This window comes from Amblyraja radiata, chromosome 22 (assembly GCF_010909765.2).
Source record: "Amblyraja radiata isolate CabotCenter1 chromosome 22, sAmbRad1.1.pri, whole genome shotgun sequence".
NCBI lineage: Eukaryota > Metazoa > Chordata > Chondrichthyes > Rajiformes > Rajidae > Amblyraja > Amblyraja radiata.
This window is the reverse complement of record NC_045977.1, coordinates 5,277,395-5,421,573: the sequence shown is the minus strand read 5'-3', so window position 1 is coordinate 5,421,573 and position 144,179 is coordinate 5,277,395. Positions and strand designations below refer to the sequence as shown.

The window sequence follows — 144,179 nt, the reverse complement described above, 5'->3', positions numbered from 1 at the left end:
GTGATCATTTTCCAATGTTCAATAGATTCAGGATCAGTTCCTGTGGATTGGAGGATAGCTATGTTATCCCACTTTTCAAGAAAGGAGCGAGAGAGAAAACTGAGAATTACAGACCAGTTAGCCTGACTTCGGAGGTGGGAAAGATGCTGGAGTCAATTATTAAAGAGGTAATGATGGGGCATTTGGATAGCAGTAAAAGGATTAGTCCAAGTCAACATGGATTTATGAAAGGGAAATCATGCTTGACTAATCTGGAATTTCTTGAGGATGTGACAAGTAAAATGGATGAAGGGGTGCCAGTGAATGTAGTGTATCTAGACTTTTAGAAAGCCTTTGATAAGGTCCCGCACGGGAGACTGGTGACTAAAATTAGAGCACATGGTATTGGGGGTAGGGTGTTGACATGGATAGAAAATTGGTTGGCAGACCGGAAGCAAAGAGTAGGAGTGAACGGGTCCTTTTCAGAATGTCAGGCAATGGCGAGTGGAGTGCCGCAAGGCTCGGTGTTGGGGCCGCAACTGTTTACCATATATTAATGATTTGGAAGAGGGAATTAGGAGCAACACTAGCAAGTTTGTGGATGGCACAAAGCTGGGTGGCAGTGTGAACTGTGAAGAGGATGTTAGGAGGTTGCAGCGTGACCTGGACAGGTTGAGTGAGTGGGCAGAGGCGTGGCAGAAGCAGCATAATATAGATACATGTGAGGTTATCCACTTTGGGGGCAAAAACAAGGGGGCAGATTATTATCTCAATGGGGTTTGGTTAGGTAAGGGGGAGGTACAGCGAGACCTGGGCGTCCTTGTACACCGGTCACTGAAAGTTGGATTACAGGTACAGCAGGCAGTGAAGAAAGCTAATGGAATGTTGGCCTTCATAACATGAGGAATTCAGTATAGGAGTAAAGAGGTTCTTCTGCAGTTGTATAGGGCTCTGGTGAGACCACATCTGGAGTATTGTGTACTGTTTAGGTCTCCTAATTTGAGGAAGGACATCCTTGTGATTGAGGCAGTGCAGCGTAGGTTCACGAGATTGAACCATGAGATGGCGGGACTGTCATATGAGGAAAGATTGAAAAGACTAGGCTTGTATTCACTGGAGTTTAGAAGGATGAGGGGGATCTTATAGAAACATATAAAATTATAAAAGGACTGGACAAGCTAGATGCAGGAAAAATGTTCCCAATGTTGGGCGAGTCCAGAACCAGGGCCTACAGTCTTAGAATAAAGGGGAGGTCATTCAAGACTGAGGTGAGAAAAAACTTTTTGACCCAGAGAGTTGTGAATTTATGGAATTCCCTGCCACAGAGGGCAGTGGAGGCCAAGTCACTGGATGGATTTAAGAGAGTGTTAGATAGAGCTCTAGGAGCTAGTGGAGTCAAGGGAAATGGGGAGAAGGCAAGCACGGGTTATTGATAGGGGATGATCACAATGAATGGCGGTGCTGGCTCGAAGGGCCGATGGCCTCCTGCACTTCTATGTTTCTATGAAGTGTTAGGTCTTTCCATGAATGCTGCCAGATCTGCTGTTCTTGGGTTTTTTTTCTGGTTTTATGTCATTAGAAGAATGTTTCCCGTGAAAAATTATTTTTGGAGGATATAGAGTAAAACTTTATGTTATTTGTGTTTTCCAACTTGCTGACTTTTGAGTTTTCCCTCAACAGGATGAAGACGAGAAAACTCAGATGATCCAGCCAAATAGTGACATGATGGCTCATCCAGTGGCTGAACGATTGGACATTCTGATGTGTGTTTTGCTGTCTTACATAAAGGATGTTTGCTATGTTAATGGTACTAATTATATTTGCTATTTGATAAAAGATGTTTCATCATAAATTCATAGAGGAGAGCATGGAATTTGCAGAACATGTAAGGAGTGAACTTGATCAAATGCATGTCACAAAGAATTAGACAGAACAATCTAGAAGCCAAGTACCATGTTGATTCAGGTAGTGAGAAATGTTCAGGTGAGGGTATAGGTGCACACGTAAGAGGCCAGAATATGGTATTGAAAATTTGGAGGTAGTTCTAGGGATAAGATTAGCCAAATCCAGAAAGGGATTTGTAAATGTGTACCAGAGGGCATAGCCTCTGAATAAAAGGATGTACCTTTAGAAAGGAGATGAGTCATTTCTTTAGTCAAGAGGTTGGTGAATCAATGCCACAGATAGCTGTGAAGGGCAAGTTATTGGGTATTCTTATGGCGGAGATTGACAGATTCTTGATTAGTTGAGGTTGTCAAGGGTTATGGGGAGAAGGCAGGGGAATGGGGTTGTGAGGGAAAGATAGATCAGCCTTGATTAAATGGTGGAGTAGACTCGATAGGCCAGATGACCCAATTCTGCTCCTGTGACATGAGTTTGTGAAGATGTTGCATTTGAGGTAGTTGTGATGATTAATGTCAATCAGCTTTCATTACAGTAGAGGATGTGGGCAAATTCCATTACGAAGAAATTTGAATATACATTGAGCTTCAGAATAGTGTTTGAAGAAATTATTGCTTCGGTTAACTAAAGCTTTGATGGTTTTCGAACAGGAAAATCAGGGGTCAGGCCTTTTTAAGAAATGATGACACCAGGGTGTGGTGACTCTTTGTGAGCTGTCCTCTGTAGATACTCTCATTACATCTATTACAATTGTTCTTTTCTTTTAAATTTCAATTCGAAGGCTGTCAGAAAGCAGTGATCTATGTGTTACTCCACTAATCTTATTTTAACAGTTTGGAAGAGACCGTTTATCCATACTTTTTACATTCTGTCCAATAACCTATTTGTAGTCTGTGTTTGTATATTATCCTCAGGTTTGTGTGTTCTGCCCTCCTATGTGGGACCTTTTCTGTCTTCTTAAAGTCCAAAAGTACAATATCCAATGGTTTTCCCTATATCCATTCTACTGTGGTCAAAGAACTCCAGCAGATTGGCCAAACATGAATTTCTTTTTACAAGGTCCTGCTGACCTCAATCAATCCTCCTGCCTGTCCCACTTAGGCGACTGCAGGAGACTATGCAGTCGCCACATGTTCGTGGATGGTTGCCGGGGAGCCACCTTCATGGTCGTGAGGAGTTCCCGCATTCTGGGAACTAGTCGCGGCCTCATAATGGTCGCCGTACATTTTTCAACATGTTGAAAAATTAGCAGCGACTAGAATAAAGCCGCCATGGAGAGTAGCGAGAATTCTCGAGCCGTAGGTGGGTGGCCAGGAGGTCCTAATGGGTTGCAAAGGGGTTGAAGGTTCTCGGAGTGAAAAAAAAGGTAAGCAGTAGTTTTCAGAACCAAGGATAACCGACCGGTAATGTTAAATGTCCACCAAACTTCACAGCCGTGTATCTCTGGCTTCTTAAAAGTTGTCTCCACTCCTTCTCCCCCCTTCTTTTAAAGGACTTACCGTACACTGCTTTAGCCATCTTTTTACAGCGCCAAACTTCCTGTTCATCGCGATGTGTGTCTGTTTCACCTTGGCTTTGCAGAATGTGAATTTTTTAGACAGCGCTGCCCCCGCTTGACCTGTCCCCCGCCTGCATAACTGTCTGGTGAAGGCAGCGATGTGTTTGCGTGTGTGTTTCACTCTGACAGTCGCCGTTCCAGTTGCCGGTTTTTCAGGCGACTGCCGGCAACTTGACAGTAGCCGGCATTCCACTGAAAAATCGCCTATATGGGAACAGGCCCATTACTTTTATTTCTCTCTTTGGGGACATTGCCAGACTTCCTAGGTATTGCTAGTATTTTTCTCATTTTTATTTCATATTTCTTATTTCTTATTAATGATTTAATAAAGCAATTAAAAAGAATAAAATAAAATAAATCCTCCACTGAAGGCAAGTGAATAATTAAAATTCAATCCAGGATTCAAAACATTAGATGTTTTAAATTATGCACTGCTCAAAAATGTGTTACTGTCATTATTATTTGATTTAAATTGATTTGTAAACTCTTTATTTTTCTGCAGGTGAGTTGATGGTAACCCGGACAAAAGACTTGTACCGTGACTTGTTAGTGGTGTTCGATAAACTGGTTCTACCCACTCATGCTTCTTGTCATGTTCAATTTTTCATGTTCTATCTCTGCAGTTTTAAATTGGTGAGTATAAGCTTATGCATTAATTCATTGTGATCTAGATGTTTTAAATAAGACCCTGATCCCACACCAGATTAATTTTATAGCTGGCGTTTGGGTAAATTTGGCATGGATTAGACAAGGACTATCCTGCTATTTTACTTATAATTGAAACATGACACTGGTCACCAGATTGGCTTGCAATCGTGTGCAATTGAATAAACAATAAGAGTAGAAAACAAAGTTACCTATTTAGCTGTTAGGTGGGTTTGGCTTTAAATCAATAAATACATCTAACAACTAAATAGACAGAGGTAAAAGAGTATTCATATTATTTATAGTATCATTAATACCATTGACATCATCTTTAGAAGTGCTGCCACCATCATTAAACGGATGGCTATGTGGATGTATGCTGCCTATTTAAAACTTGCACTGGAAAGCCGCTGTGCTCAAAACGTGTCAAAGAGATGCACAAAGAACCATTTATCACACTCTTTTTTTACCCCAATTGCATTTGTCATTCCAATTGACCATCTCAGCATGGCAGTTATTTTGGAATTTGGAATTTAAGTAGATATCTTCTTTCATGCCGGATATTTTGAATGATCTGTTAGTAGTTAACCGTTTACAACGATAGCTAATGTATCTGCATAGCACAAACTTTTTATGTCTTTCCCTTGGCCTCTAATACAAATAATAGTTGTGATATACATAATTTTCTACCACTTTAACTATTCACCAATTACTAATTTTAACCTCCTTCATTGTGCCCAGCAAAAGTGCATTTCACTACCAGTGATAATTTTTATTATTGGTGATAATATTTTATTATTGGAATATTACTGCGGAAAGACGTTTTTGTGGCCCATTTTAAATGGTTAAAATGAAATCTTTACAGTATGTACTGTTTTGAATTCCATTACTTTTTTCCCCAAGGGAAAGATGATCCACATAAGGATAGTTCTAAATCAAATATCTAATGAAAGTTCAGAACACCAAATGAATAAAGTTTTGACATCAACTTTCATTGCTGATACCTGTAGTTTATTGCAGCTGATCTACAAATAAGTGTTAAAGATGGAGATTATTTTAAATGCTTTAAATCAGAACATGCTGATTTTAAATAATAAAAAAATGCTGATACAGTCCGCCAATTATAATTTTCAGGGACTGGCAGAGAGTTTCCTAGAACATCTTTGGAAGATGCTTCAGAATCCAAATAGCCCAGCAGTAATAAGACAAGCAGCTGCAGGTTACATCGGAAGTTTTCTGGCCAGAGCAACGTATATCCCTCTGATGTAAGTGAACTGTTCCACTGCTTAATATCTTATAAATTAGAATATAATCAGATGATTGAAACCCATCATGTCAGCAGCTCGGTAAGTCCATGATTGTGATTCATCTACATGTTTTAATTTTGCATGTAATTCGGGGCACCTTAATGATGAATCATAAATCATAGTGTCCTAGAACGTGCACTCAGGGGTATCGAAACAGCACTGATTGTTCACCTTGACACAGCAGGCTATAGACTTTCCTTAGCTTACAGACAAATACCCTCTTAGGGCAACCTTTACATCATTGTTGACGTTATGAGGGATTTGTAGAATTGAACAAGGACAACAGCAAAGAGGCTCTTCAAACAATTAGGTTGAATAATCCTTACCGAACTATGCAGACGACTGCTGCGCCTGCTGAATTCTTCCAGAAAATTGTTTTTTGACCAGGGAGGAAAAGGATGGACTGAGTGGTGTTCACTGTGATGTTCTGAGGGATTTTGGGGTCCTTGTACAAGAAGTATAAATTCAGCATGCAAGACAGCAAATGAGAAATTTATCTTTATGTAACGAGGATGGAGGGCAAAAGTAGGAACGTTTTGCCTCAAATATACTCTACTGCAATTTGGGTGATTTATATAGGAAGGATATTCATTTCTTGGAGGAGGTGCAGAGAGGTTCACCATCTTAAGAGGGAGTTAGATGTGGCCCTTGTGGCTAAGGGGATCAGAGGGTATGGAGAGAAGGCAGGTACGGGATACTGAGTTGGATGATCAGCCATGATCATATTGAATGGCGGTGCAGGCTCGAAGGGCCGAATGGCCTACTCCTGCACCTAATTTCTATGTTTCTATCTCCAAGAAATGAATATCCTTCCTAAATAAAGCACCCAAAATGCAATTGGAACACGTAGGTTTTCAGCAAAACTTTTTATTTTGTCCAGTTATGAATGGGATTGAGCAGATTGGTTAATACAGTTTGAAGCGTAGATTGAGAAGTGATCATTTTGAAAGATTCTAGATCCAAGACTATCTGGTGCGGGGACATTTCTTCTGGTGAGAAAATAATCCCAGGATAGGCAAGGCCAAAGAGAAGTTTCTTCTGTCACAAAGTTATGAATCTGTGGATTTCTCTATCCCAGAAAGTCATTAAGTATATTCAGTATAGAGGTTAATTCTCTCACAGTGGAGAAATGTCTAAAGGTTGGGTTAGGAAAACAAGCTTGGTTTCTTGTGACCTTCTCCTGCTTCTATTACTGAAATTATTTTGCTCCATGGACAGGTGTTGAGAAGTATAGAATTATTTTATTTTTACAATTTGGACGGTCACTTTTTGGGGCAGAAACGTTATAATTTTAGGGCCTGAGAGGTTACTCCTGCAATCACTGTCATGTTGCAATATAATTTTCTATTGGACTAGTTTATTTTCAAAATAGATATAAATTATGGAATAAGGAATATTGTTGTTTTTGTAAAGTAAATAACATAAATAGTAGTTGGGGTATTTGAATTAAATACAGTAAATATGGGTGTTTCCATATATACAGCATGCAGTAGTGAAACTGAATGTCTCCAAACTTTCAGGTGATTTCCCAGTTTTCCATGTAATATTCCTATTGTTTCATATCTTGTATTTTAAGTAGTATAGATCATGGTATGAAGCAAAAATAAATGAATCTGTTTTTAAAAAGAAAAATATCAGATTTCTTGCCCTGTGTTTTCTTGCCTTTTTGTGTGACATGCTTCAAGCAGGATTTCATCAAATCCATAGGCTAATTTATACCACAAAGATTACATTAATTTTGCAATTAAATTACTCAATATAAGCTAAAGTCTGATTCTGCTTATGATTTTTATCATTTATCACCCGATAAGATGGTTTTCTGATGCTCCATGTTTTTGCAGCAGAACGTGAGTAGCAGTGTCCATTTGGTCCCGTGTGAAATGTTTGAACTAAAAGCAGAGTAACTGTTTTTATATTTATTGTTTTTATTGTTCATATTTTATTTTTAAGTTTCCCATTGAAATAATAATGAATAGAACTTAAAATCATGAAATAAAAATCTAGTTTGCTCACCTATCGATGTCTCATTCTGTAGTCACTCCCGTTGTTTTTGCACCCGTCGCGATTTTTAAAAAATATATATTTTTACCAACGCAATTGTAATGACCCTGACCTGGACTACGTGCCTCGTGGTGAATTACGTACTGACATTTTGTAAGGGAGCTTAGAAATCAGTATAAGAGACTATATGTCTTATAAGTTTTTCTTTTTTTTTCAATTTTGAAAGTATTAAATTTTGGTCACATTGTGGTCGATGTTGATCACAAATGAGCTCAAAAGGATCATAGGCAGGCCCATTTTTAATGCTGTGGTATTTCATTGTGATTTAAATAACTTTCAAATTTGGCCACCCATGTCACAGGTTGGTACCCTTATTTACGGAAACACCCATATACAAGAAATAAATTCTTATTGTCTGAAATGCACCAATAATGAACTGATTCATTGAGTAAAATTTCATTCCCTTGACTAGCACTGTGAAGGCTTGTTTGGATCTGCTGGTCCCCTGGTTACACCACTACATTGACAGCCAAGATGCTGGAACTAAAGGTTATTGTGATGTGGTTCTTCATGCGTCGTTCTATTCTGTTTGCCAAGCTGTGTTTTATATCTTCATATTCCATTGCAAGCAGTTATTGGATGGGAATCTAAAAAAAGGTGATTGATTAGTTTTGTATTAAATTTGATTAAAACATTGGAAGTGACTGTAAAGCTATATACTACGTTCTTAAAGTGGAAAACTAACTTGGTGTTAGGAATAATGAGTGGTGCCCACCACAGAGACATTATACAGATTTGCACTTGCAAGTTTATATATTGTTTGTCTCAGTTGCTGTATACCAGGGATTCCCAACCTTTTTCGTCCTGTTTACCCCTGGTAACTTTTTGAAAATAAATTTACCACCATCCTGTTGTTTAATAATTTGAGTTTACACTTCTACCATAATAAAGCAACTGACAAAGGGGACATTTTAAAATACTGTTTTTAACAAATCCAGAATCAACAAATTTACCCCCTGGTTAGGTGAAATTTACCCCAGTATGGGAATCCTTGCTGTATATTCTTATGTTACTATCTCAAGGTCCACAATTCTGTTTCTCGTCTTTGCTGTGTGACACTGAGGTTGGGGAAATGAGAATCCATATTTGCTGCTGCTCTATTGGAATGGAACTAGTGAGACTTTCTAAGGGTTCACAGTCTACTGTCTCACTTGGGAGTAGTGATGAAGAATAAAGTGGAAAGTGTAATATGTCACAGCAGAGAGTTAGTCAGTAATAACTTTACACACTGGTCAGTGGATGCTTGTTGTATAACATTGATAGAGTTCTGAGAATGACAATAAGTTAGCGAACCTATATGATGCTTTTTTCTTTAATTTCCGTTGAAGTCTTTTTAAGGATGTCATTAATTTTGCATTGCAAAGTGAATTTTAAATGAGGTTTTGAAATTATTTTTTTACACCCTTATTTTTGCATTGCTGTACAGGTTTGGCATACTTGCAGAATCTAAATTTTGAACGCATGGTAATGTGCCAGCTGAACCCACTAAAAGTCTGTTTACCTTCTGTTGTCAACTTGTTTGCTGCTATTACTAGGTGAGTATTATTGGATGTTGGTAATACAATATCTTGGACCTAAGTACAAAGGCTGTTTGACATTGCATTCCATATTTGAATGATTTGAATTGTGAAATGTGTTTTAAGTATTTATAGACGTGTAGCCTTGATACATGTAGAATGTATAAAAATAACATCAAAAAATTTGGAAATAAGTTGTTCAGTATAACACATTGTAATATTAAACCGTGAACAAATTTCTGACATTTGTTGATCACTAATTAAACTTGTGGCATGTATAATGTTAATGTTTTGAAAATAATTATAATTTCAGAATTGTATTTTCAAAGATCTACATGAATGGGATCAGCACCATTGGGAGAGTCTTGTAACATAATGATTGTATTAGAAAGTGTAGCCTGTGGTGAAAATCTTAAATTGGACACAGAAAATTCCAAGACACTAACCCTGTGTCAACTTTTTACGTTAATGTTCTTTTGGCAGTTGATCTCATTAGAATATCAGGTGCAAGGTCAAAATGTTTCTTCGGTTAATCTGGTAATTGAAATGTTTCTAGCAATGCATCCACAATATTTTTCCATTAAGCTTTCCATTTTGTGTGAAAGTTTATGCACATTTTATACCTCTCAGTATAGTGAATGGTGACAATCCTGGCATCACATCACTCCAGTCCTCAAAAAACTTCACTGGCTTCCCATCTCCCACCGGATCACCTACAAAATCCTGGTCCTCACCTACAAAGCCCTCCACCATCTGGCCCCCACATATCTCACTGACCTCCTCTCCCCCTACCAACCCTCACGGTCCCTCAGATCCACATCAGCCGGTCTCCTCTCCATCCACAAGTCCAACCTCCGCAGTTTTGGGGACAGAGCCTTCTCCAGGGCAGCTCCCAGGCTCTGGAACTCCCTCCCCCAACTGATCCGCAATTCCGTGTCCCTCCCCATCTTCCAGTCCCGCCTCAAGACCCATCTCTTCACCTCTGCCTATCCTTAGCCCCACGTCCATCTGTGCATTAATTGCCTCATGCTGTGTTTTGTATTGAATTCTGTCTTTACTTTGTGTACTAGTCATGTCTCTACTATTTATTTCATTCCCCTTACATGTTTTTCCTATACATGCTCAATTTTTGTAAGGTGTCCTTGAGACTCTTGAAAGGCGCCCATAAATAAAATGTATTATTATTATTAATTCTAAAATAGCAAAATCTATGTTACTGTTTTTAGTGGGGGGAAAATGGGTAGCAGAAATGTATCCAGATTCCATTTTGGCTTGTTACGATTAATGAGTGACTTAGTCTACCAAGGACAATATAAATTGGAGATGGGCAGAATTAACAGCCAGTAGCAAGCCACACTTGCTTACTTCAGACCCATGTACCAAGCACGGATGTTTTGCTTTTTGTTGTGCATGTTTACTTTTTGGTAAATATTATCTTGATCCTGATCGACGAGACCCTTTATAGCAGCATGTGATGACCCAAGAGAACGAGCAGCAAATAAAAGCGTTTAAGAAGGAACTGCAGATGCTGGAAAATCGAAGGTAGACAAAAATGCTGGAGAAACTCAGCGGGTGAGGCAGCATCTATGGAGCGAAATAAATATTTTTAATAGGAGGAGTCAAATGAAAAGTTATTAAGGGTAAGGACCAGCTCTGCCAGTCTGAAGAAGGGTATCGGCCCGAATCGTTGCCTATTTCTTTCGCTCCATAGATGCTGCTTCACCCGCTGAGTTTCTCCAGCATTTTTGTGTACCAACAAATAAAAGAGCATGTTTTCTGTTAAAAATCAATTAAAAATAGCATTAAATTATTTAAGATAATTAAAATCATGAATACAATGAAAAATGTAATTTATATCATTGCTAGTCTTATGAACGATGAGCTTTCTGCATCTGCAGCTGATGCAATCTGCAGCAGGTTTAGTGGGCAGGATCTCCAAGAATTTCAAGTCCATGCTCCATCGGTGGACTCTGTGGTGACCAGTGTTGGTGTTCAGTTGGGAAAATTGCAGTTGAAGGTTGGCCAAGTAGTTCACTATGCATGAGTCGTAAACTTCCAGATGCTCACAGCAGGGGGTAAATGCTGGCTCATCAATATTTCCTAATAGGTTCTAACCAATTATTCTTATGATCTTGAAGCTTATTTTATTGTAAAATGAAAAACATGACATTTGATATATCCTTTCTAAGGAAATATGCATTTTTAATGTGATGAACGGCAAATAACAGTAAATTTGTTTGAAGGCTTTTATGCATGCATTAAGTGGCTGAAATAATTTAACTATAGTAATCGTATTTTTTTTGCAGGAAGTATCAATTAGCCTTCTGTTACACAATTATTGAAAGAAACAATCGACAGCTCATTCCAGTTGTTAGGAGCAGTGCTGGAGGTGACTCGGTGCAAGTTTGCACAAATCCACTGGATTGCTTCTTTCCCTTTGATCCTTACATTCTTAAAAGGTTTGTGACCATGTTTGACATTAGATCAGATGAAATAAGGGGGAATCTCTTTAGTCAATGTAGCTAAAATACAGAATTTGTACAAGAAATCAGTGAGGGAGATATTGTAGATACATTGAAAAGGAAAAATTTAAATAATAGGAGAAAATGGAATAGAAAGTCACTGAAATGTAAAGAAATGTAGGTAGAATGTAAGAACACTCATGGAGTATAACAATGTGCGATGTACAGACTACAGAGGCAGAATATATTTGTGTTCAAAAGGGAACTGCAGATGCTGGAATATCGAAGGTACACAAAATTGCTGGGGAAACTCAGCGGGTGCAGCAGCATCTATGGAGCGAAGGAAATAAGTCTGGAGGAGTCTGAAGAAGGGTTTCGGCCCGAAACGTCGCCTATTTCCTTCGCTCCATAGATGCTGCTGCACCCACTGAGTTTCCCCAGCAATTTTGTGTACCCCAGAATATATTTGTGTTGTGTACTTGTAAATAGTTAGCTTTTGAATCTGTTAGATTTCACTTTGAGAACATCATTATTAGCTGTTCAATCTTTTGCACCTATACCTTTGAGTGCCACAAGTTTGCTACAATTTCTATTCTCAGCAACATTATGTATTGTATTAAAACAACGTTGGCAGTTTATACACTGTCAAAAGTAAATGCTGTTATGTTTACATGAGTTTATGAGAAGAACACTGATTATTTAAAACACCTGATTTGTTGCAAGATTATTTGAGCACAGATTGTAATTTTTTTTTTTGACAGATCTAAGAAAATCTTTGAAGGTGTTTATCGGGTCTGGGAGGATTTGAGCCTCCAGGATATTCAGGTTCCACAGAAAGTCACGAAGCAGGTGGGAAAAACATACAGAATATATTTTTATTGCATGATAATAAATAAAAAATGAGTGCGTGAATATTTTATTTTTTCTCCCCTTTTTCTTGTAAAATGTGATTCTTAGACTTTTTTCTACATGTAAATAGCAGTTTACATTTTCTCTTTCTGCACAGAGAAATTTCCATTGCAAGATTTGTCCATCTGTATTACTAACAGGTTACAGCCATTTGAACAATTGCGATGGTAAAATGATCCTGGTGGCTATAGATTGTCTCTGTATCACCAGTAAATATGAGCAGAGAAACATCAGAACCAATAACAATTTCCCTTCATTATTCGCATGTTCTAGATTTGAACAATGCTATTGCACAAACTCAAACTTGTATTTATCAACATCAAAAAATTACTTTTAGTACAGGAACAAATCGTGATCTCCAGAAGGTCACCATACTGTAAGAAAGATGTAATAGCACAGGAGAGGATGCAGAGGAAATTCAAGTGGATGTTGCCTGCGATAGTATTTTAGTCATGAAGCCAATCAGGAGAAGCCTAATCTGTATTCCCTGGAGTTGGGTGGGTTTAGGAATGGATATACAGTGCCCTCCATAATGTTTGGGACAAAGACCCATCATTTATTTATTTGCCTCTGTACTCCACAATTTGAGATTTGTAATAGAAAAAAATCAGGTGGTTAAAGTTTACAATGTCAGATTTTAATAAAGGCCATTTTTATACATTTTAGTTTCACCTTGTAGAAACTACAGCAGTGTTTATACATAGTCAGGGCACCATAATTCAGTTCAGTTCACTTTTATTTGTCACATAAAATGATTTTACCATGCAGTCATGACAGTTAAAAGCAACACACAATCTCCAGACACCTCCTCACTATGATGGAAGTTATAAAGTCTTATCTCTGTTTCCCCCACGGTCAGGCAGTCAAACTGCTGCGTCGAGGCAATCGAGGCTCTCGATGTTAAAGTCCCCTCCGATTTAAAGCCGTGACAGGCGATGAAAGGCCCCGCGAACGGGCTGATTCAAACCCCGCGATTCGGGCGGAAGAAGCTGCTGTTGCGGGAGCTCCTGAAAATCGGTCACCAACCTGCGCGCTCTCGATGTTACCGTCCACAGTGCCCGCGACCGAAGCTCCGAAGTCAGGTCGCAGCCACAGTGCTGGTCAGCCAGCTCCGCGATGGTAAGTCCACAGGCCCTGCGACCCTCAATGTCGATTCCGGTTGGAGGCCGCCAGCTCCACAATGTTAGGCCTCTGCGCAAACGGAGATACGACAAGGAAAAAAGTTACATCCCCGTTGAAGGAAGAGATTTAAAAAAAAGGTTTCCACCAACACCCAACCCCCCCCAGCCCCTACATATACACAACTAAAAATAGACTAAAACATACATGCTTCTTTTGGGGGCTAGTCCCCTTCAGTTTTCTCTTCAGCATATAAACGGCATGCTCAATTGGGTTCAGATCGGGTGATTGACTTGGTCACTCAAGAATTTACCATTTTTAGCTTTGAAAAACTCCTTTGTTGCTTTAGCAGTATGTTTGGGATCATTGTCTTCCTGTAGAATGAACTGCCAGCCAATGGGTTTTGAGGCACTTAAGAATTCATTATGCTCCTGCCATCAGCAGTTGTATCATCAATGAAGCTAAGTGAGCCAGTACCTCCAGCCTCCCAGCCATACATGCCCAGGCCATAACACAGAGAGTGGTGAATCTGTGGAATTCTCTGCCACAGAGAGTAGTTGAGGCAAGTTCATTGGCTATATTTAAGAGTGAGTTAGATGTGGCCCTTGTGGCTAAAGGGATCAGGGGATATGGAGAGAAGGCAGGTATGGGATACTGAGTTGGATGATCAGCCATGATCATATTGAATAGCTGAAGCAGGCTTGAAGGGCCTAATGACCTAATTATGGACCTATTTTCTATGTTTCTAACACCCTCACCACCGTGTTTCAGAGATGAGGTGGTATTCTTTGGATCTTGTGCATTTCCTTCTCTCCTCCATACTTTGCTCTTGCCATCACTCTGATATGTTAATCTTCATCTCATCTGTCCACAAAAACTTTTTCCAGAACTGTGGTTGCTCTTTTAAATACTTCTTGGCAAACTGTGTCCCTTTGCGATTAGTAATGATGTTCCAAACAGTTGATTTTGGTTTGGCTGATGTCTCTAACAGTTTTATTCTTGTTTCTCAATCTCATAATGGCTTCTTTGACTTTCATCGGCACAACTTTGGTCCTCATGTTGATAAACAGCAATAAAAGTTTCCAAAGATGATGGAAAAACAAGGAAAGACTAGGTGCTGAGAGCTCTTATACCTGCATTAAGGAGGCATTTAAACACCCCTGAGCAATTACAAACACGTGTGAAGCCATGTGTCCCAAACATTATGGTGCCCTGAAGGAGGGGGGGCTGTAGAAACAAAGCTGTAATTTCTACATGGTGAAACCAAAATGTATAAAAAATACCCTTTAATAAAATCTGACAATGTGCACTTTAACCACGTGATTTCTTTTTCTATTACAAATCTCAAATTGTGGCGTATAGAGGCAAATAAATGAATGATGGGTCTTTGTCCCAAACATTATGGAGGGCACTGTAATTAATGTATGAGGGAATGTAGATTTGGCAATAAGGGATAACAGATTTAGAAGTGATCTGAGGGAGATCCTTTTCACCTAGAGAGAAGTGACTACCTGTACTGCACTGCCTGCGAAAGTGGTAGAAATATAGTCGCCGGCACCATTTAACAAGTGTCTAGATGAGCACTTGAATCTCTGGTCAAATGCTGGAAGATAGGATTAGCATAGATGGGTATCCATTGGACAACATGGAGGTGTTGGATGGAATCACCTGCTTCGATGCCTCTGACAATTAAAATAATCTGCACTTCCCGTCATCAAGTTTTGTTTTCTTGGAACACTCTTTATGCAACAGGGCCTGTTAAAAAAATAAAATAAAATCCCTTTGCTAATGTATTGTTGAAGATTTTCGTGTTTGAATATCAACAGTCCAACTGCAGGAGGAGGAATATTTTCAAGAGATATTGTTTTTGTGTTTCTGGGCAAATTCAGTTTTGAATCTCTAGCCAAACACTAAAGTGGTTAAATTTTTTTAATGAACCAATGTTACGACTAAAGTTACCTTTCATTGCATCTATGTCCGAAAGGTTGGCAACTTATTCGTTTGGCTCTCATGAGATCATTGAATTGAATAGTATTTCTAGAGATGAAACACTTTTCCTTTGCAAAATGTTCTTTGCTTATTGATTATTACAACATGACGAACTGAGTAAAAGAAACATGGGGCAAAGTTCAGTTGTGTTTAGTTGATAACTACTGTTGTGAATGACAAAACTGGATTGTATACGTCCAATTATTCAATGTTCCCTTTACTATTAACTTATAGGCTACAGCTGAAGATGATGAGGATGATTTCTTAAAAGGAGAATCATTGCACAGTGAAACATTTGGGAACATGCCAAGTTCATTTGAGTCCAATGTGCAAAGTCCGAGCAGCGGTTCCCCTGTAACCTTTCCAATGCATCAGTTTTGAAAAATTATAAACAAGACAAATGTACAAATTTTCAGACATGGATTCAAAGAAACAAAATATAGAAGTATCTACATGCAAGACTTTGTTTCCTACAGAAATTGACTTTTGTGTAGGCTATTTCATTTCAATTTCTAAAGCAACTGAATTCATCAATTTGGTATATTTTTTTGTATATTTGTGTACATAGTGATTTGTAAATTTATATTTACTGTTTTAAAACTATTTTATCAATTGTTTCTTTTAAATTATCTTTGGTTCAAGACTTATTTGATTCTCCGTTTTTGGAGATTCAAATGTATTTTCTTTCCGGAATAGGAAAGTTCAGGAATGTATGTAGAACCAATTATTGCAATTTCCAAATAGAGGTGGTTATTGCAATCCCAATTAATAATCATCATTAGAATAAATTATCAATCTTTGAAATTCTTTTCATGGTTGTATGTGGGAAGAGTGGGGAGATTTGATGCAGGCAATCAAAATCAAACTTTGTTTGGTTGCTGTTTTGTCTCAGCTATTCATGTACAGGAATTTGCTACTTAAACAACTGATTAAAAGTATAACACTTCCGTAGAAGTAAAAGTGAAAGATTTGAATGCTGCAAATCTGAGTAGGAACTATAAATGTAAAATTGAATAAATTGATCAGTATTGATAAATATTGCTTAACCTTGGAATGAAACACCACCAGATCCTGATATTCAGATGCTGTTCATTCCAGAATTCTCAGTTTTAACTGAATCTTTGCAAGATGCATTGAGAATTATCTTTAGTTCGTAATTCTGTACGAATCGTAGCAGGGAAACTGGAACTAAAAGTAGACAAACATTATAGAAACATAGAAAAATTGGTGCAGGAATAGGCCATTCGCCCTTTGAGCCAGCACCGGCATTCATGGCTGATCATCTAAAATCAGTACCCCGTTCCCCATATCCCTTAATTCCTTTAGCCCTAAGAGCTAAATCTAACTCTTGAAAATATCCAGTGAATTGGCCTCCACTGCCTGGTGTGGCAGAGAATTCCAGATTCACAACGCTCTGGGTAAAAAAGTTTTCCCTCATCTCAGTCCCAAATGGCCTTCCCCTTACTCTTAAACTGACCCCTGGTTCTGGACTCCCCCAACATCGGGAACATTTTTCCCGCATCTAGCCTGTCCAATCCTTTAAGAATTTGATATGTTTCTATAAGATCCCCTCGCATCCTTCTAAATTCCAGTGAATACAAGCCCAGTCGACCCACCATCAGTTGACCCAGTCAGTCCCGCCATCCCGGAATTAACCTGGTGAACCTACGCTGCCCCTCAATAGCAAGAATGTCCTCAAATTAGGAGACCAAAATTGCACACAATACTCCTGGTGCAGTCTCACCAGGGCAATGTACAACTGCAGTAAGATCTCCTTGCTCCTAAACTCAAATCCTCTCGCAATGAAGGCCAACATGCCATTAGCTATCTTCACTGCCTGCTGTACCTGCATGCTTACTTTCAGTGACATGTGCAAGGACACCCAGGTTTCAATGTTATATACTATTATGTTTAAAATTAAAACCTGAATTTGAATTATTGCTCTGTAAACTAATTCTGCTGAAAAGTTACGAAAGTATGGTATTCAATTTGTGTTGCAGTTTGGTCTCTTAAGTGGTGGCGATAAATTGAAACATTGGTCATGTTTCAGAATATCCAAGAATGGAAAAATTTGAAATTTCTTTGAAAATAATATTTTGTTGCCAGAGTAATTTTGATGTCGTAGCTTGCACCACTTCAACATATTGTGTTCTGTCGTCACTAAGTCCATGCTGATGCTGCTTCTGTAAAAAATATTCCCTTTTCAATGGTTCAAAACGTAGACAAATCGATAAAGTTTTGCATTCTATGATACAAATTGAGTGTTTGATTATTGGCTTTTGTCTAATATATGCAGTATAATTTTCCTGCATTTGGTACTTTTGCTTAAATGCTTGAATATTTTTTTTAAATTACATATGCTTGTGGCATTGCATCCAGTCTACCTATCCATCTATTTTTTTAATCTTTACTTTCACTATTCATGACTTTGAAAAGTACAGGTAAAAATAATTAAGTTATCCTGCTTACTGAGTTTAGTGCAGTGATTTTATTATCCATATTACTGCAACATGGTTTAATTTATTGTCACATGTAGAGGTACAGTGAAAGGGTTACTCATTTTATGTTTCACAGATACATTCCACATGCAAAAACAGAAATGTTTTGAAGTAGCATAGATATGTCTCCAAGCTGCTAAGACATTCTGTACCTAATTACATAACTAGTGCTGACATAGTCGGCTTTTATTTCATATGAGAGTGATTTTCTTTATGTTGAATAATTAGAGATTATATGACACACAACAGCACTCTTGGTCCAATAGGTTCAGGATAGTATAACTCAATCTCACATACTCGCCCTGGCCTCTTGATAACTATATCTCCTCATCTCTCTGATCTCATCTGTCGAGTTCCATGCTATCATCTCTTTCCTGTCATTTTTTCTTTTGTATTCTCTAGCTGTCTTGACTATTTTGTTTTTGAACTCGTTTTATCCATCACAATTGGAAAATACTGCTTATTCTGCTAAACTCTCATTACTTTTGATTAAATGAGTAAAATTGAGTCGAGCAACAGCACATGCTGGAATCTTGAGTAAAACAAAGTGCTGGAGCAACTCAGTAGGTCAGGCAGCATCTTTCGCTGTAATGTATAGGTGAAATTTCTTCAGACCCTAATGTCTGGTATTCCTTGATTCTCCTGCCCTGGGAAAAAGACTGCATTCACCCGACTCCCCTGGTGATTTCATACACCTCTATAAGTGTATTCTTGTGCTCACAGCACCAGAGACCTGGCTTCCTTTGCTCCAAGGAATAAAGTCCTATCCTGCCCAGCCTCTCCCTATAGCTCCGGCCCTGGAGTCTGGCATAATCCTCGTAAATCTGATGACACAAGGAACTGCAAGTGTTGAAATCTTGAGTAAAACAAACCAATCTGAAGTAACTCAGCAGGTCAGGGAGCATCTGGAGGGAGTGTCAAGGAGCATCTCCATAGATGCTGCCTGACCTGCAGAGTTACTCCTGCACTTTGAGTTTTACTGGATGTTAAAATGGAGTTTGTCAAACCCCCAATTCAGGGAATTTACTGTGGTTAAATATAACATCAGAATTAGAATATTCATTTTGACTAATCATTTGAACAATTGAATTCCAATGCTTTTATACAATGACAATTGATTGTATTCTAGAAATAAATAACTGCCCCCTTCCCCTTCACAAATATCATTTTTTTTTTCTCCCAGTTTTATAGATCACTTGAAGTAAACTGATCTGGTAAAATGTCAATCGAGTCTAGCCTACTTCCAATGTTCTACAATCGTTTTGCTATAGTTCGACGCAGATTGCTGGTGAGGGCCTGCGTTTGAATTTGTAAGGGAAACAATAAATGGATACTTTACTAAGTTCGCAACCAAATGCTTAAATTATTTAAATAAGAATCACAATTTAGCCTTTAAATATATACAAAAATTAGTGCGCTCTGTAATTCTCATAATTGTTGCACAAATGCCGGAAATTGATCAAGTAATGCCCCAGGAGAGAAGTAGCGATTATTTTTCGGGTCTATACATTTTTTTTCGAAAACGTAACCACATTTGCATCGGACTTCAAGAGCAGACAGTGATGGCGCCAGCACGTGGCTGCTTTGCCAACAGTCTGTCTGTCCCTTCTACTGCTTTTCTTATTTTAAGTATGTGTTAAAGAGTTTGTTTTAGTGTTCCTTGGTTTGTTTATGGGGGGGGGGGGGGGGGGGGGGGGGAACTTTTCAATCTCTTACCTCGATGTGATTTTTTTTTTTCCGTATCGTACCTCCGTCCCAACTGCGACCTAACATCGTGGAGTGGTGCAGCCATTCCTGGAGTCCCTATGCTTCAACCGGGGGCACGGTGCGGATTTACCATCGTGGACCTTTGCCGGTGATCGACTGGAGAGCTCCAACCGTGGGCCTGTGGTCTTTAACATCATGGAGGTTGCGGTCCCTGGTTGGAGACCGATTCGGGAGCTCCAAGCTGCGGAGAGTTTCAACCGTCCCGATGTGGGTGTTTCGATCACCCCGACTCGAGGGCTTCGGAGCCCCGACTACAGATGGTTCGACAGCCCCAACCGCGGGAGAATAATGAGGGAGAAGATTGGACTTTATTACCTTCCATCACAGTGAGGAACGCGGGGAGCCGCAATGGTGGATGTTTATGTTAACTTTTATTTTATGTGGCTGTGTGAATTGTTGCTTTTCACTTAGTATGGCTGTATGGTAACTCAGATCTCACTGTACCTGTGAGATTCAATAATCACAAATGCTCTTGAGACAAATTCAGACAAAGAAGTGTTTTTATTAATTTCATATTCTGCAGAATAGGTGCCTCTCCACCGATGTCCCCTAGAGGCACACCGAGGATCGGGATGTCTTCTATCTTTATACATTTCTTTTCATTATTATCACATTCTCATCTCTCCCCATTGAGCTTCTTCCAATCATAACATAAAGCCCAGATTCCCACGAGAACGTCGTGGAACGCCCACCCAACGTCAAAGGCACCTCCCCTATCATGCATCGCATGTGCATTTAAATTAGGCATCTTGTCATAGTGGGTGTGAGTACATATTCATAGAATCTTATCACGCAAGCGCAGTACAGAATGCCCCTCCCCAGTTATCGTTATGTTCTTGTCTGACTGTGGTTATCTTCTGACTCTCATCCTTGAAATGTCACCATCTGTACTTGCTGCTATTATCTAGAATTTCTCTCTGTTCTTTATATTGTTACTTTCTATTCTACCAGCAGTCTGGCTTCTGCTGACACCTTATTTCTTTCTAAGTTATATTTCTATCCCTAGTCTAAATCAACTATGTCTGTTAACCCTTTTCTCACAATCCATCCTCTTTCTTTTTGCTACGCACCCTTGATTTACACTATCTCCTCCTTTTCTAATGCTAGCAGAAGATTCTTCACCTCCCTATCCTCCTCTCGTTGGTCATACTGTGTTCTGAAGGCCATTATGGTGGCAGCACTGTTCTTCGTCAGGGCTGTTTCTATCAATCGCTGAGCCAATCCCCGTGCGCAGGGAATGATACAACATCCGAACAAACACAATAACCCTACTATGACTATTACTGATGTTAGGGCTGATGTAAAGATGTGCTTCCATTTCCCAAACCAGGAGTCTAGAAACCTGGTCCAGGAGGTGTCTACTCCAGAGTTCTCAGCCAATTCGATAGACAGAGAGGTGAGACCTGCTAGGGCTCTTGACACTGACCCATCCGGAGCAGTGTTGTTGGGATGTATGTGCAACATTGTTCGCCAAACATTACACACACCCCTCCCTTCTCAGCCAGTAGCATGTCCAAGGCCATGCGATTTTGCCAGGCCATTTGGCTGGTAGCTGTCAGTTGTTCCGCTAATCCTTCAACTGCTTCTCGAGTATAATTTATAAAGCGTTGTTGATTGTAGTATAAGTAGTTGATCCAGTCCACATTTTTATTAATTGTGGACCACCAGAAGAGCATGGACTCAAAGCCCGCAGCTATCTGATTTCTGGCTTTAAATTCATCGGGTACCCCTCTTGGCACCCCTATCGCATCTATATAGATGTGTGTGTCGAATGATCCTCTCACCTTTCTCTTTTGTCGTCGGCTTCCTTTATCGAGTTCTACAGCATGTTCTACTGCTATGGTGAAGGGCATCATCAGTTGTATGAGGGTACAGGTTCCCGTCCATGACCCTGGTAACCGGGGCCACAGGGTATTCTCCCCGCACCACCACCAGACATCGGCTCTACTGACTATCTGCTTGTTCAGCCAGGAGCTATTGAACAGTGGCCCCTGTTCCTCAGCCGTTATATTATACGTCTTATTGCAGTTGAGCACCTCCCCCATGTCCTGTCCCTCTGGGTTACTTCTTGTATAGCACTTAAACCCCTCCTCCCCAAAAGGAATGGTAAATGGAGGAGGTCGAGGGTCTTCCCTTCGGCCCTTCGTATTGTTGTTGCTGGCTGGAAATAGGTAATGATAACTCTGGCATATCACAGTCTTTGGTAAGAGGGGATTCGTGAATAGCTGTAGTATACATGTCATAGCCCTAGGTGTTCTATCCCAATTCAGGGGAAATGGTACTAGGACCAGCTGAGGCCTAGCTCCTGCGCAGGCGTAACAATTGGTTCGTTGTATACTTCTGGCTGTGTACATCATCCAGGCAAGCCAGGTGTTGGCTCCTTTTCCCCCTGTTGGTATTCCTTTCTTATATAACTGCCTTAATCCTGTTTCTCCTGCTACTATCATTATCTTCAGATCCTTAGACTCATCTTCCCTGGTGACATTGCTGACTACTGGTGGTGCTGGTGTTGCCCCGGGATCCCTATTCTGACTGTCATCTATCTTGAACACCTCTCCCCTATCCTCGTATATTACCATCTTCCCATCTCACTTTACTTCTATCTCAAACTTCAGACATGCGTCTTTCCCTGTTTTATCTGCACATATCCAGTACCTACCACTTTCCTGTATTTGGACACTCTGTATGCTCACATATACGCGTCCTGGCAATTTCTCGTTCGGGTTTTGATATACTCTCCACCTATCAGTTTGATAGGTGGTCCGATGCCACCCATATTTTGATGAAGTAAACACCGCGTGCCAATCTTAACAGGGATGGGTGCATACATACATTCTATAGCCGCACCACCATTTTTCCTTTACATACATTAAATGGGATGGTGGTGGACCTTCTATTCTGTGGTATTGTGATTTTTATGCATGTTACATTACTTACAAGTTGGGTAACCACCCAACACACGACCCACCAACACGAAATCTTCATTTTTCCTGCGGGTTCTTGGTAAATATTAAAGTCAATGGTTCTTTTCCTTTGCGCACAGTCCACGGGCTGATATCGTCTGGTGGGGCCTCCACAGGACCCTTAACTCGACTTGCGTGTGTCCACCCTTTATCTTTTGTTCGTACTGTTGTCTCCGTGATTAGTAACACCAGGTAGGGTCCAGTCCACTTAGGTTGCAGCTTTTCTTCTTTCCACGTTTTTTTTTTAATACCCAGTCTCCAGCCTTGACTGAGTGAATCGGAAAGTCCAGTGGTGGGCTCTGGGCCAGCAATCCTTTAATTTTTAGTTCTGCAAGAGATTGGGACACTGCCAGTAAATAGTTCCTTAGGAACACATCGTTCCCTTGTATTGTTGGGACTCCTTCTATCTTCCCTAAGTATGGGAGCCCGAATAACATTTCATATGGTGATATCCCTATGTCTTTTCGAGGTGCTGTTCGGATTCTCAACAGGGCTATCGGGAGGCACTTAGTCCAGGGGAGTCCCGTTTCCTCTATCAACTTGGTGATTTGGGTCTTTATGGTGCCATTCATTCTTTCCACCTTTCCTGAGCTCTGGGAATGCCATGGTGTATGCAATTTCCATTCTATTCCCAGTGCATCACATATCATTTCATGTGTTTTGGAGGCAAAATGGGTCCCTCTATCTGAGTCTATTGTTTCCATAATCCCATATCTGGGTATAATTTGTTCTAATAATATCTTGGCTACCGCCTGTGAGGTGGCAGTTGCCGTGGGGAATGCCTCTACCCATCTGGTGAAATGGTCCACTACCACTAACAGGTACTTCCATGTTCGTACCCGGGGCAGCTCGGTAAAATCTATCTGTATTCTTTGGAAGGGCCTAACTGCTAATGGTTGTCCTCCTCCTGGGACTGCTCTCATGATTTTCTTATTAATTCGCTGACATATTACACAGCCCCTTATGACTTGTTTGGCCATGGTAAACATCCCACAGCAAGCGTAGGTTCTGAGGAGGGTGTCACAGAGGGCTTGTGTTCCCCAATGGCTTTGTCCATGTAATCTCCCTAATAACTCCCTCATTATTTCTTTGTTCAATAGCTGCTTTCCATTTGGTGTCCACCATTTCCCATTTGAAGTACGTTGAGCCCCCATTTCTTTCATGTTTTCCTGTTCTTTCTCACTAAAGATAGGTATCTTTTCCTCTGGTTCCCTTAAAGGTATTAGTGACTTCATTTCTACCATCTGTTCTGTGGCTGCTCTTTTTGCAACCCCATCCACTGCCCTATTTCCTCTGGCCTCCAGGGTGTTACCCTTCTGATGCCCTGCCACATATGCTATGGCTATTCGTTCTGGTTTTTTTGCAAGGCTTCCAGTGTCTGACCTACCAATTGCTCATGCGCTAATTCTTTACCTCGAGTTGTTATCATTCCTTGCTCTTTCCAGATCTTCCCAAAGGTGTGTACTACTCCAAAAGCGTATTTTGAATCGGTATATAATGTCCCTTCCTTCCCCTCCAATAATTCTAAAGCTCTCATTAATGCATATAATTCACAAGATTGAGCTGACCAACTACCAGGCAGCCTGCCGCTTTCAATTTCCTCCATCGTTTCCCCGTTCACTATACCGTACCCACTATGTCTTTTTCCATCTATGCACCTGGAGGATCCATCTATCCACAGTCGACAGTATCCTATCAATCCCAGGAATTTTCGGATCTCTTTCTTATTCTTTGGTAGTGGTACTCCCGTGATCCCAGCTATCCTTTCAGGGTTGATTCGTCTCTTTCCTCCACTTATCAGATGCCTGCAGATATTTTACCTCTTGTTTCACAAATTGAAGCTTGTTACGGGACACTCTTAACCCCTTCCTTCCCAAGAAGTTTAACAGGCTTATTGTGGCGTCCCTTACTTCATCTTCTCTCTCTCCTGACAAAAGGAGGTCATCCACATACTGTAATAGTTGCGTTTCCCCGTGTCCTGGGAAATCCTCCAATACCTGCTCTAAAATTTGGCCGAATAAATTTGGTGATTCTGTAAAACCTTGAGGGAGCACCGCCCACCGGAATTGTTGCTTTCGCCCGGTTTTTAGGTTCTCCCACTCAAAGGCGAATAAGTCTCTACTCTCTGTTGCCAGCGGACAGCTCCAGAAGGCATCCTTTCTCTCTCTCTCTCTCTCTCTCGCTCTCGCTCTCGCTCTCGCTCTCGCTCTCGCTGTCTCTGTCTCTCAACGCTGAATAGATTCAGGACTGGACATGGCCCCTGCTTGGCCAGCCTTCACAAATGGGGCAGCAGCCCAACCCCACGGTGTGCTTGTGGCACTCCCTTACAACACATCATTGAAGCATGCCTTCAACAAAGACTCAAAGGAGGACTTGTCACCCTTCATACAGCAGATCAAGAGGCAACTGTTTGGCTAAAGGATTTTGCATTCGCTAAATAAATAAAATCTCTCTCTCTCTGTCTGGTTGTCTCTGTGTTTGTCTCTCTCTCTCTCTCTCTGTATCTGGCTCTCTCTGTGTCTCTGTGTCTGTCTCTCTCTCTCTCTCTCTCTCTCTCTCTGTCTGTGTTTCTCAACTTGTATGTCTACCATAAAACAACATAAAAGCTGGTCATGTTTCATCAATTAACTTATTTCCAGTTAACTTTACTGACAAGAAATCTAAAAGAACATCAAGAAACGATTTTTACAACTTCTCTTTTTCAGGTTACCAGGATACAAAGAGTTAATTTTTGCAGCTTGTTCGCAATCCCCCACGGCCCAAACACAGTGGGAATTCCCACCTCCGCCACGGGGGCGTCTGTGTTCAATTTTACAACTTGCTCATTTTAACCATTTGTTCCAAACCGGTTTTCAAACAAATCACTTTGTTTCATTCTTACTTCAAATAGATACTTCAATTTATATTTTCTCCCAGCCTGCACTGTTGTTCCCGGCCTTTGCCGTCTTCTATCACATCCCCCTTTCGCAGCCTCTGCTGTCTTCTTATCTGCTACTTTCGGGAGTAACTCACTTATCATCCTGTCTCAGGAATTTTCCTGTCTCTCAGGAATTGATCTAACTGTTCTCGTCAGACCTAATGAATCTTCAAGGAGGCAAACTCCCTTCCCCTCAGGGTCCTCTCCTAGGTACCTCCCTCGGGTTTAATTTCTACCGAACTTCTTATCTTCCCCTTCTGCCCTTTGACTCCCCGTCTTGTTGGCCGGGTGATTTTCGTCCACCCCGGCCCCTGTCTTCTCTTTCCCTTGGGTATTTTGGCCCCCTCCGGCTCTTCATTTTCCGTGGACATCTGCCCATATGCAGCTCTGCATTTTCCCCAACTGACTATAACTTATCATTGTTGGCTTCTCCAACCCCTGGGTATTTCCTGCCCTCCAGGGTCCAGCATTTGCCCCAATTGGGCAGAATGCGGGGATTTGGCCCACAGCCTTTTCCCTCCCTTTTTCTTAACACTGTGTTTATCATCCCTGCCTTGCCCGTATAGACCCCTGAATCTTTCAGGGCGTTAACCACAAGGTCTTATATTCTTAATACCGTGTTCATCATACCTGCCTTGCCTGTACAAGGTCTTATATTCTTAATACCGTGTTCATCATACCTGCTTAATTGGTACATGTGACTATAAACTAACCTTGATGGGTTACCATCCACTGATGCTGCTCCACTCGCTGGGCCATATTGCAGCATCTACGGGTAAAATGGTCCATAATCAATGGTTGGGGGGGGGGGGGGGGGGGGGGGGGGGTTAATAAATAAATACGTGAAGGGCCCGTTTCCATGCTGTATCTCCAAATCAAATTCTGGCCCTTCGGCCCGACGAATCCATGCCGACTATCGATCACCCGTTCACACTAGTTCGACATTGTCCCATTTTTCTCAGACGCTCCTTTAACGTTAACCCACAACCGCACGTCTTTGGGATGTAGGGGGGAAACCCATACGGTCACTGGGAGAACCTGCAAACTCCACACCGACAGCACCAGAGGTCAGGATCGAACCATGGTGTTGAGAAGCAGCAACTCTACCAGCAGCGCCGCCGTGTTAATCTTTTTTTTTTGTCAAAAAAAGATCCGCACGCTTTAGAAGTGAGAAATCGGCAAATTTCCACGCGATGTAACTCTTCTTGGCTCGGATTAACCATGAAACTAATAGACGGGGACGTTGCTAACTTCTGCATTAATTCCCTCCCCCCCCCCCCCCCCTCCAGGAGTGTGCTGCAATACATTGTGGGACTTGTGGTTGAGTGCAGACGGTTCTGCTGCTAGTGAGGACGTTGTGTGGAGGAGGCGCCTACAGCCCCCAGAGAGCGGCGCGGCTCGGCTCGGCTCGGCTCGGCGGCTGCAACACAGCGGCGCTGCCGACCCACCCACCCACTGCCGGCGCTGCCTGGAGCAACGACTGCGGAACTGTGCGGGATGCCGCTGCTCGTTTACAACCGCCCCGTAAGCCTACCTTCGTCCACCGGAGAGTTCATTGAGCGTTATTCCAGGTTAAAGGTGAGCTGTAAATGTGCTCCTGCTGGGTTGTTCAGGCTGTTCAGCTGACAATGGGTGCAGCGTCTGAATGGAGCAGCGCTCAGTGAGTAGCTCCGGCTGGCGCGTTGTCTGGATGTGTTCCCGCACGGTGTGTTAACAACCACCATCTAACCTCCAGTGCCGGAGAACGAAACATGTTCTCGCTTTGCGTTCTTGTTTTGCGTTCTTGTTTATATGCAAATTGGTTGCTTGTTGCAAAAAGAAGTACCTTGCATTGCGCGCAAAATGCCATGGACATCCTGCGGCAATATAAGATATCAATGATATGACATAGAAAGAGAAAGTTTGGCCCTCTGAGCAATTCCAACAATCCTATTCCCATCACGGGTCATACTATCGACGGAGGTCCACTACAACCCCACTGACTGACACAGTTATCTTGAATACACCTTCTCCCATCCTGCCATTTGCAAGGATGCCATTCCTGACTCTTAATTCCTCCGTCATTATTGCATCTGCTGCCAAGTTGAGTCTTGACAGTGTAGAGACTTCCTCTTCTGTAAACGTGGTTTCTCCATGGTTGCTAATAATTTTAACTCCCTTTCCCACATCACGGACCTTTCTGCCCTTGACCTCCTCCATTGCCACAGTTAAGGCACACACAAACTGTAGGAACAGTACCTCGTGCTGGACCTGGTAGCTTCAAATCAAACGGTATGAACTTTGAATTTTCCAGTTTGAAGATATTTCCGCTACCCTACCCCCTCTCTATTCCAGACCCCCCTTCAGATGTGCTGCCATTTCTTCGCTCTTCACCATGCACATTTCCCCTTTGTACATCTGTACATGCATCTCCCATTCCTGAGTGCCACATTTCCATTTTATCCCCCATCTATCCACTCCCCCACCTCTGTTCCCTTTCACCTATTTCCCTCCCTCCATCTTTCCATTTCACTACTCTCTCTTGTCTACATTTCACCTTCAGCCTTAAATGTATGTTTTTTTTAATACGGGAGAAAGGACAGAGATCAAGAGATCAAACCTGATTCTGGGAAGTGCAATTCAACATGGTGACCATCTACTTAATGTGATTTTTTTCCCATCAGTAGGTTCTTTGTATATTATGTTGTTAAAAATCAATTTTTGTGCAATTTTGCAATGGGAATAACAGCTTATACTTCAAAAATATGTTCATCTTCAGCAGTGGCAATCTCCGTCATGGGGGAGGTGGAGGCAAGGTGAAATGTCTGCCTCTCTGCTCAGTACAGTGTCACGTGGATGATATTGGCTTCCTCCTGAGGTCATCACGTTGGGCATCGGACAACATGGAAAATTGTCTAGCTGTACCTCATTCACAGATTAGTGTACCAAATCCAATCCATCTGGATAGGACAAGTTTGGAGGAGTATGGACCAAATGCAGGCAGGTGGGACTAGTGTTGCTGGGACATGTTGAGCGGTGTGGGTAAGTTGGGCCGAAGGGCCTGTTTCCACACTGTACCACTCACTCTATGACTCTAACTCTAATTACTGCTCAATTAGTCTACTCTCAATCTTCACAAAACTGGAAGATGTTAGTGGTTATAGTGGCCAGTGGCAGTGACATAGTCGAGTCATATCTTGGGGAACTTGGTTGCTGTACACCGTGGATGGCTCGATTGTCATCATGTATTGTCTTACCACTGACTGGTCAGCACGCAACAAAAGCTTTGCACTGCACATCTGAACATGCACAGAATTCTCTACCTCAGAGGCGGTGGAGGCCGGTTCTCTGGATACTTTCAAGAGAGAGCTAGATAGGGCTCTTAAAGATAGCAGAGTCAGAGGATATGGGGAGAAGGCAGGAACGGGATACTGATTGGGGATGATCAGCCATGATCACATTGAATGGCAGTGCTGGCTCGAAGGGCTGAATGGCCTACTCCTGCATCTATTGTCTATTGTCAATACAAATAAAATCAATGAACATAAAGGGGAAAGGGACTCCAATAATTTAGGTTAGGAAGGATTTGTGCAGAGAGTCAGTTAATGTTTCAGGTCATTGATTTTTCATTAGAACTGGAGAATGTTACAAGGGCCTGGACAAGCACATCCTAGGATCTTGTCAGAAGTTGTGGAGGAAATTGCAGATGCCCTTGCAGAGATATTTGCATTATCTGTATTTGTTGGATTAGGAACGGTGCGGTACAAGACTGGGACTCTGCTTATCAGACACTGTAAAAGTTGATGTGGTCCTGAAGCTAACGCAGATCTTAAGGTGCAGTTTCTTCAACTTACCTGTCAGTTCATTGGAAGAGACCAAAGACAGTGAAACCAGAATGGGTGAGATAGGGGCTTAAATTAACCGCAAGCTTAGTCCTGCTTGCTGATTTGATGGAGATGTTTTGCAGAGTGATCACCCAAATCTGGGTTTGGTTTTCCCATTGTAGAGAAAACCAGGTTGGATGCACAGTACAATAAACAAGAGATGTGCGGGTAAACTGCTGCTTCACCTCGAGTGGGTATTTTGAATCTTGGATGAAGTGGAAGGAGGAACAGAAAGGATAGATGTTGCATCTAGGTTTTCTTTTGGAGGCGGGGGGGCGTTTTGATGATTGGCCTCAAGAGTTACGAAAGCCAAACATGGTCACCACTGTATGTAATATTATTGAATTTAAAAAAATTCACGTATGTACATGTGTTTGTTAATATGAACAGCAAAACTAGATTCCCCTCTCCACTTTTAGTAATTGGCTCTTGTCAGCCTTTTGTGCTTTTGATGCCATTGATTGCAATACAGTGTTACAATGTTGAGTTAACGTTTTGTGTATTTTCTGACTAATGAACAGATGCAGAGGTACAGCGTGGAAACAGGCCCTTCAACACACCAAGCCCACTCTGACCATCGATCAGATGTACACTAGTTCTATGTTATTCCACTTTCGTGTCCTAAGCACTAGTGCCAATTTACAGAAGCTAATTAACCTACAAACCTGCATGATTTAGGGTGTGGGAGGAAACCGGGGCACCTGGAGGAATCTCACGCAGTCACAGGGAGATCGTACAAACTCTGCACAGACGGCCTCTGTAGTCAGGATTGAACTGGGTCGCTGGTGCTGAGGCAGCAGCTCTACCACTGTGCCACAAAATTGACTATGGGCATGTATAAAAGTGTTCATTACCCAAAGACGGTCTGAACTTGGTTGTGACATACTTTGTTTATAAATCAGAATTTGGTTATTGCTGTATAAACATTCCAGAGCGGTGAAAAGGTTTTCAGACCTGTCTCTGATCCTATGTGTGTGTGTGTGTGCTATTAACAAATAGCTTACTGTTTTCTGTATAATTTTGTCAGTTATCTACAACATCTGACTATTTCAGTGGGTAGCACTAGATTGTAATCACAAGTGAAAATGCTGACTGTTCCTTACTCTGTATTTGCAATTCTGGTAACCATCAGCAACTTGGGACAGAGTTCCTATTAAATCCAAGGTCTGGCCAGTTGCACATTGAACCTGGTGTGCTTATCTTAAACCACCAGGAGCATTATACAAATGTGGAGTAAGAAGAAAATGGAGGAGGACTGGCCAAGTTCTGTGCCTTCCACCACAGTGATGAATGCTGTGGTGGATGTTTGTGTAAAATTTTTATTGTGGTTGGGTGTTCTTTATTACTGTACCGCTGCTGGCAACCCAAATTCCACCGACCTTGGTTGTGTGGCAATTAAATTATATCTATCTATCTATACACCGAAGATAGACACAAAATACTGGAGTAACTCATCGGGGCGGAAGCATCTCTGGAGAGAAGGAATACGTGACGTTTCGGGTCGAGACCCTTCTTCATACCCACTTCTTCTACAAGTTTAACTTGTCTCAACTGCAGATTTCTAATATCAGGTGTACGGGGTTTAATCATCATTACCAAACAACAAACATCCTTGTTATGAGGTCCTTCTCATAAGTGTAAAATGTGACAGATTATAAACTCTGCTCTGTATTGCATTCAATCTAAATGCGGTGCAAACGTTAAAGGGTCAAAGTTTTCTTACAACTCAAGATGGAAACTTTGGTGAACTTAACACTTCGAGCATTGATTTGGACAAATCATTAATCAGAAAGGACCACAAATCAATGGCTAGTTAAATATTTAGTTAAATCACTGCGAATTAGAAAAGAATGTGCACACCATAGAACTTCCATATCTCCATTATTATCCAGTCGTTAGGGCCTGACTAGGGGTGAACTTCATAGAATTAGAGTTGAGTTGCAAAGCAGGCAGGCAAAATTCCAGGAAAACAGTTACTTTTATTAATTGTATTAAAATCTGTACGCATGATTTAGTGGAGAGGGGTGCGAATCAGCTTGAATTACGTAAACACATATTATGCCTTATTTTAGAACACTTAAATCATACCATTACATCAGAGCTTTAGCATGTGTTACCTTAGTAACTTTTGCGGTTTAATTTCAATACACCATCCTTGGTGCATGGCCATTTACTGCTCCTTGTTTGATTTGTGGACTTTGCTGCGGGGGTCAGATGAGTCCAGGGTTCAGGGTGGGCTGAGAGGGAGATGAGAGATTCTGGGAATAGCCGAGCTAGAAGCCAGAGACCCCCAAAATGGCGGTGGGATAAATAATTCAACAGTCTGTGTTTGAGGTCTGATCTTTCCAAATCTGCAGTCTCCACAATATTGCAATTTAGACAAGACCTTTTGTAATTATTTTTTTGAACAAATGGACATCCAAGCTGAATGTCTAGAAGTGGACACAAAAAGCTGGAGTAATGCAGCGGGACAGGCAGCATCTCTGGAGAGAAGGAATGGGTGACGTTTCGGGTCGAGACCCTTCTTCAGACTGGTTAGGGATAATAATAATAATAATAATAAATTTTATTTTCGGGCGCCTTTCAAATCTCAAGGACACCTTACAAAGATTAACAGAAGAGAAAAAAACATATAGTCGGAGAAAAATAAATAATAAAGACATCATCAATATACAAATTAAAGATAGAAATCGCTCCAAAGACGCAAAATCAAAAAACACAATGTGAAGATAAGAGATAAGGGAAACGAGAGATATAGACGGTGATGTGGAGAGATAAAGAACAATGAATGAAAGATATGCAAAAAGTTAACGGTGAATATGCAGGGGTTTGGGTACTTTAGGAAATGGTAGGTGTCTGTGAATGACGGCTTCACTGATAGTGACAACACATTGCATGTTGCTGGAGACCCATGTGACCTAGCTGCCGTCACTAAAGGGCCTGTCCCACTTGGGCGTCATTTGCGCGTCACGCAGATGGTTCGCGAAGATTTTGTACATCCAAAAATCCTGGGGCACCACGCGTGACCGCACATCACTGCCTACGTCACCACACACCATGCGCGCGTAATGCATACCATGCATGCATAATACGTACCATGCGCGCATCACGTGCGTGGCACAGCGCATGCGTCGTGACGCGTAAATGATGACGCCCAAGTGGGACAGGCCCTTAAGTCTGAAGAAGCCCCAAGAAGCTTGTGCCCATGTGACCCACCTATTGCCACTAAGTCTGGGTTTCCTAAAGAGGTTTTTGTTATGTTTCAATACATTGATGCTTGTTCCGTGTCTGTTTCTGTGTCTTCCCGCCGATATCTGTGAGTGGTCACCTCACTGAATATGTTTTACTTTGTTTCTGTGTACTGAATAAGTGCCGTGATTGGTTTGCAGGAGTTGCCTCTCCCTGTACTTTTGCGCCGTTAGTTTTCCCGTCCCGTGTAGGGGTATATAAGGGTGATCGTTTCGTTAGGGCGTGTCGGTCGTTTTTCCTTCTGTTCTGTTTATGCGAGGCTGCGGACGGCTCGAGTGAGTGGATCCGAGGCTGGCCCCGCGGTGTTGTATACAAATAAAGAAGGGTTTGGACTCCAGTGTTCGACTCAGTGGTTTACTGAACCAGACGAGGGAGAGAGTATTAGATCCGGAATCAACAATACCACTGGGCTGTAAGCTGCCCAAGCGAAATATAAGGTGCTGTTCCTCCAATTTGCATTCAACCTCCTAAGCAACTTTCCCCTTCTAAGCAACTGCATTTCGTTGTACCTATACCCGTATTTGTGCAATGACAATAAAGTTGAATTGAATTGAATTTAGTCTCACTTTGACAATGGAGGAGTCTCAGGACAGAAAGGTCTGTGTAAGAATGGGAAGGAGAATTAAAGTGTCCGGCAACCGGGAGATCAGGTAGGTTCAGGCGGGCTGAACGACGGTGTTCCGCAAAACGCTCGTCCAGTCAGCGTTTGATCTCACCGATGTATAACAGTCCACATCTTAAACAACGGATACTAAAAGTGGAGCTATTTTGTCTAATTTAGGGTAAAAATATTACGAGTTATAGAAAAGTCTAATGCTTCTATTTCATACAGGAAGGTGCAGAACATTTGAAATCGAAGCCCGCCATCAAGGTAGATCCTCCAGGTCTTTTATATATTCAGCAAAGGGAATTTGCAGCAACTGTTCCTCAGGATGGTAAGCATCATTGTATTTCACTTTTTAAAGATACAGGGATTATAATTGTCTACTTGATCATACAGATTCTCTTATTGAGATTTATTTTAAGAATCAGATCTAATTTATTTGAATGTTTTCCCTTCTAAGCATATTCCTATGGAATACTACATCCAAACAGATGCACTAAATTTGATATGAATGGTCAAATTTTGGCAAATGGTCATAGCCATCACTTTTTGTTATTCTCAAACTGTTTCATTTCGTGGCGACAGAAACAGGCTCTTCAATCCAACTATTTACCCTGTTTCTTCGGTCCAACTTGCCCATGCCGACTAAGATGTCCCATCCCATAGCAAAAGGATTTGAGTATAGGAGCAGGGAGGTTCTACTGCAGTTGTACAGGGTCTTGGTGAGACCACACCTGGAGTATTGCGTACAGTTTTGGTCTCCTAATCTGAGGAAAGACATTCTTGCCCTAGAGGGAGTACATAGAAGGTTCACCAGACTGATTCCAGGGATGTCAGGACTTTCATATGAAGAAAGACTGGATAGACTCGGCTTGTACTCGCTAGAATTTAGAAGATTGAGGGGGGATCTTATAGAAATTTACAAAATTCTTAAGGGGTTGGACAGGCTAGATGCAGGAAGATTGTTCCCGATGTTGGGGAAGTCCAGAACAATGGGTCACAGTTTGAGGATAAGGGGGAAATCTTTTAGGACCGAGATGAGAAAAACATTTTTCACACAGAGAGTGGTGAATCTCTGGAATTCTCTGCCACAGAAAGTAGTTGAGGCCAGTTCATTGGCTATATTGAAGAGGGAGTTAAATGTGGCCCTTGTGGCTGAATGGAGAGAAAGCAGGTACAGGATACTGAGTTGGATGATCAGCCATGATCATATTGAATGGTGGTGCAGGCTCAAAGGGCCGAATGGCCTACTCCTGCACCTATCTTCTATGTTTCTATCCACACTAGTCCCACCTGCCTGCCCACATTTGCAGTGGGTTCAGGCAAGATTGTTTCTTCACACAAGCAATTCTTCTTGATCTTCCTTGCTGCAATGCAACATCTCACCTCCAACACATTCCTCACGAGTGAAGGTAATCTACAGAACAGTGGAAAACCATTCAGCCATTTAGCCTTCATTAGCTCCACTTCAGAACCAAAATTATACCAACCAAGGTCATTGAATGTAAGAAGGGACAAAGTGCTGGAGCAACTTAGTGGGTCAGGCAACATCTCTGGAGACGATAGATAGGTGCTATTTTGTGTCGGGACCCTTCCTCAGACTGATTGTAGGGGAGGGGGTGAAAGCTGAGAGAGAGGAAGGCACGAGAAAGCCTGGCTCGTTTTGTCAGGTGGGTAAGAGGGATTTTTGATAGGCAGATGGTTGGACAAAGCCCAGAGATGAAAGCACAGAATTGTGAGACAAAAGGATTGAAGCGTTGGGAATTATGAAGCTAGAGGAGGGAATGTATGTGGAAGTGGAGGGAACGGGTAGAAATGGGTGTGAGCCCAGATGGGGCGCAGAGGAGGGGGTTGAAAAAAGGGGGACAGGAAGGATGGGGGTTTGTGGTTACTAAAGCGCGATAAAGGAGTCAGACATTGTGAACTCAAGGACAAGCTTTACAAAAAATAAATCAAAAACAAGAGCAGTGTTGCTGAGCCCAGAGTAACTGCGTGTCACTGTGGCAGGGCCACCCTCTCCTTCCTTTCTAACCCACGCCCCTCAGTCACGTACCTCTTATCACATGATGAACAAGGGTTTGATTAACCGGTGGCCCGACCACCAGATGGCGCCACATTACTTAAAATTGGAGAATTAAATGTTCATTCAGTTGGGTTAATCCCACCGGTATGAACATCGAGTTCTTTAATTTTCAGAAAACCCAACACAAACTCTCCAATTTTAGGGCAGCCTCCTCAACCAAGTAAACTTTCTCTTAACTGCCTCCAATGTAAACGCATCCCTTCTCAAATAATGAAACAAATTTGTGCGCATTGTTTTAGTCATTCCTGTCCAGTTGTAGCAATGCTTGCCCTCGTCGATTGCTTCATCCCCTTTGCTATAAAGACTAAAATTGCACTTTTCATCCGAAGCACTTGGAATTCTTATATGCCATTTTTTAAACTTTTTTTCTGATTAGTTTGTATCTCTGCAGTCATGATCTTAACTGTATTCTTTAAAAGTAATTTTGTGACCCAAAAATAGCTGAGTTTTGATGGGAATTTGTTGTGAGGGGCAAACTTTTCTTCTATTGAATTTAAATGTTGAGTTCTGACCAACGGTCCCAAATTGTAAAAGAAAAGGAATAAACTCAGCTGCATAAGAATGCACAGTTCCATGTATTTTTTAGCATGAATGGAAGAGATTGATGTGTTCACTGTGTATCTCTGACCACAGGCTCTGTATCTACACTTGGAACAGAGGATGCAACGACTTGCCAAGTGGTAGTTCTACGTCACACAGGTAATGAAAGATGTTTACAGTTCAATTATTCAGCCTGTTTGTACGATAATTAAATTAAGTGTTCAAGGTAATATAATACCATGGATAAAGCATTGAAAGTTAAGACAACGTGCTTGTGATAAAATGGTTATTTTCATAAAGGCAAGCTGTGACGTACTGAAGTGCCACAGGGATCAGATTAAGGGCCTGTCCCACTTTCATGACCTAATTCTCGACCTCTGCCGAGTTTGCCCTTGACTCACACTCGCAGCGTGGTCGTCACGAGGTCGTAGCAGGCCGTGATGCTAGTCGTAGGTACTCATGACATCAAGTAGGTCGGGGCGTTTTTCTAGCATGATGAAAAATGTCCACGAGTAAAAAAGGTTGTGAATTAAGTCGTGAAAGTGGGACAGGCCCTTTACTGAGAGGAACTGAGAGCATGGGAGCTATGTTTGCAGACGATGCAAGGACAAGGCCATTGAGCTCTTTCAGTCCACTATTCATTATAACCGTGGCTGATTAACCAAATTCTTCCCTTTACCATCTATTTCCCCACATTCCTTGATTCCTTTCGCCCCAAGAACAATAAAACAGAGTATGCAAAGGGGTAGGTTGAGGGAGTGTGCAGAGACTTGTACGATGGAGCATAGATGGTAGAGATCTAATGTTATCCATTTCCCTAGGAAGTTTAAGAAGGCAGAACATTGTTCAAATGGTGAAGTATAGAAGCTTAGCTTGTGGGTACAGAATTGTAATTAGGAAGACGTGGAAGTTGGACTCACTGTAGAAGTGGAAGATGACAATAGTTTTGCTGAGGGTGATGGTAAGACCTAGAGTACTGTGTACATTGAGGGTTTATTTATGAAAACATGCAGGGAGTTTGGCAAATGTTCAGTGGGATGAAGGAGGTTGTCTTGTGGGGGAAAGTTGAGCAGGTTAGGCCTTGGCTCATTGGGGTTTAGGAGAATGATAGATGATCTTAGTGAGGCATTACATTTTGAGGAGGATTGACAATAGATGCTGGAAGGATGTTTTCTCTCATGAGGGAATCTGGTACTGGTATCAGAATAAGACATTGACCCATTGAAGACATTAATATAATTCAGGGTGCATGGAGGCGCAGCAGTAGAGTTGCAGCCTGACACACCCGGGTTTTAATCCTGTCTTCTGTACGGGGTTTGTACGTTCACCCCGTGACCTGCGTGGGTTTTCTCCGGGATCTCCGGTTTCCTCCCACACTCCAAAGATGTACAGGTTTGTAGGTTAATTGGCTTAGTATAATTGTAAATTGTCCTTGGTGTGTGTAGGTTAGTGTGCGGGGATCGCTGGTAGACGTGGATTCGGGCTAAAATATATTCAAAACCAAGATTGTTTCGATTTTTGAATTAAAAGGGTGAATGGTGGAGTAGAGTTGAAGGCCATCGGCCTATTGCTCCTCTTCATTGGTGTTCTTGTGCCCTTTCAGGTAGTGGAGCAACAGCATTGGGGCACCTTGATGGGTCAGATACAGCAATGACTGTGTCCAAAATGTTAAATGCTGTCCGCTCGTTATCAGATGGATCCAGTAATGGAAGGTAAGGTCTTATTACATAAACAGATAATAAGGGCAAATCTTCAATGCATATCCACAGGAACCTATCTGGTAGTTTGATATCCAAACAGTAAATAATTGTGTCGGAAGGAACTGCAGATGCTGGTTTAAACCGAAGGTTGACACAAAATGCTGGAGTAACTCAGTGGGACAGGCAGTATCTCTGGAGAGAAGGAATGGGTGACATTTCGGGTCGAGACCCACCTTCTTCAGGTATGTATCTTCATAAATAATTGTGATTGAGAAGCAAAGTAAATTCTGCAGACGTCAAAAATCTGAAATAAACCAAAATGCTGGATTCATTGAGCAGGAAATGCAGAATCCATTGAGAGAGAAGTATAGTTAAAGTTTCAGGGTGGTGACATTTCATAGCTGATGATTGTGCAATGTACGCATGCATAAAATGCTCAATTTGTATTAGCATCGTCCGCTTCGCACAGGTTTTATCATTTTCAATCATCGCTTTCTGCTCGTGTCATATCACTCAGGAACAATCATCTTGGAAACGGGAACGTTCAATTGGCATGAAGGTGAAATCTGTTTCTCTTGCCGTAAAATGCAGCATGACCTACGGAATATTTTGAGCATTGTTGTTATATTTCAGATTTTCAGCACCTGCGGTATTTTGCTTTTGGATGATTGTTCAGGAGAGGCTTTGGTGCATTTTATCTGGGGAGAGGTAGGAATGCTTTCAACATCCTCAGCTAAAGACAGAGGTCATTCATCACCAAGGCTGGCTGATATGCAAATGTTTTGCCCACACATTTATGTTGCTGCAATCAGCCATTATTCTGATTGTTTCCTAGTGTTCTTTACACCCCCTCTTGTGACTTTAGTCAGGGAATGTGGCATAATTTAAACTGTCAAAACTATTTTTGCGATTCAGGTTGAACAGCCAATTGTGTATATTTTTCCATTAGAGCCATATTTAAATTTTTTTTAACCTAGCATTGTATATCAATCATATTTAACTATTGTTCTTCCAAATGCAGTAATTTTTGTAAAACAAAATCATATGTATACCTGTCAGATTGCATTGGACATTACATTTGCACCATGGAACAAAAGTAGGCATGTAGTGTACACTCAGTGCTGGAGTAACTCAGCGGGTCAGGCAGCATCTCTGGAGAAAGAAAATAGGTAAAGTTTTGGGTCTGAAGAGGGTCTCAATCCGAAAAGTTACCTATTCCTTTTCTCCAGAGATGCTGCCTGACCCGCTGAGTTACTACAGCATTTTATGTCTATCTTCCCCTGGAATAGGTCCTTCTCTAGTTGGACTGTCTACAAACTTGCTCAAGAAGATCTCCTGCATGCACTTTAATAATTCCACCCCCTCTGTGCCTTTTCACACTAAAACTGTCCCAGTTAATATTGACTAATTTAAAATTCCTATAGCTTGACAAATTAGTTTAAACCCTCCTCATTAGTACTATTTATCTTGCCACAATACAGATGCAACCTGTCTTCTCCAAAGCAGTCCCATTGACCCAGAAATCTAAAACTTCCCACCCGACACTAGCCATTCAGCCATGCATTTATTAACTCTTCCTACTCCTGTAATTTTCAACATTCCTTTTTACTTCCAACCTGATAATTTAATTTGTCTCTAATTTGAACCTGTTATTCACTAGTAGAACTACTCTTTAGTTCTCATCATCCTCCTATGTTTCCTCTGCAACTTGTTTTATTTCAAAAGTTTCGATTCTGAAAACGGTCTTTTACCTTGAAACGCTAAACATGTTTCTCTCTCCATCGACGTTCCTGATTTGCTGAGCACTTTCTGCTTCTTTATTTCAGATTTTCAACATCTGCATTGTTTGAAATCTCCTGGTAAAAATTAAGACCAAATGTCACCAGGACTGGCCAATATACAACATGTTTATTCTCAGATTTGTTTCACACCTTCCGCTTGTGATTTTTGTCCAGGATGTGGTGTAGTTGAAAGAGTGTAAACCTCCTTTTAATCACAATTTTCTAAACTAGTTAAGAATTTCACTTGATAAATTCTCAATAGACTGATGTTATTTTGTGTTTTAGATACGAAGTTCACCTGGTAGGAGGATACATTGACGAGCAGTTGCTGTCACACAGGCTCACTCTGGAGCTGCTCGGTAGGTTTTGATCTATTATTTTGTGGTTTTGCATATTTGTATTTCAACAAAATTTGGTGCTGGAATGTGATACAAAATGTGGACGAGCATCCAATACATGATCAAAATTATTGTTAAAAAAATCTGCTATAGTTTAGTATCTTGTGTCTTGACCCCTTTTGTGTCCATGTCCTATCTGTTTCAAATAGACCCATTGTCACAAAAAAATATCCCCAGTCAACAGTGCTGAGTCAACAGCGCTGAGGAGGAGGATTCCCTGAAGTATACACGGGGTGGGTTTTTAAACCAATATGTAGAGGAACCGACTAGAGGACAAGTCATCCTAGATTGGGTATTGTGTAGTGAGGACTAGTTAGCGATCTTCTTGTGCAAGGCCCCTTGGGCAACAGTGACCATAATATGGTGGAATTCTGCTTTAGGATGGAGAGTGACACAGTTAAATCAGAGACTAGGGTCCTGAACTTGAATAAAGGAGACTTTGAAGGTATGAGACGGGAATTGGCCAGTATAGACTGGCAAATTATACTTCAAGGGTTGGCAGTGGAGATGCAATGGGGAAGATTTAAAGACTGCATGGATGAACTCCAGAAACTGTTCATCCCTGTCTGGCGAAAAAATAAAACTAGGAAGGCGGCTCAACCGTGGCTGACGAGGGAAGTCAAGGATAGTGTTAAAGCCAAGGAAGAGGCATATAAATTGGCCAGAGGAAGCAGCAAACCAGAGGACTGGGAGAAATTTAGAACTCAACAGAGGAGGACAAAGAGGTTAATTAAGAGGGGGGGGGGGGGAGAGCATGAAAGAAATCTTGTGGGGAATATAAAAACTGACTATAAGTTTCTTTCGGTATGTAAAATGGAAAAGATTAGTGAAGCCGAATGTAGGTCCCTTACAGTCAGAGACAGGTGAATTTATATTGGAAACAAGGAAATGGCAAAACAATTAAACGAGTACTTTGGTTCTGTCTTCACTAAAGAAGACACAAATAATCTCCCGGAAATACTAGTGGAGCGAGGATCTAGTGGGAGGGAGGAACTGACGGGAATCCACATTAGTCAGAAAATGGTGTTCGGTAAACTGTTGGGACTGAAGGCAGATAAATCCCCAGCACCTGATGGTCTGCATCCCAGATTACTCAAGGAGGTGGCCTGAGAAATCGTGGATGCATTGGTGATCATTTTTCAATGTTCTCTCGACTCTGGAACAGTTCCTGTAGACTGGAGGGAAGACAATGTAACTCCACTTTTTAAGAAAGCAAGGTGAGAAAAAAAATGGGAATTATAGACCAGTTAGCCTTACATCAGTAGTGGGGAAGATGCTGGAGTCGATTATTAAAGATGTCATAGCAGCAAATTTGGAAAGCAGTGACAGGATCGGTCAAAGTCAGCTTGGATTTATGAAGGGGAAATCATGCTTGACTAATCTTTTGGTATTTTTTGAAGATGTAACAAGCAGAATGGATAAGGGAGAGCCAGTGGCTGTGGTGTGTCTGGATTTTCAAAAAGCCTTTGATAAGGTTGCACACAAGAGATTTGTGGGGAAAATTAGAGCACATGGTATTGGGGGTAGGGTATTGATATGGATAGAGAACTGGTTGACAGTGACTAATGGGGTGCCGCAAGACTTGGTGCTGGGACCCCAGTTGTTTACAATATATATAAACGATTTAGACAATTAAATGTAACATTTCTAAGTTTGCAGATGACACAACGCTGGGTGGCAGTGTGAGCTGCGAGGAGGATGCTACGAGGCTGCAGGGTGCCTTGGATAGGTTGGGTGGGAGGGCAGAAGCATGGCAGATGCAGTATAATGTGGATAAATGTGAGGTTATCCACTTTGGTGGCCAATACAGGATGGCAGATTATTATCTGAATGGTGTCAGATTAGGAGAAGAGAAGGTGCAACGAGACCAGGGTGTGCGTTTACATCAGTACTGAAAGTAAGCATGCAGGTACAGCACGCAATGAAGAAAGCTAATGGCATGTTGGCCTTCATTGCGACAGGATTTGAGTTTAGGAGCAAGGAGGTCCGACTGCAGATCCACAGTGCCCTGGTGAGACCGCACCTGGAGTATTGTGTGCAATTTTGGTCTCCTAATTTGAGGAGGGACATTATTGCTATTGAGGGAATGCAGTGTAGGTTCACCAGGTTTATTCCCGGGATGGCGGGACTGACATATGACGAAAGAATGTGTCGACTGGGTTTGTATTCGCTGGAATTTAGAAAGATGAGAGGGGATCTTATAGAAACATATCAAATTCTTAGAGGATTGGACAGGGTAGATGCAGGAAAAAATGTTCCCGATGTTGGGGGAATCAGAACCCGGGGTCACAGTTTAAGAATAAGAGGTAGGCCATTTAGGACTGAGATGAGGAATAACTTTTTCACCCAGAGAGTTGTGAATCTGTGGAATTCTCTGCCACAGAAGGCAGCGGAGCCCAATTCACTGGATGTGTTCAAGAAAGTTAGATTTAGCTCTTAGGGCTAAGGGATTCAAGGGATATGGGGAAAAAAGCCAGAATGGAATACTGATTTTGGATGATCAGCCATGATCATATTGAAAGGCTGAATGGTACACCTGCACCTATTTTCTATGTTTTTATGAGTCTTTCCTTGTGATTGATTTTAAAGTGCTCTAATTTCTGTAACTTTATTCCTAGTCCTTTGAGATGCAAATCCATTCCTGCAGTTCTACCCTTTTGCACAGTCAAACCTCTGGAATTCCCTCTTCCCGTAAAAGATTTCTTATAAACATTAGATTGAGCTTTTACTCACCTGCTTCAATCTTTTCAAATACGGCTTTGGTGCAGATTTTGCTGGATGATGCTCTTGTGAATCAGCATTGGGCATTTTCCTAGCTTCCCAGTGTCAGGTATATCTGATCTAGTCTGGAAGATTTCAGGGCGGCACAGTGGTGTAGCGGTAGAACTGCTGCCTTACAGCGACAAGCCCCGGGTGGTTCCTGACTACGGGCACTGTCTGTACAGCGTTTGTACGTTCTCCCCGTGACCACGTGGGTTTTCTCCAAGATCTTCGATTTCCTCCCACAATCCAAAGATATACAGGTTTGTAGGTTAATTGGCTTGGTATAGATGTAAAATTGTCCCTAGTGTGTGTAGGTTAGTGTTAATGCCACGGTACGCCTCGAACAAGGATAGTTCAACGTACCCTACAAATAGGCAGGCATAGCTGGGGTCCATGCGCGTGCCCATAGCTACGTCTTGGATTTGGAGGAAATGGGAGGAATCGAAGGAAAAGTTTTTGAGGTTAAGGACCAGCTCCGCTATGCGGTGGAAAGTATCAGTAGACGGGGATTGGTTGGTTCTGCGGTCTGAGGAAGAAATGGAGGGCTTTAAGGCCTGGTGGGGGATGGAGGTGTAGAGTGACTGGACATCCATGGTGAAGATGAGGGAGTGAGGACCTGGAAAACGGAAGTCATGAAGGAGACGAAGAGCGTATGAGGTGTCTTGGATATAGGTGGGGAGGGATTGGACCACGGGGGATAGGATGGAGTCGAGGTATGTGGAAATAAGTTCGGTGGGACATGAACAATGGGTCTGTTCGGACTGTCAGGTTTGTGGATTTTGGGGAGAAGACAAAATCTTCTCCCTAAAATCTTCAGTGTGGGGCTGGGGAATTATGAGGTTGGAGCTTTGGGAGGGCAGGGAGCCGGAAGCGATGAAGCCAGTGATGGTGCTTGAGATAATGGCCTGGTGCTCGTCTGTGGAGTCATGGTCCAAGGATAAGTAGGAGGAGGTGTCTGAGAGTTGGGGCCTGGCCTCAGACCGGTAGAGTTCAGCGTGCCAGACTACCACGGCACCCCCCCTTGTCAGCAGGGGAGCGGTTGATGTCCCGCCGGCAGTTTAAAATGTAACGGTCTAAAGCAGGTAGATGGCCACGAGGGGGGGTCCAAGAGGAGGGGGTCCGTTGGAAACAGGAGAAGCAGTCATGACTCAGGGGTGAGGACTCCTTCCCATGGAAAAAAGCTTTTTTGTCTACCTTCGATTTTTCCAGCATCTGCGGTTCTTTCTTGAACATACTAGATATTCCACAGTGTTGGGGAAACGTTATAGATATTGGACCTTCAGTGCTGTATGTGTCGAGTTTACGTATTCTGTCTGATCAGATGTTCCGGTTTCTTTCCATATTAAAAAAAGACATGCTAACTTTTGAATGTCAATCATCCCTCAGATAGGTTGGTAATTGGAAAATGTGAAAGAGAATACCTTGCAGAGTATTAGATGTTCCAGGGACTCGAATTTGATTGTGACTTTAGACTTTAGAAGCTGTTTATTGGACTTTGGATGTTCTCAATGATAGCATGTGCTTCTGCTGCGAGTTCCAATTTATTTTCTCCCTAAAACATGCCCGTCAGTAAATTATCCTTTAGTGTAGGGAGGTTGCAAGAGAATCACAGCAGAATTGATTGGCATGAGAGAGAATGCGATGTGTAGGAAAGAACTGCAGATGCTGGTTTAAATCAGAGGTAGACACAAAATTCTGGAGTAACAGCGGGACAGGCAGCATCTCTGGAGAGAAGGAATGGGTGACATTTCGGGTCAAGACCCTTCTTCAGACTCAATAGAGAGAATATGATGATTTGCTCAAGGGGAGAAATGACAACCCAATGGGCAGAATGACATTTTTCTGTTGCATTGTTTAGTTTCTGGTCTGAAAGATTCAGCTATTCACAAGAAAAACTTGTTCCAATATTGGTACACAAATTATTGTTTTTTAATTTATCACTCTGTACTGCATGACGTGTCTAGTATTTTCAAACCACACATCTTCAATGTTTAGAAATTGCTCATTGATATGAACGGTAACTCAAATCTTGTTACCTGTCTAGAATTATCAAAGGCGAGGACCATTTTATATACTAAGCTGATGTTTGTTCTGTCACTAATTTGATACTGCAGTTTGGCACCTGGTTATCTGGACGTTTCAAGATCTGTGAGGAGCACGTTGGAGGTCTGCATACTGTAATAACCCAAAAATCGGTCTTTAAGAAACCTGATTTAACATCATGCTTACCTCTTCTTAATTTGTAGAAGCTTTCAACAGTCAGTCAGAGAACATTCATTTGGAAACCTACTGCGTAACAGGTAAAACTAGTTTATCTTGCTATAAGAATAATGGATTGGAATTCAATGATTGTGAAATATCAACCATTAATGCTGTTTTAAAATGTAAAAATAACATTGACCTATGCAAAATGTCACTGGGCCTCTTGTACGTTAATCATATTGCATTCTTTGTTTGATAGTTGGACCTTGCAATGTACAAATAGTTAGCTGTTTTGTATGCTTATTGTGTGACTATAATTCAGAGTACTTGCACTCATTCTCTCGAAGTCCTGAAAGGTGAGATTAGTTGTTATTTTTAAATTACTTATGTCTGTGCCTCACTTACTAGCTGAAAATGTGTGACCAAGGAGTCAAATTTTTTTTTGTAAAATGTTCCTTTGCAGAACTGAATGACACAAAGAAGCAAAATGTTCACTGGCCTGTGATATATGGAATAGGTAAGTATTTGTTGCATTTTTCACCCTCATTTGCATCACAATTCCATTGAAGTATCCTGAGCTGTGCAGCAACTGCTGATATGAACCTTAACAGCTGGATGCTATGTTTCCTAATGGGGTCCAAAGAACCATTTGGCACTGAGTACATTTCCATCCATCTATGAACCACTTTGTATTATAAGATGACTCCTTGCCCAAACAACAATTCTTTTGATCTCCCACTGTGTTTTTAGCATAAATATTATCAGATGCTGGATCTCTGTATTTCAACATGGTTCCGCTGCTCATAATTAACCAAGTGATTGTTGAGTAATTTCCATTTTGTTTGAGTATTGGGTTAGAAATGCTCTCCAACTACATTCATTGACAGCTCCATAAATCAATGAAGTAACTCAAGAACCAATTACTGCAATGCTTAACTTTCCTGCAGCTGTAAATGTGAAAACTGGAGAGATTTTTCAAGCAACGTTCCCAGACCGAGGTCCAGATGAGGATGTTCGTGCTGCTCGGACTTTTCTGGGAGGTTCTGTAAGTTTGTCGCTTCGAACTAAATGATTTTAGTTACCTGAAGTGGGCTGGCATGGCAAAGTAGAAATGACCCTGCGTTTATCTGTTTTGTCTTTAAAGATGATATCAATTTATGATGCAAAAGCAGAACAGATGCAGATTGAACCGTATGAGTGGATTCCATTTCCAACTGCTGAATTCTGGTTACAGCAGCCTGACCATAGAATATTACAGGTACAGTAAATTGCTCAACATAAGCAGTTCAATGTCCTGATGTAAATATTCAAATCTAACTACCTTCTTCATGTTGTGTTTCTTTTGAACAGTATTTTTCAACATCTCCTGTAGTTGAGCCCCCACACTTTGTAAAGCACTTGAAGAACATTTTCCAATTTCTGACTACCTCTCCAGAAGAGGCACTATTTCCTAAGGGTGAGTCTAGGATCTACAAAAAAACTGCAGCTGGTTTTTGGGAAAGGATCCATTATGCTACTTAAACATTTCTGCTACTCGTCTATAATGGTTTTATTCCTTCTAATTAAGTTGAACCCAAAGGATTGGCAGTTCATACAACAAAATTAATATTTCCATTCAAATGACTTGCTACTAAGTATTCCTGTGAGGCTTTAGTTTTTCAATGTTGTTATGCCAGAGGTTGGAGATGGGTCCATATGGAAATTCGTTAATTTATTGAAACTAGCATCTATAATGAAAAATAAAAATACTTTGTTGAGAACGGCATTCTGATTTATTCTTGAAGATTGCCACTCCCCTGCATCAACACCTGAACTGGTTGCAGACAACAATATTGGTGAAGCAGCAGAAAGAGGAATGAAATGCACTTCCATAGAGTATATACTTTAATGAGGTTGAATTTCACTTATTAAACATTTTATTTGATTTTGAACTAAAAATCCAAACAACTTCTTGCTTGAAGCTTAAATCGTCTTTAAATTAAGATGTACAGAATGGGTATACAGTTAAAGGACAAAATCACCAATGTGCAAAATTAACAGCAATAAAGTTTGACTAATTTTAAATGATTACAAACTAACCCGTTCATGGGACAATAGCATACTTCATTCTACTGCAATGTAGGAAGGAAAGCTATAGGTTTCTTCACACTCTACAGAAAACAAAACAATTGCACTTGAGATTCATCCCACTTCCCAGATTCCATTAGAGATCAATATTAAAATCAAACTTTCAATTACAATTGGCAGCAGGAAACAGACATGAAATTCCTAGTCATGTCACTGTCATGTGCAAATCCTACTTCAAGGCATTCAACAGTAGTATCCTTACTGCATGTAGTATTATATGGCACAGTTCGCTTAAAGATTCCATTTTATCCCAAATATTGGACGTGTGCTTTCTTTGAATTTGCAGTCTTCCTGCTACAAAGGTGTGTCTTTCATTTTATCTAAGACTTCCTTTCTCCACATCTTCAGCTTCTGTTATAGAGCTTGGCTGAACTTCTGCTATGTCGATACCATTTGTATCAGATTTTTCTGGCTCACAGCCTGAAGGAAGCTCCAAATTATCATTTGAAAGCATTGGAATATTTGCTGATATCATTTTCACCTCAAGTCTAGTTATTTCATGGGTGGCTTCAGATTCCTCTACTTCGTCTGTGTGATTCACTGAAGAGGTTTCGCTGATCACATCTGAAATAGAAGTCTTGGAAGACCTTCTAAACATTTTCTGTCCTATAAAGACATACAATAAGCATTCTTAGTGCAATGTTTATGCTGGGAAATTATTCAGACTTTAAAGATTTGCAAAGATACACAAGTTAAATTACAAATTCTAGTCTATACTTGTTACAGAATCAAAATTGATAACATTCTTCGATCAGATTTATGTTTTATTTCCAAGCACAAAATGATGTAAACACCCAGCAGGCGAGGCAGCGAGTATAAAGAGAATCTCACTTACTGGAGGGACAACACTGAAATGTTAAATCAAGGAAATTAGATGTAATCCACTTTGACTTTAAAATAAAATTATTGATCTGTAACGTTAACATACTTAAGACTGTGGCATGTGGATAGTAAAGCATACCTGGTGACTTGTGTTTAGTGTGATCGACTGTAGGAGTTGTGGCTGGAGTTCCTCCAGATGTCTGGGCGTTCATTTCAGACACATTTTCTGTTGATTCCAGAAAACCTGACATATTGATCAGAAACAAAAATAGAAATGGAGAAATTATAAATATGGAAAATCGCAAAATGCATTGAGGTTTAAATTAGAGGATAATTTAATATCAGTATACAAATTCAATTGACTTCTTTCCCAGCCAAATATTAAAAAATTGGATATCTATACTATGAATATAAATGCCCCCCATTAATAGTTCAAAATACTTACATTGAAATGGCCAATAATTTAAAAGGGGTAAAATTAGTACAGTAAATAACCCTGGTTCAATGTTTTGAATTTGATTCCTTTATTGTCATTCAGACCTTTCGGTCTGAACGAAATTTCGTTGTACCCGTTCATAGTGGAATTTGGTTATAGGGGACAGCCCTGCCAACACCACGCCCAGCTCACACTGCCTCCCCGGCCACTTACAGCCACAACGACAATAGAGCAGACACGGCGACCGAGCGCATTAGTTGGTAGTGGCAGCCCAAAGAAAGCCCTGTCGGCAGGGGCTGCAACACGAGTCGCAACAATAGCTGCATCAAAAACTATCCGTGTGGTGGGTGAAGAAGGGCTTGCTGGTGCAGACCAGTGGCATCGATGCCTAGTTTAGTTTAGAGATACATCGTGGAAACAGGCCCTTCGGCTCACTGAGTCCGCTCTGACCAGTGATCCCTGCACATTAACACTATCCTACAAGTTCAAGTTCACATTATCACATGCACCAATTAAGGTACAGTGATATTAGCGTTACCATGCAGCCATACAATTAAAAGAACACAATCTATATTACTAAATCTCTGATCTTGACCGCTTTTGGCCGACTGTGCTGCGATTTCCGAGAGAACGTCGCCACCTACGGCCATCATTTTTGGCCACCTCACTCAGAGCCCCCCTCCGCCGTATGAGTGCGGAGGATTTGTTCCGTCGATGAAAAATGAGAGATATTAATGTTTTTACAAAATTCCCCATTCTCTCTGCTGCCCTGCTGGCGGCAGGGGAAGGGACTATAAAACCAGGAAGTGTCCTGCCTCTCTGTCTCTGCCAGACCAGGAAGCGAGAAGGTCACTGCTCTCTGAGCTGCGAATAATACTGAACGCATGTCTACTCCACGGTGAGTCCCCTCGATGCGGCTGTAAAGTGGCTACAGCCCTTTTTAACAAGTTTGTGTTCACAAAATGAATTTTGGTTGTCGGGTGTCAGCAGCCCAATTGTTTGCCTCGCCTTTTTGACAGGTTTGTGTTCACAAGATGAATTTTGGTTGTCGGGTGTCTGCAGCCCAATTGTTTGCCTCGCCTTTTGTAACAAGTTTGTGTTTACAAAATGAATTTTGGTTGTCGGGTGTCTGCAGCCCAATTGTTTGCCTCGCCTTTTTGACAAGTTTGTGTTTACAAAATGAATTTTGGTTGTCGGGTGTCTGCAGCCCAATTGTTTGCCTTGCCTTTTTGACAAGTTTGTGTTCACAAAATGAATTTTGGTTGTCGGGTGGCTGCAGCCCAATTGTTTGTCTTGGCTTTTTAAATCGTTGCAACAGTTGGATGCCTGCCTAAGCATCCATACGGCCCACAATGTCTATACTAGCCTTCTGGAAACCAGTACCTTCGATCCGCAACACCCATACTAGCGCAACAGACAGCCCCCCCCCCCCCCCACTGGCGAGCAGTATTGGAATTGGTGGAGAGGTGGAATATTGCGTTGGTGACCAGCCCTCCCGTGTGATGCTGGGACCCAACGGGTCCCACTTAGTCTAGTACACGATAGAACTCAAGATAAACATCCACCACAGTGATATCTGTGATGGAAAGCAATAAAGTTCAGTCAGTCTTCCTCCTTTTGTTCACCCGTGTTTGGGGCCTTGACCCCCACCCCCCCCCCCCCGTAGTCACCGCTACGGACGGGCCGATATACAGGCCCTCTCGTCGGGATATCGAAGCTCTGACGCGGGACGGATGGAACACACTTGGAATGCCCGAATCGGCCACTTTCTTACCGGAGACCGCGGCTTCTCGATGTTATAGGTTGCAGGCAAGCCAGCGGTCGGAGCTCTTCTCTGGTGATCCCCAGCAAAGGATACCTGGCTCCAGGATGGTAAGTCCACGCCACAGCCGCAGCTAGAAGCTCTGCAGACCACGGCCTCACGATGTTAAAGTCAGCAGGCCGGCGGTCGGAGCCTTTCTTCTGGCTCCACGATGGAAGCCCGTGCTGAAGCTCTTGGCCATCTCCGGGAAAGGCCGCACCAATCCAAGTTATTAGGCCGCAAGGGCGGCGAAAATGCGACCAAGAGAATAGTCGCATCCCCGTCGAGGTAAGTGACTGGAAATGGTTTCCCCCCTATTCTTCTCCACCATCCCCCACATAAAAACATACCGAGAAACATTAACACATACATTTAGACACATTAAAAAACAAAAAATTTGAAATGACTGACAACGCTGCTGGCGAGGCGCCACCCAATGACACACTGGGAACAATTTTTACATTTACCAAGCCAATTAACCTGCATACCTGTACGTCTTTGGAGTGTGGGAGGAAACCGAAGATCTCAGAGAAAACCCACACGGTCACGGTGAGAACGTAAAACTGCGTACAGACAGCACCCGTAGTTGGGATCAAACCGGGTCTCTGGCGCTGTAAGGCAGCAACTCTACCGCTGCGTCACCGTGGCTGCCCTCTTTAGTTTTAAGGTGAAACAACTGAGTGCTGGAATAACTGAGCTGATTGATTCACTAAAGTCACCCATCAATGTTCTCCAGCGCTGCTGCCTCACCTGTTGAGTTATGCCAGCTCTTTGTACCTTTTGTGTGTAAACCATCATCCATAATTCTTTGTTTCAACTGCATATAATGATAATACCTTGGTAATAGCAGACCATCGGCACCAGTTAAATCCCCCCCTCTCTCCCCCTCACAAATGGTCTTTTATTACAAGAGTTAACTAATTAAAATGTGTTTCTGGTAGAGAGGATGTGGAGGCTTTGGAAAGGGTCCAGAGGTGGTTCACCGGAATGATATCTGGATTAGTTAGAAGATATTAGCTAGAGGGAGCTGTTGAACAGTCTTGGGTTGTTTTCTCTGGAACGCTGGAGGCTACAGGGAGATCTGATAGAAGTATATACAATTATGAGAGGTATAGATTGGACAGACCATCAGAACCATTTTATTTAGATGGAAAATGCAAATACAAAGAGGGCATGGCTTTAAGATGAAAGGGGAAACATTTAAAGATATGCAAGGCATGTTTTTTTTTTTTACATGGGTGGTGGCTGAGGCAGATATAATAGTGGCATTTAAGAGACTTTTGGATGGGGGAATATGGAGGAATATGGATAATGTGCAGGCTGGTCTGGGCACAGAAATTGTAGCCTGTTTTTGTGCTGTACTATGTTCTATGATGATTGTTTTATTCTTTAAACAAAGGGTGGCACAGTGGTTTACCGCACCAGAGACCCGGGTTCGATCCTGACTACAGGTGCTGTCTGTACGGAGTTTGTATGTTCTCCCCGTCACATGGTTTTTCTCCGAGATTTTCGGTTTCCTCCAGACGACATAGGTTTGTAGGTTATTTGGCTTGGTATAAATGTAAAATCGGTGTGTGTGAGTGAGTGGGCCAAGGGACTTGTTTCCACATTGTATCTCTAAACACTAAATAAATAAACCAAATCGGTTTAGGTCACATGTACTGAGGTACAGTGAAAAGGTTTGTTTTACATGCTGTTAAAACAGATCAGCGAACACTACAGTAAACCCTCATTATGATTGACCATGGGGGTGGGAGGGAGAGATGGTGTCCATTATTGCTGATTGTCTGCAATACAGAGTAGTAAGGGATTACCAAGTAATAAAGTATCATTGCACAAGTATACAAAGAACTGCAGATATGGTTAATATATCAAAGTGCATATAGTGCTAGAGTCAACAGGTCAGGCAGCATTTCTGGAGAACATGGACAGGTGACCATGTGATAGGAGTAGAATTAGGCCATTCAGCCCATTCTCCCCGTAACCACTGATGATTGCCGTTTCAGACAGAGACCAATCTTCAGACTCAGTATGGAAGTGAGCCTGCAATTCAGGCGAGTTGATGGCCCTGGCCCACTGGTGGCTGGGGGAAGAGGTGAGGATCAGTTATTGGTCAGAGGTATGGATTGGTGGCGACAGCGGCAGGCACAGACTGGAAGTGGCCAAGGAAACTGTGGGCTGGCAGTGGCAGCAGAAGGTCCAGCCTAGAAGTGTCCTGGGGGGATGGTGGGGGGCGGCCCCAGCAGCCTGGCTTGGGTCTGGCCTGGAAGTGGCTGGGGTAGGGGTGGCGATGGCTGTCCAGCCTGACGATGAAGGTTGGTACGAATGGTCTGGAAGTAGCTGGAGTGGTGGTGAGGGTCAGCACCAGCGTCGGTGCTCCCGGAGACGGGAGAAGGTGAATGTTGATACTGCATCTCCCGGCGGTGCTGCGGGTCTCGGCCTTGGGGCGGCCGGATGTGCAGCACGATCCATTAGTGGGTCTCAACCCGAAACATCACCTATCCATGTTCTCCAGAGATGCTGACTGCTGAGGTACTCCAGCACTTTGTGTCCTTCAGCATTGCACAAGTGTTGATTGAAGCAATTGCTTGTCAATTTCTATGACCTCCCACAGTATACTGGCAGCCTGTGTGCTTAGGGACAGTGGTGTCTGATTACTGTGAGGACGCTCCGTCCTCTGTAACTAAAATCCCTTATAAAGAGTAATAACGAGTGTTTACTGTGTGCATAAATACAATCGTCAAACTCTAGCACGATAGGTAGAGCAATGGAGAGGTTAGAGTGCAGAATATTGTTCACAGCATGGTACTGCACCAATTCTATGGACGATGTCAGGAGAAAAGGAATAGGTGACGTTTTGGGTCGACACTTCTTCAGTCTCAATGCAGAATGTCACCTATTCCTTTTCTCCAGAGATGCTGTCTGACCTGCTGAGTTACTCCAGCTTTTTGTGTCTATCTTCAGTTTAACCCAGCATCTGCAGTTTCTTCCTACACAAGTCTGATGGTATGTGATTTCAAGCTTCTATGCGCCATCTTTATATTTATTTTTCAATTAAGCAGTACTTATGCTTAACTAAATGCAATAACAATTTACAGATAAACAAAGTCACGATAACATTTTTGATTTTAGCTAATGCTGCATATAAAGCAAAACAAAATATTTGTACTCTTAACATTTAAATAGTGCAATCTTGTACCAAAATAACACTCGGTTTGTATGATTATTGTTCTCATGAAATATCAATTGATCATGATCAATTTCCCTCCTGGGATAAATAAAAGTTCTATCGTATCGTAATTATGCATGATAATGCTTAAACAGAGTAACATCCATTTACTGATGGAGGGCTACATATCTAGTCCCGCAAAGCAAATTGTTGAAGTAAGTGGCAGAACTGGTAGTTCGATTATAGTTGCTATATTTTGACAATTTAAAATTGGTGCAAACCTGTACAGCAAACTTCAGGAAACTCATTTACTGATACATTTCACAGAGCTTGAGTGTGGTATATGATTCGATAGAACTTTATTTATCCAAAGAGGGAAATTAATCTACCAACAATCATAAAAACACAAAATACCTGAAACATTAATTTAAAGTGCTGGGGGGGATGTGCAAAGATTGGAGAGGGGAGTCAGTCTCAGTCTGACTGAGTGAAATGAACAGGGTGAGCTGTATTGTCCAGGATGCTCCACAGTTTGAGGAGCAGCCTCAATGTAATTCTCTTCCAAAACCCGATCTATTCCTCTCACGATCTTATACACCCTACGAAGATCACCCCTCATTCTCCTGTGCTCCATGGAATAGAGTCACAGCCTACTCAACCTCTCCCTATAGCTCACACCCTCTAGTCCTGGTAAAATCCTCGTAAATTTTCTCTGTACCCTTTCTAGCTTGACAACAGTGCTCAGAACTGAACACAATACTCTAAATGCGGCCTCACCAATGTTTTATACATCTGCAACATGACCTCCCAACTTCTATACTCAATAAACTGGCTGATGGCCAATGTGCCAAAAGTCTTTTTGACCACCAGATCTATCTGCGACTCCACCTTCAAGGAGCCATGCACATGCACATCTAGATGCCTCTGTTCTACAACACTCCCCAGAGGCCCACCATTCACTGTGTAGGTCCTGCCCATATTAGACTTCCCAAAATGCAACACCTCACATATCCCTGCATTAAATTCTATCAACCATTCCTCAGCCCACCTGGCCAATCGATCAAGATCCTGCTTCAATTTTTCACAACTATCATCACCATCTACAAAATCGCCCATTTTTGTATCTTCTGCAAACTTGCTAATGTTGCCATGTATGTTCTCATCCAAATCATTGATGTAGATGGCAAACAGTAACGGGCCCAGCACCGAACCCTGAAGCACACCAGCGTCACAGTCCTCCAGTCAGAGAAGCAACCTTCCACCATTACCATCTACATCCTTCCATGAAGCCAATTTTCTATCCATTTCTATTTCTCCTTGAATGCCAGGCATACTAACCATCCAGAGCAGCCAACCATGCGGGACCTTGTCGAATGCTTTGCTGAAGTCCATATATCCAACTTCTCGAGCTTTCTGGTCACGTCTTCAAAAAAACTCAGATTTGTGAGACACGACCTCCCACGTACAGAACCATGCTGACTATCCCTAATCAGCCCTTGTCCGTCTAAATGTCTGCATATCCTATCCCTCAGAATACTCTCTAGTAACTTTCCGACTATAGATGTTAAGTTCACCAGCCTATTGTTGCCAGCATTTTCACTGCAGCCCTTCTTGAATAGAGACACAACATTTGTCACCCTCTAGTCTTCCGGCATCTTTCTTGCATTTAAAGACGACTCGTAAATATCAACCAGAGCTCCTGTAATTTTCCCTATGGATGTCCTCGAATATATCTGGTCAGGCCCTGGAGATTTGTCTACCTTCATACACGATAGTACCTTTAGCACCTCTTTGAGCGTAACACTGATTGCTCTCAAGACACCTCCATTGACTGCCCCAAGTTCCTCCACCCTCCTGTCTTTCTCCTCGGTAAATACAGAGTAAAATTACTCATTGACAACCTTGCTCATCTCCTGTGGCTCCACACAGAGTTGATTCCTGAGGGGTCCGACTCTCTCTCTAGTTACCCCCTTATGAATTTATAAAATATCTTGGGACTGTCCTTAATGCTATCAGCCAGCGCTATCTCCTTGCCCCTTTTTTGCCCTTCTGATTTCTTTTTTTACTTTGCTCCTTAGTTACCAAAACTTTTCCTGGGATACACTTGATCCCAGCTATCTATACATGTCCAATGTGCCCTTCTTATTCTTGACCAATGCCCCAATTTTGCTCGGCAGCCAAGCTTCCTTAAGTTTGCTTGTCTTGCCTTTCACTCAAAGAGGGATGTGAGCACACTTTTAAAAACATCCCACTTGGCTGATGTTCCTTTCCCCTCAAACATCCTGCTCCAATCAACATGAGCGAGACTTTCATGCCCTCAGAGTTGGCAGTACCCCAATTTAGCATTTTAACACCTGGGCCCTCTTTGTCCCTATCCATAACTATGTTAAACCTAATCGACAGTGGTTACTGGTCCCAAAAGGTTCTTCCATGAACACTTCATTCACATTTGGCATGTTTACCTGCTGAGGGAGGTTGTGATTTGTGTTTGAAATCTCAAATCCTTGCTGAAAGTTTATTAGTATCCATAGTCCAATTTTGAATTCCTGATAATTATTTTAATGAAAACATAAGTAAACCACTGGGCAGCACGGTGGCGCAGCGGTAGAGTTGCTGCCTTACAGTGCCAGAGACTCAGGTTCGATCCTGGCTACGCGTGCTTGTCTATGGAATTTGTACGTTCTCCCGGTGACCGAGTGGGTTTTCTCAGAGAACTTTGGTTTCCTCCCACACTCCAATAACGTACAGGTTTGTAGGTTAATTGGCTTGGTATAAATATAAAAATTGTCCCTGGTATGGAACAAGTGTTAGTGTGTGGGGATCGCTGGTTGGTGCAGACTCTGGGCTAGTTTCCGCGCTGTATCTCTAAAATAAACCAAACGACTTTAATTTCACGATAAAATCTAATTATTGATCTGTAACGCTAACCAATTCAAACTTGAACAACAAGGTTCACAAGTGTAGATTCCGTAAATTAGTTAAATATGGGCTCTTTCTCACACCAATTTACTGCTTTAGACTTGCCTTGAGTGTGGATGTCGGAGATTGAGGCTGTAGACAGTTACTAATGGGCCTGTCCCACTTAGGCCATTTTTCAGGCGAGTGCCGGCGACTGTCAAGTTGCTGGCAGTCGCCTCAAAAACCGGCAACTGGAACGGCGACTGTCAGAGTGCCACACACACACACATCGTTTCCTTCACCAGCCTGTTATGCAGGCGGGGGGAGCACTGTCTGAGAGAAATTCACACGGAGCAACGCCAAGGTGATGCACACACACCGCGAAGAACAAGAAGGTGGCGCTGTAATTAAGACGGCTAAAGCACAGTGTACAGTAAGTCCTTTGAAAGGGAGGGGGGGGAGACAGAGGGGGGAGAAGGAGTGGAGACAACTTCTAAGAAGCCTGAGATAACCGACCAAACATTAACATTACCGGTCGGTTATCCTTGGTTCTGAAAACTACTGCTTGCGTTTTGTTTTCCCAATGAGCAAATGAAATTCACCGGTCAGCACCGGCTACAACCCACAAGAACATTCGACCTCCTGGCGACCCACCTACGGCACGAAAATTCTCGCTACTCTCCATGGCGGCTTCATTCTGGTCACCGCTATTTTTTCAACATGTTGAAAAATTCACTACCCGTGAACATGTGGCGACTGCATAGTCTTCTGCAATCGCCTAAAACGTCACCTAAGGCCCATAATGTGATTGTTGGAGTGGGCTAGGCACCAAGAAGGTTTTTGGGGTTGGAGGAAAAAACTTTGATAAACTTGTTTCTGTTTTCAGAAGTTTTATGATAAAGGATAGAATTAAAATTATATATTCACCAGAATCATTCAATTTAAGAACAAATACTTTTTCACACAGAGAGTTGTGAGCTGTGGAATTCTCTGCATCAGAGAGTGGTGGAGGCCGGTTTTCTGAATACTTTCAAGAGAGAGCTAGATAGGGCTCTTAAAGATAGCAGTCAGAGGATATGGGGAGAAGGCAGGAACGGGGTACTGATTGGAGATGATCAGCCATGATCACATTGAATGGCGGTGCTGGCTCGAAGGCCGAATGGCTTACTCCTGCACCTATTGTCTACTGTATTTAGATTCTATGTTTAAGTGTTACAATATTTTATTCATTGAGACACAATGAGTAGAAAGCTTTAAATATACTTTTAAGACTAGAATAATATACCTATAAGACTAATATAACGGAAACATATTCACAGTGGAACAGAACTTATATCTCACCTCCTGAAAGATTGAATGATTTCCCTTTAACGGATTTCTGTACTGGAGACAGCCAGTTCAGCACTGAGCCAACTAGAGGAATCTGTCGCAGAACTCCCTTCAAAAGTAGAACACGAAAAATAGCCATAAATGCACAAAGATAAACAGTATTTTGCCTTGTGAACTTGGCCTGGTCCTTTCCAACTTAAAACGTAAAAATTATTTTGCTGTCAGCAACTCTAATTGTAATTTAACTCTTACAAGACCAAGGTTTTGCATTTTGACAAGTAAAACCAGGGTAAAATGAACACAGTAAACGCTATGGCCCTGCATGCAGTTTGTTGTGGAACAGAGAAACCCAAGGGTACCTTGAAACAGACGGCACATGTAGATAGGGTGGTGAAGGTGGTGTTTGGCATGCATGCCTTCATTGATAGTGGTGGGACATCATAGAGATTACACTTGGTACACTGTGCACAGTTCTAGTTGCCCTGCTGTAGGAAACATTTCATTAAGCTGGAAAGGATGCAGAAAATTTGCACGGCTATTACTGGGACCTAAAGGCTTGAGTTATAATAAGGCTGGATAGGTTGAGACTTTTTTCCCTGGAGCGTAGGAAGTTGAGCAGTGACCTAAGTGGCATGAAAATCATGAGTGAGGTAGATAAGGTGGATGGTCTGTCTTTTTCCAAGAATACAGGAAAATCTAAAACTAGGGAACGTAGATCTAAGGCAAGAGGGGAAACATTTTAAAGGAATCAGAGGGGTAGCTTTTTCTACACAGGGTGGTGGCAAGGGCTGCTGGAGGACCTAAGACCTTTGGCAGATACATGGGCTAAAATGTGTTGCAGGATATGAAACAAATGGTATAAACTCTGATATCTTAGTCGGCTTAGACAAGATAGGCCAATGAATCTGTTTCTGTGCTGTATGACTAACTAATAAGTAAATTGCCATTATTAATTCTCTTGATGCATTTAAAATGTAAATTCAGGTTAACTATCGTTACTAGCATTAAAAATGAACACGTTTTTACATTAAATTCTAATGTGCAGCAATAATGAATGGTTCTTCTCTGAGATGATGAAATTGTTTAATCATTATTCTGTCCTGTGACTAACATTTCTTGACCAAAAAGTAATTATTTTGCAGAATTACTTTTTGGCCAAGAGCAAATAGTCTTAACAATTCAGCTGAAATAATTCCAGACTAATGAACTATTTACAATAATGCTCTCACGTGGATATTCCGATGCAGTCAGAGAACATTTTTAAACATTCAAAAATTACATGCACAAGAAAAATGATGCACGAGTTGAAATTAATATTGGTTGAATATTTGCTTTAGGGTGTGTAAAAAGACACCTGAAGTTTATGGAAGCTGTGCTTATATTATGGATACCAGTTTCTATAAATAAAAATAATTTTTTTGTGGCTCCTGAATTATATGGTTTGCTCCTCTGGAATGGGATGAGAGCAACATAAATTTATAGACTTATGGTGTTTAAATTTTAGGACATTTAGGAGCACGATAGAAATGGGAAACAAAATCTTGTTTCAATTTGCAATGATCTAACACTGGGCATGGTTCAGGAACTACACTTTGTATCTTGTAACAAAACCAGCCCAAGGTGATTTTTCCTGGGAGCCTTTTCGAAGATTTTAACCCAAATGATACAAACAAGTTCCATTATGTAAAAATACATACTTCTAAATAAAAGCACAATTCTGCATTGATACCAATTTTGTCTGTGTCCAATAAAAAATAGATGTAGGAAACACTCAGGTGAAGCAGAATCTGTGGAGAACATGATTTTACAATGAATCTTTCCTTACAAATGCTGCCTAATCTACTAGTATTTTCAGCTGTTTTTTTCCTTTTTTCCCCAACATTTGCAGAATTTTTCAAACAGTTGATAAAACTCCATATATTTAAATATTTCATCAAAATGTGGCACGTTTAAGCCAATAGTATGTGTACCTACCTCTTCAAGTAGTTTAGCTTCACTGGCCTTTTGCAGCTGTTGCTCTGCTTCAACAATTCCTTTTCGGACTATCTCAGTCATGTTCTCCAATAACTTCAAAATAAATAAAAGATGGGAGAATTATGGACATCAAATGTTCATATATTTATTTGCACCATTGGTTATCAGATACTTTAAATATGCTCACCCCGCAGACTAATTCAACTAAGAGAAAGCCACGGTCCAGCCCAGAGTGAAAACGGAGTACAAAGAATCGATTTGTAACTATCTCTAAGTAAACTTTCAAATTTCAAAATTATTTAATTGAAGTGGTACTTTCGGACCACTTTAGTTAGTATAGTTTATTGTCACGTGTACAGAGGCACAGTGAAAAGCCTTTGTTGTGTGCTAACTAGTCAGCAGAAAGACAAAACATGATTACAATCAAGCCATTCACAATGTACAGATACATGATCAGGGGAATAACGTGAATAATGTTTAGTGCAAGATAAAGCCAATAAAGTCCGATCAACGATAGTCTGAGGGTCTCCAATGAGGTAGATAGTAGTTCAGGACTGCTCTCTGGACTCTCTTCGGGACTGGTTCAGTTGGCTGATAACAGCTGGGAAGAAACTGTCCCTGAATCTGGAGGTGCGTGCTTTCATATTTCTATACTTTTTGCCTAATGGGAGAGGGGAGAAGAGGGCGCGGCCAGGGTGTGACTCGTCCTTGATCAAGTTGGTGGCCTTGCCGAGGCAGCAAAAGGTATAACTGAGTGTCCATACCCCGTAGCACTGCTCTCTCTCCCCATCCCCCCCACTCGCAACAAGGGCAGAGTCCCCCTAGTCCTCACCTTTCACCCCACTAGCCGGCACATACAACAAGTAATCCATCAGTTTCGCCACCTCCAATGTGACTCCACCACTCGCCACATCTTCCCATCACCCCTCGTCTGCTTTCTGCAAAGAACGCTCCCTCCGTAACTCCCTTGTCAATTCCCTTCCCTCCCGCACCACCCCCTCCCCGGGCACTTTCCCTTGCAACCGCAAGAGATGCTACACTTGTCGCTTTACCTTCCCCCTCGACTCCATTCAAGGACCTAAGCAGTCGTTCCAGGTGCAACAGAGGTTCACCTGCACCTCCTCCAACCTCATCTATGGCATCCGCTGCTTTAGATGTCAGCAGATCTATATCGGTGAGACCAAGCGGAGGCTTGACGATCGTTTAGCCGAACACCTCCACTCGGTCCGCATTAACCAACCTGACCTCCCAGTGGCTCAGCACTTCAACTCCCCCTCCCATTCCGTATCCGACCTCTCTGTCCTGGGCCTCCTCCATGGCCAGGGTGAGCACCACCGGAAATTGGAGGAACAGCACCTCATATTCCACTTGAGCAGTCTGCTTCCCGGTGGCCTGAACAGTGAATTCTCCCAATTCCGTTAGCCCTTGCTGTCTCCTCCCATTCCTAGCTCTCCCTCAGCCCTCGGGCTCCTCCTCCTTCTTTTTCCTTTCTTCTCCCTTCACCCCCCCCCCCCCTCCCCCTCCATCAGTCTGAAGAAGGGTTTTGGCCTGAAAAGTTGCCTATTTCCTTCGCTCCATAGATGCTGCTGCACCCGCTGAGTTTCTCCAGCACTTTTGACTACCTGAGGTATAACTGAGGTTGGTTTGTGTGAAGGTCTGGGCTGCGTCCACAATTCTCTGCGATTTCATGTGGTCTCGGATGGAGCTGTTCCAAAAACATGCTGTGACACATCCTGATAAAATGCTTTCTACAGTGCATCTGTAGAAGTTGGTGAGTTGTTGGGGTCATGCCGAACTTCCTCAGCCTTCTAAGGAAAGTAGAGGCGTTGGTGGGCTTTCTTGGCCATTGCCTCAATATGGGAGGTCCAGGAGAAGTTGTTGGTGATATTGACTCCTAGGAATTTGAAGTTTCCAACCATCTCTACTTTGGCACCGTCAATGCAAACTGGGGTGGGTGTATTGTTTTGTTTCCTCAAGTCGATCACGATCTCCTTTGTCTTCCTGACATTGAAGGAAAGATTGTTGTCTCAACACCAGGACATGAGGTTCTCAATCTCCTTCCTGTACTCCGTCTCATCATTATTTGATATCCGACCCATAATGGTGGTGTCGTCTGCGAATTTGTAAATTGAATTAGATTTTTACATGGCTACACAGTCGTGGGTGTATAAGGCGTAAAGGGGCTGTCCCACGGTGGCGACCTAATCCGAGAGTTCAGAAGAGTTTGCCCTTGACTCATACTCGCAGCATGGTCGACACAAGGTCCTTGTAACTCTCCTTCATGCTCGATAGTAGTCCCCGCGTACTTGAGGACTCAGCTAGGTCGCGGAGTGTTTTTCAACATGTTGAAAAAAGCCCGCGAGTAAAAAAAGGTCGCCATGAAAAAAATAATTTTTTTTTTTTACTCGTAGGTTTAGTCGAAGTAGGTCGGCATGTTATTCATAGGTAATCAAAGGTAGTCGTAGATAGACTTCAACATAGTCGAAGGAAATCGAAGGAGGTTGTCTTCACTCTCCACTATTCGGTGTCCAATTTTCCCGAAGTTAGTCGAAGCTAGTATTCAACATAGTCGAAGGAGGTCTTCTACATGGTCGAAGGAGGTCTTCAACATGACACTTTTTACAAACTCTCCTGAACTCTTCTAAACTCGCCAATTAGGTCGCCGCAGTGGGACAGCACCTTAAAGAAGGCAGCTGAGAACGCAGCCCTGCGAAGCACCAGTGTTGAGGAATATCTTAGAGGATGATTTGTCCCCTATCCTCACTGATTGGGGTCTTTTGGTCAGAAAGTCGAGGATCCAGTTGCAGAGATGAGTGCTGACACCAAGTCCCGTCCGTTTGGTGATAAGCTTGGATGGTGTAATGGTATTAAAGGCTGGGCTGTAGTCTATGATTGGGAGTCTGACGTAGGTGTCTTTCTTATCCAGGTGTTCTAGGGATGAATATAGGGCCAGGGAGATGGAATCATCCGTGAACCTGTTGTGGCAGTAGGCGAACTGCAGTGGGTCGCTGCTTGGTTGACTTTAATGCGTTTCACAAGCAGCCTCTCAAGGCATTTCATGATGGTGCATGTCAAGGCCAGTGGATGGTCGTTGTTTAGGCATGAGGTCTTGCTTTTAGTTTAGTTTAGAGCTACAGCTTGGAAATAGGCCCTTCAGCCCACCGGGTCCACGCCGACCAGCGATCCCCGCACATTAACACTATTCTACACCCACTAGGAACAATTTTTTTTTACATTTACCATGCCAATTAACCTACAAACCTGTATGTCTTTGGAGCATGGGAGGAAACCAAACTTCTTGGATTAATGGGTTGGCGGTGTGACCGACGTCGCAGCGGCCTCTGCAGTCCGTCTGCCTTTTTTAATTTTATTGTCCTGTAGAGTGTTATGTTTGTGGTGGGTTTTTGACTGTATGTGTGGGGGGCGGGGGATGAATGGGGGAAACTTTTAAATCTTTTCCCTGCACGGAGACCTGACCTTTTCCCTGTCGGGTCTCCGTTGCCGTTGGGGCCTAGCACCGTGGAGCAGCCTCCAACCGGAACGACAGCTCGAGTCACGGAGCCTGCGGAGCTGCGGACCTACCATCGTAGAGCTGGCCAGCTTCGGAGCGAGGAGAGCTGCGGTGGCGCGCTGTTGCGACCCGACTCCGGTGGATGGTGACACCGGGAGCTCGCGGGTCCCCGGTGGGAGACTGCTTCGCGGAGCACCGGCAACAGCGACTTCTCCCGCCCGAATTGCGGGGTTGAGAGTTACCTGGAGCGGGGCCTTACATCGCCCGGCGCGGCTTTAAATGGCCGCGGACTTGCTAGCGCCTGCCAGGGGCTCCAACATCAAGACCCGGGGCAGGGCCTTACATCGCCTGACGCGGCTTCAAATGGCTGCGGACTTGCTAGCGCCCGCTGGAGGCTTTGACTTTGACTTCGGGAGAGGAATGGAGAGACAAGACTTTGCCTTCCATCACAGTGAGGAGGAGATTCACTGTGATGGATGTTTGTGTAAATTGTGTTGGTGTGTGTCTTGGTTCTTTTCTTGTATGGCTGCAGAAACCAAATTTTGTTTGAACTTCATGTGAGGTTCAAATGACAAATAAACGGTATTGCATGGTATTGTAAAACCCACGCAGGGAGAATGTACAAACTCCGTACAGACAGCACCCATAGTAGAGGTCGAACCCGACTCTCCGGCGTTCCATTCACTGTAAGGTAGCAACTCTACCACTGTGCCACCTTATCTTTGGCACCAGGATGATGGTGGTCTTCTTGAAGCAGATGGGTACATCAGAACGGCGTAAGGAGAGGTTGAAGATGTCCGTGAATACTCCTGATGACTTCTAAGACGCAGCCAGGAACTTCGTCTCAGCCAGTTGTCTTCCGTGGGTTCATCCTCAGGATGGCCGATTTAACCTCTGCAACATTGACCCTGTGAAGAGGCACACATGAGTCTGAAAGGATGGGTGTCATCACCCTGTTGGCCTTCTGCTCAAAGCAAGCATAGAAAGCATTCAGTTCATCAGGTAGGGTCGCACTATCACCAATGATGTTGTCTAACATCATTTTGCAGCCTGTTATCGTATTTGGACCGTGCCACATTCTTCGTTTGGCTGAGTGATTATACTGGGAAGTTTAGTGGCTTGATGGCTTTGTGGAGATCATAGCAGGCCTTCTTGCAGGATTGTTTAACTTGTATGCAATGGACCTGGCCTTCAACTGTAAATATATCTTGCGGTTCATCCATGGTTTCCGGTTGGGGAACACTCGGATTGTCTTTGTCAGAACACAGATTTCCAGAATTCCTGAATATGGACGAGTCCACTGACTCAAAACAGTCACATAAGATGTCACCCGTGTTCGTTGACCAGCATTTAACAACTCTCTGTACTGGATCCTCCAGTTTCGATTTTAGTTTGTTGGTAGGGAGCAGAAGCACGGCTAGGTGATCAGATTTCCCGAAATGTGGCCGAGGGACAATGCAGTACGTGTTTTCTATTGACGTGTAGCAGTGGTCAAGGGTGTTCTGGCCTCTGGTGGGACACGAGACATGCTGGTAATACTTTGGTAGTAGGTCCTCCCCAAGGTTAGCTTGATTGAAATCTCCGGCTACCACAACCAGGGCTTCAGGGTGTTTGGTGTCGAGGCTGTTGATAGTGGAATTCATTCAGAGCAAGCTTTATATCCGCATGGGGCGGGATGTAGACTGCCGTCAGGATCTATACATGCAAAACTCCTTAATTTGAAACATTGCTTAAGAGATTCAGAATCCAAATCTGTTTTCCCAATGATACTGCTGATCCCTTCTGCACAGTACTTTAACCCTTTCTTGTTAGCCTCTATTGGCTTTGACTGTATCCCACAGCAGCACACGGAGTGCAATGTCAGTTGATTGCTGGTCAGCAGTGTTACTATAATATGTCATAATTTTAAAGTTTGACGTTTATTCTTGTGTAGGAAAGAACTGCAGATGCTGGTTTAAATCAAAGGTAGACACAAAATGCTGGAGTAACTCAGCAGGACAGGCAGCATCTCTGGAGAGAAGGAATGGGTGACATCACCTGATTGAAACGTCACCCATTCCTTCCCTCCAGAGATGCTGCCTGTCCTGCTGAGTTACTCCAGCATTTTGTGTTTACCGTTGATATTTATTCTTTGTGGATAACGTATCACTCTTTCAGGACAGACAAGCTGCAGTGAGAAGATTAATAGGAAATTGGCTAACGTGTTCCCTCGTCACTGTGGCTAGATTTGATCAGTTTTTGCTTTAGTGTAACACTACCGTATTGTAATTGTAAAGAGGATGCGCTTAAAGAGGAATTGTAAAGAGGGTGTATTATATACAAATAATTCACCAAGATCATAATGCATTAAGTTAATACATTGAACTTGAAGAAGACATTGGACACAAGAAATTAATTATTTAACACATTGTAGAAAATTCTCTCTCAAGGAGCAGTGATTCCTTGGAACTTAAAAAAAAAAAATGGTGGAAGCAGAATCTTTGAATATTTTTTTAAGAAAGCGTAGTTAGATTCATAAGAAGCATGCATGCGAAAAGTTACAGGGATAGACAAATGAGGAGTTTAGGTCCACAATTAGACCGGCCACGATTTGCTGTACTAGTCCTAATGCAGAAGTTTGGTATTACAATCCAAACTATTTCTTAAGGTCATTCATGAGAAACTAATTTTATTGTTTCCAAGCCATTTTGAAAAATAAAATATTTGTCTTTACAACAAAAAGAGAGCTGTTTACATTTTCCAATTCCAAACAGTTCCCACTTCAAGTCAGAAAGCTGGATGCATTTCCACTCTGACCATTCTCAAGTTTGTACATACTTCCTGGTCTTTAATAAGAGTTACATCTGGGAGGAAGCTCACTGCAGCTCATTGTGCCTGTACTGATACGAGCATGAAATAATACTCAAGAACTAGTCATCCACCTCTACCTGGATATGGGACAATCTGCACAGAGCAGTCTGACCCACATGCCTATAGGAGGGAAGAATGCTCACCTCCACAACACTGTTCCTGCTCCCACCCACTTCTGCTGGATTTGAGTTGTATTGTGGATTCACTGGAGCAGTTAGCATGCGTGCAGTGAGGGCTATATGAGCGGCAAGTGGCTGAATGGGACAGAAGCAAGGTTTCGCAGCACCTGGGAAGGCAGCGTGGACATGTTTACTGTCCAGGGTGCTCTCAGGCTGTATTTGTGCAACAAAGGTTTGAATAAGGCAGCATATGCTTATGTAAGATTTGTTTGACGATCATTACTATCAATTTTAAAAGCACATAACCGTACAACATCTTTAAACAAAATGACAAATAATGTTATGGACATCAATGCACAAAATTTAGTTTTGAAAAAGTAAATCTTTCCTATCAGATAAAATTTGTTTTGTTGACAAAGGACAAATGACACTGTTGTACAGACCTTTGAACTTTCTTCTATTTCTTTGCCTGTGGCCGCAATGGTCACCACAAGTTCTGGGATATCTAAATTGTCGGTTACCATGCCAATATAAATGCTGTTCTTCTCCCCTCCAAACTCGGGCCCTGCAGATTCAAAGTATCATAGTCAATATTAAAAACTGTACGAGCTAAGAAATGGGCAAAAGCTACAATAATATCCCATAAGTGAATACATTTTCATAATATTAAATAGACACCTCACTTTTTACATGGGGGTTACATTCCTGAAATTAATTCAAAAATTCCTGCATGTAATTCAAAAATGTGTAAACTAAACAATTTAATCAGGTGTAAATTTGAGTCTGTTATTTCAAAAATACAACGTGTAATGGTCTTGATATTAAATAAACAAGGTCGTAGACCCATAAATCAAACACAATGTGCCTATATATCACTAGCCAGGGCATTCCCCTTTCCTACAAGTAATCTATGCAAATATACAAGGGCTTCGTTTCCATGATAATAAGCAAATCATATGAACACTTCTTCAGTTTGGTACAACCAATCTAAACATTCTTGGATTACATATAATTTGTGTAATCCGCATGCAGGATTGTTGCTTCAAGGAGGCCCGAGAGCCGTCGCAGAGGGAGGAGCTGCACTCGAGCGGTAGGATTTAAACTCGAGCGCGGGGCTTGTTGCTTACAGAGGCCCGAGAGCCGTCGGAGCGATCGCAGAGGGAGGAGTACCAAAATCTGCAACGTTCCATTCGCATTTCAAAACAAGTGGGCTTGAGGAAGCTGCTGATTGGGAGTCAGATCCCTGCTGATTTCTTCCAGCAGTTTGTAGTGTATTGTACTTTGTATTGTATCCTAGGTAAGAGGGGAGTATGAGTGCCAGGGCAGTTTACTGTTCTGGATGTCAGATGTGGGAGGTCAAGGAATCTGATAGCCTTCCAGACGTCCACATCTGCGCCAGGTGTGTTGAGATGGGGCTCCTAAGGGACCGTATTAGGAACCTGGAGCAGCAGCTCGATGACCTCCGTCTGGTCAGGGAGAGCGAGGAAGTCATTGCGAGGAGTTACAGAGAGGTGGTCACTCCAAGACCACAGGAGCCAGGCAAGTGGGTCACGGTTAGGAGGGACAAGGGGCACAGGCAGGGACTAGAGAGTACCCCGGTGGCTGTACAACTTGACAATAAGTACTCCTGTTTGAGTACTGTTAGGGGAGACAGCCTACCTGGGGGTAGCAACAGCGGCCGGGCCTCCGGTACAGAGACCGGTCCTGTTGCTCAGAAGGGTAAGGAAAAGAAGAGGAGGGCATTAGTAATAGGGGACTCTATAGTTAGGGGGTCAGACAGATGATTCTGTGGCCGCAGTCGAGAGACCCGGATGGTAGTTTGCCTCCGTGGTGCCAGGGTCTGGGATGTGTCTGAACGTGTCCAAGATGTCCTGAAATGGGAGGGAGAGGAGCTCGAGGTCGTGGTACATATAGGTACCAATGACATAGGTAGAAAAAGAGAAGAGGTCCTGAAAGGAGAATTTAGGGAGTTAGGAGAGTTAAAGAGAAAGACCGAAAAGGTAACAATCTCGGGAATACTGCCTGTGCCACGCGACAGTGAGAGTAGGAACGGAGCGAGGTGGAGGATAAATGCGTGGCTAAAGGACTGGCGCAGAGGGCAGGGATTCAAGTTTCTGGATCATTGGGACCTATTTTGTGGAAGGTGCGACCTGTACAAAAAGGATGGGTTGCACTTGAACCCGAGGGGGACCAATATCCTGGCGGGGGGATTTGCAAAGGCTACTGAGGAGACTTTAAACTAGAACAGTTGGGGGGAGGGACTCAAATAGGGAAAGCTAGTAGTGTGTGAGGCAGGAGGCAGAGAAGGATAGCACTCGGACACAAAATGTAGGGGAGAAAGAAGAAAAAGATAATAAACAGAGAATACGATGGGGTTGAGTTTCTTAAATGTGTATATTTTAATGCTAGGAGCATTGTAAGAAAGGTGGATGAGCTTAGAGCCAGGATTGACACTTGGAAGTATGATGTTGTGGCGATCAGTGAAACATGGTTGCAGGAGGGCTGTGATTGGAAACTAAATATTCCAGGATTTCGTTGCTTCAGGTGTGATAGAATTGGAGGGGCAAGAGGTGGAGGTGTTGCATTGCTTGTCAGGGAAGACATTACAGCAGTGCTTTGCCAGGATAGATTAGAGGGCTCGTCTAGGGAGGCTATTTGGGTGGAACTGAGAAATGGGAAAGGTGTAGCAACACATATAGGGGTGTATTATAGACTGCCTAATGGAGAGCGAGAATTGGAAGAGCAAATATGTAAGGAGATCGCAGATATTAGTAGTAAACACAAGGTAGTGATTGTGGGAGATTTCAATTTTCCACACATAGACTGGGAAACACATTCTGTAAATGGGCTGGATGGTTTGGAGTTTGTAAAATGTGTGCAGGATAGTTTTTTGCAGCAATACATAGAGGTACCTACTAGAGAAGGGGCAGTGCTGGACCTCCTGTTAGGAAATGAGACAGGTCACGTGGCGGAGGTATGTGTTGGGGATCACTTCGGGTCCAGTGATCACAATACCATTAGTTTCAATAGAATTAAGGAGAGGGTCAGAACTGGACCTAGGGTTGAGATTTTTGATTGGAGAAAGGCTAACTTTGAGGAGATGCGAAAGGATTTAAAAGGAGTGAATTGGGACATTTTGTTTGATGGGAAGGATGTGGAGGACATTTAAAGATTACATTTTAAGAGTACAGAATCTTTATGTCCCTGTTCGGTTGAAAGGAAATCGTAAAAATTGGAAAGAGCCATGGTTTTCATGGGAAATTGGACACTTGGTTCGGAAAAAGAGAGAGAACTATAATAATTATAGGCAGCATGGAGTAAATGAGGTGCTTGAGGAGTATAAAGAATGTAAAAAGAATCTTAAGAAAGAAATTAGAAAAGCTAAAAGAAGATATGAGGTTGTTTTGGCAAGTAAGGTGAAAGTAAATCCAAAGGGTTTCTACAGCTATATTAATAGCATAAGGATAACGAGGGATAAAATTGGTCCATTAGAGAGTCAGAGTGGACAGCTATATGCAGAGCCAAAAGAGATGGGGGAGATATTGAACAATTTCTTTTCTTCGGTATTCATCAAGGAGAAGGATATTGAATTATGTGAGGTAAGAGAAACAAGTAGAGTAGCTATGGAAACTATGAGATTCAAAGAAGAGGAAGTACTGACATTTTTGAAAAATATAAAAGTGGATAAGTCTCCAGGTCCTGACAGGATATTCCCTAGGACATTGAGGGAAGTTAGTGTGGAAATTGCAGGGGCTATGACAGAAATATTTCAATTGTCATTAGAAACAGGAATACTGCCGGAGGATTGGCGTACTGCGCATGTTGTTCCATTGTTTAAAAAGGGTTCTAAGAGTAAACCTAGCAATTATAGACCTGTTAGTTTGACGTCAGTGGTGGGCAAATTAATGGAAAGGATACTTAGAGATAATATATATAAGCATCTGGATAAACAGGGTCTGATTAGGAACAGTCAACATGGATTTGTGCCTGGAAGGTCATGTTTGACTAATCTTCTTGAATTTTTTTAAAGAGGTTACTCGGGAAATTGATGAGGGTAAAGCAGTGGATGTTGTCTATATGGACTTCAGTAAGGCCTTTGACAAGGTTCCTCATGGAAGGTTGGTTAAGAAGGTTCAATTGTTGGGTATTAATGGTGGAGTAGCAAGATGGATTCAACAGTGGCTGAATGGGAGATGCCAGAGAGTAATGGTGGATGGCTGTTTGTCAGGTTGGAGGCCGGTGACTAGAGGGGTGCCACAGGGATCTGTGTTGGGTCCACCGTTGTTTGTCATGTACATCAATGATCAGGATGATGGTGTGGTAAATTGGATTAGTAAGTATGCAGATGATACTAAGATAGGTGGTGTTGTGGATAATGAAGTAGATTTTCAAAGTCTACCGAGAGATTTAGGCCATTTGGAAGAGTGGGCTGAAATATGGCAGATGGAGTTTAATGCTGATAAGTGTGAGGTGCTACATCTTGGCAGGACAAATTAAAATAGGACATACATGGTAAATGGTAGTGAGTTGAGGAATGCAGTTGAACAGAGGGATCTAGGAATAACTGTGCACAGTTCCCTGAAGGTTGAATCTCATGTAGATAGGGTGGTAAAGAAAGCTTTTGGTGTGCTGGTCTTTATAAATCGGAGCATTGAGTATAGAAGTTGGGATGTAATGTTAAAATTGTACAAGGCATTGGTGAGGCCAATTCTGGAGTATGGTGTACAATTTTGGTCGCCTAATTATAGGAAGGATGACAACAAAATAGAGAGAGTACAGAGGAGATTTACTAGAATGTTGCCTGGGTTTCAGTAACTAAGTTACAGAGAAAGGTTGAACAAGTTAGGTCTTTATTCTTTGGAGCGCAGAAGGTTAAGGGGGGACTTGATAGAGGTCTTTAAAATGATGAGAGGGATAGATTTGACGTGGATAAGCTTTTCCCATTGAGAGTAGGGAAGATTCAAACAAGAGGACATGACTTGAGAATTAAGGGGTAACATGAGGGGGAACTTCTTTACTCAGAGAGTGGTAGCTGTGTGGAATGAGCTTCCAGTGGAAGTGGTGGAGGCAGGTACGATTTTATCATTTAAAAATGAATTGGATAGGTATATGGACGGGAAAGGAATGGAGGGTTATGGTCTGAGTACAGGTAGATGGGACTAGAGGAGAATAAGTGTTCGGCACGGACTAGAAGGGCCGAGTTGGCCTGTTTCCGTGCTGTAATTGTTATATGGTTATATGGATGCAAGATTATGATGTTTTCATCCTAACTCATCCCATACTATAGTTTATCATATCTGCTTACATGCAATTATATGCTCATTGCTTCATATAGAATTGTATCCAAACCAGACCTACTGGAGTTTTGAAAGCATTTATTACACTTTCTAATAATTTTGCACAAAGTGACTGATTGTTATTTCAAGGCATGAAGCTCTGAACCACATTGTGCAGAAGATCTCTGTTCACATACAGTGCCTTCTATGTTTGGGACAAAGACCCATCATTTATTTATTTGCCTCTGTACTCCACAAATTGAGATTTGTAATGGAAACAAATCACATGTGGTTAAAGTGCACATCGTAAGATTAAAAAAAAGTTGTTTTTTTATACATTTTGGTTTCACCATGTAGAAATTACAGCAGTGTTTATACATAGTTCCCCCATTTCAGGGCACCATAATATTTGGGACACAGCAATGTCATGTAAATGAAAGTAGTCATGTTTAGTATTTTGTTGCATATCCTTTGAATGCAATGACTGCTTGAAGTCTATGATTCATGGGCATCACCAGTTGCTGGGTGTCTCCTGTGGTGATGCTCTGCCAGGCCTGTATTGCAGCCATCTTTAGCGTATGTCCCTCAGTTTTCTCTTCAGCGTACCTTTGGTGCTTTAGCAGTATGTTTGGGATCATTGGCTTGCTGTAGAATGAGCCGCCAGCCAATGAGTTTTGAGGCATTTGTTTGAACTTGAGCAAATAGGATGTGTCTATACACTTCAGAATTCATTATGCTACTACCATCAGCAGTTGTATCATCAATGAAGATAAGTGTGCCAATACCTTCAGCAGCCATACATGCCCAGGCCATACACCTCCACCACCGCGTTTCACAGATGAGGTGGTATGCTTTGGATCTTCGGCAGATCCTTCTCTCCTCCATACTTTGCTCTTGCCATCACTCTGATATAAGTTCATCTTTGTCTCATCTGTCCACAAGACCTTTTTCCAGAACTGTGGTTGCTCTTTTAAGTACTTCTTGACAAACTGTAACCTGGCCATCCTATTTTTGCAGCTAACCAGTGGTTTGCATCTTGCAGTGTAGCCTCTGTATTTTTGTAGATTAAGTTTTCTGCGGACAGTGGTCATTGACAAATCCACACCTGACTCCTGAAGAGTGTTTCTGATCTGAAGGATTTTTCTTTCTTATTGGGGATTTTTCTTTATTATAGAGAGAAATCTTCTGTCATCAGCTGTGGAGATCTTCCTTGGCCTGCCAGTCCTTTCGCGATTAGTAAGCTCTCTGTCTTCTTAATGATGTTGTAAACAGTTGATTTTGGTAAGCCTAAGGTGTAGCTGATTTTTCTAATAGTTTATTCTTGTTTCTCAGTCTCATAATGGCTTCTTTGACTTTCATTGGCACAACTTTGGTCCTCATGTTGATAAAGAGCAATGAAAGTTTCCAAAGGTGATGGAAAGACTGGAGCAAAGACTAGTGCTGAGAGCTCTCTTACACCTGCATTAAGGAGGCAATTAAACACACCTGAGTAATTACAAACACCTGTGAAGTCATGTCTCCCAAACATTATGGTGCCCTGACTGTGTATAAACACAAATTGATGTTTCTCCATGATCAGCACAAGTCTCTAGATATTAGGGCAGTTAAGTAACTACTACCTTGCTATGTACTAGCACATGTGCCATTTAGTCAGTTATACAGCACAGAAACAGGGTCTTCAGCCCAATTTGTCTATGCCGACCAAGACGCCCCATCTAAGCTGGTCTCATTTACCTGCGTTTGGCCCATTTCCCAACTGATTTGGTATACAAATTTTATACAGGTAGAATATTCTAACCTGTTGAGAACAATAGATCGGAGTCAAGTTCCTTCAATTTCTTAAGCAATCCAGTGGCGATTTTTTCCATCTTCATTAAGTGTTTTTCAGGGTCCGGGTCTTCTTTGCCAATTTCATACCTGAAGTGATTTTACATAGTTCAGCATTACAATTTGAACTCATCTAATAGACAACAAATGAGCTGTTCAAAGCTAGCATTTCAGATTTATTTTTAAGCATTGGTTAGCAGGGATCCACATGAGAGTGAATTGCAATGGGAAACACGAGTGAGAAGTGCCAATTGAGGGGGAGAAGAAATTTTCACAAGCAAGCTCGGAAAAAATGCAGAAAATAAACACTTTAAAAGATGCTTCAAGATGAGAACTTAATAATAAAATAAAACAAAGATCATAGGAACTGTAATTATAATGACGCTAGATCTCATCTTTAAGCAGACCAGAAAAAGGACGATCATATATGTGGAAACAAAAATAAATTTCTGGTATTCCAAGTATTTAATTATATTGATCGTGGATAATTTTGTAATTTATATTGATCAGAGCAGCATTGTAGTTTATATTAACTTCATATTCTATTGTATTAATATTTTGGCTTGTGTACGTCTTTACATTTTTGTTGTTTTAATTATCACTGTACAGTGACTCAGCTGGTAGAACTGCTGTCTCACAGCACCAGAGATCCAGATTCGATCCTGACCCTTGGTGCTGTCTGTGTGGAGTTTGCATGTTCTTCCTGTGACTGTGTGGGTTTGTTCTGATGCTGAGATTCCTCCCATATCCCAAAGACAGGAGGGTCTATAGTTTAATCGGCCTATGTAAAATTTCCCTTTGTGTACAGGAAGTGGACGAGAAAATGGGATAACAGAAACAGTGTGAACAGGTGATCGACGGATAGTCGAACTGGATTCAGCGGGCTGAAGGGACTGTTTCCATGCTGTATCTTTCAATCAATCAATTGCAACCATGCATATTCTCAGAGGCAACTTCCAAGGAAAATATTTCTGGTTAAACATATCTTGTAAGGCCTACCGTATAGCGCCTAATCCTGGCCAACTCAGATCTTCAATGTATGAAAGGTCAGCCGTCCTGTAAACCTCCTGTTTAAATTCCTCTCGAAGTTGTAAGGTGCTAATTAGAACTGGGATTTTTGCTTCCAGATGCTCAACCAATTGGTCCACATGTTCTGGCTTGGTGTTCAAAACTAGTGAAAAAAAAGTTAAACTCTGTAGATGACTGGCAGCGGTGTATTACATAATACCAGAGAAATGTCCATTCAATTATTTTAGAAGTATGAAACGTGCAACACTTTATTGGGAAAATAAAATTCTCATTGCTCCAGTATATTAAATGCATTGGTATTGTCACACTCAGATTAGTTATATGTCTAAAAAATCGTTCAGACATTCAACATTGTCAAACAAAAGATTCTCAATTCTCAAGTGCCTTCTTTAATTTTATAATTAGTAAAAATGAATTACCAAAATCGCAGAACAGGCCCAAACTTTGTTACCCAAGAGGACCAAAAACATGTATAAGCAATGTTTACACTAGGTGGCAAACATTCTGCAGTTTCTTCACTCACCTGCTGCTGCCATCAATGGACTAAATCGTATACAGACACCCTCATCTTCCAGTTCTACAACATCTATACCACTGGCCGGTATCAAGCGTCCGAGCTGCTCTCCTAACTGTCGGCAGAAATATGGAGTGTAATTTGGTGAATGAGTATAAAGCGATAATGAATTTATTCTGAATCTCTTCAATGTTTTAATTGCTCCAGAAACATACTAATTTTTAACACATTTTACGTTACGGCAAGCAAATTTAATAAAACAAATGTTATAAGGTTCTTACCCAACGATTCAGTGCATCATCAATCTCACTTTCATTGGTGTCTTTCATGGATTCCTGAGCTGCAGCAGTTTGATACTGAGCACTATTTGCCGCTGAAATTGGTAATTAGAAGATTAAAAAGTCACTAAGAACCTCTGCAGATGTTTGTTTTTGTCAAATTTTCTTAATCTAATTCTTTCTCTGTAGTGGAGGAAGAAGAGGGGAGGAGTGGGTACCAATAAAAGATATACAAAATAATGAGTGGTATAGATGTGAAACCACTGCCCTTTGCAGTGATGCATGGGGCATATGTTTAGAGAGCATATGTTTAAGGTAAGAGGTAACATAGAAACATAGAAAATAGGTGCAGAAGTAGGCCATTCGGCCCTTCAAGCCTGCACCGCCATTCAATATGATCATGGCTGATCATCCAACTCAGTATCCTGTACCTGCCTTCTCTCCATACCCCCTGATCCCTTTAGCCACAAGGGCCACATCTAACTCCCTCTTAAATATAGTCAATGAACTGGCCTCAACTACCTTCTGTGGCAGAGAATTCCAGAGATTCACCACTCTCTGTGTGAAAAATGTTTTCCTCATCTCGGTCCTAAAAGATTTCCCCCTTATCCTTAAACTGTGACCCCTTGTTCTGGACTTCCCCAACATCGGGAACAATCTTCCTGCATCTAGCCTGTCCAACCCCTTAAGAATTTTGTAAGTTTCTATAAGATCCCCCCTCAATCTTCAAAATTCTAGCGAGTACAAACCGAGTCTATCCAGTCTTTCGTCATATGAAAGTCCTGACATCCCAGGAATCAGTCTGGTGAACCTTCTCTGTACTCCCTCTATGGCAAGAATGTCTTTCCTCAGATTAGGAGACCAGGTTTAGAGGTAATGCGATGAATATTTTCATCTAGAGGGATCTGGAATGCAGTCTGCATGGTTGATGGAAATAATACTCTCACAATATGTAGGTACTAACCAGACGAGCGCATGAATTGACAAGGCATAGAAGGCTACAGGCCAAATGCTGGTAAATGAGATTAGTATAATTAGGTATTTGGTCACACAAGGACTGAAGGTTCTGGATATCTCAAATAAAACATTTGCTGAAAATAGTCAGCAGATAAGGCAGCATCCATGGAGAGCGAGTGAAAGTAGGTTAATACTTATAATTGAAGACTATCAAAACTGAAGAGTCAGTTTTCGCCTGACTACAACTGTTGTCCGTGCGGAGTTTATACGTTCTTCCTGTAACCGTGGGTTTCCTCCTCTTCGGTTTCTTCCCACACTCCAAAGACGCAAGGGCGGAACAGCATTAAGAGTTGCTGCCTTACAATGCTTGCAGCGCCGGATTCGATCCCGACTATGGGTGCTGTCTGTATGGAATTTGTACGTTCTCCCTGTGACCACGTGGGATTTCTCCAAGATCTTCAGTTTTCTCCCGCACTCCAAAGACGTTCAGATTTGTAGGTTGATTGGCTTGGTATGAATGTAAATTGTCCCTAGTGTGTGTGAATGTGTGGGGTTCGCTGGTCGGTGCAGACCCGGTGGGCCGAAGGGCCAGTTTCTGCCATGTATCTCTAAACTAAACTACCTTGACCAGAAGGACTGCAGAGGTTCAAGGCCAGCTTGTAGTTCGGCGTGGCAATTAATGTTGACCTTGGCACCGATACCCAGATCCCCAAAACAAATGTTAACAAAGAATGGCATGCCAATCCAGAGCTTATAGTTGCCCATCACTTGATTTTTCCATTCCAGTCTAATCAGGGTCAATGTAAGCTTGAAAATCATTATCTATCAAGGTACATCTGAGCTGTAACAGCTCATTTTCAATATTTTCAGGGAATCGGTATTTTAAGCATTTACATTTCTTTCCTTTGGCAATACTTGCATTCCACCCTATCATAAACCTTTCCTTTCATTCCCTCTTCCACTCATCATCATGAATTCTGTTTTGCTTTAATTTTTACTATTCCTTATGATAGTCTTCAATTATAAGTGTTAACCTACTTTCACTCTCTCCCCATGGATGCTGCCTTATCTGCTGACTATTTTCAACAAATGTTTTATTTCAGATATTTGTTTGTGTGAAATATGTACCAATCAGTCTTAAAGTCAACATTCCTTTAAAACATTTCATCCTTGAGTATGTTATAGAAGCTGGATATGAATACATTTTGCCAATGGCAGGCATAAATTACAATATTATTTTTTGTTCATTGATCCAAAAGAAGTAGGCATGAAATACATTAAATAACTTACAAATTCCAGAGGGTGATTACAGCCTCTGAAAGAATTCTGAAATAATTGTTTAGAGTTGGCTGATGTACAGATTGATCATGTGCAGCCTATTCTTTCCCCAACTAAAAACACTAATGCAATTGACTTTACATCTTGTCTACCCATACAGAGCAACCAAGATTGCATAACTTGTACTTTAATACCGTAAGCCATTTATCCCAACAAAATTCCCAACCTTTTAAAAAAAGAAGTGAACTTCCAAAGGACCGATCAATACTTTTTATACAATGAAATACGTTTCCATGCATGATTTTTAATTGTATTGCAAAAAGCAATGGAATAACACTGTTCCATCAAACAATTGATGTGCCTTAATGTGTTTTCAAATATAAATTTAGAAAATGCACTCTGTATGCAGCTATTAACATAGCGATTGTTTTTATTCTTCACCCCTAATTTAGAAATAAGGAACGATATTCTAAGAACCTTATGTTCACTGAAAATTACACCAGAAAAGGACAGTGCCAATAACAGAAAGTTTGGTGAAAAGACAATGAAAGAGCATCTTGGAAAAAGATAGAATTTCAAAAGAACCCCGAGCAAATGATGGCAAAGTTTCCATAGTTGGGGTGAAAAATGGAAATACATGCCCAAGACACAATGTTGGGTTATAACATCAGGCAAATTAGATAGGAAGTAGGGTTATGCTGATGTAAAATAGAAACTTTAGAAGTAATATTTGAAGCATTGAAGGTTTGAGTGCAATGCAGGGACAAGAATGATGGGTCGGCATTGTATCTATACACGGCAAATGGCTTAATTGTAATCATGTATGGTCTTTCCGCTGACTGGTTAGCACACAACAAAAGCTTTTTGCTGTACCTTGGTACACGTGACAATAAATTAACTGAAACAGCTATCGGTTAAGATAAAGGCAGTAAAGCATAGATGAGCACAACAATTTGGATTGAGAAAACTGAAGTAATCAAATCAGAATATCACAAAGAATATTAAAGAAGAAACAAGGAGGGCAAATGGAATGTTTACAATGCAAGTGTTCACATCCCACAAAAGGATGAGATGAACATGAAGCCCTCCAACAAATTGGACCAATCAATAGCAATGGGTTTTGTGGGGGGAGGCTCATTCATGGCAACCAACTAGCTTGATTTTAGAGACACAATGGAAGCCTATTTAAAGGTGAAGCACTACGTGACAATGTCTTAGATGTGGAAGGCAATTTCATAGTTTGAGATTAGATAAGGTGCATGTACATGCATGCCTGTTGAAGATTAAAAAATGCTTGGAAAAGGAAATTATAACTGAACAAACAGGAAGTTTGTCCAGCCGTAAGAAATAAAAAGAAACCCCTCCTGGAGCCAACTGAAGTGGTCCTGAAGAACTGTTCAAGAAGGAACTGCAGATGCTGGAAAATCGAAGGTACACAAAAATGCTGGAGAAACTCAGCGGGTGCAGCAGCATCTGTGGAGCGAAGGAAATAGGTAACGTTTCGGGCCGAAACCCTTCTTCAGACTGACGAACAGCAGTCCTGAAGAACAGCAGGCACAGTAGTGGCCCCAGATGCTAATAACAGACTGTGGTAGATTTGGAGAGAGTGCAGAATATGACAATGTACTTTTGGTTTTAGTTTATTATATAGCTTATTTGTTGCATACTGTCAGCGAAAAGACTATACATGATGACAATCAAGTTGTCTGCAGTGTACACATACAGGATGAAGGTAGTAACGTTTAGTGCAAGATAAAGCCAAGTAAAGTTAAATTAGGTTTTCACCTAACAGCTAGTTTCCTTTATCATCATTACGTTTTTGCATATCTTTCATTCATTGTTCTTTATCTCTCTACATCATCACCTATATTTCTCGTTTCCCTTATCCCTAACCAGTCTGAGGAAGGGTCTCAACCCGAAACATCACCCATTCCTTCTCTCCGGAGATGCTGCCTGTTCCGCTAAGTTACTCCAGCTTTTTGTGTCTATCTCCAATTAAGGATAGTCCACGGGTCTCCAATCAGATAGATGGTAGGCATTCTAGTTGATGATAGGATGGTTCAGTTGCCCGACAACAGATGGGAAGAAACTGAATCTGGAGGTGTGTGATTTCACATATCTGTACCTATTGCATTATGGGAAAGGAGAGAAGAGGAAGTGACCAGGGTGAGACTCGTCCTTCATTAAGTTGGTGGCTTTGCTCAGGCAGTGTGAATTGTCGATGGGAGTCGATGGGCGATTGGTTTGCGTGATGGTCTGGGCTACGTCCACAACTTCATGTAATTTCTTACAGTCCTGGATGGAGCTGTTCATGAACCATGCTATGATGCATCTCGATAAAATGTTTACTATAGCACATCTCGAGAGGTTGGTGAAAGATGTTGGGAACATGCTGAAATCCCTAAGTCTTCTTAGGATACAGGAGTATGTGTACCTCTTCGCTTCCTGAAATCAATCACAATCTTTGTTTTGCTGACACTGAGGGAGAGGTTATTGTCTTGGCGCAAGGGTACGAGGCTCTCAATCTCCTTCCTGTACTCCATCTCATCAATATTTGATATCTGGCCCACTAAGGTGGTGTCCTTTGCAAATTTGTTAACTGAATTGGATTTGTATTTGGCTGCTCGGTCTTGGGCTTATGAGGAGTAAAGAAGAGGGCTGAGAATCCATTCTTGTAGGGCACTTGTATTGAGGATTATCGAAGAGGATGATTTGTCACCTATCCTCAGATTGTGGTCTGTTGAAGAAATTGGGATTACTTTCCTTAATTGTACAGAAGATTAAGAAAGCAAGGATGTAATCCTTCTAAAGTCTTTGATGAAACAAATATGGAGAAGCTGGTACGTAACCAGTGGGCAGAAATAACTAAAACAACTCCAATCCTCACACCTCATCGCTATCCAAGTTTTTGCATTTCTGAGGTTGTGTATACATGCACACTTTTCTTGGAACACACAAAACATTGCAATCCGAAATAAATGATTGCATTTCCCCTAAACCAACAGAACAATGCTTGAAATTGTACAACTGAAGTTGTTCCACATAGCCTCCAAATTAAAACCACAGGAAAGATAAATGTACCCAAAATAGTAATACCAGAGAGCGCATGATATGACATGATCAGATATCCTGTACCAAGAAACACAGAGAGCTTTCACACCTCAACCAAATGACAACACTGCTGACAATTCTCACTACTACAAGTGTAGCAATCTAAATTACATACTCATCATTCTATGGTATGGTCTTAAAGCCTAATATAGAGACAAGTGAATGATCATTGAGCCAGACTGAAACAGAATGAATATTCTATTTTGAACTTTGAGCATTAAACTGGCTGTTATAGAGATAAAATGAACTGAACAAAGACTACTAAGCATGATTCGTGTCTGACTTCTTACCAGATTTTTGCTGTTCCTTGACAAATCTGAAAACTACCACTGGAGAGTTGAATTCATCTTCAACCTTGTAATTATAATGAAAACAAATATTATGTTCCCATCATTGAAAAATAAATAAGATTATGAATATTTGGTTTATGGACATAATTATTTGATTCAAATAAAGAGGCACAATTTGTAAACAGAAATTATTTATCAATTAGTGCCAAAGCTCTTTAGTGTTAAAAAAATCCCATTGATATTAAAGGCGAATTTTCACTATTAAAAATATTTTTCTCTGTGTCTGATTCTCTACAAAGCACAGTGCACTCTTATTTTGATTTCATTGTAAAAGGTGGAGAGTCCATAAACCAATTTCTAATAATAAACGTTATTTTCATTCAACTTCAATGCTTACATCAAACACGAAGCAGCAAAATACAGTGCAAAAGTAAAAATAAAAAGCCTTTGACATTTTCTACTTCTGGGAGTTATGTTTCCAATGAGAAGATAAAAGACTGAAAACAATACAAAATCTGATGCATTGGTGAACATGCTTGATTCGAAGAGTTCAAAAACACTTAAAAGATGCTGCAGTCAGTATTATTTTATAGTTCCTTATTACAGACGTAACATCCATGCATGATCCCTGATATCCAAATTGATCTCCCATTTTACTAAACAGCATATGCCACAGCTAATCTTGTAGCATCAACTAGATAACTGAATGGCAGCCAATTAAGCACATTCAAAGAGTTTGTTTGTTGATCAAATGGAGCACTAAGCACATTCATAGGAAACTCACTTGCATGATGTGTAGGTTCATTGCTAATGACCTAACATGACTCTTCAAAGAACCACATTAAAAGCAAGTGTCAGCCAATCAGGGAAGTAATGTGGGTGTCAGTTCTAGAACAATGAGTAGGTCAGTTGAGGAATAGAAAACAGACAAATCAGAATGTTAATTTTTTTTTAAAGCAGGGATAAGAGGAAATAATACATAGCAGCACTCTGGATTTCCCAATACGTTAGGAATTAATCACTGAAGGATTATAAAGTTAGATCATTGATCCTAAGCCAAATCAGATTTCAGATGGTAAAATTGCAAAGGCATACAAGTCAGCTCCAATGATTTTGATTTTAAAAGGGTTAGCCAAAATGTGCTGCTCCTCATAGCTATTCAGCAGTCTTTGCAAGACCTCAGGTGAAGACAATATCAAACTGTGATGCTTCCAATAACTAATTAACCTGCTGGCACTCACCATCATGGCTCACACATGAAGGGCCAATTGGACGAAGTACCAGAGGGTGAGCGGCATCCAGCAAGGAATAACGTCTTCAGAAAAGATGGGAACGGAACGGAAAGGAATTTGGCAGGAAAATGGAAAAATAATATAGCAAGATTTAGGACTTGACCCTTGGAAGGAAAGAGGAAACTCGAAGAAAGCCAGTGAAAAATGAATCTATAAACAACAAACCCTTTTAGTATGCGTCACAGCCCAAAAAGCTTCAAAACTACGTCAAATTATCAAACGGCATTATTTCAAAAAAGTAGTCAAATTATAAAAAAATTTCAATTGCATAAAATGTTTATTTGTTGCCAAAACTCTGATTATGTCTGGAGTAGATTCTATTTATGCCTCTTCTATTTTGTAGAAACAGAGTCACCTTATTTCCAGCCTACGTTGCCTATCGCTAATCTTTGTGGGCTTGTTTTCTGTCAACATGTAATTTAAAAATATTTCTTCCTCAATTTCCCCATGGTTCGTTGTAACTTCTTCTATTCTTGTTCCTCCACTCCCCTACCTGTTTGTATCAGGCACTGATCCCAGCTCCAAAACCTCTCTTCACACCCTTCCTTTTCCCTTTTCTTGGAAACTTCCATTTCAGGTCCCATGTTCTCTGTGTTTCCCTTAAAACAGCACAAAAATCCTTTTTTTCCCCCAATCACCCATTCTTCAATTATCTGTTTCCATCTTTATTCCAATTCTATGTGGGATGCATCTTTGGATTTTGTTAAATACGCTATAAAGGCATGTAATCATTGTAGTGTTCAAAAGTTATAGTGGGCAAGAAGTGATAGATGGAATACAGCATGGCAAAGTGTGGAGTAGGAATTTTGGTAGTAGGAATAAAGGCATAGACTATTTTCTAAACGGGGAAAGAATTCAGAAATCGGAGGTGCCAAGGGACTTGGGAGTGCTGGTGCTATAAAGTTAAACGTTTTTCATAAAATATAAAAAAATTTAAATAGTCATTTAAACATAGAAGAGTTAATCATAAGAATAGGCCCTTCAACCCACTTTGTTCAAGCTGAACGTGTTGCCAAGATATTCTCTTATCTACCTGTGCATAATCCATACCCCTCCATTCCCTACATATCCATATGCCTATCCAAAATCTTGAATGCCTCTTTCATATCTGCCTCAACCAGCAACCATGGCAGCACATTCCAGGCACTCAGCACCCTGTGTAAACAATGTACCCTGCACATCTTCTTTAACATTTTCCCCTCTCACCTTAAAGTTATGCCCTGTACTTTGAGTGGTTTTCCATTCTGGGGAAAAGGCTCTGACTGTCCACCAATTATTTTAAATAATTTTTTAAAACATAAAAAACATAGGAATCCACTTAATCTGCAATCTCAGATAAAAGTCAATTTTTGACACAATGTGCTTTGTGTTTAAACACATTGAAGGCAAAGGATTAACAGACCCGTTATCGACCGTTACTCCGTACTTTGTTATATAAAGTATTTAATAGCACACATTCACAATGCTCCTTAATATGTCAAAGGCCCTTCATTGCCATGCAACTAGTAACATATTTTCAATCTTTTTTTCACAAAATAAAATGAATATTCTATTACATGCATGCTATGCCGTGCACATGTAGCAAGTTGTAGAAAGTCTAACACCCTGAGCATTCAAAGTATAATTAGTATACAGAACAACAGCCAATGGGAATAATTTGCACATGATCCATTATAATCCGAAAGATTTCCGCATTGTATTTGCAAAATATATACCAATGTATTCTTGCAATGACAAACGACACTTAAGAGTACATGCTCAAACTGAGATACTTTTGTGGTACTGGTGGTTTGAAGGCTCTTCATCAATTATCCACAAAAGGCTATTTGGTGTGGTAGGGTGAAATACATAATCAGCAGTATTGAAATTGTGAAGCTAATATACATATGAAATCATTTAAAAACACTTATTTTCCAAAATGATTCAAGTCAATATCAAGTTAGGATCAGATGCATTTGAACTGAGATATTCAAACTTATTCTCACAAGGAAAAAATATTTCATCTAGTCTGGTTAGGCCGAATTAGAATCTAAGAGGCAGGATAAGAGTATCAGAAAACTAAAAGATAACTGCAAGAGCAGTTTTCTTTGTTGAAAAATGGCCTACGTTTTCTCCAATTAGCAGTTATCTTGAAAAGCAACCTACAGCAAACTATCTTATAACGTATGCTGTTATCGTTAATGTAAGCCACACTGAACAGCATCCTTGCCATCAGCAGATAATCACAATTGAAATTGCTGCATTTATGAACATGGCAACTAGTAATATTCTGTAGGATACAAATATACCAAACGACACAAATATCTGGATTGGAATGGATCATGTAAGCTTTACATCTTTTAGCATCATATAATTAATGTTTCAAAGAGAACTGGATGCAAGTTAGCATAAACAATTTAGCCAGTGATATTTTAATCCCACCTACTATTGCCAAAATATTCCCCAAGATATTCCCTACAGATTTTCCAGTAAATGTCAGTTCCTTGGGTGTGCTGATTATGTCCTGGAATGATTCGGCAAGACCAGTTTTATTATAAACATTAACATTATAAGTTAGAAAATTATTCACAAACTATTTTTATGATTATATCTGAATACATGATCTGTCGCCAAATAAATAAAATGATTTTTGACATCTGCGGTTGTGTATTAACTAAAAGTCAACATATTGTACTCAAAAGTACTTTCTTAAAAAAACAGCAAATTCTCCTCAACAAATAGAGCCATTTCACTCGATTAAAACCTAGACATGCCATGGCTTTCCAAGTCTCATTTATTGCTGTTCTGTAGCACCCATTACAAATATTGGGGCACAAGTAGACAAGACTGCTTCAAAATATGTACCATCAGACTCAGGAACAGTTCCTTCTCCTCTGTCATCAGGCTTCAACCCAGGGTTCTGTCGGCTACACCTCTACTCCATTGTGAACGTTGGATATAGTCAATGGAACTGATGCGCTAGAATGCTGATCTACAGTCTATATCTTCCCAATTGCTCTAACTTATGACCTCGAGTTTGACTTGATTGTATTTATGCATACAATCTGATCTATTTGGATAGCACGCAAAACAAAGATTTTCACTGTACCTCAGCACAGGTGATAATAATAGTCCAAATCTAAATGTTCTGATTTTACTGGTCATTATAATTCAATGTAGCCTTGCCTTAGACTTCACTGTAACTTCCACACATTATATTTTCTCACGTGGACATTGATTTCCACTATTTGAACCATTTTCTAAGCCTCAAGCTAAAACCGATAGCTTGCCAAGATCCAATCCCATGAAATTTCATAATTAAATTTCTCTTTCCTTATTCATTTTCTCTTTGATCAATTTTTAATTTGCCTTTTCTAATTCACTTCCTTGGGATCAATGTCAACAAATGTCTGCTCTCTGCTTTTTTATAGTATTATATGTAATTTTAAAGGCATGTGATTGTTACATTTCATCATGAAAAATGTACCCAGAGGTTGATGACAAGTATTTTCCTTTCATGTTTAAAATGGAATTAAAATATATTATACACTTTCATTTTAAATATACACGAGGAATCTATATCTATTTTTTTGAAGTGTATCATTGTAGCCTCAATCACCTTAAAAAGGAGAAAGATGAGAAATTTCCTTCTTGTAAAAAGTGGACTATGGCTGTTGACAAGTAGCATTTAAGTTTATTTTTTTTTAAACTTTAAAATAAACTTCCAAACTGCAGAAAAATAATGTTTAGACTGAAGACTAAAACCATATCCACAAATCTTAAAGTATAAAACATTAAAAGCAGCACATTCATGCATTTTGTTCGCAAAGCATTTAGCAAGATAACTACAGTGCTTACAAACTAGCAGGCACCAAGTTTCCTGGGCAATATTGCAGAAATAGTGTTTTGAGATTCACTCAGCAAATTTGAGGCTATTTTATTACCCATTTCTCATTTGAAGTTACAATTTAAGCAATTGTCAATTAACCCAAGATTTTCAACCAGAATCAAATAAAGTTAGGCACAAGGAAATACTGGAGTGCAAAGCTAATACTGAAAGAAATGATGCATTTAAAGATAACTTTTTTCCTGCCCATCATTGCGCAAAGTTACATTGAATTGACATCACACCTTGGAAAAGTGCTTTCTTAAAACAAATGTTATTTCAAGAGTACAGACAGAAAATTGGTTCAAAATTAAATTGATCTCCTTTATCAATAGCAACTAGTATAAATTCTAATTAACTAAAAATAAACATTTAAATTATTACTGTTAACCCTAAGGATATTAATCCAACTGTTCATGCTACGAATGCTGCAATAGCACTATTACTGCTTTTCTATTTGCCAACAAAGAGAAAAAAAATAAAAGTACAATACATACCGAGGTTCTGATGAAACTTATTTGTTTTAAGTTTTCCAGCAACCTTTGGCTCTGAAAAATAAAAACAATTGTTACCGGTTTGATTTCTCTCCAATTTTACCAACAAAGTTTATTACTTTATATAACAGGGAACATTGTTCAATGCCTCGTTGTCTTTACCTTAGATGTTGACAAACTATTAAAATGTGTGAACTAGACAGAATCCAAACCAACAGTATTAAATAAAAACACATCCTCAAGACAATGGAGCCAAAACCAAAATCATAAACTCTCTACTCTCTGTTAAGAATGTGGCCCCGAGGAATGTGGCGTTCTGAGGAAGAGGAATATCTGGATACAACTCCTACATCGGCAGGATCAGCATCGCTCCACGAGGCTGAGTGCGTGGGCCAGACGTGACCTACAGCTGCACAGAGCAGTGGAGGACACCGATGACTATGCTTGACCTGGTCGACCATACAAGGCCACCAGGCCCTCGGGCCTTCATGGGCAGGTTAAGAACTCGACACCCACAACTACTGGGACTTGAAATTGGCGCCAAACCTGGCAACTCTATACTTTCTCAATGTACTATTTCTATACACTTGTACAATACCCGAGATGTGCTTACGTATAATAATGCTAGTATTGAACTGTGCGCAAAAAATAATTTCACTGTACTTCAGTACTGGTGACAGTAAAATATCATTCAACCACTAAAGTTTGCCCGTTGCTTTTTATGTCTGTTCATTTGCCTAACTTCAACTAACCTGGTGTTCCACAATTAGAAACAAGGAGCTGCAGATGATGGTTTACAAATTATAGATAAAAAGTGCTGGAGTAACTTAGCGGGTCAGGCAGCATCCCTGGAACATAGATAAGTGACATTTTGCATCAGAACCCTTTGTGAGTCTGATTGTAGGGGGATATGGGGGAAGGGAAGAGAGCGCAACATAGAACAGAACAGCCAGGAATGGAATCTTTACCCACAATGTTTATACTGAACATGGTGTGTAGTTAAATTGACCCCATCTGCGTGCACGAGATCCCAATCCCTCGATTTCCCGCACTTGCCTGCCAATTTACACATTGCTTCATTTTCTTGATGCTGCAAGGGCCAAATTTGTACTTTTTCCTTTCAAGCCTCTCTAGTAGTATGGATTAGCTAAGTGATCCCTCTGCCTGACCTCCAAGGGCTTTAAGGCTTGCGCTTCAAAGACAAAAAACTGAACATGATATTCAAGGATTTACCTGATCACTGTGCAATTTGCTTCCATTTATGGCATTATCTATACATAACTAAAACTTTGATCTTGTTATCTTCCGGTTTGGCGGTCATTAGCGATAGCGCTACGATTTTTCACCAGTTCACTCATCGTTCTCCTATGCTGCGAGTCCACCAAGTTTCGTTCAGTTGAGTGTCATCAAAGATAGCGAGGTTTAAAAATCTTAAAAACCGCGCGTGCGCAGATCGATCTCTGCTCCTGCCTTCCAGCGCCGCTCGGATTAGTCTCTTCCCCTGTCACTCCCTGGGACAGTCCGCCTCTTCCTGCGCCATTGCGTCTTTACTGGAGCTGAGGATGGCCGGAGGTTTCCAACCGCACTGTCGGAGGGACCCGAAGCAGCCCCGCCCCAAGCAGCAGCCCAGCAGCGCGGCAATGTCACTAAGCGGAAAGCCGAGAGTCTGATCCCATCTGATCACAGCGCCTGCTGTGAGTCCCAAACGCACTGCCATCGCAATGCCATGCAGCCCCGCCCCCAGCAGCAGCACCGCAGCGCGGCAATGTCACTAAACGGAAAGCAGAGAGTCTGATCCCAGCGGAGGAGGGCATCCAGCGCACACTGTGAGTCCCAAACGCACTGCCATCGCAATGCCCCGTAGCTCCACCATTCCCCTCGCTGGCTCCTGCCCCCTCCCCTGTGATACCACCCTCTTCCCCATGGCTCTTCACCCATCTTTCTCTGAGCTCTCCCCCCTCCCACCTACACGCCGGAGCGGCCGTAGCTGCTGGTGCTTCTGGGCTGAACTGAGGCCTGGCTCTGAGGGTGCCGACGGCTGATGCTCCTCCGGGGCATGCAAGAAGGGAGAGGAGTGGCAACCTCGAGATCCTGGGGAGTGAGAGTGGGGGTGGAGAGGGGATAAAGGGAGAGGAGGGGAGTAGAGAGGGGAGAGGAGTTATGGAGGGAGGAAGTGACTGAGGGTAGGGGAAAGGAGAGGGAGAGGTGAGGAATGGATTTGGGGATGAGGAGAGGGGAAAAAAGAGGGCAAATGTGAGGAGGGAGGATGGGGTAGGAGGGGGAATAGAGGGTGAGGAGGGGGGAGTAGAGGAGTGGGAAGTGGGGGAGTAAGGGAGTGGGGAATAGAGGGAGAGGGCAGTGGGGGAGGTGAGGAGGGATAGTGGGAGGAATAGGGGGTGAGGAGTGGGGGAGATGGGGGATAGTGATAGGAGGGGGGTAGGGTGGGGAGCGTTATGGAGGGAGTGAGTGACTGAGGGTAGGGGAAGGAGAAGAAGAGAGAGGTGAGGGAAGGATTGGGGAGGGGAGGAGGAGAGGGTAAAAAAGAGGGAGGGTGGAGATTGCTAGGGATGAGGGGAAATGAGCTGCGCCTGTGCAGCTGGGGGCTATGGGTGAGTGGTGGAATATTGCATTGCGGGACCAAGCCTCCTGTGTGACAGAGACACTTTGTCAAGTTTTGGCTAATTACAATTTGCTTTGATTAGTATTCCATAGCAGCAGTACTCATTAAACGTGATATCCATTATTCCTAGACATCTCCTTATTTCACTATTCACTGCTGCAACATTTTTCTCTTATCTGCTATACTACGATACAATATAACTTTATTTATCTCAGGAGGGAAATTGATTTGCCAACAGTCAAAAAACACATGGTACATGAAACATGAAATTAAAGTGACGAGTGGAAAGGATTGGGGATGTGCAAAGATTGGGTGGGGAAGGGGTGTCAGTCTACCCCATGACAGAAGGGGGAGGAGTTATAACAGTTTGATAGTCACAGGGAAGGAAGATCTCCTGTTGCATTCTGTATTGCATCTTGGTGGAACCAGTCTGTTGCTGAAAGTACTCCTCAGTCCACAAGATGCTCCGCAGATTGAAGAGCATTCCCTCCAAAATCACCTCCTATGAGTCCAACCCCGCCCCCAGGACGGAGCCAGTCTTCCTGATAAGTAATGATGATAAAAAGCCTACCACATGTTATCTGTCAATTATACCTTTTTTTCTGAAAAAAAATTCTTCTTTGGTATTCTATTCAGATTTAATACTTCCCAAAATTGATGATGTTTGTAAGCTTTGCTTTGAGCTTCTGATTTGTAGACATTGGGTAAAGTTCCCAAAACTGACCTTTGAAACTCCAATTATCACTCCACACCCTCATCCACAATGGTTACACCCAGAAGGTGAATAGAATTTCAAAAACAATCATACACATACAACTACTTTTAATCAGTAGGTGTATTTGAAAAACGTCAGTGCAATGCTTTTTATATTCTGGTTTGTAATCAAGAGTGAGTTACAATAAAAATGGCGAGATATTCCTCACTCGTCCAAAAATAGAAAGGAGCCAAAATTACTGTCAGATAAGATGTGGTGTTAAAGGAATCAGGTTGCTGTAAAATGGAATGTGATTCTCCCTTTCGTCCCAATCAACATCCAACTGCGTAACCCATACCATGTTGCTGCATCCAGTTAACTAAAAAAAGGACTTTGAAAAGATGCCGAAAATTGACTGCACTGTCCGTGGACAGAGCAATATTATTTCATTCATCATTGGAGCAGAGCCGACCGAATTTGACATTAAAAATAATCTTTTCTGCTGAATGCCTCGTTACAAACAAACTTCAAGCTGCTTTTTGAAGAATGGTTTAAAAAATACATTTCCAGAATTTGTTATCCAGTATTTAAAGGAAGTTACCTACTGATATCAACAATATGAAATGAAACCCAAGTTTTTCTAAAAAATTAAGAGATGGAAGATCAGCTCACTATTGGGAAAGAAAGGTAGGCATAAATTAATATTTTTTTGTCTGACAAGGTATAATGCTGGAACTCAACTTTGCACAACTTGGAATGAAAATACTGTAGGCATGATCATTACATTTGCTGATGACACACAAAGATAAGAAAGATGTGAAGATCGCACAGGGGGCTGTACAGCGAGTAAGGCAGGTTTAATTGATGGGCAAATATCTGGCAGACAGAACACAATTGAGGCAAATGTAAAACTGTTTACTATTGTCAGAAAAAAAGTATGTTAGCTAAATAGTGAAAGATGAGGAAGCTCTGTGCAGAGGGATCTGGATTCCCTTATACATGGACTGAAAAAGGCTAGTAGGAAGGCATACAAAATGCTAGGAATATTTAACAGGTCAAGCAGCATTTGAGTTTCTTCTTAAAGAAAAACATGATTTAAAATGTAGAAAAGGCGGATAGGAAGGCTAGGAAAAATAAGACCAGAATGGGAAAGTGTGGAATACAGGCGATACAAAATTACTAAAGCAGTGACATGCAAGGTGACAATTTCTGAATGGAGAATTAATCACTAAATTACTAATAATGCAGTTAATCTATATATTACTAAAACTCTGATCTTGACCGCTTTTGGCCCACTGTGCTGCGATTTCCGACAGAACGCCGCCACCTACGGCCGTCATTTTTGGCCACCTCGCTCAGAGCCCCCCTCCGCCTTACGGGTGCGGAGGATTTTTCCCATCGTTAGCAAATCAGAGAGATATTAATGTTTTTTTTTAATTCACCAGTCTCTCTGCTGCCCCTGCTGGAGGGAGGGGGAGGGACTATAAAACAAGGAAGTGGTGTGCCTCACTCAGTCTCTGCAAGATGGATGCAGCCAAGGGTCACGTCTCTCTGAGCTCTGAATAGCACTGAACAAATGTCTACACAACTGTGAGTCCCCTTAATGTGGTTTGAAAATGAAAATATGGTTTGTTTGAAGTAAAAAGGCACTGCCTGCAAATGGTTGTTTGCGTGCTTTGGCTTGAAGTTGAAAGGCACTACTTACTGCAAATGGTAGATTTGGTGCTTTGGCTTGAAGTTGAAAGGCACTATTTACTGCAAATGGTGGCTTGGGTGCTTTGGCCTGAAGTTGATAGACACTACTTACTGCAAATGGTGGCTTGGGTGCTTTGGATTGAAGTTGAAAGGCACTACTTACTGCAAATGGTGACATGATGTTGAAAGGCACTACTTATGCAAATGGTGGCATGAGGTTGAAAGGCACTACTTACTCCAAATGGTGGCTTGGGAGCTTTGGTTTGAAGTTGAAAGGCACTACTTACTGCAAATGGTGGCTTGGGTGCTTTGGCTTGAAGTTGAAAGGCACTACTTGCTGCAAATGCTATGGGTGAACTGGGGTTGGGGACTGGACTTTGTGCCTTCCCTCATAATGGGAACCATTGTGGGGGGATGTTCTTTATGTTTAAAACTTTTATTAATGTTATGTCTGTATTCCTTCTTTATGTGCTGCAAAATGGCAAGAAGCATTTCACTTCACTACACCTAGGTGTATGTGAATGTGACCAATACAATACCTTTGATTGATACCTTTGAAATGGTGGCTTGGGTGCTTTGGCTTGAAGTTGAAAGGCACTACTTACTGCAAATGGTGGCATGAAGTTGAAATGCACTACTTACTGCAAATGGTGGCTTGGGTGCTTTGGCTTGAAGTTGAACGGCACTACTTACTGCAAATGGTGGCTTGTGTGCTTTGGTTTGAAGTTGAAAGGCACTACTTACTGCAAATGGTGGCTTGGGTTATTTGGCTTGGTTGAAAGGCACTAACTGCAAATGGTGGCTTGGGTGCTTTGGCTTGAAGTTAAAAGGCACTACTGCAAATGCACTTACTTCCTGTTTGCACTGTATATTGATTTTAGATAAATCGCTACCACTTACGGCTGTGATTTTTGGCCATCTTACTCAGTCCCCCCTCCGCTGAGCAGGTGCAGAGAATTCTTCCCATCAATGAAAAATAAAAGCGTTATTTGTGTTTATAAAATGTTGAGAATCTCTTTCCTGTCAATCACGCCATGAAAGCCACACCTTTTCCAGTGGGAGTGGGAGGGGTTATAAAACCCGGAAGTGTGGGTGTGGCTCAGTCTCTGCATGATGGGGGAGGGAGAGGTCACGACTCTGTCTGAGCTGTGAATCAACTGAACACACTGAATGTCTACTGAACTGTGAGTTCGGTGTTTTGTGTGGTTTTATGGTGGTTTCACCCTGCATGAAATGGTATGAAGCTGCATTTGAATTTGGTGGCCTTGCACCCTGCTTGAAGTGGAATGAAACTGCGCTTGAATTTGGCGGCCTTGCACCTTGCTTGAAGTGGTTGGAAACTGCACTTGAATTCGGTGGCCTTGCACCCTGCTCATAGTGGTAAGAAACTGCACTTGAATTTGTTGGCCTTGCACCCTGCTTGAAATGGAATTTCAAGGAATAGTCATGAGTCAAATGCTAGCCCACCAGCCGTGAGTGAGCTGCCAGCAGATCGGGCTTGAGGGACTGAGCTGCCACCCCAAGAACCCATACCAGCACTCCAGAAAGCCGCCCCACTGGCCACCAATATTGGAATTGGTGGAGAGGTGGAATATTGCGTCGGGGGACCAGCCATCCCATGTGAACATGGGACCCAACGGGTCCCACTTAGTCTAGTATGGAATTAAAAATGACTATGGGTTCCTGTTACTAAGAGTTAGACAATGAGTTACTGTTCTTCCAGCTTATGTTGAGGATTCTCAGGATAAGAGATGTCAAATTGGGTCATTTCTTTCTCAAATTACACAAATTGATGGGGTGTGCATTTGCATCTGTTTCTGTTCCTATACTTTATCCCTCATCTCTCTCCCCCCTCCCCTCACCAATGGACACAACATCCCTTTTCTCCTTACAACATTCCAAACGGAATGGTCTCAAGGCATCTGCTTCACTTTTCCATTTTCCTACCTGCCCTCTTAGCTCCTCCAACCCCACTGTACAGGGAACCAAACGTTTTGTTCATGTGAAGCAGCAGTTTACTAGTGTTGCTGCTTTTGATCCAATGTCTCACACTCACTTCTCACTACATGCTTTCTTCTACTCTGCAGAACAAAAGCAGATCATGCAACTCCTTTGTAGAACACCTTTATTCAATCCCCAAGCAAACACTCCAAACTTCCACTTCCCTCTCATTTTAACCCTGACTGCACCACAAATCATTCTCCAGCTATGGTCTTCCAATGAAGCTCAAGGGGAGCATCTCATCTTCCAACGTCCAATTAGAGTTTTAGAGGCAGCACTGACCTCACAAATTTATCCTAGACGCACCCACTAGTGAAAAAACATCCTCTCCACATCCACTGTATACAGGCCTAATATTTTAATATTCTCATTTGTGATGGTCATACAGATGATAGGCAGAACATAAACATGAAATAGTCCAATCATTTAATAGCTAGGTGAAGCCTATTTGAGGACAGAGATCCCTGTCATTGTAACTTTCACCCACCCACAAAAAGGGAATTTCATGCATTTAGATTTTCAGTAAGTTTACAGAGTGACAAAAGATTATTAAACCAAGAAAATGGTTCTTGGGATTGTTGGGAAGGGGTGGAGGTAATCTATTACCAGGAACAGAGAGTAATGACAGAAATTAGAAGGAATATACTCATTACTTTCTGCACAGCACGCTGAAACTAGTGGGGGACTACAATAAACAGTGCTTGGGCCTTATGTATCTCTGTGAGAGCTTTAATTGAAGGTACAGAGTATATAATCCAACTTTACTGATAACACCAAATATGTTAGGAAGGGGAAGTGGCTTCAGGAAGAAGCTGGAAAATGACATAGGCAGTACAAATCACTGTGATGGCGCTGTGGTAGAGTTGCTGCCATACAGCGCCAGACCCGGGTTTGATCCTGACTACGGGAGCTGGCTGTACAGAATTTCTATGTTCTCCCCATGACCTGTATGAGCTTTCTCAGAGATCTTCGGTTTCCTCCCACACTCCAAAGACATACAGGTATGTAGGTTAATTGGCATTCTGTAAATGGAAATTATCCCTAGTCTGTTGGATAGTGTTAGTGTGCGTAGATCGCTGGTCTGTGCGGACTCGGTGGGCTGACGAGCTTGTTATGGCGCTGTATCATTAAATTAAACTAAATATGTGCAAGGAATATGAACAAGGCAAACAGAATATTATTAGGAGAAAATATTGTTTTAGTCTCCATAAGGAAACATTTTCTTGTCTTCATTGCATTTCCTATTAAGGCAAGACTTATTTTTGGGAACTGGGGATTTCCCTAAGAAAATATATTAAATGGACTTGGGCAGTATTCCCTAGAGATTAAAAGAATGAAGGGAGAATTAATCAAAATAATAAATTCCAAGGCTGCCCAACAGTAAATGCTGGGAGAGTTTAGAACCAAGCAGTATCAGATTATGAGATCTGCCATTTTATACCACGTTAGAGAGGAACTTCTTAATTTAAAAGATTGAATCTTTGTAATTTCCCAGGCCAAAATAAGATCAATAGATTTTTGAATACTGGTGGATTTATGGGAAATGGGAAAGCCACTGAACTGCAGTTAAAATAGTACATCAAATATGATTGCGCAGAATATCTGATCAAAGTACTATTTTTACCTTCTCAATGATTCTTCTCACAAATACTATCAAAGTCTGCCTGACCTATTAATTTGAAGCTCAAATCGTTGTCATCCAAAAGATAATGCACAGAATGAACACGCTCACTTAAATCAGATTTGGAGCACCACATTGATGTTTCTATCATTGCCAAAATGAGTAGGAATCAGGCTGAAAGATGTTAATACTTACCAGCTGTGAAGCATACTTGATTCTGTCAACTATCCCATCATGTCCCAGGTATTGCAGAGAGAGCCAGAGAGGCAAAGCCCGAAGTTTCTCAACTGGCTGACTTGTGGTGAGGCCCGCAGCTAGAGACTAAAATAATCAAAGCACAAGACATATTTATGACTTCAAAGGCTTTTGAACAATCTTCTAAATAGGGAAGCTAATAGTTTATTTTTGAAATATATTTTTTGCTATAGCATTATGGATATTTTTTCAGGATTTTTAAGTCAAAAATTTGACACAAATAATTATTTAGGTCAATAAATTCAAAGTTGCTCATTATTACAGAATAGGAACCTATTTGCTTTTGTAAATTCTTAACTTCTTTACACATGCATCTTGAAATAATCACTCACCAGCGAAGGATCCTCTTGTCTATATAGTGTCACTGCAGGCACAGCTGCGAGGCCCAACCAAGGTCCTAAAGTCAAGGTCATGCTGTCACATTTAGTTGCAGCCTAGAAAGAGTTGAAAACCGCACTGAACAATCTTATACAATGCTCAATGAATTTAAATAATAAATCTAATGAAACCCATGCAAAAGGTAAAGTCATATTCTGAGGATTAATTTCTATATTGAAAACAAGGTTTGTTCTCAAAGCTTTCTGAAAGCAACACAGTACTTGGTCCCTAGTGCATTGTTTTGGAACCAGCACTTTTACATATATCAGAACTAAGTGAAATTCCAAATGCCTTTGGAGATCATATGCTCTTTAAAAATGCATTAACCTAGATGTAGATCACAAACTGAAAATGATACTAACCAGTATAGATGATGAAACATAACCAAGTGTCAATGTGGCCAAATTAACACTGTAATACAAAAAAAAGTGATTTTAGCTACGAACCAGAGACTAGTGACATTTTTTGGAAAAAGATTACTATACAAACTTGTAAAAAGGTAAAAGTTATAGAACCAGCCCAATTTGATTTTCTTGATCAGATAACAAAAGGGCAATGAAGGCAATCTGATTGGTGTCTGTGGACTTCTGAAAGGAGTTTTATAAAACATCACACAATGCATTACCAGCAAATCTGAAACAAACTGAATAAAACACACTAGATGAAATAAAGTTCAGTGGACAGAAATAGGCAGGAGCTCGAAGGATTGTTGGATTGAATTGCACGTATTTTACTACAAGAGGCCTGATGGCAAGGCAGATAAACTCAGGGCACTGATAGGTACGTGCACCTGGGATGTAATAGCCGTTATGAAAACCTGGCGAAGAGAAGAAGAAAACTGGCAGCATAATGCTCCAGTGTCCAGGTGCTACAGGGGAGATAAAGGTGGGGGTAGAAGAGGAGGGGTGGTTGGTTTATTGATCAAGGAGAATGTCACGATAGTCCGAGATGACATTACTGATGGTTCGTCCAGTGAGGCTATATGGGTGGAGCCGAGAAATATAAAGGCGATGTTAACCTTGTTGGGTGTGTACTATACACCCTCAAATAGTGAATGGGAATTAGAAGGGCAAATATGCCAGGAGATTGCAGGCAACTACAGAACTAATAAGATTGTCATAGAAGGGGATTTTGAACTTCTCCAATATAGACGGGGACTGTCAATAGTGCAAAGGGGTTTAGATGGGGTACAATTTGCCAAATGTGTTCCGGAAAGTTCTTCAGGCAATATGTAGACAGCCCCACAAGGGAGAATCAAAGCTTCATCCACTCTTAGCCAAGAAGCTAAAGAAGGAATTGCAGTTGGCCTGGCTGAAATATATGAATCCTTTAAATATGGGTGAAGTGCTGAATGACTGGAGGGTGGCTAATATTGTGTCTATTTAAGAAAGGTTGCAAAAGCCTGGGAACTATAGATCAATGTGTCTAACGTCTGTGGTAGGCAATTTGCTGGAGACTATTCTAAGGAATAAGATATACAGTCCCCTCCATAATATTTGTGACAAAGAACCAACATTTATTTATTTGCTTCTGTACTCCACAAATTAAGATTTGTAATAGAAAAAATCATATGTGGTTAAAGTGCACATTGTCAGATTTTATTGTAGGGTATTTTTTATACATTTTGGTTTCACCATGTAGAAATTACAGCCGTGTTTATACACAGTCCCCCCCCATTCCACGGCACCATGTTTGGGACACATGGCTTCACTGGTTTTTGTAATTGCTCAGGTGTGTTTATTTGCCTTTATGCAGGTATATGAGAGCTCTCAGCACCTAGTCTTTCCCCCAGTCCTTCCATCACCTTTGGAAACTTTTATTGTTCTTTATCAACACGAGGACCAAGTTGTGCCAATGAAAGTCAAAGAAGCCATTATCAGACTGAGAAACAAGAATAAAACTGTTAAGAGATATCAGGCAAACCTTCGGCATACCAAAATCAACTGTTTGGAACATCATTAAGAAGAAAAAGAGCACTGGTGAGCTTACTAATTGCAGCGGGACTGGCAGGCCAAGGAAGACCTCCACAGCTGATGTCAGAAGAATTCTCTCTATAATAAAGAAAAATCCCCAAACACCTGTCCGACAGATCAGGAACACTCTTCAGGAGTCAGGTGTGGCAATGATCACTGCCCGCAGAAGACTTCATGAACAGAAATACAGAGGCTACACTGCAAGTTGCAAACCACTGGTTAGCCGCAAAAATAGAATGGCCAGGTTAGTATGCCAAGAAGTATATAGAAGAGCAACCACAGCTCTGGAAAAAGGTCTTGTGGACAGATGATACTAAGATTGACTTATATCAGAGTGATGGCAAGAGCAAAGTATGTAGGAGAGAAGGAACTGCCCAAGATCCAAAGCATACCACCTCATCTATGAAACATAGAGGTGGGGTGTTATGGCCTGGGCATGTATGGCTGCTGAAGGTATTGGCACACTTATCTTCATTGATGACACAACTGCTGATGGTAGTAGCATAACGAATTCTGAAGTGTATAGACACATCCTATCTGCTCAAGTTCAAACTAATGCCTCAAAACTCATTGGCCAGCGGTTCATTCTACAGCAAAACAATGATCCCAAACATACTGCTAAAGCAACAAAGGAGTTTTTCAAAGTTAAAAAATGGTAAATTCTTGAGTGGCCAAGTCAATCACCCGATCTGAACCCAATTGCGCATGCCTTTTATATGCTGAAGAGAAAACTGAAGGGGACTAGCCCCCAAAACAAGCATACGCTAAAGATGGCTGCAATACAGGCCTGGCAGAGCATAACCAGAGAAGACACCCAGCAACTGGTGATGTCCATGAATCACAGGCATTGCATGCAAAGGGTATGCAACAAAATACTACTTTCCTTTACATGACATTGCTGTGTCCCAAATATTATGGTGCCCTGAAAGGGGGGGGGGGGGACTATGTATAAAACACTGCTGTAATTTCTACATGGTGAAACCAAAATGTATAAAATTGGCCTTTATTAAAATCTGACAATCTGCACTTTAACCACATGTGATTTTTTTTCTATTACAAATCTCAAATTGTGGAGTACAGAGACAAATAAATAAATGATGGGTCTTTGTCCCAAACATTATGGAGGGTACTGTATATGTACTTAAATAGACAGAGATTGATTATGGATCAATGGATCAGCATGGATTTATATGTGGGAGATTGTGTCTCAGGAATCTGAATTTTTTAAAGATGTAACCAAAAAGGTTGATGAGGACAAGGCTGTAGAAGTGGCCTCTATGGATTTCAGCCAGGGGGTTCGATAAGGTTGCACATGGGAGGCTGCTGTGGAAGGTTAGATTGCATGGGATCCTGGAAGAGCTAGCCGACTGGATAGAAAATTGGCTTCACAGAAGTAAGCAGAGAATGATGGTGGAAGGTTGTTTTTTGTAATGGAGGACTGTGACTAGTGGTGTGCCTGTGCCTAGGGATTTGTGCTGGATCCATTGTTGTTTGTGGTTTATATCAATGATTTGAATGGGAATGTACAAGGTAGGATTGGGAAGTTTGCAGATGACACTAAAGTGGAGATATTGTAGACATCATAGTCGAGACAGATACTATAACAACAAGAGACCTTTGGAAAGGTACATGAACAGGAAAGATTTAGACGGATATGGGCATGTGGGACTAGTATAGACAGGGCAGCTTGGTCGACATGGGCAAGTTGGGCCGAAGTGTTGCCGTGCTGTTTGATTCTATTACCCTAAAAAGGGAGATTAGCAGCCTGTTTGTGTTTTTAATGTTTTTTATTGTTTTTACTCTCTTTTTTAATGTTTTTATTGTCTTGTAATAATTTTTTGTTCATGATTAGTCATGTACAGCACTTTGTTGCAACAGTGGTTGTTTTTAAAGTGCTCTATAAATAAAGTTATTATTATTATTATAATTATTATTATGAAGAAATTGGTTTAGTAACAGAAAATGGAGCCCAAGGGACAGTTTTTCCCCCAGACTGATATTGTTGTTTTTGGATTTATTGCTGAGACTCCATGTCGAGAGCAATTTCAAAACTTTCAAACAATAATATTTGAGTCTGTTTTCATTATTATTGAGGGTAATTCATATATATATATATATATATATATATTATGGAGGATGTTGAGAAACTCAAACCTTGTGATAAATGAGATTTAGCTCATTAGAGAGGAAAGATTGAGTGAAGATGTGTGAGAAATATTGGGGAAAACATGTGGTGGTAGAGTCATAGTCTTACAGTGTGGAAACAGCCTCAACCTGCCTGCACCGGTCAACATGTCCCATCTACACAAGTCCCACCTGCCTGCGTTTGGCCCATATCCCTCTAAAAGGGGGCTTTTTCTGGTCGGCTGCCAGTGACTAGCGGAGTTCTGCAGGGGTCAGTGCTGGGGCCGCTACTCTTCACGTTGTATATTAATGATTTGGATTAGGGGATTGAATGCTTTGTGGCCAAGTTTGCGAATGATACGAAAATAGCTGGTGGGCAGGTAATGTAAAGAAAGCAGGGACTCTGCAAAAGGACTTGGACAGACAGGGAGAGTGGGCAAAGAAGTGGCAGATGGAATATAGTGGAGTCATGCATTTTGGTAGTAGGAATAAAGGCATGGACTATTTTCTAAATGGGGAGCGAATTCAGAAATTAGAGGTGCAAAGGAACTTGGGAGTGCTGGTGCAGGATTTCCAAAAAGTTAATCTGCAAGTCGAATCAGTAGTAAAGAAGGCAAACGCAAAGCCAGCATTTATTTTAAGAGGGCTGGAATACAAAAACGGGGATGTAATGCTGAGGTTTTATAAGGCGCTGGTCATGCTACATTTGGAGTATTGTGAGCAATTTTGGGCACCATATCTGAGTTGTTGGCTCCGGATAGGGTCCAGAGGAGGTTTACAAGGATGATCCCAGGAATGAGTGGGTTAACATATGATGACCTTTTGATGGCACTTGGCCTGTACTCGCTGGAGTTTAGAAGAATGAGGGGGGACCTCATTAAAACTTATCGAATAGTCAAAGGCTTGGATAGAGTGAATGTGAAGAGGATGTTTCCATTTGTGGGAGTCTAGGACTAGAGGTCATAGCCTCAGAAGAAAAGGTAATTTCTTTAGGAAGGAGATGAGGAGGAATTTATTTCATCAGAGGGTGGTGAATCTGTGGAATTCTTTGCCACAGAAGCCTGTGGAGGCCAAGTCAATGGATCTTTTTAAGGCAGAGATAGAACATAATCATAATCATACTTTATTAGCCATGTTTTGCAACATACAAGGAATTTGATTTGCCATACAGTCATACCAATAAAAAGCAAAACACACAAAATACATTTTAACATGAACATTCACCAGTGACTCCTCCACATTCCTCACTGTGATGGAAGGCAGAAAAAAGTTCACTCTTCCCTTTTTTGTTCTCCCATGGTCAGGAGACTGGAGCCTTCTGTTAATGGGGCGATCTTGGCTCCCGTAGCCAGTGATCAGCTCCCCCGCGCCAGGCCATCGGACCCCTGTCGGGGCTGGTCGAAACCTTCTGCGTCATTTGAAGCTCCCGATATCGGTCTCTACATGAGACTGCGGGCTCCTCGATAATGAAATCCGCAGGCCATGGTTAGAGAGTCGACCCCAGGCAAGGTTTTGCAGGCTCCGATGGCAAGTCCACGTCCCCGCGGTGGGGCTCAAAGTCAGTCCCGAGCAAGGTTGCCAGCTCCATGATGTTAGGCTGCAGAGCGACCGAGATACGATCCGGAAAACAATTGCATCTCCGGCAAGGTAAGAGATTGAAAAAAGTTTCCCCCGCCCACCCCCACATAAAACAAACCAGAGAACATTACCACAAACTTTTAAAACACACTAAAAATAACAAAAAAGACGAAAAGACAGACAGACTGTTGGCGAGGCTACTCGATGGAATAGATTCTTGAAAAGATAGATTCTTGATTAATACGGGAGAAGGCATGAGAATGGGGGTTAGGAGGGCGAGATAGATCCGCCAAGATTGAATGGCGGAGTAGACTTGATGGGCCGCATGATCTAATTCGGCTCCTATCACTTATGAGCCGTCCTAACCATGTACCCATGTATCAATTTGACTAAAATAGTTACCCCTCAGGTTCCCATTAAATTTCCCCTAATCTTAATAAATAATAAAATTTATTATTATTGTTATTATTATCTTAAACCAATGTCCTCTGATTCTCGATTCCCCAAGGTAAACTTAGTCCCAAGAGACTCTGCGTCCACCTGATCTATTCCTCTCATGATTTTGTACACCTATATACGATTAACCCTCATCCTCCTGCGCTCCAAGGAAGAGTACCTGCCTGCTCAACCTCTACCTATAGCTCAGGCATTCTCGTAAATCTTCTCTGCACCCTTTCCAACTTGACATCTTTCCTATAACATGGTGCCTAAAACTGAACATAATCCTCTAAATGCGGCCTCGCCAACGTCTTAAACAACTGCAACATGACAGCTCAACTTCGATAAAGCCCAAAGCTTTTTTGACCACCCCATCTACCTGTGCTGCTCCTTTCAATGAACGACGTAGCAGTACTCCCAAATCCCTCTGCTCTACAACACTAGCTTTCACCGTGCAGGTTCTGCCTATGTTAGTGCTCCCAAAATGCAACCTCTATTTTAAAATTCCATTAACCATTCCTCAGCCCCCCTGCCCAACTGGTCAAAATCCTAAGATCCTCGTACATAGAAAAGATAATTAGAAATATTCCCATTGGTCAAAGGACCAGGAATCAGAACACAAGGATTTAAGGTGGGTGATAAAAAAAACAATGAGGAATAAATGTTTTATTTTGCATTACAAGTGGTTGGCATCAGGAATACATTGGCTGACAAGTTGATTAGAATCATTCAATTATGGCTTTCTAAAAGAGTGGGATCATAATTGGAGGAGTAATATTATACATTGACAGGGAACGGGATGGAATGAGAATGTATTTTGGGATGAGAAGATCACTATACATACTTGAGAAGATAAATGTTACTTAACCAGCCCATTCTGATTTTTTTTGACCAGATAACAAAGGGTAATGACAGCAATCTGATTGAAGTAGGGTATGTGGACTTCTAAAAAGGCTGATGGCTTTATTCTGTGCCTTTACCTTTTTACAATCACATCAATAACAAATGGATACTTGTTAGAATACTAATCTCAGTGCAGATTTGCCTATTCTTTCCCCATTTAATCTAGAGATACAGTAGTTCCACACCAGTTTGCTTGGGATGGGGGCATAATTCACCAACCATTTCAGTAATTTCCTACCTACAAGGAATAATAATGTGCAGTGTTTTCATGGAGCAACATTATTTAAAGACATCACATTAAACTTGGCAGAGGTACTTATGCTTACCCTTCTGCATGCAGCCACATCTTGTACTGACTGCAGAGTTCCTTCAAGCGTAGAAGTTTATCCGTGTGTCCTGCACCTGGTGTGCCTAAAATAAAGTTTTTTTTAAAGTCTGCGTGTTTTATTTTAAATACCATATCAAATTGTTCCCCATTAGCAGCTTCTGCTGATCTGATCACAGTGAAGGTTCTAATTTAAAATTCAGTACAAAGCCTTCCTATTTGAATAGGCTATCGTGCTTGTGAACCATGTTTAAACAAAGACACTCTGTTCCTCAATTCTAGATTCCAGAGCTGATAACCATCAGTGCTATCTATGGTGCCTACATACCCGGCAGTGAATAAGTACCAACTAAAGCACTCTAGTCATGTACAACATCATGTGCCAGAAGATCAACTAATCAGCACCCTTAAGGATGTGACAAAAATAACGCATTATTCTCATTGGGTCATTACAAGGAATTACCAAATGTTAAATCACAGATGGTGTAGAGGATGGTAAGGAGATACAAGGACAATCTTAAAGAGAGGGGCTGAAAACAAAACATGGTGTAGGCAGCAAGAGGCAGAGCATTCTGTCACCAGACATTCTTTTAACATATTCTGCCCACCTGATCAGAGATTCTTTTCAGCAATGTGCAGACAATTTGCCCAAGTCTATAGACTAGCGGTAAAATATAGGGGGGAGGGGGTACTGGAATTGATGGGAATGTTACAAGAATAAAATGGCATTGGTGCTGGAATTACATAAATGGGCTCTTGATGGATAGCATGGAATCAACGGGAACAAGGGCATGTTTCCATGTCAATTCTATGGGTCTCTATTAACTCCCGACCTTGCATGTACTCAAGTCTTAATTGCCCACTATCCTTTGAAATGAACTAGCAAGTCATTCACTTTTGATGTAATTAGACATGGGCAATAAATTCTGGATCTTCTGAATAAATTAAAAAGTAATGATTTCCTCTGCACCATTGTTGAACATCAGTTGTCCATGATTGAATGAAAAAGCTTGGATGGACACAGCAAAGAGGATCTCAAATGGCAAGATTCCACGGATGCTACCGCATTCCTCACCTCTGCCACCTGTGTGAAAGTTTTGAGCTCATATTGTCTAATCATCCATCTCTATTTACATTATAACATTGTTGACTAGATGTCATGGTCATACTTGAGGGCGAGTGATGAACAACAATGTAATTAAATGAGTAAGAGTGGAACCAAGTCATCCCTGTCTACTGGACGAAGATACACAGATAGTGCAGAAGGATGGTGTAGTTAATCTTTCACAAAGGATATTTATGGATCTCAATGAGTTGTTAGTACAGAATTAAATAATCCCAGGTGGGGTTGTGAGAAAGGCAAGTGACAATATGTGCAAAGACTCAAGGAAAAGAGGAAATTGGAGATGGAAGGATCAAGGATTCAATGGTGCAATTATGAAAGGTACTGACAATTGTGCAAGATTGTGAGACAATTCATACTATTTATAAAGAGCCAATGGGGATGTAATCAATTGTGGAGTTGGGTATAATTTTCAAACTGAGCATGGAAAGGGGAGAAAGTGAAAGAGATATGAGAACAGGCTAAGGTTGCAGACAAACCTGCAGAGCAACAGATAACTAAAGGATGTATTTTATTGACAAATACTTTATTTCCTATACTTGGAGGTGAGAGTAAAGAATACAGTGGACAGGGATTTAAGGAGATGAGTGGCACATGAAAAGCTGGGGCTTGTCTAATCAACTAACTTACCTTGATGGCAATAAAAGTGCTCCAAATTTGGGAAAAGAAAGATACTGAAAGTACCATTCCTACCATTCTCCCTTAATTCACATTACATTCTTCACTTTTGGAAGCGATCCCTTGCCCCGCACCTCCCACACCAAATTGCACTTGACAAATGTAGAGTTCCTTTAACTGTTTTTTTTGCTTCAGTTGTCAGCATCTTCCATCTCTTGTTTGCATATCACTGGGAAGCACAAGTAATTAAGGCAGCAATGACTACATTATATTCTTTGAGCGGTTCTTACAACATACCTGCATTTGCCACAAGGAGGAGAGGAAGCTTTCCACATTCAATATCATCTTTAATCAGCCTTTCCAATAGAGCTATATCCTGTTAAGCAATAAATAATAAAATCACTAAAGTAGAACAAAGTTTACATATCCACTTCGCAATCAATACCAAAGAAAGGTATGTGATTAGCAATTCAGCTGCTCCCAGACGGTGCACAAGTATCTCAACTATTCGGGTTAGGTGATACTTTAATGGAGTTACCCAAAACAGATGTGGATTAAAAATATAATCCAAATACAAATTCCCATTCATTGAAACATAAAAAAACAGATGCAGAAGTAGGCCATTTGGCGAGACCTGTTGCGCCTCCCGGATGGGAGGAGGGTAAAGAGTCTGTGGCTGGGGTGAGAGCAGACTCTCACTCACTCTTGAAAATATCCAGCGTATTGGCCTACACAGCCTTCTGTGGCAGAGAATCCACAGATTCACAACTCTCTGGGTGAAAACATTTTTTCTTCATCTCAGTCCTAAATGGCCTATCCCTTATTTTTAAGCTATGAACCCTGGTTCTGGACTCCAACATAAGAAACATATTTTCCTGCATCTAGCCTGTCCAATCCCTTAAGAATTGTATGTGTTTCTATAAGATCACCTCTCATACTTCTAAATTCCAGTGAATACAAGTCCAGTCAACCCATTCTTTTGTCATATGTCAGTCCCGCCATCCCGGGAATTAACCTGGTGAACCTACGCTGCACTCCCTCAATAGCAAGAATGTCCTTCCTCAAATTAGGAGACCAGAGCCCTGTACAACTGCAGTAGGACCTCCTTGCTTCTATAATCAAATCATCTCACTATGAAGGCCAACATGCCATTTGCTTTCTTCACTGCCTGTTGCACCTGCATGCTTACTTTCAGTGACTGATGTACAAGGACACCCAGGTCTCGTTGCACCTCCCCTTTTCCTAATTTGACACCATTCAGATAATAATCTGCCTTCCTTTTCCACTTACCAATTTATATCAAATCAAAAACTTACCATTTGATGCTGAGATCCAAACATGGTGTTACAAGGCACACGACACATACAGGAAATGGGGAGACCAAGCTAAATGCAAGGGGGAAAAAACACAAGATTAAGTTGCAATATACTGCCTATCCCCATCTTCTCATAAACCTCCAGTTTAAATTCCATTTGGAATATTTTGGAGGATCAAGAAACCAAGAATACATCAGTCTTCTAAAAAAAGCTTTTATTTAGAATCTTGTCAGATATTTCTGTTTTATAAAGTTATGGATTTCCATAAGTGCTGTCAATTACCGAAGCCTAGGACTTGGAGTTTTGCAGGATTAGTGTTAATGGTTTAGATTTTTGCATTTAGCTCAATGTGTGGAAATATAAGTAGGAAACTTAGTGTAAAGGAACTGAGCAGGTGGCAATAATTGGGTTGATCTGAAAAATTTGCACTCACTACAGAACAGTTCCAATAAATCACATTATTATTGTACACAACGTAAAGATTGGATATCAATGGGGAAAAATAAATTAAAATGATTGTTCTAAAATTAATTGAAAGTTACTTTAAAACATACTACTTTGCAGCAGTGTTTTTAATTATTCATTAACTTTCTAGTGTTTTTACTTATTAGTGTTTTATATCACAATTTTTATTTTTATTTTTTTTTTTTAATAGATTTGATTGCTGTGGAAACTGTACAGAGATGATTTATCAAGAATTTGCATTGGATACAGTACTTGAACAATGAAGAGAACAGCTAAGCAGGTTTTGTTTATTTCCTCACAGAGAAGGGCAACAGAGACCTGATTGAGGTGCACAAAAGTATGAAGGACATAGATAAGGCCAGTTAATGATTTTTTTCCCCTTTAGCAGGAATGTCTACAATCAAAGGGCATAGGTATAAAATTAGTGGTAGGAAACTGAGATGGGACACAAGGAAGAGTTTCCCTTCTCCCTCCCAAGAAGGTATTTGAAACCTGATACTAATTTCTATGGGCGTGGTAGCAGACAACTTCATAACATTAAAGATTTATTTAAAATGCCATGGCATAATGGCTATGTGTTGTTGGGAAATTGGATTAGTACCTATATAATCTCTAAAACTGTAAATTTAAAAACATTCTCAGATGGTATTAGTCGTCTGCATCATATCACTTCAGGACTTGTCGCCATTCAGAACACATCTCGAAATTCTGGGAAATGGAGTGCAGAGGAAAAGCAGGTGGCAGGATGTGTCTTTCACGTACATTTTATATGGGCCATTTACTGGAACTAAAACTACAAACTTTAACAGAGGCAGGGCCATCTAGTGCTGTCACAAATAAACTAACTTTGCAAAGAGGCAAAGATTCTGAAACCTGAATGAATACATAATTTGAGTACTTTAGAAAAACTCTCAAGTTATTTCAGTTAGGTTCATTTGGGTTGAAAAAGTGTCACTATCTTTATTTAGTTCATTGCCCGAATTATCAGTATTCTTATTATTGTGTAAGATTGATAGCAATTTCCATATCCTGCATAAACTTAGTTAAATACTCCAAGATGTCATCACTGATCCTGCTCTTCTGCAGACTATGGTGTTCCTGATGCAAATGCAGAATCATTTATAGCTTTTAGAGCAACTGAAGTTTGACATGGAACTTTGCTGTCCATCAGTGGTAGCCGACTTGAACTTCACTTTTTGTTTGTCGACTAATAATTGGGTTGCAAAAAATAATTAAAATACTCAGCCTTAATCAAACAATAATTACCATTATAATTAACTTTTGGAATATATATTTTTAATTTAAATGTGGAATCTCATTCCAATTTCACAAGCAAGATATATCAGAAAAACATTTAAGTATTATTTTTAGAATAGAATGTTTACTGTTTGTTCATAATAGTTCTATTTCTCCTTTGATCATGTTAATGCCCCAAACTTTCACTTTATGTATAATAATTAAAATACAAATTATAGTTCTTGCTGTACTACGTGTGCAAATATTTCAATGTTTCCAGCATATAATTTTTTGTGTTTTTTCATCTGTTTGCTCTTGAAAATCACAAATTTCTGACAAATGCCACTAATTCAATGTTACTAAATCATTATATTTGAAATTATTTTCAAGGCTATGTAATTGTGGTCAGTTGTTGGAGCACCTGTAATTGTGGTCAGTTGTTGGAGATCATGTATGCCTTTGCCAGACAGCAAATCCAAGCCAAGTTATTTGCTGCAAATATTTCCTAAGGTATATTCTTGCAGAGTATTTTCTTTTACAATTTTGTAGCTTCATGAGGCCGTATTGATGCAAATGTATTGTCACAATCATATTACTCCCTACATTATGCTCGTCTACAGAAAGTAATAGAATATATTCAGATACAGAAATGGAAACATGTATGTTTCCAAATAATGAATAGGAGAGAAGGTATCATAAGAATACACTGAATGGTTTCTCATACACAACTGTGTCCATTCACATTTAATTTAGATTACATGCTAAACCAAAATTAATTCCTTTTAAATTATCATTTTGCACAATGTTGAGGATATGTTTACCTGGTTGCAGATATACTGGCCCAGACCGGTTCTACTGGCAGCACTAATATAGAGGACGGGCATTTTTCTTTGTAAGACATTAAAACCTTCTGTTGCGTAATCCTCATAATTTGAGTGAATAATGAGTTTGGAGACTTTCACCACACCTTCACGATCATCTTCATGATAATAGGCAGACCCATTGTCATACCTGAACAACAAAATGTAGATTGTAATTCACAATCGTGTACTTTAAATATTACAGCTCAAACAAACTGCCTGCGATGAATTCTCACCCACTTACTAAGTGTCAAACTATCCCCCAACATCGAAATGTATGAAGGCAGATGGCAAATTTGGAAACCAGATTGGCAGCATTACCTGAAGATACCGCCTTGAATTATTCTTGCTCTCAGGGGGATATGTAACAAAATTATATTATTTTATAAAACAGATGGAAACCATTTTGAACACTTTGCCTATCTATAGTCTTCTATATAGATTGGTATGGTTTAATTCTGCACTGTCTTTTCCCCAATAGCTTTTCAAATGAGTCATCTACGTATATGACCAGTTTCCTTTTAAAAGTTCCAACAGCTTCCATTAAGTACAATTAGTGGTGTATATTCCAGATCTCATCAACTCAGTTTTTAATAATTGTAATATATCCTTGATCAATATGTCCCACCTCCCCTCCTGTAGCTATCTCCTCACGATTTTTTCTAACAACCATTAATACTTTGCAGCAGTAATTTAAGTTCCCATTTCCAATTTAATTAGGATACTACACCTTTGTTTAGTTTATTGTCATGTGTATTGAGGGACATTGAAAAGCTTTTGTTGCATGCTAACCAATTAGCAGAAGGACTATACATGATTACATTCGAGCCATCCATAGTGTACATACACATGATAAAGGGAATAACGTTCAATACAAGGTAAAGTCCTGTAAAGTCCGATTAAAGATAGTCCAAGCGTCTCCAATGAGGTTGGACTAGCTCTGGGCCACTCTCTAGTTGTTGATAGGACGGTTCAGTTGCCTGATAACAGCTGGGAAGAAACTATCCTTGAACTGGGAGGTGTGCGTTCTCACTCTTCTGTACTTCTTGACTGATGGGCGAGGGAAGAAGAGGGAGTGACTGGGGTGAGACCAGTCCTTGATTATGCAGGTGGCCTTGCCGAGGCAGCGTGAGGTGTGAGTGGAGTCAGCGGAAGGGGGGGGGGGGGGGGGAGATTGGTTTGTGTGATAGTCTGGGCGGCGTCCACAATTCTCTGTAATTTCTTGCGGTCTTGGATGGAGATGTTCACAAAGCATGCTGTGATGCAACCAGATAAAATGCTTTCTACGTTATTCACCTCTACCAAATTTCACTTCCTAGTTAAATCTTTTCACAAGAATGGTTCGATCTGCTATTTTCAATTTTTAAAATATTTCACAATTATATAGATTTCAAAATTGCAAAGCACACTCTGGGATGATATCCACAATTTGTAATGTTCTTCCTGCACAAAATCCTCAGTCGATAATCATATTGCAAACGGATAAAAATTCTGTAATTACACTCCAATTTTTTATGGCATTGCACTTTTAATATAAATTATGCTCCAACCAACTATTTTTCAACTTCTTAAATGGATAAGGGCTGTATTATTTAACTATAAATAGCAGAAAATCAAAGTATTATAAACATGATGAATAATAGTGCTTTAATACAGTTATTCTAAATCACATAAATGGACCCTGGTCCAATTCATCTCTGCTCTTGACATTTGCTTCTTCCATACATCATGCTCGGTCTTGGCTTCTGCATGTAATGCAATTGACCATTAACTAGTATGAAGTGATGAGAGATCTTTTACGATGCTGTGATAAAAAGTGCCTGGGCCTCGAAGATCACTCACTAGATGAATTATTAATGCAAAAGTGTGAATGAGAACATCTGTTTTACATAAAGTGATCTTGTCTCAAATTGAAGTTTCAGGCTGATTTTGTTGCAGGCTACAGTAAGAACTGGAAAAGATGTGAGGGTGCCCACCAGGTATGATATATACTCTTTATTACATTCTTCAACATTTTTCGCTACCTCTTAGTAATATGCTAAATTATTTTTCATCATTGGTTTCTCCATGACAAAAAGCATCTTGCCGGGCTTATAAAAGTCTTCCATCACTTTAAAAGCCTGTGAAATTGTTTAGCTAACTACATAAGGAGCTCAACCATTATTATATTGTTTCATACAGATTTCTGTTTTAAATTAAAAAAACAGATTATCACAACTCTTTATCTGATATGATAAAGATTCACTTACTAAACAAATTAATTTCCTTTTAAAGCTATATTGAAAATTTGTTAAACAAATCAACGCATTCTGACAAATGATATGAAGCAATATTTTACATGGAAGATCAGATCTATATCAGCAAATCTTCATATAGTACTCAAATGCAGCAGAGCTGTGGAAGAGCTAATTGTTAATGCATGTAAATCTACATCAAAGTCTAGATTTACAACTAAATGTAAATGACAATTATCAAAGGGATAATTAATTTGATCTATGTTATCCTCACTTTAATCAACTAATTTAGTTTCAGTGCACACAAAATAAATAAAAAGCGTATAACTTTAGAAAGAATGTTCCAATTTGAGGATTGTATTTGTGTACTTTCCAAAAAAAAACTTGGAAATCTGAAAGTAATTGTTTCACAATGTTTAGATTTAAAATAACTTAACATTCAATTTGTTTACTTTGTTTTCATGAACATAGTTTAGTTTGCTTTGAAAACACTTCTCATATTTTACAAAAAAGAGGGAATTCTCTAGAAGTTAGTGTATGAGAACATTATAGGTTCACAACAATTTTCTCCAGTAGATCACAAGGAAAGTTGCACAAATTTTTCAAATTTCTGTGGTAAAATGCATTTTTATTTACAATAGGTCTAACAGCAGAATTTAAAGAAATAAACATGAATACTATCACCTTGCGACAGAGTGTAAGAATGCAACATGCTGTACCACATTGCTATTTAATTACCTTACTAAGCAAAGACGGTACATAATTATTTGAATTTTGCAATGTGAAGAACTTACCTGAAAAGTCTGCATAGCCAGAGTGTGGTATCTGACAATATCCTTGTGGTCAATTTTCGTAATCTTTCTTTGTCCAGCACAGAAATATATGCTGCCAAACTATGTCCCAGTAACGAAATATGACCTTGCTCACCAACATTCTGTAATCTATTGAATACAGAGATCCGTACTTTAATACGAAAATTTCTTGCATTGTAAATATGTTCAAACAAAATACACTAGCAATTGGAGAGTAACATATATTCTACAACAATGACTTTATGTAGGTTCGCCATGTAAAAATATTCAAATTAGTGGTCATTGAAATGTGACAGAATTTCTTTCCTGAAGGGCAGTTTCCTTTCCTCCTGTCTTCTTCACTGGGGATATTTTAGAAGCAACATCAAGTACTCGTGGTCGAACAGTGCTAAATGACCGTGCTGATCAGCAACATGAATTTTACTCCTTGCACTGTTCACTAGAAATACATAATTCCATTGATGTCATATCCTCTATAAATTAATTTTGGAATCTTTTTGCATCTGTTTAAAGCCAAAACATCGAATAAACCAGTTGAGACTAGTTTTTCTCAGCATAGCTCTCTTGGAATATTTCAGAAATTATCTTAACATGTTCTGAGACACTGGCAAAGCCTTCTGCACAAATAGATGCAGTAGAAACAGAAATCAGTGTCAAAATCCTCTTTGTACCAAGCCTTCCATCTAAAATTTAAGAAAATGTAAACATAGTTATAAGTTCTATGAGCAGAATTAGGCCATTTGGCCAATCAAGTCTACTCCGCCAATCAATCATGGCCGATCGATCTTTCCCTCTCAAACCCATTCTCCTGCCTTCTCCCCATAACCCCTGACACCCTTACTAATCAAGAATCGGTCAATATCCGCCTTAAAAATAATTGACTTGGCCTCCACAACAGTGTGTGGCAATGAATTCCACTGATTCCACTCAACCAAATTCCATGATTGCTATTTTCTGATTAACTAAAATTATGGTGCTACCTATTAGCTGGTGATCATCCACACAAACTAGAGCACCTAGATAAGCTGATTAAATGTGATCACTACATCCATTCATCCCAATTTATTTTCCATTAAAAGATATTTGACTATAAAAAGCATTTTCCTTAACTTAATGTGGCAAAACCGATGAAGTTCCAATTTCTATCGAACCACACTCTGCAACACCATTTAGGTGAAGAGATAAGCAATAGGGTTTATGCAAATTTCTGTCTGCCATTGTGAAAAGTTGATTTTTTTTGTTTTAAAATGCTTCAAATGATCAACATTTTGCCATCAAATAGATTTGTGTGATTGCACAGTGTTTCATTGGATTTGATATAGAATTCTATAGCGTTACAAATCATTTGCTGAAATAATTAAAAATCTCTCTCCATTTCCAGGCACAAAATAATATGTTTTAAATGCACAGCTGAAATACATGAAAACAATAGCCTAATTGCCCCTTGGAAAATATAGTATAAAAGTGTTACTGCTTACCGAATGGACTGTGATTCCTCCTCATCCTCTCCATGCATAAGGTCCTGTACAAGTTGAAGAATAGTTGCCATGTCCTGTCCACTGTGAATAAAGTTGCATGCGAAAATTAAACAAAACCCACTCAAATTAGAAAGCAGAATTAGTTGTTTCCTCATTGGCAATGCCATTTTTAACAATACGCTCCTGACTTTGAGGTGGCATGGTGGTGCAGCGGTAGAGTTGCAACCATACCGTGTTTGAGACTTGGGTTCAATCTTGACTACAGGTGCTGTCTGTATAAAGTTTATACGTTCGACCCGTGCCCACGTTTCCACAGGTGCTCCGGTTTCTTCCCGCATTCCAAAGAAGCACAGGTTTGTAGGTTAATTGGCATCACTAAATATTGTAAATTGTCCCTAGTGTGTAGGATAGTGCTAGTGTGTGCAAACCCAGTGGGCCAGAGCCTGTTTCCGTGCTGTATCTCTAAACTAAACTATGCAATACGTGTTCTTGGTTTCTAGCATTGTCACTATAATTAACATTGTTCAAAGTAGTTAACCTTTAAGAGATTTTTTAAATATAACATCTAAACATTCTGCAGTGGTACATATCAATGAATCCATGAAATAGATTCCTCATGGAGCTACTATTAATAAAAAACACTTCAGCTGTTTCAAAGTAAATGAGAGTGGGTTCACATTGTATTATATCATTAAAAAAAAACAATTTGCAGCAAACTAACTGATGCTATCCAAAAATAAATATTTTCATAATGAAATATTCATAATGTGGGATATTATTTCGAAGTATTTCCAAGAATGAAAGATAGTTTGAGATCCACGACATAAGTTTGGGCTTATTGATATACAAATCTCTTTAAAAATTGTCAGGATTTTATAATAATAATCTAAGTCCATAAATTTCAATTTTCAAATGATTAAAACCAGCAGGAATAGTCATTCTCACCAGTTAACTCCCATTAACATTTGCTCATAATGACATGATTTATATGCAAATATAGTTTTTAAGTTTCAAGAATAAAATTTAAATGGATAAAATGCACATAATGGAGTCCCATAAAATCAATTAGGCTGTTTAATTTAAGAAACATTGAATGCAAAAATGCACGTAGTCCCTGCTTTCAGCTATCAGGTGCAGATTTGCATGCTTGTTGTGTATTACTGGAAGTGTTGATAAACATCGCACATTGTTCCAGAACCCTCTTCTGCAGTGCCTGGTTGTTATAAGCTAGATTACATTTCATGTCTTACCCTGGCAAATATCAATAATCGGTGTATAGCTGAAGTTGGTGCTGGGAAGGTCGGGGATCAGGAACATGTAGATTTACAGCCAAACCTTATACAGACATTATCATAAATATGAAATGATTGACTGTCAGTCCTAAATGGCTTACCCCGTATTCTTAAACTGTGACCCCTGGTTCTGGACTTCCCCCAACATCGGGAACATTTTACCTGCAATCCTCTGAGAATTTTTTATATTTCTAAAAGATACCCTCTCAACCTTCTAAATTCCAGTAAATACAAGCACAATCGACACATTCTTTCATCAAATGTCAGTTCCACCATCCCGGGAATTAACCTGGTGAACTCCCTCAATAGCAATAATGCCCTTCCTAAAATTAAGAGACCAAAACTGCACACAATACTCCAGGTGCAGTCTCACCAGGGTCCTGTACAACTGCATTAGGACCTTCTTGCTCCTAAACTCAAATCCTCTTGCAATGAAGGCCAACGTGCATTAGCTTTCTTCACTGCCTGCTGTACCTGCATGCTTACTTTCATTGCCTGATGTACAAGCACACCCTGGTCTCGTTGCACCTTCCCTTAGAATCTGACACCATTCAGATAATAATCTGCCATCCTGTATTTGCCACCAAAGTGGATAACCTCACATTTATCCACATTATACTGCATCTTCCACATTTCTGCCCTCTCACTCAACCTATCCAAGTCACCCTGCAGCCTCATAGCATCCTCCTCGCAGCTCACACTGCCACCCAGCGTGGTGTCATCCGCAAACTTAGCGATGTTACATTTAATTCCCTCGTCTAAATCGTTAATATATATTGTAAACAACTGGGATCCCAGCACCGTGCCTTGTGGCACCCCACTAGCCACTGCCTGCCAATCTGAAAAGGACCCGTTAATTTCTACTCTTTGCTTCCTGTCTGCCAACCAGTTCTCTATCCATGTCAATACCCTACCCCCAATATCATGTGCTCTAATTTTGCCCACTAATCTCTTGTATGGGACCTTGTCCAAGGCTTTTTGAAAGTCCAGATACGCCACATCCACTGGCACTCCCTTATCCATTCTTCTTCGTATCAGTGGTTTAAACGCTATCATTACCAATTGTGGTGGAAGCACTCAGGTTTATTCCACACTAAAGCCTATTTCTCCATCTGGTTGCCAATTTTGCTTGGTCCATCACTATCTGCACATAGACTTCAAAATCCTATTCTATGTTCTCCCTCCTCACAACACAAGCAGCCTTCTAATCCTGTCTATCTTTTAAATGTGGCCGTCTTGTTTATTTCAGCCATTTACTTCACCTACACGGAGATATTTCTCTGTAAACTACATTGACAGCCATCTTTTCATTTTTATAAGGCCTACTCCGACTTAAATATTTTAAAATCTGTTTAACACAATTCTTCCTTTTCCTGTCTGGTTATTTCATTTTCCTTTAGTGCACTGGGATGTTTTATGAAGTAGAACAAATTAGATTGCAGATTTGGTATGGCAAAATATAAATAGATCTGCAAATCTGGAAAGAAAGCATTTAATAAATATGGTACAAATAAAAATGTATTTTTGTGAAAATTGACATCAAAAGATCTTTTATATCAAATTATAGTTGGGCCATGTTTCCATTAAGCGTACTGCTGTATGAAAAGCTAATTGTGAAACAGAACTATATTGCCAAAGAAAGCAAAGGTAATAATTCAAACCATTACAAATGATTTATAACATTACTCACCTGCCCTGCAATGGACCAGGAATATCTTTTCTAGCATATTTCTTTTTCTCCTTTTCTTCATCTGTCTCCCTAGTTTGATCAGTAAAATTGGTCCTTAATTTAAAGTTATTGCAAGAATGGAATGACTACCAAGTTTTCATGCATAATAATTTAAATACACATATGCACATCTTCACTAAAAGATACTTTAACACTGAGCTGACTAAATATATTCAATTGCAAAAGATATTGCGATATACATTTTCATCATGCTTGAAGACTTTTTTGCAATCCTCATTGAAATATCAAAAATGAGAAGTTCCATAATGTTCAAAGAAAAAAAACATTGGATGCAACCCATTTTTTTGCACAGCTATTTAATCCAACACACAATTACCTCAGGGATGTGTTTATTATTGTTTTAATAACATTGAGAATAAACATATTATGGCCAAGGAATTGATAACTAGGGGAATGGAGATTTGACAAAATTGAAGTTACTGAGGTAATTTATCAGAATCTGGTGTTGAAAATGTTGATAGACAACCAAGTCACCAGGAGAGATCAGATTATGCAAGCAAGCAACAGTGGTCTTTAACAGAACCACCAGCATTTCCCATAAGCCCAGGGTTTCTAAGTGTACATAGATAGATCTATATCTCTCAAGGTGCTCGGCTGCTGTACCTTGATCATATTTAGATTTGGTGCCAGGTTTGACTTTTCACAGGATCTGCAATCCTGTTGATTTCAACTATAGAACCGCAGAGAAGAAAACAAAGAAAGCAAGTTCCTTTTACCAAAATGTACAGCATTTTAGTTTTGTTTAATTACTGGTAAATAATAAGTACACTTAGATATTTTATTAAAACAGTAGTTCATTTTATAGACATTTATTTTAAAGTGTTTACATTTTCCAAAATGTTAGGGGCTTATAATGACATTTAACCTCACAGCTAGGATACCCAACCACCAACGATATTAGAAAATAGGTTATTTATTAATGAGTAAAGTGCTGCTTGATGGCACTGTTAATTACAACCTGCATCATTTTTGCTGATGATTGAAAGTAGTCTGATAGGACAAGTTTATTCTGGTTTAATCTAATTTACTGTCCTGTAATAACGGCCTTCCACTTCCATAACATGCAAATTCATGAGTACGGAGTAACCACTGGCAGCAAATTTGTGACAAGAGTTTGAAATGTGCCAGGTGGTTGTACAACCTTAAGTTATTAAGTGGACATGCTCCTGAATCACTGAAAGACAATTATTTTGTTATCTTTTGCATCTTTAATTCAGGAAAATCTTAAAGCTCTCCAAAGCCTTTCAAGAAAAATAAGTCAGATTTTTTATCTGTTAAAAATTCCAAACTAACCTTTCAGTGTCCTCCAACATCTTCATGGCCTCATTGAAGATTTTGCCCATCTCAGCTACAGTGGGGTCCATCGTCTGTCAAAGAAAATTGCAAATATTTGCATTTTTCTAAGTTTCAAGAGACTGGTCGTAAAATATATCTGTTGGTGTGTAGGAAGAAACTGCAGATGCTGGTTTACACCGATGATAGACACAAAATGCCGGAGTAACTCAGCGGGACAGGCAGCATCTCTGGAGAGAAGGAATGGGTGACGTTGACGTCGAGACCCTTCAACGTCATCCATTCCTTCCATCCAGAGATGCTGCCTGTTCCGCTGAGTTACTACAGCATTTTGTGTCTATCTGTTGGTGTGTTCCGTTCATAGAAACCACAAGAGAAATAATTGTTTGCTGCAGTAATTTCCAGGTAAGTTTACTTCTTGGTAATAAAACAGAGCACTAGAAAATTGAAATGCATGACAAAATGAACTTGAATACTCAGCCCATGATGTGCATGGATTTCTGAACATCTACCTCAATGTAATTAAAACAGGAGGAGTCTTAGGAGGACACAAACAATCTTCTCCACTAAGGAGGGCACGAACAATCTTCCTGATGTACTAGTGGCCAGAGGATCTGGGGTGACGGAGGAACTGAAGGATATCCACATTAGGCAGGAAATGGTGTTGGGTAGACTGATGGGACTGCAGGCTGATAAATCCCCAGGGACTGATGTTCTGCATCCCAGGGTACTTAAGGAAGTGGCTCTAGAAATCGTGGATGCATTGGTGTTCATTTTCCAATGTTCAGGATCAGTTCCTGTGCATTGGACGGTGGTTAATGTTAGCCCACTTTTTAAGAAAGGCGGGAGCGAGAAAACAGGGAATTATTGACCAGTTAGCCTGACAGGTGGTGGGGAAGATGCTGGAGTCAATCATAAAAGATGAAATAGCGGCACATTTGGATAGCAGTAACAGGATCGCTCTGAGTCAGCATGGATTTACGAAGGGGAAATCATGCTCGACTAATCTTCTGGAATATTTTGAGGATGTAACTAGGAAAGAGTAGCCGGAAGGGAAACTGTCATAGGACAACAGAAGGAAACAAAACGGGCAATACGGACTAAAAATGTGAAGTACGAAGGGAAGCTGGCCAGGAATATAAAGAAGGACAGTATAAGCTTCTTTAGATATGCTAAGGGCAAAAGAGTAGCAAAGTCAAATTTGGGGCTCTTGAAGGCAGACACGGGTGAAATTATTATGGGCAACAAGGAAATGGCAGAAGAGTTGAATAGGTACTTCGGATCTGTCTTCACTAAGGAAGACACAAACAATCTCCCAGATGTACTGGAGGACAGAGGATCAAAGGGGGTAGAGGAACTGAAAGAAATTTTCATTAGGCGAGAAATAGTTTTGGGTAGGCTAATGGGACTGAAGGATGATAAATCCCCTGGACCTGATGGTCTGCATCCCAGGGTCCTCAGGGAGGTGGCTCTAGAAATAGTGGACGCATTGGTGATCATTTTCCAATGTTCAATAGATTCAGGATCAATTCCTATGGATTGGAGGATAGCTAATGTTATCCCACTTTTCAAGAAAGCAGCGAGAGAGAGAAAACGGGGAATTACAGACCAGTTAGCCTGACTTCGGTGGTGGGAAAGATGCTGGAGGCTATTATTAAAGAGGTAATAATGGGGCATTTGGATAGCAGTAAAAGGATTAGTCCAAGTCAACATGGATTTATGAAAGGGAAATCATGCTTGTCTAATCCTCTGGAATTTTTTGAGGATGTGACAAGTAAAATGGATGAAGAGGTGCCAGTGGATGTCGTGTATCTAGACTTTCAGAAAGCCTTTGATAAGGTCCCGCATGGGAGACTGGTGGCTAAAATTAGAGCACATGGTATTGGGGGTAGGGTGTTGACATGGATAGAAAATTGGTTGGCAGACCGGAAGCAAAGAGTAGGAGTGAACGGGTCCTTTTCAGAATGGCAGGCAGTGGCGAGTGGAGTGCCGCAAGGCTCGGTGTTGGAGCCGCAACTGTTTACCATATATATTAATGATTTGGAAGAGGGAATTAGGAGCAACACTTGCAAGTTTGCGGATGACACAAAGTTGGGTGGCAGTGTGAGCTGTGAAGAGGATGTTAGGAGGTTGCAGGGTGACCTGGACAGGTTGAGAGAGTGAGCAGATGCGTGGCAGATGCAGTATAATATAGATAAATGTGAGGTTATCCACTTTGGCGGCAAAAACAAGGGGGCAGATTATTATCTCAATGGGGTTAGGTTAGGTACGGGGGAGGTGCAGCGAAACCTGGGCGACCTTGTCACTGAAAGTTGGCTTACAGGTACAGCAGGCAGTGAAGAAAGCTAATGGAATGTTGGCCTTCACAACAAGAGGATTTCAGTATAGGAGTAAAGAGGTTCTTCTGCAGTTGTGTAGGGCTCTGGTGTGACCACATCTGGAGTATTGTGTACAGTTTTGGTCTCCTAATTTGAGGAAGGACATCCTTGTGATTGAGGCAGTGCAGCGTAGGTTCACGAGATTGATCCCTGGGATGGCGGGACTGTCATATGTGGAAAGATTGAAAAGACTAGGCTTGTATTCACTGGAGTTTAGAAGGATGAGGGGGTAATCTTTTCGAAACATATAAAATTATAAAAGGACTGGACAAGCTAGATGCAGGAAAAATGTTCCCAATGTTGGGCAAGTCCAGAACCAGGGGCCACAGTCTTAGAATAAAGGGGAGGTCATTTAAGACTGAGGTGAGAAAAAACTTTTTCGCCCAGAGTTGTGAATTTATGGAATTCCCTGCCACAGAGGGCAGTGGAGGTCAAGTCACTGGATGGATTTAAGAGAGAGTTAGATAGAGCTCTAGGAGCTAGTGGAGTCAAGGGATATGGGGAGAAGGCAGGCAAGTGTTATTGATAGGGGACGATCAGCCATGATCACAATTAATGACAGTGCTGGCTCGAAGGGCTGAATGGCCTCCTCCTGCACCTAGTTTCAATGTTTCTTTGTTTCTATGAAAATGGACAAGGGAGAACCAGTAGTGTACCTGGACTTTCAGAAAGCATTTGATAAGGTCCCACATAGGAGATTAGTGGGCAAAATTAGGGCACATGGTATTGTGGGTAGAGTGCTGACATGGATATAAAATTGGTTGGCAGACAGGAAACAAATAGTGGGTATTAACGGGTTCCTTTCAGAATGGCAGGCAGTGACTAGTGGGGTACCGCAAGGCTCGGTGCTGGGACCGCAGCTATTTACAATATACATTCAATGATTTGGGTGAAGGGATTCAAAGCAACATTAGCAAATTTGCAGATGACACAAAGCTGGGTGTCAGTGTGAATGTGAGGAGGATGCTATGAGAATGCAGGGCGATTTGGACAGGTTGTGTGAGTGGGCAGATGCATGGCAGATGCAGTTTAAAGTGTATAAATGTGAGGTTATCCACTTTGGTAGCAAAAACAGGAAGGCAGATTATTATCTAAATGGTGACAAGTTGGGAAAAGGTGAAGTACAATGGGATTTGGGGGTCCTTGTTCATCAGTCAATGAAAGCAAGCATGCAGGTACAGCAGGCAGTGAAGAAAGTGAATGGCATGTTGGCCTTCATAACAAGAGAAGTTGAGTATAGGAGCAAAGAGATTCTTCTGCAGTTGTATCGGGTCCCAGTGAGACCACATCTGGAGTATTGGATGCCATTTTGGTCCCCTAATTTGAGAAAGGACATTATTGCTATTGAGGGAGTGCAGCATAGGTTTACAAGGTTAATTCCCGGCATGGCGGGACTGTCATATGCTGAGAGAATGGAGCGGTTGGGCTTTTATACTCTGGAGTTTAGAAGGATGAGAGGTTATCTTATTGAAACATATAAGATTATTAAGGGTTTGGACACACTAGAGTCAGGAGACATGTTTCCGATGTTGGGGAAGTCCAGAACCAGGGGCCACTGTATAAGAATAAGGGGTGAGCCGTTTAGAACAGAGATGAGGAAACACTTTTTCCACACAGAGAGTTGTGAGTCTGTGGAATTCTCTGCCTCAGAGGGCGGAGGAGGCCAATTCTCTGGATACTTTCAAGAGAGAGCTGCATGGGGCTCTTAAAGATAGTGGAGTCAGGTAATATGGGGAGAAGGCAGGAACGGGATACTGATTGGGGATGATCAGCCATGATCACATTGAATGGTGGTGCTGGCTCGAAGAGCCGAATGGCCTACTTAGCAAAATACAGAGTGTTGAAGAAACTCAGCAGGTCAGGCAGCACCTGTCAGGGGAAAAGGACAGATGATGTTTTGGGTCAGAACCATCTTCCAAATTAAGGAAAATCATTTGGACACCATCACCACCTTTAATCATTATGAATACTGCAACAAAATAACATTAAAAATTAATAGGATTTCATAAATGTTTCACTTTCTATTAAAAATATAACCGAGTACCATTCCAAACACAATGCTTGTAAAATGTGTTGTACTCGAAAAAATGTCTATTGTTATTTTGAAATATTAATGATGGAGGTGATCAGCGAAATTTGAGATGGAACAATAAGAATAAGACATAAATGATGTATTGGGCACATTGGATTACAATGCCTCAGTTGAACTTTTTATCCCTTTGGAATAATTGTGCCAGCATGCTAAATAATCCAAGCATCATAGAAAGTTTGGATAAATTAACAATATTATTACACAACTACAGGAAATTGTCTGATACATTCCTTAATACACACTGATTTGCTGTTCCTGCAATCACCATTAACAGTCTTTCAAAGTTACAAAGTTACAAAGTAAGAAACAAAATGTATAGAACTTACTAATAAATATATAAATATTCCTCAAGGAAATAACATTTTCTACACCTGAAACCGCTGAAAAGTACCAAATACAGTACCCTCCATATATTTGGGACAAAGACCCATCATTTATTTATTTGCCTCTGTACTCCGCAATTTGAGATTTGACAAAATCACATGTGGTTACAGTGCACATTGCCAGATTTTAATAAAGGCCATTTTTATACATTTTGATTTCACCATGAAGGAATTACAGCAGTGTTTTCACATAGTCCCCCCATTTCAGGGCACCATAATGTTTGGGACACAGCAGAGTCATGTAAAGGAAAGTAGTCATGTTTAGAATTTTGTCACATATCCTTTGCATGCAATGACTGCTAGAAGTATGCGATTCATGGACATCATCAGTTGCTGGGTGTCTTCTCTGGTTATGTTCTGCTTAGGCCTGTATTGCAGCCATCTTTAGCTTATGCTTGTTTTGGGGGCTAGTCCCCTTCAGTTTTCTCTTCAGCATATAAAAGGCATGCTCAATTTGGGTTCAGATCGGGTGATGGACTTGGCCACTCAAGAATTGACAATTTTTTTAGCTTTGAGAAACTCCTTTGTTGCTTTAGCAGTAAGTTTGGGATCATTGTCTTGCTGTAGAATGAACCGCCGGCCAATGAGTTTTGAGACATTTGTTTGAACTTGAGCAGATAGGATGTGTCTATACACTTCAGGATTCATTATGCTACTACCATCAGCAGTTGTATCATCAATGAAGATAAAAGAGCAAGTACCTTCAGCCCAGGCTATAACACGCCATAACATCCCCACCACCGTGTTTCACAGATGAGGTGGTATGCTTTGGATCTCAGGCAGTTCCTTCTCTCCTCCATACTTTGCTCTTGCCATCACTCTGATATGTTAATTTTCGTCTCATCTGTCCACAAGACCTTTTTCCAGATCTGTGGTTGTTCTTTTAAATACTTCTTGGAAAACTGTAACCAGTGCATCCTATTTTTGCGGCTAACCAGTGGTTTGCATCTTGCAGTGTAGCCTCTGTATTTCTGTTCATGAAGTCTTCTGCAGACAGTGGTCATTGACAAATCCGCACCTGACTCCTGAAGAGTGTTTCTGATCTGTTGGACAGGTGTTTTGAGGATTTTTCATTATTATGGAGAGAATTCTTCTGTCATCAGCTGTGGAGGTCTTCCTTGGCCTGCCAGTCCCTTTGAGATTAGTAAACTCACCCGTGCTCTCTTTCTTCTTAATGATGTTCCAAACAGTTGATTTTGGTAAGCTTAAGGTTTGGCTGATGTCTCTAACAGTTTTATTCTTATTTTTCAGTCTCACAATGACTTCTTTGACTTTCATTGGCACAACTTTGGTCCTCATGTTGATCAAGAGCAATAAAAGTTTCCAAAGGTGATGGAAAGACTGGAGTAAAGACTAGGTGCTGAGAGCTCTCATACCTGCATTAAGGAGGCAATTACACATACCTGAGCAATTACAAACACCTGTGAAGCCATGTGTCCCAAACATTATGGTGCCCTGAAATGGGGGGGCTATGTATAAACACAGCTGTATTTTCTACACGGTGAAACTAAAAGTATAAAAATGGCCTTTAATAAAATCTGACAATGTGCACTTTAACCAGATGTGATTTTTTCAATTACAAAGCTCAAATGGTGGAGTACAGAGGCAAATAAATAAATGGCGGGTCTTTGTCCCAAACATTATGGAGGGCACTGTATATCAGGAAAATCAAAATCATGAACAACACAAAGGAGTAAACATGCAGTAAAATAACCTGCCAGCTAATAATCCTATTTAAAGCAAACCAAACAGTTTTATGGTTACACAAAGAAAAAGATAATTATTTGTCGTCTTGATCATATTTTAAATCATTTGCAACCCTCCTTATCAAATACCTACATTGAAAATCTAATGGACATCAGTTATATTACAGACAGTAACTAGAATCTTTAGAGACATAAGAAACTGCAGATGCTGGAGTCTTGAGCAAAACAAACCACTGTAGGAACTCAGCGGGTCAGACAGCATCTGGGGAGGAAATAGACAAGCGACATTTCATGGCAACACCGTTCTTCAGACTAGGTTTATATGGTTACGTATGTTATATGCATTAAAATGTTAATATATTTTTAATTACGTCTTTGAACATCTTTAATTTAAAATAACCATGCAAACCAACTCTGGCATCCACCAATTTATTGTGTATAGGTTGCCTGATCAGAGACAAGAACGTATTAGAAAGTATACTTGATTCAGAGCGTCTCATAAGCTTTACCATTTTATAAATAGCTTCTGATAAAACACCTAATCTGACTCTCTAAAAATTAATCCAGAACATTCTTCATGCAGCTAAAGAAATTGAGAAATATTGCACCCAGTTTCACAAAATTAAAATATTTATATATTTTGTAATCCCCTAGTTTTTCAAGAACATGCTTATGGGCCTGTCCCACTCACGTGACCTTTTCTTCGATTGTTAAAAATCCAGCGGCGACCAGAACAAGGTACGACTCTTTGGGCGACTACTCACGACCATACAGGCTTCACCCCGCGACATGTCGTAGCGTCTCTCTGGTCGCCGCTGGATTTTCAACATGTTAAAACATTTTGGCGACCGGCAAGGACCTATGACGGGTGCCAGCAGTCGCCGAACAAGTCATGTAAGTGGGACAGGCCCATTAAGCATACCTATTCATGAAGCAAAACTGCCAACATCCAAGGTTCTTAAAGAGGACCAACATGGATAAGCATTTGGTAATGTGATGACTTCTGACTTGCAACTTTATTTATCGTCCTCTTTATTAATCATTCTCATTTTTCAATACCGGTTTTACAATTTATTGTCAGAGGGCTCAGTACAAGTTCAATAATTAATTTCCAAATTATTCTTCAATTCATTTTGCCTGCAACAATTTACACTTCCACAATAGATACAAAGCTTGGAAAGATAATTTCATTGTGAATTTTTAAATAGTGTACCCTAAACATTGTAAGTGTTTTTAAACAGTTTGGAGTATTCCTAAAATCACAGTTTAATTTAGCCAAACTTTGAAGCTATGTTTAATCCAATAAGTTATAACAGCAGGTGGGCGATGACTTCACTAAAGTAGGTCATTATGTTATGGATGTTGTAGTAACAGAGGCAAGCAAAGAAAAAAAGTGGGTTCACTGTGACCCGGGCAAAGCAGCAAGACTTGCCTGAACGAGCTAGAGTGTAACAAAATTCCAAAATACAAATACTTTGTGAAGTGTGCTGAAAATGCAATATTGCAGTGGGTGAAAAATGCATGAGAAATGGCAAGGTAGACACAGAATGCTGGAGTAACTCAGCAGCATCTTTGGAGAGAAGGAATGGGTGACATTTCGGGTTGAGACCCTTCTTCAGACTCATAATGTGAGATTCGAGTTGCATCAAACCCACACAGTGTAGGGAATCAGGATGCCTTGATTATAGAAATGCAGCCTCTAATACTTGGGCAAGCCCAAAATTCACTAAATAATTAATCCAGTTTGACAACTTGCTTTGGGCTGGGGCTCGTAGGGAGTGGGGGGGGACGGGTAGTTGAACACATTGCTAAACTATTACCATAAATACCACGTCATCCTATCTGTACATAGAGACACAAGAAATTGCAGATGCTGGAACCTTTCATAGAACACAATGTGCTGGAGCAACTAATCGGGTCAGGCAGCATCTCTGGAGGACGTGGTGAAGTAAACATAGCAAAGTTTGCTGTTTACTGCCTTACAGTAAGAAATTCCATGTTTTGCAGTTATGGTGTGCAATTAACATTGAGCCAAGCTATAAATAATAACTTGGATGAAAAAAAACCCTGCAGATCCTGAAATCTTAGAAGAAACAGGACATCCTGGAAATACTCAGCAAGTCAGACAACAGTAGTGGAAAAAGAACAGCAGGTAATGTTCATCAAAACTAGGGAAAAGTTTTTTAAAATGCAGATTTTTAATCACAGGCAATAAAGTGAAGGGCCTGTCCCACTTTAACAACTTAATTCTGCCGAGTTTGCCCTTGACTCACACTCGCAGCATGGTCGTCACGCGGTCGTAGATAGGTTGTAGGAGGTCGTGATGCTAGTCGTAGGTACTCCTGGCATCAAGTAGGTCGGGGTGTTTTTTCTAGTATGATGAAAAATGTCCACGAGTAAAAAAGGTTGTAAATTAGGTCGTGAAAGTGGGACAGGCCCTTGAGGCAGAGGGAACACAAGGAATGTTTGCGAATGGGTGGAAACCAATAGAGGCTTATGCAAATAGTGGTGGTGAAAGCTTGTTAATTGCAACTGATCTTAAAATTATGAGATACAACACACTGCAGTTGCTGGAAATTGAAACTAGAAGGCAGGCTGGAAAAAACAGCTGGTTAGATGTTCATCCTTGCTGACTGCATGAAGATGCTCAGCACAATGGTCACGCAATCTGCATTTAGTTTTTCCAATGTCGCTAGACCACAGCACCAGTAGGAATGCAGTGCACTAAATTGAATGTACAAGTAAATAGTTGTTTCATCTTTAAGGAATGTTCCAATCTGGATGATGAAATGGGAATTGAAAACAGGGCAGCTGTGCATCATCTGCAATTGTATGGGAAACTATCCTTAACCAGTCCGAAGAAGGGTCTTGACCCGGAACATCACCCATTCCTTCTCTCCAGCGATGCTGCCTGTCCCGCTGAGTTACTCCAGCTTTTTATGTTTATCTTTGTTTTACACCAGCATCTGCAGTTCTTTACCACACGTATCACAAGAGGAGGATTGATTGATTGATAAATAGTGGAAATATGACACAATCAGGGAACTGCAGAGGGGAAAATCCTTCAAAATGCTGAAAGTGGGGGAGGGAGGGGAAGAAAGGGGCCGGTTCTCTCTGGAGGTGGCATCATATTAAAGATTGTGGAAATTGTAGAGCATGGCGGGGAAACTGGAGAGAATGGCAAGGTGAAGGGATACCCTATTGTTACTCCGGTGGAAAGTGAGAGCAGAAATGCAACAAAAAGAATGGACAGTTTGTTAACTACAGTGGAGGGAACATATGGTTAAGGAAATAGAAAGACAACTCAGAAGCACTGCTGCACAACAGACAGAGATAGGGAAGGAAGGCGGGAGGGGGGGAGGGCGGGAGGGGGGGGGAGGGAGAATGATAACTGCAGGAGTCAGTGGACTTGTAAGAGAAACTGGTCACTCACATATCATCTGAGATGGAGGTAGAAAAGTCGATAAAAGGAAAGAGAGCAGAATGCAAATTTGCAGGAGATATAAAATCTTTGAGTTCTACATGCTTGTAGGAAGCAGTGTCAATACACTGGCTTCTGTCTTAACATCACCCTGCTAATTTATTACAGGAATTTTAATCATTCAGTCTGAACACACTGTGATTTAAAATGGCACCTGTTTGAGCAGTGCTTTATACGCTGCTCTGTCAGGATCTTGGCACAAACTCTTATGGGCACCCGACCTGTTTGCGACTATGACGGGTGCCGGCAGTCAACAAAAAAAATCGCGTAAGTGGGACAGGCCCTTTACCTTACTCTAGGATTTCCATCTGTAATTAGCATAGGAAGGCTGGCTGTTGGATTTGCTGGTGCAGGGCAGGGCAAACAGTGTGGTTATTGAGATGTGGTACTCAGGGTCGTACTCTGTCCCTCAATTACAGTATCAGCTACTGTTGAGGGCTAGCCATATTCAATTCAATTCAACTTTATTGTCATTGCACAGATACAAGTATAGGTACAACGAAATGCAGTTTAGCGTCTGGTCATAGTCATAGTGCAAGATAGGAATAAAAAAAGTACAGAACAAGCATACATTAGAGTAAGAAGAGTACTGGTTAACAATGTGGATGGAGAGACCAAAGATATCTAGCGACGGGACTCCGAGTTCAGCAATGTAAGTGTGTTGTTGAAAAAGCTGTTCCTCATCCTGCTTGTTCGAGACCTGAGGCTCCTGTACCGCCTCCCCGATGGGAGGAGGGCAAACAGTCCATGGTTAGGGTGAGAAGGGTCCTTGATGATCTTCCTGGCCCGTCTCAGACACCGTTTTCGGTGGAGAGCATCCATGGCAGGGAGCGGGGCACCGATGATGTGCTGAGCGGTTTTCACCACCCGTTGTAGTGCCTTCCTGTCAGCTGCGGTGCAATTGCTGTACCATACCGTGAAGCAGGTGGTCAGGATGCTTTCGATGGTACAGCGGTAAAAGTTGGTCAGGATCTGGGGGGACAGGTGAGCTTTCTTGAGCCTCCTCAGGAAGTAAAGGCGCTGCTGCGCATTTTTGATCAGTTTGGTGGACCAGGACCAGGACAGATCCTCCGAGATGTGTATTCCGAGGGATTTGTAGTTGGAGACGCGCTCCACCTCAGTCCCGTTTATATGGATGGTGGTATGTCTGCCCCCACTGTTCTTCCTGAAGTCAACAATAATTTCCTTCGTCTTCTTGGAGTTGAGGACGAGGTTATTGTTGGCACACCAGGCTGCCAGGTGCTGGACCTCCTCCCTGTAGGCTGACTCATCGTTGTCACTGATCAGCCCTACCATCGTGGTGTCGTCGGCAAATTTAATGATGGCGTTGGAGCCATACTTAGGGATGCAGTCATGGGTGAAGAGGGAGTAGAGGAGAGGGCTGAGCACACAGCCCTGTGGCACGCCGGTGTTCAGTGTTATAGTGGAGGAGGTGAGGTTGTTGACCCTAACAGACTGTGGTCTGTTCGTGAGGAAATCCAGTGTCCAGTTGCAGAGGGAGGTGGAGATGCCAAGTCCGCTGAGTTTGATGATCAAGCTAGCGGGGATGACAGTGTTAAAGGTGGAGCTGAAATCAATGAACAGCAACCTGATGTAGGTGTTATTGCTGTCCAGGTGGGTCAGGGCTGAGTGTAGGGCCGCCGATATGGCGTCCTCTGTAGACCTGTTGGTCCGGTAGGCAAACTGATGGGGGTCCAGTGTGGGGGGGGAGGCTGGCTTTGAGGTGAGCCAAGATCAGCCGCTCAAAGCACTTTGCGATGGCAGGGGTGAGTGCCACTGGGCGGAAGTCGTTGAGACTCCCTGAAGCTGATTGTTTGGGCACTGGCACAATGGTTGAGGTCTTGAGGCAAGTGGGGACGACACCCTGGGCCAGTGACAGATTGAAAATGTCAGTGAGGACCTGGGATAGTTGTCCAGCACATGCCCTGAGCACAAGCCCGGGGATGCCATCGGGGCCGGCAGCTTTGTGCTCATTCACCTTGCTCAGTGCACCTTGTACAGCAGAGGTGGAGAGACTGAGGGGTTGTTCGTTCGGGGGTGTGGCAGCTTTGATGGCTGGAGTTTTGTTGTCCCGGTCAAAACGAGCATAGAAGTGGTTTAGCTCATCAGGAAGAGAGGCGTTGTCTGGGGGGGGGGGGGGGGGGGGGGGGGGAGTGTTAACTTTATGGTAATCGGCAATGGATTTGATTCCTTGCCACATGCGCCTGGGGTCGGAGTTGTTTTGGAAATGCTCCTCGATCTGCCGTTTGTGATTGAGTTTAGCGTTCCTAATTCCCTTTTTCAGATTGGCCCTGGATGAGCTGTATCCCTCAGCATCGCCAGATTTAAAAGCGGCATCGCGAGCCTTCAGCAGGAGTCTGACCTCCCTGCTCATCCACGGCTTCTGGTTACGGAAGATCTTTATCTGTTTATGGGTAGTGATGTTGTCAGTGCAGAATTTTATATAGTCCAAAACGGTTGAGGTGTATGAGTTAATCTGCTCCATATCTGCTCCATGTTTCATTAGACTGCCTGGATTCCATTGGATCTCTCAAAACACGTAGTAGGTCGTGCCAGTTACAGGTCTTGCCAGCCCTCACTGTGTCAAGAGGAATGCAGCCACCACACTGTTCATCCCAGCCCACCTAACACCAGCCCTCACAGAGAGCCTCTCCACACAGAGCGATGGATGATTCTTTGCTATAAGAGCACCAAAGTGTGAGGGTTATGTCAGGTTCTGGGCACAGCGGTAACCAGGAGGACAGAGATCAAAACCAGGTTCTTGGCCCCTAGTTTCGAGGCACTGCAATGGCTGTGCATATTAGCTGCAAGGGCAGCAGTTCATGCCAGGTCCTCAGCACAACAGTGCAGTCAGAGATGAGGACAGGGCGGTTATCGGTTGTTTGGAAACTATGGAGGCAAGATCAAAGGAAATGAGGGATTACCTGGGAAATATTGGCCTGATACAAGGTATAAAGAGATAAAGGAACAGACACTAGCATCTGCAGTTCCTTCCGACATAAAGGAACTGATGGTCAGCCTCAGAGTTGGAGGTCAGAATACCAAACAACAATTCTACCTCTGTCAGCTGGTCTGAGAACTCCTCAACTTGTCAATGTCAGCTCAGTCTCAGCACCACCACCTTCTCAATCTCAAACTGATATTGCTGTCCTCACTTCTCCTCAATGAATACAGATGTCCTGTTGAGTTAATCCAGCAATTTGTTTCTATCTTTGGTGTAAACCAGCATCTGCAGTTCCTTCCTACACGATGCAAAGTACTCCTTTAGAACCTCACTTACATCCTCCGACTCCACGCATTGATTTCCTCCTTTATTTTTTGGCAGTCCTGCCTTCTTCCTGGTCACTGTCTCATTTTTAACATATGTATAAAAAGCCCTGGAATTTTCTTTAACATGTCTTTCTAATGATATTTCACGCCCCCTTTGGGCCCTTCTAATTGCCCACTTGAGCTCTTTCCTATCTGCTTTATATTTTGCATAAATCCCGCCGGATGTTACTTTCTTAAATCTGACATACACTTCCTTTCGAAGGTAGACATAAAATGCTGGAGTAATTCAGCGGGACAGGCAGTATCTCTGGAGAGAAGGAATGGTCCAGAGATGTCGACTGTCCCGCTGAGTTACTCCAGCATTTTGTGTCTACCTTCGATGTAAACCAGCATCTGCAGTTCTTTCCTATACACTTCCTTCCTCTTTGGGTCATACACAGTTCCCTTAACTTGCCGTCCTTATCCCTCCTCCTCACTGGAACATGCCAATTCTGCACTTTGATTAGCTGGCCTTTAAATGACTCCAACATGTCATCTCTGGATTTACCCAATAACACCTGATCCCAATCTAGTCTTCCTCGCTCCTGCCTAATGACACTGTAATCTGTCTTGCCCCAAATAAGTACCACACCCCCCACACCCCCCCCCCCCCCCCCCCCCGCCATCATCCAGATCTGTCCCAATTCCAAATAATCTCAAAACTTATGGAGTTATGATTACTGTCCACACATGCTTATTCCGACTCAACACCAGTCCTCTGGCCATGCTCGTTTCCCAATACATGGTCCTGTATGGCCCCTCCTCAAGTCAAACTATCCACATAAGAGTATTTCCAACAATTTGTTTTGTTTATAAATTTAAAAAAAATAAATTTGGTCCAGTGTGACAATGTGATTATTAAATTATACATAAAATTAATCTCTCCAAAAAGACCAGACTTACTTCTTAAATGTGCTCACCACACTAGGTAAGCAGTATTAATGCTTGTCAAGTGATTTCAGAATTTAAAAAACCTTACATACAGAAAATATCCAATATAATGGGTCTCGACCCAAAGCGTTGCCTATTTCCTTCGCTCCTTCGATGCTGCCTCACCCGCTGAGTTTCTCCAGCATTTTTGTCTACCTTCAATTTCCCAGCATCTGCAGTTCCTTCTAAAACATCCAATATAATTACATCCTTTTATCAAATAATCATGCGAATCGTGTAACTTGGGACATGTCGAGCTCCAAACCGGCGCGGCCTTGTCGGCTTCGGAAGCCGCGGTCTCCAGCTAGGAAGCGGCCGTTCCAGGTGGCCCAGCCGCTGAGAGGACTCTCCCGACGCCGGGGCAAGACCACCCGGTGAGAACGGCCAGGAACATCAGGCCTCCGTAGAGGCAATTGCGGTGGCCTCAATAGGCCTGACTTTGGGTGAACTTGGGGTTGGGGACTGGACATTGCGCCTTCCCCCACAGTCGTATCCATTGTGGGGGGATGATTTTTTTGTCTGTAGGGTAATCCTGTTAGTCTTTGTCCAAGATGGTTGTCGTGAAGGGAGAATGGACGCTGGCGCGCTTTAGCTGCCGCTGCTCTCTCTTCACGTTGTGTTTTTGATTTTTTGTTTTTGGACTGAATTCTGTTTTTAATTTGTGTTTCTGTGATGTCTTTATTATTTATTTTATTCTGATTATATGTTTTTATTCCTGTTAATCTCTGTAAGGTGTCCTTGAGATGTCTGAAAGGCGCCCAAAAATAAAATGTATTATTATTATTATGTGTAATGAGATAGTGTTATTGCAAAACTATTGAACCAAAATTTCAAAAATGCTAATTTTGAACTTCCCAACCTAAAACTGAGTTTCACTTGAAATGAAATACGCCACAAACTAAATAGAGTACTTCATTGTACATTGTGTAAAACTTTTTTTAAATGGCCGCAAAACAGAGATGGCCATCCAACTCCAAAACAATGCAGTAAAGAACTCCTCTCCACCACCTACCCCACCTCCTGTCTGCTCAGGAGGACATCTCATATTTCTTGGATTTGACACGACAAAGCGCACAGCTTTGAAACAGGCTTTACATGAACCACATCCATTAAATACAATGAAATTAAACAAATATAGTTTTATGTACTATGCTCCGATTCTATCTAAGTTTCAAAAGATTCAAAAGGTAAAAGGAGTTATTACATAAATAAATGATTTCATTCCTAAATAAATGTCTGCAAATGGACAATTTTGAACTGATTCTCCAGCTACTGATTGAATGGTACAATGCAAATACAGAGCAAAGCACCAATCATACACATCTCTAAATAATATTTCTCACTAGCCCTATCCTGAAATGCTCTTGGCTCCTTTTAAAAATACCAATTGTCTATTATTCATAGATGCCTAGCATACTGCATAGGAAGCCACCTACACCAATCAATTAACGTATGCTATTCAACTTGCAGACGCGATGTAGAGTTGAACACAAGTCAATACCTGTCACAACATAATGCTGCATCAGTGTATTTCAAAAAGTGACACAAAAACAATATCCCTAGGTTTATTTTTTAATTAGCTATCCTAGTATTGCCCACAGAACAATACATCACAGAAACACGCCCACAATGTCCATACCAAATATGATGCCAAATAAAATAATGTCCTCTGCTTGCATGCAATTCATATCCCTCCATCCCCTGCATATTGATGTACCCATCCAAAAAACGTCTTAAATGCCACTATCCTAATGCCTCCATGCCACCCTGGAGGCATGGCCCAGTATCCACAACTCTGTGTACAATAAAACTTGTCCTACACATCTCCTATAAACGTTGCTTCTATCTATCATCTTAAAACTATGCTGCGATGAGAACTCAATTCAATTCAATTTAATTCAACTTTATTGTCATTGCACAGATACAAGTATGGGTACAACGAAATGCAGTTTAGCGTCAGTCCGTAGTAATAGTGCAATATAGAAATAAAAAATACAGAATAAGCAAACTGCATTCATTACTCCAAATGCAGCCCAACCAAAAACCTATAAAGATCCAACATGACTTGAAGAAGGGTCTCGACCCGAAACGTCACCCATTCCTTCTCTCCAGAGATGCTTCTGTCCCGCTGAGTTACTCCAACATTTTGTGTCATGGCCTGCTGACTATTATACTCAATGTCCCGACCGGTGAAGGCAGGCATACCATATGCCTTCTTTACCACCCTATCTATTTGTGCTGCCACTTTCAGGAAGTATGGATTAAGATCTCATGATCACTCTACGTGTCAATGCTGCCAAGGATTATGGCTTTAACTACGTACTTTCCCCTTAAATTCTACCTCCCACCTTCGGTGCTTATGCATTCGGTTTGATTACAAAATCTGCTCAATGTTAACCAAGATGCTGCGTCCAAAACGCCAGACTTTTCTAACGATCAAATAAGTTATTATCTGATATGGACAGCATTTTCGGTGTCATTTCGGAAATGCACAGTATTTGTTCAAGACCTTGGACCAGGAAGATCCCAAGAATCGGGGAACTTACTTTTAAAACTATGTTGATGCTGTGTACGCGCCGAGTTAGGGTGAAGTCTCTTTAACTATTAATTCACGCCGTGATAGGCCCCGGAGTTGTGGCCACCCGGAAATAAACGTCGTGAGGAGAACTAAATGTCGTTGAATTATTTTTCTTCCACTTTGATGCGGGGTGAGAGGCCGAGAGTAGAGGCGATGATCCGCCCTCTGGGCTCCAGGCCCCTCCATCCCTGCCCAGCGACGACCCCCGCCCCCCTCTCCTCTCCTCTCCGCCCAGCCCAGCCCAGCATACCTTCTCCACGGAGCTCTCCATCGTGTCTTTTCTTTGGAGAAAAGGCCGAGTGTTGTCGTGGGTGTTAATGGAAGGAGGTTGTCAGGGGCGGCCTGTTGCACCGCCGCTCTCAGAGCCGAGGCCCTGTCGCCGCTGTCGCCGCCGCCATCATCAGCTCCGGCTCCGGCTCCACGCTGGCAGCCCGTGGGAGGGACGGAGAGCAGTGCGCGCGCAGCCCGGCCGCTCACCACCGCTCGCTCACTCCCCCTCCATTGCTCACTCCCCCCTCCATTACTCACTCCCCCCTCCATTACTCACTCCCACTCTCCACTCCTCACTCTCCACCGCTCACTCCCCCCTCCATTGCTCACTCCCCCTCCACTCTCCACCCCTCACTCTTCACCGCTCATTTCCCCCCTCCTCCATTGCTCACTCCCCCCCCTCCATTGCTCACCCCCCCCTCACTCTCCACCGCTCACTCCCCTCTCCACCGCTCACTCCCCCCTCCATTGCTCACTCCCCCCTCCATTGCTCACTCCCCCCTCCATTGCTCACTCCCCCCTCCATTACTCACTCCCACTCTCCACTCCTCACTCTCCACCGCTCACTCCCCCCTCCATTGCTCACTCCCCCTCCACTCTCCACCCCTCACTCTTCACCGCTCATTTCCCCCCTCCTCCATTGCTCACTCCCCCCAGTCCATTGCTCACCCCCCCTCACTCTCCACCGCTCACTCCCCTCACCACCGCTCACTCCCCCCTCCATTGCTCACCCCCCTCACTCTCCACCGCTCACTCCCCTCTCCACCGCTCACTCCCCCCTCCATTGCTCACCCCCCCCTCACTCTCCACCGCTCATTCCCCCCCTCCATTGCTCCCCCCCCCCTCACTCTCCACCCCTCACTCTCCACCGCTCATTCCCCCCCTCCATTGCTCACCCCCCCCTCCATTGCTCACCCCCCCCTCACTCTCCACCGCTCACTCCCTCCTCCATTGCTCACTCCCCCCCACATTCTCCACCCCTCACTCTCCACCGCTCGTTCCCCCCCTCCATTGCTCACCCCTCCATTGCTCACTCCCCCCCCCCCGTTGCTCACTCCCCCCCTCCATTGCCCACTCCCCCCCCTCCATTGCTCACTCCCCCCTCCATTGCTCACTCCCCCCTCGCTCTCCACCGCTCACTCCCCCCTCCATTGCTCACTCCCCCCCCTCACTCTCCACCGCTCACACTCCCCCCTCCATTGCTCACTCCTCCACTGCTCACTCCCCCCCCTCCACTGCTCACTCCCCCCCTCCGCTGCTCACTCTCCGGCACTCACTCCCCCCTCCACCGCTCAATACCCCCTCCATCTCTCACTCTCCCCCTCCTCCAGCGCACACTCTCTCCCTCCTTCACCACCATTCTCCCCCCTCCTCGCCCTCTCACTCTCCAACACCCCCCCCCCCCCCCCGGGCCCGCCGCTTTTGTTTACCAAAAATTATTTCATCACTTATTTACAATAATATTTACAGTACAAATTTAAACAAAACAAAACCCACCACCATAATACAACTATATTACAATCCTTACTGAGGATGACTTCCACCTCACACAATGCCCAACGGTGCAGGAAATCCCCCAGGGTGCCCTTGAACAGTCCTTAGTCCCTTTCACGTACCACCCGGGCGTGGATTTCCCCCATTTGATCCTGGCAGAGGAGGCAGCTGAGAAGACCCGTTGGCACTCGACTTTGGTTCCAACAGTTCACCCAACACCATTTACTGACCAATATGGATTTCCTTTAGTTGCTCCCTTCCGCGAGATCCTCGGTTGCCCAGTATTTCTGAGAGATTGGTTCTGTCTTCACTAAGGATGACACAAACAAAGTACTTGTTTAATTGAAGGTACACAAAATTGCTGGAGAAACTCAGCGGGTGCAGCAGCATCTATGGAGCGAAGGAAATAGGCGACGTTTCAGGCCGAAACCCTTCTTCAGACTGATGGGGGGGAGAAGGAAGGAAAAAGGGGAGGAGGAGGAGGAGCCCGAGGGCGGGCGGATGGGAGGGTGGGAGGAGACAGCTAGAGGGTTAAGGAAGGTTTAACTGGTCTGCCATTTCCTTGTTTCACATTATAAATTCACCTGTTTCTGAACATAGGTGACTTACATTTGTCTTCACCAATCTTCCTCTTCACATATCTTTTAAAGCTTTTACAGTCAGTTTTTATATTCCCCGCAAGCTTTCTTTCATGCTCCATTTCCTTCCTCTTAACCCCTTTGTCCTCTATTGAATTCTAAATTTCTCGCAGTCCTCCAGTTTGCTGCTTCCTCTGGCCAATTTATATGCCTCTTCCTTGGATTTAACACTATCCTTCATTTCCCAAGTTAGCCACAGTTGAGCTGCGTACCCCGTTTTAATTTTACGTCAGACAGGGATGAACAATTGTAATTCATCCATGTGATCTATAAATCTTTACCATTGCGTATCCACCATCAATCCTTTAAGTTTCATTTGCCTGTTTATCCCATTCAATTCCCATCTCGTACCATCAAATTTACCTTTCTTTAAGTTCAGGATCCTTGTCTCTGAATTAACTGTCACCCTTCATCTTAATGCAGAATTCTACCACATTATGGTCACTGTTGCCCAAGGGGCTTTGCACAACAAGATTGCTAACTAATCCTTCCTCATTACACAACACCCAGTCTAGGATGGCCTGCCCTCTAGTCGGTCCCTCTACATATTGGCTTAAAAACCCATCCCGTGTGCACTCCAGGAAATCCTCCTCCTCCTCGGTGTTGTTACCAATTTGGTTGGCCCAATCTATATCTAGATTAAAGTCACCCATGATAACTACCTTTGCTACACGCATCCCTAATTTCCTGTTTGATGCTCTCCCCATCCTCACTTCTGCTGTTTGGTGGTCTGTATACAACTCCAACAAGCGTTTTCTGCCCTTGGCTATTCCGCAGTTCTACCCATACCGATTCTACAGCATCCAAGCTAATCTCTCCTTACTATTGCATTAATCTCCTCTTTTACCAGCAATGCCACTCCACCTCCTCTTCATTTCTGTCTATCCTTCCAGAATATTGAATATCCCTGCATGTTTAGCTCCCAGCCTTGGTCACCCTGGAGCCATGTCTCCGTAATTCCAACTATATCATATCCGTTAACCATTAACTGCATCTTCAATTCATCCACCTTATACGCATTAAAGCACAAAGCTCTCAGGTTTGTTTTAACATTCTTAGCCCTTCTAGAATTATGTCATATGACCCTTTTTGATTTTTGCCATTGATCTCTCTGCCTTCCACTTTTACTTTTCTCCCTTCTGTCTTTTGCTTCTGCCCTCATTTTATGGCCCTCTGACTCCCTGCATTGGTCCCCATCCCCTGCCATATTAGTTTAAACTCTTCCCAACAGCACAAGCAAACACTCCAGTCCAGCCCAGGTGAAGACTTTCCGGTTTGTACTAGTCCCACCTCTCCCAGAACCGGTTCCAATGCCCCAGGAATATAAATCCCTCCCCCTTGCACCATCTCTCAAGCCACGTATTCATCCGAAATATCCTGTCATTTCTACTCTTACTAGCACGTGGCACTTGTAGTAATCCAGAGATTATTATCTTTGAGGTCCTACTTTTTAATTTATCTCCTAACTCCCTAAATTAGCTTTGTAGGACCTCATCCCGTTTTTTACCCATGTTGTTGTGCACCACAACAACTGGCTGTTCACCCTCCCTGTGTAGAATGTCCTGCAGCCACTCAGAGACATCCTTCACTCTTACACCAGGGAGGCAACATAGCATCCTGGAGTCTCTTTAGTGACCACAGAACCGCCTATCAATTCCCCTTACAATGGAATCCCCTATAATAGCTCTCTCACTCTTTTCCTGCCCTTCTGTGCAGTAGAGCCCTCCATGGTGCCATAAACCTGGCTGCTGCTGCCTTCCCCCGATAAGCCATCTCCCCCAACAGTGTCCAAAAGGGTATATCTGTTTTGGAGGGAGTTGGCTGCCAGGGGCTAAGAATGTTAAAACCTGCCTTCCCTTGGGCTGGCCGTCGAGACTCGGTGCATCTACCCTATCAATTCCTCTCATGATCTTATACACCTCTATAAGATCACCTCTCATCCTCCTGCGCTTCAAGATATAGAGTCCTAGCCTACTCAACCTCTGCCTATAGCTCAGACCTGACAAATCTTTGTAAATCTTGTAAATCCTTGTAAATCTTCTCTGTACCCTTTTCAACTTGACAACATCTTTCCAGAACCAAACACAATACTCTAAATGTGGCCTCTCCAACGTCTTACACAACTGCAACAGGACCTCCCAATGTATATACTCAATACTCTGGCTAATGAAGGCCAATGTGGCAAAAGCTTTTTTGACCACCCGATCTACCTGTGACTCCAACTTCAGGGAGCTATGCACCTGCACTCCTAGATCTTTACAACACTACACAGAGACCGACCATTCACTGTGTAGGTCCTGCCCATGTTAGACTTCCCAAAATGCAACACCTCACATTTTTCTGTATTAAATTGCATCAAGATCAAGATCAAGATCCTGTTGCAATTTTTCACAACCAACCTCACTATCTGCAAAACCACACACTTTTGTACCATCTGCAATCTTGCTAAACTTGCGGCGCATGTTCTCATCCAAATCATTGATATAGATGACAAACAGTTACGGGCCCAGCACCAAACCCTGAGGCACACCACTAATCACAGGCCGCCGCCCTAGAAGCAACCTTCCACCATCACCCTCTGCTTCCTTCCATTAAGCCAATTTTCTATCCATGCTATCCCATGCGATCTAACCTTCCAGAGCAGCCTTCCATGCGAACCTGGAGGTCGGCATGGTGGCGCAGCGGTAGATTTGCTGACTTGCAGTGCTTGCAGCGCCGGAGTTCCAGGTTCGATCCCGACTACGGGTGCTGTCTGTACGGAGTTTATATGTTCTCCCCGTGACCTGCGTGGGTTTTCTCTGAGATCTTCGGTTTCCTCCCACACTGCAAAGACGTACAGGTATGTAGGTTAATTGGCTTGGTAAATGTCAAAATTGCCCCTAGTGTGTGTAGGACAGTGTTAATATGCAGGGATCGGTGGTCGGCATGGACCCGTTGGGGCGAAGGGCCTGTTTCCGCGCTGTATCTAAACTAAACAAACTTGTCGAATGCTTTATTGAAGTCCATACATACAACATCTACAGCTCGCTCCCCACCACTCAATCAACATTTATGGTCACGTCTTCAAAAACAAACAAGACCTCCCATGTCCAAAACCATGCTGACTATCCCTAATCAGCTCTTGTCCGTCTAAATGCCTGTACATCCTATCCCTCAGAATACCCTCAAGTAATTTTCCAACTACAGATGTTAAGCTCACAGGCCTATGGTTCATAGTATTTTCTCTGTAGTCCTATTTGAGAAAGGCACAACATTCACCACCCTCCAGTCTTCCGGCACCTCTCATGCATTTAAAGACAACTCATAAATTTCAACCAAGGTTCCCGCAATTTCCTCTCTGGTCTCCCACAATGTCCTCGGATATATCTGATCAGGCCCTGGAGATTTGTCTACCTGCATACACGATAGTACCTTCAGCACCTCTTCGCCGTAACACTGACTTCCAACTTCCTCCACCTGTCTTTCTCCTTGGTAAATACAGAGGAGAAATTCTCATTAAAGACCTTGCCCATTTTTTGTGGCGCCACACAGAGTTGACCACGTTCATTCCTGAGGGGTCCCACTCTCTCTCTGGTTACCCTTTTCCCCGTTATGTATTTATAAAGTCTCTTATAAAACTTTCCGGGTCTTATTGTAACCTGCACAACACTTTATTACATGCAAAAAATTGCTTTGATGTTAATTATTAACATCATTCAATATGATTTTTTAACGTCATGCAATATAATTTTTTTAAAGCATTGTTATGGCTTTATTACAGGCTGGAGTGCAGAAAATTATTTTTGCCCACAACATATTATGACAAGACTTGCATTTTGTAAAGGGCTATTTACAACATAGTTTGTAATTATGCACTATAATATATTCCGAGGCTCTATTACATAAATATGCAGAACAATGAATGCATGGAGAATTCTAAAAGGAATATATAAACGCAGTATATTCGGCTTTTTCTGCACAAAATAATACAAATATGATTAAATGTCATGAAATGTGTTTGTTTACATAATCCCGCTCTCCTACACTCTCTGAAAAGATGTTCCAATTTTTAGGTTTCGATGTTTGACTGGATTTTGTATTCTTTTTGATGTCACTACAATACTGGTGTTGCCTGCATTAATCCAGGAAACTCAACAGATACTGTACAGCAACAACATTTGCAATTGCGAAATCATGTTGAGCCATTTCCTGATTCTATCCAGACTGGTTCTGTGTTAACTATTCAATGATAGCAGCACTCACTTTATCAGTACCTTACAATTCCTCATCTCCCTCACTATTCTCTTGGGTATTGTGCACCATGATCAAATGGTTCATTCACATGCGCTAGTCTGAATCTCTCACCTACTCTTGACAAAAATTCTTACTATTTTATCTCTCCATCCTTTTACTTAACTCTGATCCGCCTTCTGGTGTCAGCATACAATCTTTACGTAATCTGAACCAACTCCCTTTATTGTGCGAGTTGGAATGTTTGGTTAGGATTTTTGCGGTAAAGCTGCAGCTGGTAAGAATGTCATTGTTCTGTTCCCAGTGCAGATGATAATAAAACATTCTTGTTTCAGCAGCTTCTCACCTTGCAGGTTTAGCCAAAACCAGCATGTCATCATACTTCTGCCATCGTCATTGCTGGAGCATTGTGTTATGGTATTCAACACTGACAGTGGGCAGGTGCTATAGACCTGCACGGGAAGGTAGTTCCTCCCGTCCCCACGAGTCTCAGGCAGATGGGGCTCATCAGCCTGGGAAGACAGTCCATCCAGGAGAGGGAAAAAAACTCTGATTTAAAACCTCCACTGCCTTGTGGCCATATCCAATCATGGAAAAAGCTTCAGGAGTAAACCTCAAGAAAATCCTGAGTTGGAGCTCCTAAGGCAGTTCGTCGTTGTCTACAACCTCGCTCTGGAAGCTCCTGTGATGGCGCTGGTGCCAAACTGTAACTGTCCTGCTGTTCCTTTGGATCGATCAGCGACGTGGAGAGGGGGGACGTGCTGCATGGGCAACAGCCTGTCCTCCATATGACATCGCCCAGGCTTGCAACCGACCAGGATGCATCACCCATGGTCAGTCATGACCGAGAGGGGCCTACTGCTACTACTAAACAGTGGCTCTAAAGGAATTCTAAGTTGATAATTCATTGTTCAACATGATCTATCTTACATTACTTCCGGAAGTGGCGGCGCTGTGAAACGGCTGCGGCTCGCCTGCAGTTTGTCTGTTTTTACTTTTTTTGTGTTGTTTTTTTTGTCTAGTTCAGTTAAACTTTTGGTTATTAGGTTGTGTTATGTGTGTGGGGGGGGGGGGCTGAAACAGGGCTTTCTGTCTCTCCCTTCAGGGGAATGCGACTTTTTTGTCGTATCTCCCTTCTCTTCCCCCGCCTGAGCTGAGGCCTAATGGCGGAGCTGGCGGCCTCCAACCTGCGACCGACCTCGAGGCTCCGGAGGTAGAGCCAGCCAGGACTTACCAACGCGAGGCTGGCCGACTTCGAGCTGCGGCGACGTTCGGGCAGCGGCACGACTCGGCGCTCCGGTGATGGCGGACGGCGCGGGGCTGAGACACTCCTGTGTGGGCGGCCCAGCTACCGGCTGGAAGGCGCTCCCGTGTGGGTGGCCTGGGTCCCGGCTGGAAGACGCTCCCGTGTGGGCGGCCCGGCTCCCGGCTGGAAGGCGCTCCCGTGTGAGCGGCCTGGGTCCCGGCTGGAAGGCGCTCCCGTGTGGGCGGCCTGGCTCTCGGCTGGATTGCGCTCCCGTGTGGGCGGCCCGGCTCCCGGCTGGAAGGCGCTCCCGTGTGGGCGGCCCGGTGCGGGGCGGAGACGGTGCTCCGGTGGCTGAGGCAGCGTTCTGGCGGCGGCGACCTGAATCCGGGGCTCGGCCGCGGGCCAGTGGACGACATCGTCGGGAGCTCGCAGGTCACAGGCTGGTGCCTGTTTTCCGGAGCTCCCGTGGCAACAGCTGCGTCCGCTGGACTGGAGGGCGGCAGCTTCGACCACCCCCGGGCCGCGGAGCTTGAACCGCGGGACTGACTTACCATCGCCCGGTGGGGTATCGCCTCAGCGCAGAGGGAGAAGAGGAGGGAAGAGACAGTAACTCTAAGACTTTTGCCTTCATCACAGTGAGGAGGTGCTTGGTGAACTCACTGTGGTGGATGTTAATTTGTGTTTATTGTGTGTTGTTATTATTACATGTATGGCTGCAGGCAACGACATTTCGTTCAGTCCGAAAGGTCTGAATGACAAATAAAGGATTCAATTACACATATTATAAAGCCTCGGCTGAGACACAAGGAAATGAGGAAAGATGGTTGACCCTTTCTCCTTTCACGAGCTGTTCAAATTGGAATATTAAAAATTGAAGCGTATTATCTGATGCAATCTCCATGTAGAGATCTGCATTACCAAAATGGAACAGAGTTTTACTGTAGCGCATTCAGTAGTGGTGCATGCCCCAAACTGCTTAAAGGGCCTGTCCCACTTGGGCGTCATTTGAACGTCATTTACGCGTCACGACGCACGACGCGTAAATGACGCCGAAGTGGGACAGGCCCTTAACTCTCATATTGAATGGCTGCCTAACACCAGGACCACACCTTTCATTCAGTACTCAATATGGACGAGACACAGTGTGGAAACAGGCCCTTCCACCCACCAAGTCCACACCAACCAGCGATCATCCCATACACTAGCACTATCCTACACACTAGGTACAATTTAACCAAAGCTAATTATCCTACAAAACCTGTCGGACTTGAGTGTGGTAGGAATCTGGAGCACCTACGCAATCACAGGGACAGCATACAAACTCTGTACAGCCAACACCCATAGTCAGGATCGAGCCCAGGTCTCTGGCGCTGTAAGGCAGCAATTCTACCACTGCACCAACGGTATGGACATGCTGGACGACTTCCACATTTGGTGATCTTTCACAACTCTTGTCCATTCTTGGTAGAATATGTCCATCTTGACCAGCTCTCTCAGATTTATGCCAGGCCAAGAGATGAAATTGCCAGCTAGCTCTAGTTTCATGTTAACAATACCCAGATGTGACAAGTTAAGTTGTGCAATTACTCCCTTTTGGAGTTCTGTCAGTACGAAAACTGTGGCCACATTTGAAGGAAGCCCTGACTGGTAGGCAGTTCATAACATTTGGCTTTTTGAAAGTTCATAACATCTGAAAAGGCTTTGTATTCTGATCGAAACATGTCTCAGAATCACTACAATCACCTACTTTGTTCAATACGGAATAATTCTACTACAAATTTCCACAGTGGTCACAGGAAAATGATCATCAGCTGATATGGTGACTATTTATATTTACAATATCAAGAAAGTTGCGTAAAGACTTTGCATGTGCTGTAATATTGAATAAGAAGAAAAACAACCATCGGGATAAGAGAATATACCACCATAGTATTCTCGAAGTCGTCATTGGGAGTCAGAGTGTAAAAAAAGCCAGCAAAAATTTACAGATCCTGACCAACATGAATAGTCTGCTGAACAGCTGCTGGAATCTCAGTACCAAATGATTGCCAATGCCTTTCTATTGAGCATAATTATTTGCTATGGTGGAGCAGCAATAGCAGGAATCTCAGGAAGTAATTTCAAAGACACAGGATCTTTTCATCCCAGAGGAAGAAACATACTAAGGGGAGAATGAATCATCTGTGCCCGACAAAGGAAGTTAAAGATAGCATAAAGGCAAAACAGAAGCATATAATAATGGCAAAGATTAACAAAATAATAGTGGATTGGGAAGCTTTTAAAATCCAACTGGGCAACTAAAAAAATAAGAAGGGAGAAAAGATGAAATATGAAGGTAT

General features: G+C 41.8%; 3 protein-coding genes and 1 long non-coding RNA gene across 6 annotated transcripts in view; 2 read left to right on the top strand and 2 right to left on the bottom strand.

Annotated features, from left to right (window-relative positions):
• Positions 1-17,705, top strand: part of rrn3 (RRN3 homolog, RNA polymerase I transcription factor) — a 47,730-nt gene extending 30,025 nt beyond the window's left edge. Inside the window, exons 11-18 of one of the 2 annotated variants that reach the window (XM_033040297.1) lie at positions 1,660-1,786; positions 3,942-4,072; positions 5,219-5,349; positions 7,865-8,049; positions 8,879-8,987; positions 11,276-11,428; positions 12,193-12,280; positions 15,683-17,705. In XM_033040297.1, coding sequence (XP_032896188.1) covers positions 1,660-1,786; positions 3,942-4,072; positions 5,219-5,349; positions 7,865-8,049; positions 8,879-8,987; positions 11,276-11,428; positions 12,193-12,280; positions 15,683-15,829 — 1,071 coding nt within the window. In that variant the 3' untranslated portion in view covers positions 15,830-17,705. The remainder of the gene's footprint in view (positions 1-1,659; positions 1,787-3,941; positions 4,073-5,218; positions 5,350-7,864; positions 8,050-8,878; positions 8,988-11,275; positions 11,429-12,192; positions 12,281-15,682) is intronic. The other variant, XM_033040298.1, reaches the window with a different exon arrangement.
• Positions 17,706-26,969: 9,264 nt separating this feature from the next.
• ntan1 (N-terminal asparagine amidase) lies at positions 26,970-46,537 on the top strand. The gene is made up of 10 exons (XM_033040296.1): positions 26,970-27,171; positions 33,538-33,640; positions 36,026-36,091; positions 37,536-37,644; positions 39,699-39,772; positions 44,821-44,874; positions 45,240-45,293; positions 45,724-45,821; positions 45,921-46,034; positions 46,127-46,537. The coding sequence occupies exons 1-10, from the start codon at positions 27,091-27,093 to the stop codon at positions 46,295-46,297; spliced, it is 924 nt and encodes a 307-aa protein (XP_032896187.1). The 5' UTR covers positions 26,970-27,090; the 3' UTR covers positions 46,298-46,537.
• A 110-nt stretch (positions 46,538-46,647) lies between these two features.
• Positions 46,648-134,416, bottom strand: pdxdc1 (pyridoxal dependent decarboxylase domain containing 1). Of its 2 annotated transcripts, XM_033040293.1 has the most exons (24): positions 134,213-134,408; positions 117,106-117,179; positions 115,753-115,821; positions 112,771-112,851; positions 111,275-111,421; positions 108,208-108,397; positions 105,686-105,754; positions 104,667-104,745; positions 102,630-102,714; positions 95,650-95,698; positions 95,242-95,343; positions 94,850-94,975; positions 86,027-86,077; positions 84,090-84,167; positions 80,373-80,436; positions 74,740-74,831; positions 74,468-74,573; positions 73,915-74,086; positions 72,887-73,005; positions 66,256-66,377; positions 59,333-59,425; positions 57,371-57,467; positions 47,865-47,969; positions 46,648-47,509 (listed from the first exon to the last, which is right to left on the bottom strand). In XM_033040293.1, exons 1-24 carry the CDS (start codon positions 134,231-134,233, stop codon positions 47,220-47,222), a joined length of 2,481 nt encoding a protein of 826 aa, XP_032896184.1. In that variant the 5' UTR covers positions 134,234-134,408; the 3' UTR covers positions 46,648-47,219. The 2 variants fall into 2 exon arrangements, with proteins under 2 accessions (XP_032896184.1, XP_032896186.1); XM_033040295.1 differs by lacking the exon at positions 84,090-84,167 and having other exon boundaries at positions 46,667-47,509; positions 134,213-134,416.
• On the bottom strand, positions 76,691-78,742 carry LOC116985523. Its single transcript, XR_004415294.1, has 2 exons — positions 78,501-78,742; positions 76,691-78,356 (listed from the first exon to the last, which is right to left on the bottom strand). It is a non-coding gene; the product is annotated as an uncharacterized LOC116985523 (long non-coding RNA).
• Positions 134,417-144,179: the final 9,763 nt, after the last annotated feature.

What these genes read in the sequence shown, in the direction of transcription:
- pdxdc1 (XM_033040293.1), bottom strand. Translation starts at nt 134,233, where the DNA reads ATGGAGAGCTCCGTGGAGAAG. An exon ending in ATGTTGGAGGACACTGAAAG is followed by an intron (nt 115,822 to 117,105) that starts GTTAGTTTGGAA and finishes TGATCAAACTAG; the next exon opens with GGAGACAGATGAAGAAAAGG. An exon ending in GCCAGTATATCTGCAACCAG is followed by an intron (nt 105,755 to 108,207) that starts GTAAACATATCC and finishes CCTTGCATTTAG; the next exon opens with CTTGGTCTCCCCATTTCCTG.
- ntan1 (XM_033040296.1), top strand. Translation starts at nt 27,091, where the DNA reads ATGCCGCTGCTCGTTTACAACCGCCCCGTAAGCCTACCTTCGTCCACC. An exon ending in AGCGTTATTCCAGGTTAAAG is followed by an intron (nt 27,172 to 33,537) that starts GTGAGCTGTAAA and finishes TATTTCATACAG; the next exon opens with GAAGGTGCAGAACATTTGAA. An exon ending in GATGGATCCAGTAATGGAAG is followed by an intron (nt 37,645 to 39,698) that starts GTAAGGTCTTAT and finishes TTTGTGTTTTAG; the next exon opens with ATACGAAGTTCACCTGGTAG.